Source organism: Gracilinanus agilis, chromosome 5 (genome assembly GCF_016433145.1).
Source record: "Gracilinanus agilis isolate LMUSP501 chromosome 5, AgileGrace, whole genome shotgun sequence".
Classification (NCBI taxonomy): domain Eukaryota; kingdom Metazoa; phylum Chordata; class Mammalia; order Didelphimorphia; family Didelphidae; genus Gracilinanus; species Gracilinanus agilis.
The window spans coordinates 84730952-84868049 of NC_058134.1; the positions used below are offsets into that span (position 1 = coordinate 84730952).

The following is a 137098-nucleotide window of genomic DNA, read 5'->3' on the forward strand; positions in this document are numbered from 1 at the left end:
TGGAAATATATAGTCAATTTTGATGGGTAGTTGATCCGTGGTTGCAGGCCCAGCTTTCTTGCCTTTTCTGAATATTGTATTCCAAGCCTTGCGATCTTTTAGCGTGGAGGCTGCCAGATCCTGTGTGATCCTGATTGGTGCTCCTTGATATTTGAATTGTTTCTTTCTGGCTTCTTGTTAAGAATTTAAGATGCTCCAAATAAAATCAATATATGATTAAATGCTTGAAGCCAGTTTGTGAATGGTAAAGAAGATGGTGGAATATTGATTGTAAAAAAAGCGGAGGCCAAAAGCTTTCATGGAACCTCAAATTTATCTGTAACGAATACTTATGGGGGTGGGGGTGTGGGGGGAAATGGTGGCAAGTACCAAATAATAATAGACGAAATTTATTATAATTTAACAAGAAAGAACTATATACTGATATGGGTACTGTTGCTTAATCATTTATGTCTAGTTAACTTATTAACTTCTTAAAACAATGATCACAATCAGTATTAAATTAGAAAGCTAAAAATGTAAAAGTTATACGCACAATTGTCAGTTGTCAATACATAGTAGAAGAAGTTTAATGCTGTCAGCCAGAAGAAAAAGTTAAGCGGTTTGATTGTAGGTGTTCTTATTCAGTCATTTTTCATATAAAGAAACTGAGGCTCAGAGAAGTTGAGTTGTTGTTCAGTTGTCTGGCTCTTCGTTATCCCATTTTTCTTGGCAAAGTTTTCTTGGCAAAGATACTGGTGTGGTTTACCATTTCTTTTCCCCAGGCAAACTGGGTTAAGTGACTTTCCCAGGATCATTTAACAATATGTATCTGAGGCTGGATTTGAAATCTGATCTTCCTGACTCCAGACCTCCCCAACTACTACCTAGTTATCATTTATTGTATGTACCAGTTAAGTTAGTTTCACATTTCATGCTTTATTCTTTCTTTTTTTACTTTATTTCCCTTCTGTTAATATGTTCTGTTTTTTAATAGCTACATTTTATCTTTTTATTTACAGATGTAAACTAGCCAAAAATGTCTTTCTTTATTCTAAACATATTCTGTCACTCTAAAGTAATTTAATTAGGAATATTAAAAATATATGGGGGGCAGATAGGTTGTTCAGTGGACAGTGTGATAATGAGATTAAATCTTCTTTGCCCATTATTGAATCTAATCACCAAAAGTGTAAACAACTCCACTTAATTCTCTAGTGAGAAGGTCTGTGACCCACATGTGCAAAAATGGGTGATGAATCAGAATTGACTGACTGCCTAAGTCCTAAGAAAAGCCTCTGTTGTGATTGGACACATAAACTAAGAGGAAGTGAGGAAAGAAATGGCCTGTTCTTGTTCTTTGCTTGGACTTGGAGGAGCTCTGGCTGGGATCCTAAGACCTTGGTAAGACTGTTTTTAAATCTCTCCCTTAGAACTACATGTGGTGAGTGAAGAAGGCTGACTACCTTAGCTTCCAGAGGGGCCCTTGATTGGGAGAAGCCCTCACGCCTAAACCCCTCTGGAGCCCTGCGGAATAAAGCCCAGACTTGAATACAAATCTAGTTCATTAAGTTAGATCTCTTACTCTACCATCTTCTCATCTCTCTACTTCCACTCTCTCCTATATTTTGTAAATAAATTACTAAAATCATTTTACGAATTGGTATTTATTCAATTCTTTGGTGACCACACCTTTAAATATTAATATCAAACCAAAAACCCCTTTTTTCCCTCTTACATTTTATGACCACCCCAGTCCAACCATAACCTCTTTCTTACAATAGAGTGCCATGCCTGGAGTTGGGAGGACTTGGGTTCAAAAGTGACTTCACACTTTTTTTAACTGTGACCCTGAGAAAGTCATTTAACCCCATTTACCTAGCCTTTGCCCTTCTTAGAATTCTTAAGACAGAAAGTAAGGATTTTTTAAAAAAGTGACATGACAAGATTTGCTTGTGAAATGAACAGCTTTGTTATGTTACATTACTAAGACAGAAAAGTAAGAATTTTTTTTTAAAAGTGACACAGCAAGATTTGCTTATGAAAGGAGCAACTTTGTTGTGGGCAGCTAGGTAGCTCATTGGATAGAATGCCAGATAGTAGCAGTTCTTGTATTCAAATCTGGCCTCAGACACTTTCTAGCTGTGTAACCCTCAAAAAGTCACTTAACCTGAGTTACCTAGCCCTAACTTATCTCCTGTCTTGGGACCAATACACAGTAGTTTTTTGTTTTTTTTTTTAAACCCATAACTTCTGTGTATTGGCTCCTTGGTGGAAGAGTGGTAAGGGTGGGCAATGGGGGTCAAGTGGCTTGCCCAGGGTCACACAGCTGGGAAGTGTCTTGAGGTCAGTTTTGAACCTAGGACCTCCTGTCTCTAGCCCTGACTCTCAATCCACTGAGCTACCCAGCTGCCCCCCACAGTAGTTTTAATATTCTTAAAAATCTTTTTCTTTTCTTAAAATTAGTTAATTAATTTAGAATATTTTCCCATAGTTGCATGATTCATGTTCTTTTCCTCTCCTCCTCTCTCCCCCCTTCCATAGCCAGTGAGCAATTCTCCTGGGTTTTACTTGTATCATTGTTCAAAATCAATTTCTATATTATTATTTGCAATAGAGTGATCATTTAAAGTGAAAATCACCAATCATATACCCATCAAACCGTGTTTTCAATCATATGTTTTTCTACTCCTGCAGTTCTTTCTGTGGATGTGGATAGCGTTCTCTCAAGTCCCTCTGTATTGTCCTGAATCATTGCATTGCTACTAGTAGAGAAGTCTATTATATTTGATTGTGCCACAGTGTATCCATCTCTACACAGTAGTTTATTCAAATATAATTTTACTAATTGATCACCAATTTTTTTTCTTTAAGCATATAAAATCAAACATTTTGTAGCTATCTGGCATTTTAGCTTTGACAGTAGGTCAGAAATTGGTCAAAACAATTAGCTTCATGGCCACACAAAGGAAATTCTTGTTCTCTGAATTCAGTGTGACCAGTACTATGAGAGCACTGATTTTTTTTAAAGAGAATTTACATTTTTTATTTTTATGTTTTCAGAGAAATTGTGTGGAAGAACCCACATCTTGAATTTAACTTGCCATATGGAATATTGTTTAATCAGTTTTGTTTTCTGAGCTGTTGCTGCAGCAATTTCCTTAGTCCTTAGTTGTCACTATCGCGCTTATCTAAAAACCCAAGATTTTTCCGGGTTGAGATAAACTTTTTTGACATTATTTCTTGATTTTGTCTCCTCCTAGTTTCAGCATGTAATGAGATATTTGGCCAAACAAAAGAGAATAATTTTATTTTTCTACCCCAGCTTTAAAATTTAAATGATAATCTGGTAATTCTCTCCCCTCTTCCAAATATTCATCTGCAAATAATGTACAATTCATATTTGTGAAATTCTTTAAAATACCAGATTATTTTTTATTAACTTCTAATTCTAGAAATACTTGCTTTCTGCTTCTTTTGAGCTTTGAACTTATTTTAAGAAATTTGGAGAGAAAATAAATAAACCCTTATGTAGCAGCACTTGCTATGTGTCAGGCACTGTTCTAAGATCTTTTACAAATATTATCCCATTTTAACCTTACTACAACCCTATGAGGTAGGTGCTTTTATTATTCTTTTATAGTTGAGGAAACTGAAGCAAACTGACTTTGATCTCAGGTCTTCAGCACTCTATCCACTAACACCATCAGCTGTCTCCAGACAGGCAACCAAAAATATAGATTCCTAGGTAGATCACTAAATAGTTTTTCTTGTCAAAATAATTTTTACCTTTTTTTAAAAAATTTTTTTTAAAACCCTAATATCTTTTTATATATATATATATCCATCTATATTAATTTTTTATTTGTTACAGGGCTAGGCAACGGGGGTTAAGTGACTTGCCCAGGGTCACACAGCTAGGAAGTGTCTGAGGCCAGATTTGAACCCAGGACCTCCTGTCTCCAGGGCCTGGCTCTCAATCCACTGAGCCATCCAGCTGCCACCCAAAATAATTTTTAAAAATTCTTTGAGGTAGCTGGGTGACTCAGTGGATTGAGAGCCAGACCTAGAAATGGGAGGTCTTAGCTTCAAGTCTGACATCAGACACTTCCCTAGCTGTGTGACCCTGGGCAAGGCACTTGATCCCTTTGCCTGCTTCTTATCATTCTTCTGCCTTGAAACCAATACACACTATTAATGCTAAGATGGAGGTATGGGTTTAAAAAATATATTCTTAGCACATGTCACTTAAGGATTGCCTTTGATGTAATTATCCATTTGCTGTTTTTTTTTCCCCACCCCCATTGTGGCTGTTCCACTTTTGTTCTGCTATTGAGAATGCTACATAAACATAAAAAAAATTTTGTTGTATTACTTTTTATCAGAAGCATGTAGTAACATAGCTATAAAAATGTCCTCTAAAATGAAATTGATCAGTGAGATTCCTCTTACACTTACTGATAATCTCACAAAGTTATACTGTGTAGAAGTATGATTTAATTGCTTTGGGGAAATTGAGTATGAAAAAATCTTTCTCCATCAGATTCCATTGACACTTCTCTACAACTCAGACCTCATAAACATTTTATGCCAGGGAGGGGACTTGAACCCAAATCTTTCTGGCCTAGAGCTCACCTCTCTATTAAGCCACAGTGCATCTCTTTAAAAAGTACATTTTAAATTTAAAATCTTAAAAAAATTTTTTTTGTACTTCATCAGCATTTTTAAGTGTATCCATAATCACATTAGAATGTATACTTGGTGGGCATGGTTTGGAGGCTGTTCAAGACAAGATAAGGCAAAGATCACTTATGGTATGGTCTAAGGTACCCAGAGAGTGTCCAGGTTATCACATGCTTAGAAGGTAGAAGAAATGGTAGCCAAAGCATGGCATTTGAGTATTAGAAGTGGAGAGAAGCCTCAGATCTTTGAAAGATAATAGTAGAGCTTCGGTTTTATATAGGTAGTAAATGGGAGAACCAAGGATTTGAATCCAGGTCCTTTGTGACCAAATCCAGTATTCTCTTCTGATGTGCAATGGATTGCTTTCACAGAACCCCTTTCACAAATCAGCATTTTTTTTGGTTGGTTTGGGGTATGTTTTCTATCAAAAACTGCTACCTTATATTCTTCATAATAGTCTTCAGAAGTCTTTCAGCTGCTGAAAATAGAATCATAGAACTTAGATCTAAAAGGGATCCCAAAGATTTCTAACCCTTATTTTACATATGAGGAAACTTAGGAGTTCCTCAGAACTTGGTTAAGTGATATATAGCCAAAGATCATGCAGGCTAGTAAGCAGAAAACTAGGATTTGAAACCAGACTGTCTTTCCTCAAGGGAAAGGCCGGATCTGCCATTTTTTTCTATTCTAGGATACAATATTAATTTTTATTTTTCCACGTTTCTATTTTCTGCTTATAATTTTATTTCTTACACTGTGGAACTGTCTGTCTTGTTCAATATAAAGTGGATAGTATCACATTTTCTACCTTTCTAACATAACAATTCACACAGAAACTAAATCTTGTAAAAGGGCTTTATTTACAAAAATCCCATATGGCATGTAGTACAATTAGTATCATTTTGTAGATTAGTAAATTGAGGGTGAGGTTAAAAACCATGTCCTAAATCACTCCCCTACTCAAAAAGTTTCTGTAGGTTCCTATTTATTGTCCCAGGAACAAATTCCTCAATCTAGAATTCAAAATTTTGAGCTACTTATATCTTACCAAATTGAATTCACATTCCTTCCCCTTAAAACACGTTTCAGTTTGATTGGCTTACTTGCTATTTCTTCAATATGATATGTCTTCTTCCTCCCCCTCCCCCTCTCCTTTCCTTTTCTTTTTTCTCTACAACTCAGACCTCATAAACATTTTATGCCAGGCAGGGAACAGAGCAGGGCAGAAGAGTGGTAAGGGCTAGGCAATGGGGGTCAAGTAACTTGCCCAGGGTCACAAAGCTAGGAAGTGTCTGAAATCATATTTGAACCTAGGACCTCCTGTCTCTAGGTCTGGCTCTCAATCCACTGAGCCACCTAGCTGCTGCCCCCTTTATGTCTTTTCACAAGTTGTCTCCAATACCTCTAGCTCCCTTCAAGGCTTTGCTCAAATTCCTCCTATACCTGATAGCATCCCACCAAGTGTTTACTTTATATGAATTTTCTATTAATTTTATATAAAATATTTAAGTAGCATTTTTTGGTAGTAATGATAAGATTTGTCACAGCTCTTAAATACTTTTGATTCTGAATATGGAAAGAAGGGGAGAATATATTTATTTTCTTAGATGCTTGACATAGGTAGTCTGTATTATGTACTGTGTTTTAACAAGGATGTATTGAATGCCATTGCTTTAAAAATCTTGCTGTCAAAAACAGTGTCTTTAGTTTTCTCTCTCTAAGGGTTTGATCACCACTTATGTAGGAACCACAACAGCCCCTTTCAATATGAAGTGAATGCAGAATTGAAAGCCAGGCATTCTAATCCTAAGTCTATATATCTGACATCCAAGTATTATAGGAAAATAATTTAACCATCCTTTTCTTTTTTCCTGTGATTTCTTAAGTGTACCACAAAGTGTTTTATATAAGGAGTACCATTTGAAAGAACCCTAGAAATGATTTAATTCTGATTTTTATAGTGAAAATCAAAACCCATGAAATTAATGGCAGAGCTAGATCTAGTAGTGTTATGACTTCTAGTCTTATTCTTTTTCATAGATCAACTTGACTCACCAAAGTAGATGCTATTAATCTCCTCAAAGGCTAATACAGTCAAAGAGAATTCACCTTCTAAATACTGAAGATGTTTAAAGAACGTGATATTTTAGTTATGTTGCTGATAAAATTGTCATATACTAATCCCTCAGAATTTTTTAAAAACATTTATTAATATTCATTTTTAACATTGTTACATGATTCATGCTCCTACGTTCCCCTTCATCCCCTGCTCACCCCCCCCACCCATGGCCTATGCACATTTCCACTGGTTTTAACATGTGTCATTGATCAAGACCTATTTCCAAATTGTTGATAGTTGCATTGGTGTGGTAGTTTCGAGTCCACATCCCCAATCATGTCCACCTCAACCCATGCGTTCAAGCAGTTGTTTTTCTTATATGTTTCCTCTCCTGCGGATCTTCCTCTGAATGTTTGTAGTGTTTTTTACCATAAATCCCTCAGAACTGTCCTGTGTCATTGCTTTCTGCTGGTACAGAAGTCCATTACATTCGATTTTACCATAGTATATCAGTCTCTATGTACAATGTTCTTCTGGCTCAGCTCCTTTCACTCTGCATCAGTTCCTGGAGGTCTTTCTAGTTCACATGGAATTCTTCCAGTTTATTATTCCTTTCACCAGCATATACCACAATTTGTTCAGCCATTACCCAATTAAAGGACATACCCTCCTTTTCCAGTTCTTTGCCACCATAAAAAGCGCAGCTATAAATATTTTCCTACAAGTCTGTTTATTTATGATCTCTTTTGGGTACAAACCCAACAATGGTATGGCTGGATCAAAGGGTAGGCAATCTTTTATAGCCCTTTGAGCATAGTTCCAAATTGCCAGCCAGAATGGTTGGATCAGTTCACAACTCCACCAGCAATGCATTAATGTCCTAATTTTGCCACATCAGAGTTGTTTTGATTTGCATTTCTCTAATTATTAGAGATTTAGAACACTTTTTCATGTGCTTATTGATACTTTTGTTTTCTTTACCTGAAAATTGCCTATTAATGTCTCTTGCCCATTTATCAATTGGGGAATGGCTTGATTTTTTTTTTTTATATATATACAATTGATTTAACTCCTTGTATATTTGAGTAATTGGACCCGTCAGAGTTTTTTGTTATAAAGTCTATTTTTAATATGACACGAGAAAAAGTTAATATGTCTATTATCTCTGTGTTGAGTTCAGTTTCCTTCTCTCTGAGTGGTAACAAAGAATCTTCTTTCAAATCTCAAAGTTTACATTTTGATAGTTTGTTTCCAGGATCATTTAAAATTCCTAGTTTCTTTTTCTACATTACCTTTCCTATCTGAATTTCTTATGTAGTATTTCCTCCTTGTTTGTCTAAATCAATCTTCATCTATATAATGAAATCATTTAGATCAAACTATGCTGTCCTGTCTTTCATATGTTTTTTCCTATTAATACTTGTTGCCTTTGTGTTTATTAGAAGAATTTGTTTTGTTATAGTTGACAAATTTCCCATTTAAATGCAAACCTAAGAAATTTACATCTAGAAGTACCTATCAGTTCTTAGTTTAACATAATTGATAAACTTCTATATTATTTCTAACGGATGGAAATAATATTCCTAATACTGATCATATGAGATTTATCATTTACTTAAATTTTTTAAAACTACATTAGTGTGCCCAGTTGTGACTAGAGAGTGACCTTAAAAGGCTATATGAGACTGGAGTATAAGCAATAGAAGTTGGTTAAAAGTGCCTATGGTTTTGAGTACACAACCTGCCTGCAAGAGACTATCTTTATATTTCAAGGACCAGCCTAGTTAAGTTTAGTGCCATATATCAACAGAAGGTTAACTACAAAAAACACTACTTTGTTCCAGTTTTGAATCATTTGAAGCAAGACATCCTTGTGTTGTTTTCTTAGTTGAATATAAAAAGCAGGAGCTTGAAGAATACTTTTTGTTCTAATCTAATTCATCCTTTTCTTGCCTTTACTGATCTTGGGCAAGTTACACTTAAACTTTGATTTACTTTTCTTATTTGTAGAACCTAGAAAAATAAAAGAAATAACTGTTATTTTCATGCCTAGAGAAATTAGGCCCGGGAACAAATTACCTCTGTCAAACAATCCTGAAAGGAAAAAGGGTTCAGGAGCTCTTGAGAGAATTTGTCACCTTTCAAGGAAATTTTTAAAAGTTTTCAGGACTGTACTATATTTTGCTTGCGTTGGTGGATCCATTCATTTAAATGTATTTTTTCCCCTCTTTAAAATTTATTATTTTGTTTTGTTATGATGTGGCAGAAGAATTTGTGGACTTCGGCCATAAAACTAACTTGCTGTATGGGTAATGTTATTTTCTATGCAAAAAAAGGTAACATTAGTCATTCCCCCAAAATACCTACAAAAATTCTTTCTCCATTTATTTTCATTTACTTTTCCTTATGATACTAGCAAATACATTCTTTCCTTTTTTCATTTTGCCTTATATAAATGTTTTTACATTTCTCTTTGCAGTCTTCATACCTGTTAGTATTAATAGTATATTTCTTTAATTTGCCCCATTAACCATTTCCTTGTGGGCATTTGATTGTTTTCAGTGTTTTGCAATTATACTTTCAATGTCCCAAACGAGATTACTGGGTCAGAAACTATGACTACTTTTGGCAACTTTTATCATTACGATTTTACAATTTACTTCCATCAGCAATACAAGTACATATTTCTGTACAATACTTTTGTTCACTAAATGACTGCTCCTTTCTGATGATTTAAGTCAAACATTTTTTCAAATGACTGCATAATTTGAACTTTCATTTTGGGGAAAAAACCCTGTTCATACCCTTTGGATATTTATTTGGATTTATCACCTCAATTTAGCATATACTTATTTACGTGTTTGCTTTAGATACTTCTCCCCAAACTGTTGTTTTTCTTAAATTATATTTGTTGTTTTAAAAAATGTTTTAATTTGGTCAAGAACATCCATTTTGTCCACAATTGTTTCCTTTTATTAAATTGGGGGGTCCTTTATGGCCTCTCTACAATTGAGATACTTTATTTTCAACCCCCAGAGTTCACTTATGTTTATTATGTTCATCTCATTCTTAAATGTGATAGAAATTAGTCAGGGAGTACTGAAGCAAGGTGATATAAAAGATAATTAATACACTAGAATCTGATTCAGGAGGACCTCAAGTTTTAATCTGCATTTAGTTTCTAATGTAACTCAAAAGGTGGAATTCATTAGGCTAATTAATACAAAATGATATGAAGAGTGTAATTCAACATTTTCCCCATCAAAATGACACAAAATTTCCCAAGTACATCTGTTTAATAATTGGCCAATTTTTAAAAGTTTGGCAAAGTCTTTCTACTTATTTGTGTTTTCTTTGTCGTATTTATCTTATTCCACTCACCTTTTTCTCTACTTTTTTACTCAATACTAGATAATTATGAAGATAATTACCTTTGTTAAGGGAGAAACCAGGGAAAGGTGTCTTAAACAGTAAATATGGGTCCAGGTGGGTGTGAGAGACAGGAATGACAGGAAGGGGCCCACAAGTAGGGAGACTAAAGTTTAACAGCAAAGGGGTGTCTGTTACTGAATTGGCTGTTAGGTTCAACTGCCACTCTGAAGCACCAAGACTAGATATAGAGATCCAGCTCTATATTTTGGGGGGTCCTGAGTGGCGTTTAATGGTGTGGGGTGGAAAAGACAAGAAACAGAAACTGAGAACAGCCAGACTAATTGCTTAGCTCATAGCTGCTCCAACTTCATGGAGTTCTTGAGTTTATTTTATACTGGTTTCAAACAAAGAACACAAAGAAAGAGTCACAGCTGTGAAGGGGTTACAAATCATACACAGCCCATTAAAGTCTAAAAAGTAGAGAGATAGGTACAGGGACAAGGGCCAAATTCCAACCACCAATTAGTAGGGGGTTAATTCTGGGAGCTGAAATATATTTCATGGAGATTTTTACTAATTGAGTCCTGTCTTCCTGATTTACAGGATTGCACCTGGTCAGATAAAGTCTTGTCTAGCTTTGTCTTTCTAGGGCCTTATCTAAGTAATATATTTTTTAGAGTTCAGGTTTCTTAATTATCAAGGAGAAAAATGGTCAACTCAGTAGCTGCTGGTCTGATTAAGGATTCAAAGCTTTCCAATAAGAATATTGAGAGAAGGTGGGGATCTAAAAATGAGTCAAAAGAGGAGTCTCGGATTTTTACCTTAGATGGCCCATTCTGTCTGCTAACTGACATGCAGTGCAGAAAAAATCATATACACAGTTTTACTTGCCGATGATTTTGTAATGGGATCCAGATAAAATATCTATTACAGACTCTGTTTCTCTAAATGACTCTCAGTAGCCTCTTGGAGGGGTCAAGTTGTTTTTGGATTAACCTACCTGCTGATACCAGAGCTTTTCAGGGCTCAGGTGACCAGGACCAAACACAAAGACTGCCTCAACCTGGATTGGTTACGTAGGGAATCCAGATAACAGGCCCTATCCTGACCCTATTTCTCCAATTGGCTCTCTACAACTAGGCATATGGTAATCAGCAAAGTAAAGTCAGGAGTTTATAAATTAAGGCAACACATTTAATCAAGGACAAACTAAGATTAAGGATGGGAATAGGGTTTACTACACTTAAAAGCTAAGGGCAAACCACAGGGTCAGGGGAAGGACTTGACTACACTAAACTAAGACCTAAGCATAATAGGGCCCAAGGAAAAGCAGGACAGGAGTGAGTATCCTCACAACGGTAGTGTTCAGCCCCACTCCAGTGATGTTTCTGCTCCTCCTGGTTCACCAGCTGCACTCTTCCAGGTGGGTAGATTCTGGGAGCTGTCCCAACCCAAAGTTGATCTGCAACTCAGGTTGGGATTTAGCAGTCTCTACCAAAATCTCCCACAAGTAGGCGATGATCTTTCCACAGGATCACTGGTAAATCTGATGTTTCCTAGTTGTCAGTTGCTGTTTGCCCCAACCACCATGGAGTCTGTCTCAGTGAGCAAGAAACACACTTCCTGCTTCTTCATTCCATCTTGGAATCCTCCAGCCCTTTCTGCTAGGTCCAACACTAATACTAAATTAATAGCTAAATAATCCTCATAATACATTGCAATATTTGTTTTAAAATCTTAGAGTATTAGAACTGTTTATACCGCTCTGACTCCCATCAGGTTTTCTCTTCCATGTAAAACTTAATATTTGTGTCTCCTAATTAGCTTCTCTGCAAAAGTAATTACCTCCTTGAATCTATCCTAGACAACATATTGACTCCAAAGGTAATTTTCCGTGAATATAGTTCTGATTTCATGGCTCCCCAACTTAAACAACTCCAGTGGTTTCTTATTCTAGGATGAAATAAAAAAAACTTTAAAGGTCTACACAACTAAGTTCTAAACTTTCTGTTCACCCTCAATGAACAATATTCTTCTATCCAAACTCATCTAGACAAATTTATATTCTCTCTCTATTCCTCACAAAGGACACATGATATCCAGTCACTGTGCCTTTGATCTGACCTCTCCCATGCTGGGAATATACGTTCCTACTTTTTAGTGTTTCTGTATCTTCAAGTTAATACAGAGTAGATGCTTAATATAATTAGCTTTTTTCCCATATACATTTTACCATAATTGACTACTTCTGTAAAGAAGCTCCTTGCAGCAGAACCAGGAGAACATTGTACACAAAGGCTGCTACACTGCGGTAAAACTGAATGTAATAGACTTCTGTACTAGCAGCAGGACAATGACCCAGGACAATTCTGAGGGATTTATGGAAAAGAATGTTACCCACATTCAGAGGAAGAACTGCAGGAATAGAAACACAGAGGAAAAACAACCACTTGAACACATGGGTTGATGCGGACATGTTTGGGGATGTGACACTAAATGATCACACAAATGCATCTATCAATAATATGTAAATAAGTCTTGATTGATCACACATGTTAAAACCAGTGGAAATATGTGTTGGATATGGGGGGAAAGGAGGGTGAATGGGAAAGTATAAACAAGAATCGTGTAACCATGGAAAATTTTTCTAAAAAAATAAAATATTTAAAAAAAAAGCTCCTTGCATATGATTAGTGCTGCATTAAATATATAGATAAATTTGGAGAGTATTTTATGGATATTAATTTGATCCATATACTAATACTTAATTCCTTTTCGGTTATATAGGTCCTCTTTTGTTTTTACTATACTTTTGTAACCTTCCTCATAATTTTTAACATTTACATTGTGCTTTTATATATTTATGCAGCATTAATATGTGATATTTGCAAAGAGTTTAAATATATTTTATCACTGATCATCATGAAATAGGTACTGTTATTCCCATTTTACAGATAATATGAAACTAAGAATGTGAGTATAGATGTATGATATGTAACAGTTAAATAAATTACAAAGGCAGGATTCAAATTTGGGTCTTATTGATCCAAGTCCAGTGGCATTTCCATCATTCACTTAATATTTGATAGGCTTTGTAACTGCAAATGAATTTCTTTTTTTAATCTTACTAGTAAATAAAAATGCAAATTTTTAAAAGAATTATTTGTATTCTGGAACACTGCCAAACTCATTTGTGTCCGTTAAAGTAACCAAATTTTCTAAATACTTGACCATGCCATATGCCATATCTCTATCTGAGAGACTGTATTAAAAACCGCAAAAAGAGTTGCATTTTGATCTCTTCATTTCTAATGTTAATTTCTCTAATATCTTCATTTTTTTCTTTTAGTTTTGGTACTATATTAATTTTTGGCAAAAAGAATCTTTTTATAATCTCACTAATCATTTTTTTAAACCCTTACCTTTCATCTTAAAATCAGCACTATGCATTGGTTCTATGCACATAACTATATTGGTTCTGTATATACGTATATATTTCTGTGTACACATATTCAATTAACATTATATATGGTGTTCCATACTATGAGTCTCTGAGCTCTGCAAAGATGATGTTTCCATTTTTTAGTTAATACTCTGAAAGTGAACATTTATAAGCTGTCCTTCAAATATTAAGTTTATAGCTGTATATAATGTTCTCTTGGTTCTATTTGTTTCTCTGTTCATTATTCCATGTAGTTTTTCCAAGTTAAAAAAAATCAGCTTGCTCATTGTTTCTTATGGTGCAATAGTATTCCATCACAATCATGTATCATAATTTTGTTTAGCCATTCTGCAATTGATGGACATCTCAACTTCCAGTTCTTTGCCATCACAAAGGGAGCTGCTTTAAATATTTTGGAACATATAAAAGCTCTTTTCTTTTCTCATTGATTTCTTCTTGGGAAACAGACCCAGCAATATCATTGCTTGGGTCAAAGGAAATACACAATTTTATGATTTTCTGGATGTAATTCTAAATTACTCTTGTAACAATAAAGAAGGCCAGTCAGAAATGTTTGATTGTGGGGGGGGAAAGAGTGTGAGTGAGTGTGTCTATGTTGGGTCTCTCATCTGGCTCTCCCCTGGGGCTGAATATACACTCAGAGACTTTAAGGTGGTGTCACCCCGAAACTGGATGACCTAGATGGTCGTGCTGCCCCACAAGAGTCGGGGGTGAGGCTTCCCTATAAGATGAGGTTTGTGGTGCCCCAATCCGATTATGAATAAGGATGGAGTTCACACAAACCTCCTCCTGCTCAGTTAATTTCACAGCAGGTGGTCTGGCTTCAAGATGGAGGCAGCCAGACCAAGCTGTGGTTCCCTTCTCCCTTGTTGTCTCTTAGGCACTCTAGAATGCTATCTGACTGATGAGTTGCTTTTTATTATTCGTAATTCAGGGATTGGGGAAAGGGGTGAAGGACAGAGGGATTTTGGGGTGCCCTCTTTGTTAATCCTATGGGGTTTCCCTTCCTAACCTTCTCCCCTCATCCCGTCTCCTATTTCTGTTTCTATCCTTTTCTATAATTCTAAGTTTTGACTGAAAGGGGTCTCTAAGGAAGGTTTGGTAATGGGTAAAGGAGACTAAGAGATCACTCCCAAAATGGAGTCCCAAAACTTAGCTGACTTGATGGTTGAAGTCTTAATGGGTGAGATGCGATGGAATGGCTTTGATCAGGAAATCAGGGTTTCAATTTCCAAAAGAAAGATCTTCAGGATTGGATCTGACCTCCTCCCTCTCTCACTCCTCTGCCCAAAGACCTCTCCTCTCTTCTTCCTCCCGAGAAATTCCCACAATCCTCTCTCTTGTCTCAACTGTCAGCAAACTGCCTTCTCTGGCTTCTTTGGTCCCATCTACCTTGCACAAATCCCATCCTTACACTCTACAAAATGATTGGATTGGTTCACCATTCTACCAGCAGGATATTAGTATCCTCATGTTTCTATATCCCCTCTAACAGTTGTCATTTTATCCAATCTGATAGGTGTAAAATGATGCCTCAGAATTGTTTTGGTTTGCATTTTTCTAATCAGTAGCAATTTATTATTTTTTGTTTGTTTATTTTTTAAACCATTAACTTCTGTGTATTGGCTCCTAGGTGGAAGGGTGGTAAGGGTGGGCAATGGGAGTCAAGTGACTTGCCTAGGGTCACAGAGCTGGGAAGTGCCTGAGGCTGGATTTGAACCTAGGACCTCCTGTCTCTAGGCCTGACTCTCAATCCTCTGAGCTACCCAGCTGCCCCTCAGTAGCAATTTAGAGCACTTTTTCATGACTTTGATTTCTCTTGCCCGTTTATCAATGGAGAAGATGGCTCTCTTTTATAAATTTTACAAAATTCTCTATATATTTTAGATATGAGACCTCTATCTGAGAGTCTGTATTAAAATTTTCCCCCTATTTTCTGCTTTCCTTCTAATCTTGGCAACCTTCATTTTATTTGTACAAAACTTTTTTAATTAAAATTACTCAAAATTATCTATTTTACATCTCACAAGGGCTAGGTAATGGTCAGGGAATTCTAAGATATTAAGTATAAAATGTTATAATAAAGTTAGTTGTATCTGGTTTTTGTTTTTAATTTGCCATTAAATTAGGAATGAATAAAGCAATAATACTTAAGTAATGTAACTACAGGGTATGGCTGGGTGGCTCAGTGGATTGAGAACCAGGCCTAGAGATGGGAGATCCTAGGTTCCAATTTTGTCTCATATACTTCCTAGCTGTGTGATCCTGGGCAACTCACTTAACCCCCATTGCTTAGCCCTTCTGCCTTGGAACCAATACTTAGTATTGATTATAAGATGGAGGGGTAAGAGTTTTAAAAAAAAGTAAGTACAGATAGTGGTGGTTGGTGTGATTTGTAGTATTAATATTATTTGAATTATGTTTAAACATAATTGCATGGTTACTGAGGTTGAGGATTTTTTTTTCTATTTTTTTTATTTAATAATTTTTATTTTTTAGAAAAGTTAACATGGTTACATAATTCATGCTCTTACTTTCCCCTTCACCCCCCAACTCCCCCCCTTCCCCCATAGCCAATGCGCATTTCCGCTGGTTTTAACTTGTGTCATTGATCAAGACCTATTTCCACATTGTTGATAGTTGCATTGGTGTGGTAGTTTCGAGTCTACATCCCCAATCATGTCTACCTCAACCCATGAGTTCAAGCAGTTGCTTTTCTTCTGTGTTTCCACTCCTGTAGTTCTTCCTCTCAATGTGGGTAACGTTCTTTTCAATAAGTTCCTCACAACTGTCCTGGTTCAGATAGAAGTCCAGAAGTCCATTACATTCGATTTTACCACAGTGTATTGGTCTCTGTGTACAATGTTCTGGCTCTGCTCCTTTCGCTCTGCATCAATTCCTGGAGGTCTTTCCAGTTCACATGGAATTCTTGAGGATATTTTTTAATCATATTGAGTCACAAAAAACTAATTAGTGAATCATTTTTCAAGACTGACTAAGCTTAAGTTGCACAAATTTTTAATTTAGAGCATTTATTAAAAAATATGGAGGAATAAGTGGCAGTTAGGTGACACTGGATAGACTGCTATACCTAAAATCAGAAAGTCTTGTTTTCCTGAGTTCATATTTAGCCTTAGACACTTACTAGCTGTATCACCTTGGTCAAGTCACTTACCCCTTTTTGGCTCAGTTTCCCCCTCTGATAGATGAGTTAGAGATGGAAATGAAAAACCACTCCAGGATCTTTTGCCAAGAAAACCCCAAATGCAGTCACAAAGAGCCATACATGACTAAAACATCTGAAAAAAATAAATCACTTAAAATCAAAAGCTGACAGCTTCAAAGTTTCTGTTAAACTAGTATATATTACATATAGTATATTAATCTCTAGGGTATTACCAAAGTACATTTAAAAAAATGTATAATTCTGAATTCTTTGGACAAGTTTTTACACTGTTTTCATTTTTTGTTACTTCATAGCACAAGAAGATTACCAGCAAAATTCTCTCTGAAGAGTCATAAAGTAGACAGCTCATGACTTCTGATCAGGACACTAAAGTTGTGGCTGAACCGCAGGTGCAGCAAGTACAAGAAGTAAAAGACAGTTCTCATCTAGTAAGTATATTAATATTAAGCCTATGTATTTAGATTAAAAGTTTAATTTTTTGAATTTTGCTTTTCTAAGAGGTAAGAGCTTTAAATGTATGTTAAAGCTACACACTGGTTTGGCAATAAAGATAAACATCAAACAAAAAATCTTTTGTTATGGGCAGATTTTTAATATCTCATAATATTGTGAAGTTTGTGTTTTGGGTTATTGTTTTAGAAGTGTAGAAGTATTACTATTAAGCATAAGTATGTGGTATTCTCTACACAATTATTACTTTGCCTAGTAGGTTTGTAGTAATTGCCAATGTGTATTGCGAAGTATTTTAGAAATAATTGAATAAAACTGTGTTTTGAAAGTTTGTTCCTGGGTGTCTTTAATGGTTAGGGTATGGAGTAGAGAAAATAAATAGATCATATTTGCAAGGAAGTAGACCATAACTGCTGCTTGTTTTATTAATTGTATATATATTTTATAATTGTATGGGATTTTAGAGCTACAGGGATGTCTTAAATTCTTATAATTAAGGATTCAAGCATAATAGATCTTATGATTCCAAATTTCTTTCTTGTAATTGGGATTCCACCTAAGTTTGCAGTGATCTCTTTTAGGGAAATGGAAAAATAATATCCTCTCAGGGAAATGAAAAAAATAGCTTGTTCCAAATTCTTGGAAACTTTCATCTAGTAAGATAATATCATAATTGAAAAGGAATCTCAGAAACTAGGCAACTCATGAATCCAGCAGCCTTTTCTGGAAGACCTTTAATAAGAGGAACCCATCAACTCCTAAAGTAATCCATTCCATCTCTGATGAGGTCCAGTGTTTAGGGAGTTTTTATAAGGAGCTTATATCAAGCCTAAATGAAACCTCATTTTCTGGTTAATTAGAATAGCCCTAATTCTACATAATATAGCCCTTCTCATACTTGAAGAAGACAGATCTCATTTCTCTTCTTTTCCCCAGTCTTTTCTTTTGTCTAGCCATACTTGATATTTTTTAACTGATACTTATATGGTATGAATTGGATCATCATTCTGGTTGTCCATCCAGTGGACATTCTCCAACTTAATAATTTCCTATATAAGATAAGGAATCTAAAACAGAAAATAATACTCTAAACGGGATCTGACCAGAGCAAAGTACAGAACTATCATCTTATTTGTTTTTCATTTAAATATTGTGATTGAAGATATTTGATTAAAAACTATAGTATGATCAACTAAACTTACTTGGGTAACTTTGACATTTAAATTAACTTTATTTCATAAAGCAGTCTAAAGATTTTTCATTTTTACCATCCAGGTCCTCATTAGGATTCTGGTTTTAATTATTCATTCTTATCCATTTTTTCTTTTAAATGAGAATGATTAGTTTATACTCCATTCTTCTGGTTCTGCTGTATTGGTTTTGCATTATTTTCCAGTGGCATTTTTGTTTATATTTATTTGTTGACCATAATTGCCATATGATATTCCATTTTATTAATGTACTATAATTTTTTTATTGTGAATGTTTACCTCAGACATTGTTGCAGTTTTTCAGTTATATTGCTCCCATAAAAATCTTCATAAAGATGTTGTACTTGCCCCCCAGCACTTTTAGGATATATTCCAATAGTGGGGTTTTGAGTCAAGGAATATGATTATTTTTGTGGCGCATCAAATGTAGGTTTTTTTTTGAGTATAAATATTTGTTAGAGGGGTTTTGTAACATACAGTGGGAAAAATGCTGACTTTGGAGTCAAGGACCCTGAAATCAGATCCTATCTTTTAAACTACCATATAATTTTGCTCATTTATTAAAAGAGAGAGTTGGTTTATATGGCTTCTGAGTTCCCTTTTATTGATGTCTTTCTTCCTATATTGATCCTAATATTGTTAATATTCCATTTTCAGTGTCTTTAGTGTGATTTCCCTTTCTCTAATAGCACATTTAGGATTATGTTGTAAAGCCCTATGGTGGTAGATGGTGAAACATGCTTTTCTACTTCTCTTTAGTGTGCTTCCATTTTCATTTAGAAATGTCCTTAGGATGACTTTACTTGGGCATATCAGTGAGCTGTTGGTTTTGTTTTTTTTTAAATTACTTTTAGCCTTCAACTTTTCCATGTTTATGAGCTAGCACTGCTTATCATATACCATCATCTTTGTCTGATTTTCTAACAACTTCATATTCTCTAAGTCATTGCTGCTTTTGGCTGCCTACTTTCTTGGAGTAAAAAATAAGTAACTTCTTTGGTAAGATGATCTTGACTGTTCTCTTTTCCTGATGATGTTAACTGATTTACTTTAGTTAAACTATTTAAAAATATTTTAAAAACTTTTGGCCTTTTTTTCTATTTAGTACTTAAAACTTTTCTGAATTTCATTAATTCTTTATATATATATACACACACACATGTTTTGTGTGTGTGTGTGTGTGTGTGTGTGTGTGTGTGTGTGTGTGTGCGCGCGCGCCTGTGTACACAATTAAATGCTACAAACAGGAAGACATAATCCCTTGTAAAACTGCTCTGACCCTTGGTTTAACATCCCAATCCTTCCCCTACTCCCAAATATCATAGGGACATTATATTATAACTAAACCCTACTGTGAAGCTTCAGGGTAACACTGAACATAAGAGCCTGCCATTTTAATAATAATGCTTGTAGAAAATTAACTGTCAGTATTAAAATTTCATTAATATGATCTCTATTCAAAACATTCTTCATTAGAAAATTTGGTGAGCTTGAAATAAAACTTTTGAAATTTTGCCAATTGAAATTAGGGGACTTTTTGTTAGAAGACATATCCTATCCCATGAAATATATGTTTCATTTTTTTGAGGTTTTCAAAAACCAACAGGCCTTCAAGTTAAATTAACCACTCCCTACCCCCAAGGTTGAAGTATCTTTTAAAGGAAAAAAAAGTGAATTTCACAGGGAGACATGCAAGCAAGGATGACCTTGAAATTAACATGTTGAATTTATTATATACAGTATGGCCTCTCCATCCTGCTGGCATCTGTTCCTACTTTTCTCTCCATTCCCATACTATTTTAGGGCTTGGAATGTATCCCCCCTTAATGTAAGGGGAGGAAGGGGTTTTGGGGTAAATATATTTAAGATTGGTTGCCAGAGGATTGAACAATTATCAATCTTTAATTAAGAATAATCTCAAAATTGACTTTTGTGGAAGTTTGTTTACAATTGAGAGAGGAAATAAGGAAATAAGAATCTAACACAGTAGGTAAATTACTACGATCCTCTAATTAACCCAGTTTAATTATCGGGTTAATCTGACTCAGCCGAGAGTCAGAGAGCCAGAGGCCCTCTATTAAAGGGAAGTTCCTTAAGAGAAGTTCAGGAAGATTCAGTCTTTAAACTCACCATGTGGACTTCTAAAGAAGATATTGAAAGCAGTCTCACCAAGGTCTCAGCATTCCTGCCAGCACTCCTCTACAAACCAGGAAAGCTCCTTCAGCAGTAGCCCTCTTCACCAGAAGACCCTCTCCAACAGAAGACCTCCTTTTAAAGGGGTCACTTATGCGTCACTTTCTGTGACTCCTCCCTAGTTAGAGTGTCCAGTCACAACAGACACTACTCTTAGGACTGCCTAGGGGGCAGTCAGTTGATTCTGATTGGTTACCCACTCTAGCACACATGGTTTATGGGCCTCCTAGATGTGCTATCACATTAATATGTGGCCCTACTATATTTTTAATGTAATTTTATTTTTTAAAAAGTATTTTTCAATGGTTACATGATTCGTATTCTTTCCGTCACCATCCCAGAGCTGACAGGCAAGTCCACTGGGTTATATGTGTATTATCATTCAAAACCTATTTCCATATTATTTATTTTTATAATAGAGTATTTTTTAAAACTCCACATCCTACACTTATATAAACAAGTGATGAAGCATATATTTTTCTTCTGCATTTCTATTCCCATAGTTGGATAGCATTCTTTCTCATAAGTCCTTCTGGATTGTCTTGGATCATTGCTTTGCTCTTAGTTAATCACTTTTGATTGTCCTACAATGTTTCATTTACTGTGTTTAATGTTCTTCTCTAGGTAGGCTCATTTCACTTCATATCAGTTCATGTAGGTCTTCCCAGTTCTTATAGAAATCAAACAGTTCATCATTCCTTATAGCACAATAGTATTCTATCACCATCATACACCACAATTTGTTCAGCCATTGCCCAATCAAGGGACACCACCTTATTTTCCAGTTTTTTGCCACCATAAAGACTGTGACTATAAATATTTTTGTACAAACAGGTCCATCTCCCACCCCCCTCCTTCATTTTTTTTTTTTTTTGCCTCTTTGGGGTACAGACATAGTAGTGGGCATAATTCCAAATTGCCCCCAGAATGGATGGATCAATTCACAACTCCACCAGCAATGCATCAATGTCCCAATTTTGCCACATCCCCTCCAACATTTATTATCTTCCTTTATTGTCATATTGGCCGATCTGGTAGGTATGAGATATACTATCTCAGAGTTGTTTTGATTTACATTTCTCTAATCAGGAGGGATTTAGAACACTTTTTCATATGATTGATAGTTTTGATTTCTTTACCTGCGAACTTCCTATTCATATCCCTTGACCATTTGTCAATTGGGGAATGGCTTGATTTAACTTAGTTCCATATATATTAGAGAAATGAAATCTTTGTCAGACAATGTTATAACAATTTTTCCCCCATTTGTTGGCTTCCCTTGATTGCATTGGTTTTGTTTGTACAAAAAAAAATTTAAATTTAATGTAATCAAAATTCTTCATTTTACGCCTTGTGATGTTCTGTACCTCTTACTTGGTCTTAAATTCTTCCCTTCCCCATAGATCTGAGAAGTATAATATTCTACGTTGATCCAATTCACTTATATCACTCTTTATAGTTGTCGTATACCCATTTTGAATATTTCATTGAGGCTCCCTTATATACTCTGAGTAAGGCAGTACCATATTGTTTTTGTTTTTGTTTTTGTTTTGTTTTTATTTTTTTAAACTCTTAACTTCTGTGTATTAGTTCCTTGGTGGAAGAGTGGTAAGGGTAGGCAATGGGGGTCAAGTGACTTGCCCAAGGTCACACAGCTGGGAAGTGTCTGAGGCCAGATTTGAACCTAGGACCTCCCGTCTCTAGGCCTTTCAATCCACTGAGCTACCCAGCTGCCCCAGTACCATATTGTTTTGATGATCACTGCTTTATTAGTACAGTTTAAGATCTGGTACTGCTAGGCTACCAACCTTCACATTGTCTTCATTAGTTCTCTTGATATACTTGATCTTTTGTTATAATTTTTTCTAATTCTATGAAAAAGTTTTTTGGTAGTTTGATAGGTATGGCACTGAATAAGTAAATTAATTTAAGTAGGATTGTCGTTTTTATTATATTAACTCGTCCTACCCACAAGCAATTAATGTTTTCCCAATTGGTTAGGTCTAGTTTTGATTGTGTGAAAAGTGTTTTATAGTTTTGTTCGTATAATTTTTGTGTTTGTCTTGGCAGATAGATTCTGAAATATTTTATATTATCTATATGGATTTTAAGTGGAATTTATCTTTCTCAATCTTGCTCCTGAGTTTTGTTGGGAATATGTAGAAATGCTGATGATGTATGTGGCTTTGTTTTGAATACTGTTAACTTTGCTGAAGTTATTAACCATTTCCACTTGCTTTTTAGTTGATTTTCTCAGGTTCTCTAAGTGTACCATCATATTATCTGCAAAGTGATAATTTAGTTTCTTCATTGCTTATTTTAATCTTTTTAATTCTTTTTCTTTAATTGCTACCTAGCACTATTAGTACAATATTAAATAATAGTGGTGATAATTGGGCATCCTTGCTTCACTCCTGATCTTATTGGGAAGGCTTCTAACTTAACCCCATTGCTGATGGTTTTGAATAAATACTGCTTGTTATTTTGAGGGAAAGTCCCTTTTATTCCTATACTTTCTGGTGTTTTCTTTCTTTTTTTTTAAACCCTTACCTTCTATCTTAGAATCAATACACAATATTGTGTATTGATCCTAAGGCAAAAAGAGTGGTATGGGCTAGGCAATGGAGGTTAAGAAGCTTGCCCAGGGTGACACAACTAGGAAGTGTCTGAGGTCAGATTTGAACCTAGAACCTCCCATATCTAGGCCTGACTTTCAATCCACTGAGCCACCCAAGCTGCTCCTCCCTTTCTAGTGTTTTCAATAGGAATGGGTTTTGTATTTTGTCAGACTTTTTCTGCATCTATTGAGATAATCATGTGATTTCTATTAGTTTGGTTATTGATAATGGTCAGTGGTATGGATGGTTTTCTCAATATTAAACCAGCCTTGCATTCCTGGTATAAATCTCAAAGATTTTTGCATCTATGTTCATTAAGGAGATCATTCTGAAGTTTTTCCCCTCTGTTTTTGGCCTTCCTGGCTTGGATATCTGTACCATAAAAAGAATTTGATGAAATTCCTTTGCTTTTTTTTTTTTTTTTTTTTTTTTTTTTTTCTTTTTCCAAGTAGTTTGTATAGTATTGGGATGAGTTAACATGTGAATCCATTTGTTTCTGGGGATTTTTTCTTAGGGAGTTTTCTGAAGGCTTGCTCAATTTCTTTTTCTGATATGGGATTACTTAAGTATTCTGTTTCCTCTTTTGTTAATCTAGGCAATTCATATTTTTGTAAATATTAATCCATTTCACCTAGATTATCATATTGTCATATGATTGGGCAAAATAGCTCCTAATAATTGCCTTAGTTTCCTCTTCATTAGATGGTCCTTTTCATTTTTAATACTGTTATTTTTATTCTTCATTTCTTTCTTTAATTAGATTAACCAAAACTTAATTTTATTTATTTTTTTTTAAAGAACCAGCTCCTAGTCTTGTTTTTTAACTCAGAAGTTCTTTTACTCTGAATTTTATTAATTCCTCCTTTGATTTTTTTTTTTTGTTGTTGTTTTTTTAGGATTTCCAATTTAGTTTTTATCTTGGGATTTTTAATTTTTTTTAATGGTTTTTTAATTGTATGCCCAATTCATTGATCTCCTTTTTCTCTCATTTGTATCAATTTTTTTTGATGTAAATTTCCCCCTGCGTACTGCTTTGGCTATATCTCATAGATTTGATGTGTTCTCCCCATTGTCATTCTCTTCAGTGAAAGCAGTAATTGGTTTTATGATTTGTTCTTTGACCCATCAGTTTTAAAGAATAAGATTATTTAGTTTCAAATTCATTTTTGATTTGCCTCTCCACGAACCCTTATTAATCATAATTTTTATCACATTATGATCTGAAAAAATTGCATCTATTGTTTCTGCATTTGTTTGCAATGCATATCAGTTCATGTAGGTCTTCCCAGTTCTTACAGAAATCAAACAGTTCATCATTCCTTATAGCACAATAGTATTCCATCACCATCATACACCACAATTTGTTCGGCCGTTGCCCAACCAAGGGACACCACCTTATTTTCCATATTATGCCATAGTGCGTTAATCTTTGTATATGTACCATATGCTCCTGAAAAAAAGGTTTATTCTTTTTTATCCCTATTCAGTTTTCTCCAGATATCTATTGACTCTAATTTTTCTAACATTTCATTCACTTCTGTTACTGCTTTCTTTTTTTTTTTTTTTTTTTTTTTTTTTTTTTTTAATTTTTTTTAAACCCTTGTACTTCGGTGTATTGTCTTATAGATGGAAGATTGGTAAGGGTGGGCAATGGGGGTCAAGTGACTTGCCCAGGGTCACACAGCTGGGAAGTGGCTGAGGCCGGGTTTGAACCCAGGACCTCCTGTCTCTAGGCCTGACTCTCACTCCACTGAGCTACCCAGCTGCCCCCTGTTACTGCTTTCTTAACTATTTTTTTGGTTTGATTTATCTAGTTCTGATACGGGAAGGCCAAGGTCCCCTACTAGTATAATTTTACTATCTATTTCTTCATAAGCTCCTTTAAAAATATGGATACTATATCATTTGGTGCCTATATGTTGAGTACCATTATTTCTTCATTATCTATACTGCCCTCTATCAAGATGTAATTATCTTCCTTATCTCTTTTAATCAAATCTAGTTTTACTTTAGCTTTGCCAGTGATCATGAGTGCTACTCTTACCTTCTTTGTCTCAAATGAAGCCCAATAGATTCTGCTCCAGTCTTTTACCTTTACCCTGTGTGTGTCTACCTGCCTCAAGTGTGTTTGTTTCTTATAAACAACATATGGTAGGATCCCTCTTTTAAAACAATCCCTCACCTTCAATACGTCATCCAAAACAGGAAACCCATGAAACCCGTTGGACCACGGGAAATGTAGTTTTAAGGACCCCCGCAGGTCCACAGAAGTTTGTCAAACACTATATTGAGGTTCAATCCTTCCAAATAGAACCCCAGGTGATTTTAACTAACACAGGTTTTTAATTCATTCTGCTATCCGCTTCCATTTTAATGGGTGAGTTCGTCCCATTTATGTTTGCAGTTATGATTACCGTCTGTATTTCCCACCATTTTGACTTCCTCCTTTAATCCTGACTTTTCTTCTTTCACTCTTTCCCTCCCCTCCAGTGTTTTGCTTTTAGTCAGTCCCTGTCCTTTCCCCTCCCTTACCACCACCTTCCTTCTTACTATAGGGTCTTTTGATCACACACACACACACACACACACACACACACACACTCCCTCCCTTGCATTTCTCCCCTCCCCACTACTCCATTTCTTATTCCCCTTCTACTTCTCTATAGAGTAAGATATAATTCTATAAGCTAAATGAATCTAGCTGTTTTTCCTTCTCTGAACCAAATCCAGTAAGAGTAATGTTTAAGCATTATTGTGTAAATGGAATTAAACTCCTTTGTTGTTTTTAACTTAATAAAGAATGTGGATCAGTCAGTCACTTGAAAACCATTTTACAAGAAAGCTCACACCCTCAAGAGACAGGAAGTAGATCTTTCAGGCACTGCCATCTGGGCAGTGCAAGGCAAATTAAGAAACTGATTGGTTCCAGAGATGTGATGGGGAGAGCTGATGGGTAGAGAAAAATGCATATAGGCAGGAGCCTCTGGGACCCTTGAGGGTCTCTTGAAGCTTAGCCTTCTGTGAGTGTTGAAAGTCTTTTTTAATTTTAAACCCTTAACTTCTGTGTATTGACTTATAGGTGGAAGATTGGTAAGGGTAGGCAATGGGGGTCAAGTGACTTGCCCAGGGTCACACAGCTGGGAAGTGTCTGAGGCCGGATTTGAACCTAGGACCTCCTGTCTCTAGGCCTGGCTCTCAATCCACTGAGCTACCCAGCTGCCCCCTGTTGAAAGTCTTTTGAGTGGCTCAGCCTGGTGTGCATTGGAGACTCTTTTGTGGCATAGCCTCTTCAGTGTCAGCCTTTCGATTTGGTTATAAGTTTGGCTGGAGACACTTTTGTAGACTGGTGAGATTTGCATTCAGATCCAGAGTTAGTATTTTCTGCTTCCTACATTTCCCTCTCTTTACTCTCTCTACTTTGCTGTAATAAAGCTTCAAAAGCTACTAACATACTCATAGTGTAACTTTTAATTATTATAAACGGCGACCACAACTTTTTTAACTATTTCTCTTTGACAACACCCTTTTTAATTCTAACATTACCCATCACCCTCTTCCTCCTTTCCATTGTATTAGTCTTCTCCCTCTCCCCTGCCCATGTTTTTTTTTTTAAGGATTAAAAATTAAGTTTGGACTAAATATAAGAGAAAGTGGTTGCCAAAATTAATATACCTAAAGTCAAAATGACTATTGCAGTTTTATTTTTAAAAAGGTGTAAAAAGTTAAAGTAGAGAAATGAGAAAGAGGATAGAGAAGGTATCTATCCTGTCACACTAGATAATAACTAGCCCAGTTAGAACCATGCAGGGCTTGTTAACCCTCTACCCGAGGACCCTTAGTCCAAGGGTTGTTTAGCCAGAGGACCAGGTGGTGAATAACCACATGGCCTCCTCCAGCAATTAATCTCTCTGAAGCCAGGAAAGGAGTCAACCTTTTCACTCACCCACGTGGTAGTCCAAAGGGGAAAATCCAAGAGCTGTCTTACCAAAAGCAGTTCAGGTGCTAGAGTCCCAGCTCCTTCACAATCCAGATTCAGGATGAAAAAGGGTCGTCAGAGGAAGTTTTTGCCACTTTTAAAGACCCTTCTTTATGTCACTTCCTGTGCCTTCCCCCACTTTTAGGGGTACCATTGGTAGTCTATAACTTTGTTTAAAGTTTAAAGACTGCCCAGGGGACAGTCAGTTGTTTCTGAGTTGCTCATTTTAGCATTTTTTTGCGGACCTCCCCCACTTGAACATAAAGTAGGGTGTATATGCTTCTGGTGATTAAATTTAAAAGTAGTCAAGGGGAGAATTAATCCCATCTTCACAGCTATTTGATATAGTTTACCCCATTTTACTTTTTTCCCCATTTCTCTTAGTATTATCCTCTTTCACCCCAATTTTATTATTATTTTTTGACGTATCCTAAACAGCTTACTGTCACACCCTCGATGTATACTTCTTCTAACTACTATGATAATGATAACAATTCTTTTTTTTTTTTTTTTAACCCTTACCATATGTCTTCGAGTCATTACTGTGTATTGGCTCCAAGGCAGAAGAGTGGTAAGGGCTAGGCAATGGGGGTCGAGTGACTTGTCCAGGGTCACACAGCTGGGAAGTGTCTCAGGCCAGATTTGGACATAGGACCTCCCATCTCTAGGCCTGGCTCTCAATCCACTGAGCTACCCAGCTGCCCCCAATGATAACAGTTCTTAAGAGTTACAGATACCATTTTCCCATATAGACATATAAAGCATTTCACCTTATTAAAGCCCTTAAATTCTTTATCTTTCTTATTTACCTTTTTATGGTTGTCTTGAATTTTGTATTTGGGCATCACATTTTCTGTTTATCTGGTCTTCAGGAATGCTTGTACATACTTTCCCCTGAAAGAATATAGTCATTTTTGCTGGTTAGTTGATTCTTGGTTGTAAACCTAGTTCTCTTGATTTCTAGTCCTTCAGTGTAGAGACTGCCAGATCCTGACTGGGCCTTTATATCTGAATTGTTTCTTTGTAGGTGCTTGTAGTATTTTCTCCTTGGCCAGCTTTTATCTATTCACAGGTCTGTGTGGTAGGTTTGGGGTGGGATAGTCAGCCCAGTCATGTTTCCAGTCTCACCCAGTAAAAAAAATTTTTGGTAGGTTTGATAGATACTAAATAAATAAAGTAAGTTAATTTGGTTAGGATGGTCATTTTTACTGTTAGCTCTTCCTACCCATGAGCACTCAATGTTTTTCCAGTTGTTTAGATCTAGTTTTAATTGTGTGGAAATTTGTAGTTGTGTTCATATAATTCCTGTGTTTGTCTTGGCAGATAGATTCCTAAGTATTTTATATTGTCTAGGGTGATTTAAAATGGAATTTCTCTTTCTGACTTGCTGCTGAGATGTGTTGGAAATATATAGGAATGTTGATAATTTATGTGCATTTATTTTGTATCCTGTAACTTTGCTAAAGATGTTGATTGTTTTTACTAACTTTTTAGTTGATTCTCTAGGATTTTGACAGTAATATTTTAGAATCGCTGGGCAAATCTGTTATTGGTTCATTCACTAGTCATTAGGAAAGACTTTCTAATGGAGTGCTGATTTTTCTGCTTTATTAAATGTTTTAATTCTAAAATAAAGATTGTAAAAAATAAAAAGTTGGCATTCTTTACTTTGGAGTAGGCTTAATACTATTAGTAGTTAATAGAGAAATTCCATACCTATATATATCTTGGTCTAATAACCTTAGCTTTTAATGTTGCTCTAATGTAATAAAATGTTCTTGTTTGCCAATAGAACTTTAGAGATTATTGTTTCTAAGGACATTTGGATTGTTACATGATATTGAACTTTTGTTAGGATAGTTTCTCTACATATATGTGTGTGTGTGTGTGTGTGTGGGTGTGGGTGTGTGTGTATTTATATAGTTGTATGTAGTATTTTAATGCCACATACTTTATGAGAACCAGGAAATTTCCTACTATTACTTTTGAAGAATAGTTTTTAGGTTTCAGAACAGATTGTATTCATGGCATAACTTGAAAAAAACTGAATACTATGATCTGTTGTAATTGGGATTTGGGATTTGAGTGGCAGTGACATGTGAATGCCTTACACAGTACTATTTTTGGCTTCTGGGTGTTGGCTTCTCTTCAGTAGCTATAGAAAGCTAGTTGAGGTACATTTGGAGGTTCTGAAATGAACAGGAATTTTTGATATGATTTTTTTGAACTTTTAAACATGGGTTGCTGCTTCAGCAAAGAATTAAGCAACAGTAACAACGATGAAAAAACGGGACTTTTAGAAAAATCTGAGGAGGAAGAAGTACCAGAAAACAGGATAAGTAAAACTTTATCTTCATTATTCGATACTGTGGAAGGTAAGGAGCTGCACAAAGTAGAAAATACAGCCAGTGAGACAACTACTAGAATTGCTAGATGGGAGAAGGAACCAAATCATAAACAATTGTTTTGGTCTAAAGTAAAGTTTCCTTCTTTTCATATTTCGGATACTGAACATGAAGTGCCTTGTAGAACTAACAGTTCCTTTAATTTTATCCCTTCATTAAGTTTGGTGCAAAAGGTCTTAAATAGACATGAAAATTTAGAGAAAAACGAATGTAAAAAAGATTTAGTTGCTTATGAACATCCTTCTGAAAAACCTAATACTAATGCATTCTTTGTTGATAATGGAAATAAATTTAACATGTCTGAAGGTAGAAGTTCTCAAGGCTGTATTTCTTTTTCTTATGCACCAATGCTTTCAGACCAAAACTTACAGGAAGAGATTTTTTTAAGTAAAAGCCATTTGGAATATTACCCAGTAACTTGTAAAAACTCATTAGCAGAGAAGGAAATAGTGGCAAATGTCCAAATCAGCAGCAGTAATAATGAGAGCACTGAAATATTAAATGTTTCTGAAAATGAAAAACCAATTTATGTTGATCACAAACAAAATAGTCATTCAAGAGAGAATGAATTTTATAGTATTTGTGTTGTTGATTCTGACTGTCTACAAATGGACGAAGAGGTATCTACTAATATTGGTGGAGAAACTGCAACAGATGAAAACTATTCAGCTGTTACCAGTGAGGGAATGTGTACCATGGCACAGCCTCTAGATACTGGAAAAGAGATTTTAGTCTGGCATGCTGTACAAGGGGGAGCTAAGTTAAGCACACAACAGGAAGAATTGTCCCAGCACAAAATATTACCTCCTAGTCAAGCAAAAAACCTTTCTAATATGGAAATTAAATGTATTACTGGCTTACTAACTGAAAATAACCCAACTTATACAATGAAAGATACTTATAGCATGTCAAATGATAATTTAAAGGTAAAAGCTTATGTTGAATTTCCAAAAGATCATATACAAAGCAGTCTATTACATAATGATGATACCATTCTATCTGAATTAAACTTTAACATAGACAGTGATTCATTAAAAGATAGGTGTATTGACCAAGAAGAAAGAGATTTTCCTATTGCAGACAAATTAAATCATTTGGACAATTCATCTATTAATTTACTCAAAGACATTGGAGATAATAAAATGAATGGTGAATGTGATGCTACAGCTGTTATTGTAGGTCACAACTTAAGTTTCAGAAGTGAAGTGGAAAATATTTATCTGGAAGAAACTTTAAATGATGATAAAAGTAAAGTTGAATTAGAATTCATCAAAACAGAGGACTTTTTTCCTGACAATCTAGTTGAACTCCATCTAAGTACAAATCAGTTGACTAATTTTAAGCATTCTCATAATAAATTCATTCACATGCTCTGTGATACAAAAGATGCAGAGTCTAATTCTAATGACTATCACAGTGAATTTTCTTACATCTTAGATACCAAAGAGAACATCTTAGATGAATGTAGCTTGAAAAAGGACAATTTACAGCCTGTAAACACTGACTTACTTCTGAGATCTGTGAATTATTCCCAGTTTCAAAATAAGATAAATATTTTAGATGATGAAAATCATGCTAACAGTACCATTAAATCTAAAATCTTAAGTCAGAAAGGTTGTTCTACTGATTTAAATGTAAGCAAACTGTTAACACAGACCAGAGAGAACTTAATATATGGATTACATGATAAAAACACATATAAAGTAATCCAAGGACCAAAGAACTCAACACCTGTTCTCTCAAAAGTACTTGAAAATAAAGATAGAAATTACCTCCAATCTTCCAGTTCTATAAACAAAAACTATGTTTTCCCCACATCTCTGTTAGTTTGCTCTGATAATCAAATGGACCTGAAGTCATTTCATAGGTTAAACAAGAATGAAGGTGATGCTAGCAGAGTAACTGAAGGTGAAACAGATCCATTAAGCAATATATCTAAAACAATCTTTGGTGAGGATAATAACTGTGAGACAGATAGTTTCAGGTCGGATTCTGAAACTACCATTGATCAAAAAGCAAATATACTAACTTGTAAGGAAAATTTATTGCACAATCAGAAGATTCTTTTGTTTTCTTGTGATAGTCCTGAAATTTTGAAAGACTCTGAATTGAAAAATAAACAAATGAAAAACAAATCTGGAACCCAGAAAATGGTCAACAAATGTAAAACTGATTTTCCTAGCTTATTGCCATATTCATTTCAGTGTTCTAATTCAAGTGTATCTCAGCCAGAAACTGAAGAGAATAACTTCAAGAATAGTAAAAATTCACAGCCAAAGCAAATTTATTGTAGATCAGTGAAAGAAGTTAGTGATATTTCTGGAAACTATAACTCAAATTTAAGTAAACCAGGATTTCATAACGAAGAAGACCGAAATAGACAACAATGCACAGAGAAAGAGAATGTTGATCTTATTCATAATGATTCATTAGGTGCATATCAAAAAAATGACCCAGTACGCCATTTAAAAGATCCTGAACCAGAAATTAGGAAATATGTTTTAAATTCCCAAGAGATTGAGGTGGAAAATTACAAGTTGACACATGAAAAACTAAAATGTGTTGATACAAAAACTCTGGGTGAAGTTGACCCAACTCAGGTGGATAAGTATGCAGCTACTCCCTCTTATGACATTCTTCAAGTAATTCCTATTATCTCAGTTGATGGCAAAGAAGTGGTACCACTTGATGAAAATTGTACCCCTCATCTTATGGAAGATAAAATGAATATGTCAGAAAATCCCCTCAAAGTGGATTTCCAGGATGGATTGAGTTTCCATTGCTTAAATGAACTTTCTTACTACCAATCTGGAGGGATAAGAAATCAGATATTTTCTGATAGACTTATTAATGGTTGTGGTGCTTACCAAATGGGCTATCTGTGGACTAATTCAATGCCTGAAGATGTATTGGAAGATATAAGTGAGAAGTTGAGAAATAGGCAAGAAGACTTGAAGAACACCTCTCTTTTAGTGGAAAGCTACCCATGTCAACAGCCAATACCCCAGGATAGTGGTATTTGGGGATGGCAAGAGAGAAATGAAGAATTAGTAAGTATTTTTAAATGATTTGTTGTAATTTTTAAGAACCATTAACCCAATAAGTTCCAGAACCTTTTTTTAAAAAGTATTATCTAGCTAATTGACATTGCTTTTCTCTCTCTCTCTCTCTCTCTCTCTCTCTCTCTCTCTCTCTCTCTCTCTCTCTAGCAAATCACATATTTCATATTAACTGTTACAAAGTTATTTTTATGGCCTGTATGATTCTAGTGCTACTGGCTTCTCCCAACTAATCTCTACATTTTGATTTTTAAAATAATGTAAAATTTGAGTCAAAAAGAAGATAAAGTTAAGCTCTCAGTTGTGATTGTCATTGTTATACCAGACTATTTTTTATAGTTCTAAATTGGAAATATATTCTTCAATTTAACACTTAATCTTAAAAATGTCTATGTTTAAATGTTTAGTACTGTGACACATCATTAATTTACATAAGAATTTTTTAGAACCCAGAATTCTGTCATTAGTGAATTGCATATTTTTGTGTATCGATAGTTCGATAACTGAGAAATATATCTGTTGGAAAATTTAAATTTTTTAAGACTTAGCCAGTTTTTAGATTCACTTTTTTTTCAAAGCTAACCTCACTTCTTGTTCTCATTCTCCATTCACTATTCCATGTAATTTAATATGAAAATTCTACTATAAGTTTGCTATAAATACTATACATTTTACTACAAGCTTGAAGTTCATTCATGCTGTTGTAAGCAATGTGTTTTTTTAAATTATTTTTTTAGAAAATTTTTCCATGGTTACATGATTCGTGTTCTTTCTCTCACCCTCCTCCCTCTCTCCACCATAGCCGATGCGCATTTCCACTGGCTTTTACATGTGTCATTGATTAAGACTTAATTTCCATATCATTGATAGTTGCACTGGAGTGGTTGTTTAGAGTCTACATCCCAAATCATGTCCATATCTACTCATGTGTTCAAACAGTTGTTTTTCTTCTCTGTTTCTACTCCCATAGTTCTTCCTCTGAATGTGGACAGCATTCTTTCTCATAAGTCCCTCAGAAATGTCCTGGATCATTGCATTGCTTCTAGTAGAGAAGTCCATTACATTCTATTTTTACCAGTGTTATCAGTCTCTGTGTATAAGGTTCTCCTGGTTCTGCCCCTTTCACTCTGCATCAATTCCTGGAGGTCATTTCATTTCACATGGAATTCATTTTCCAGTTTTTTCATTTTCATTTCCAGTTTTTTGCCACTTGTTACAAAGGGTGCATGTCTTTTTCCTGCAATGTGTTTTAATTAAAAAATTTCCATAAGTATAAAATGTAGCATCTTTTGTAGAATAAGATTCTTTACTTGAAATAGTACTATTTTATAACTTATAATACAATATTGATATGTGCCTGACTGCTGGCCCTACTATTACAATTAAATATGCAGGTTTATAGACTTGAAAATGGAAAGGACCTTAAAGTCTTCCTTTACAGATGAGCAAAATGAAATCTGAAAGACAGAAAGTGACTTGCTCTCTGTAGCCCAGCCCCTGACTACAAATCCTGTGACCTTTCCACTACTGCCTTTTCCACTTTTCATTACCAAGTAACTATTGGAGCATGAAAGTGTTGTGTGTGATTGATCATTTGTTACATTTATAGACTTTTCCAAAGCAACAGCATCAACCAATCAATTAGTGCCAAATATTAGCCAGGGATGTCTACATTATATTAAACTTCGAACCACCTGGTTAGCACTGTGTAGAATCAGACTTGGATTCAGACCCGAGTTTTATTTCTAACTCACTATGTTTGTGACTTTGAGAAAGTCACTTAATCTTCTTCCTCAGTTTTCTCCAGTGCAAAATGGAGTGATAATAACACCTTTCTCTCAGGATTGTTTATGAGATATTTGTTAGGTTCTTGGCACTGCATTTAATAAATGTTCCTTTATTCCATCCCACTTAACCTAGAGATTTTTATTACACTTCAACAGACATACTAGTGGACATTCACATACCTATTGCTTCTCCTTCAAATTCCCTTAACCACTTAGTTCTTAAATTTACACAACCTCCTATCATCTCATCATACTACTCTAGCTATACTGAGAGATAGCCAAATACTTATCTTGCTATCACTGACAAGTATACCACCTCCATTTTCAAGAAGTCTAGAAAACCATAACCTACTGACTTTTTACCTTTCCCTTTGCTTTTTCTTTATAAAACTCTAGTATCATCACCTCTGATCCCCTGGCCCAGGGGTCGGCAATGTATGGCTCTCGAGCCATATCTGGCTCTTTCTGCAGGAGCCATAAAGTCCATTTTTTTTTTTCAGTGTTACAGGAGTGCGCACTGTGAGCACCGTATGGCTCTCACAAAATTACATTTTAAAAAATGTGGCATTTAGGGCTCTCATGGCCAAAAAGGTTGCCAACCCCTGCCCTGGCCCCTCAGTTCTCACCTAGACCTTCTCCCCTGCTTTAGCCACTCTCCATTTTGTTGCCCCATCTGAACTCTTTTGGTGAACCAATTTAACCTCTACACCTTTCAGGTTTTTACCCTCTCTATCATATCAGTGATTTAGTCCAGCCAAGCCACAGTTTTGGATCACTACCATCATTATTGCCTTTGTTCCTACACACTGCCACTGAATGAAAATGGAGAAAATCACACAAATAATCTGCCTGGGTCTGCTACAGATTTGTTACACAATCTCATCTGGCCCTTCTCTACTACTGGGCAATGCTCTCACTCTTTAGAGTGACTCTTCAAAACCTTTTCATCCTACCTCAAACCCCCCATAATTCTCCTTTTCACTGTTTCACTTGATAACCTTGCTTATATTGTGGGAAAAATTGAGGCCATTAACTATGAATGAACTCTTCTTCGTCTCCTGATGCCTGCTGTCACTATCTTTCCTTCACTACTGCCTCACATGATGAAGCAGCCTTACTCCCTACCAAGGCTAACCCTTGTACTCATTCAGGTGTTCCTAGTTCATCCCATTTCCTTCAACAGATTGCCCACTTTCTCATCCCTACTTTCACATGTTTTTAGTCTCTCACAACCTACTGGCTCTTTTTCTACTGCCTACACACCTCCCTATATGTCTCCTCTCCTAAAGAACTTCAGGCCCTGCTATAATATATCTTTTATGTGTCCTTTATAGCTTAACTTTCTAAAATAAATGCCTCTACCTTGCTCTTCTTAACTCCCATAGATCTAATTATTATCTCAATGCTGATGGCTCTCACACCTACCTTTCCCCAATCTCTCTGGACTTCCATTCTTGGATCTCCAGCTACATTTCACATATCTCGAACTTAATAGACTGAATGTACCCCAAACATAATTCACTGTGTGCTATCATCCTATTCCACTTCTCTCTCCCCCATCCTCTGCCTCCTCCTCGCCCCCATTCCAACCTCAAAATTTTCTATTAGTGTTGAGGGCAAATGTTGTCTCCCCAGGCCCTCAGGCTCACACCCTTATATCCAAGTTGCTTCCAAGTCATATCCATTTACCTCCTGTTTCAAAGACAAAATACTTCATCTCTTGAGCTTTTTCCCTGGCTGTCCCCCCATGCCTAGAACTCTCTCCCTCCACTGCTCTAACTACTGACCTCCTTGACTTAAACCCTTACTTTCTGGCTTAGAATCAATACTGTGTATTGGTTCTAAAGCAGAAGAGTGATAAGGTCTAGGCATTGGGGGTTAAGTGACTTGACTAGGGTCACACAGCTAGGATGTTTCTGTGACCAGATTTGAACCTAGGACCTAGGCCTGGCTCTCAATCTACTGAGCCACCCAGCTACCCCCTACAATAGATATTCTTAACCATTTTGTTTTCATGGACCCCTTTGTCAGGCTAGTGAAACATCTAGCCCTTCTCAGAATGATTTTAAATGTATAAGAAAATTCCTATAATTACAAAGTAATTATATTGAAAAATACAATTATCAAAAAATACAAATTCATGGAACTCTGCTTAAGAATTGTGGCAGGGAAAAAGTACAGATTGGAGATAGATTGTGTGAAGGTCTTTAAATGCCAGGCAGAGGAGTTTGTATTTTGTTTAAGAGACCTTTTTGAGTGAAATAGTCACACTTGTGCTTTGGAAATACCATTTTGACAGCTTACATGGAGGATTGATAAGAGAGGGATAAAGGTGCAGGAGTCCAAAAAGATGAGCAGTGAAAAGGGAGAGAGTCTGGTGGGCTCACTGGTATGCCACAGAATCCAGCCACATAATCCCTTCTTTTCCCTACTTATTTCCCTTTTGAGCAATTTAGGGAAGATGCCCAAAGTAGAAGGAAAGGCATTGTTGCTCTGTAGTCAGGAAAGTCAGGTTCACTTGTGACATTTGACAAATCACTTGGCGTTTACACCTTAGTTTCCTTAGCTGTAAAATGTAAAACCAAGCAGTTTTTAAAGTCCTTTCCAGTTCTAAGTACATTGCTTCTTTAGCAAAGGAATTTCTCAGACATAAGCACTGAATTGAATCAGTTTGAGGAAATTATTTTTTGATATCTACAAGCATTATTCACTGATCTCTAACTTCCATAGTTGGTAGAGGCCAAATTATAGTAAGTTCTTCCTTGCCATTTCCTCTCCCCTCAAACTCCTGAGAATAATGAAAAGTAGATAAAAAGCAATTGGGTGAAAAAGAGTAACCACAGAATTTTAAGACTACCATTTTTTTTTAAACCCTTGTACTTCGTTGTATTGTCTCATAGGTGGAAGATTGGTAAGGGTGGGCAATGGGGGTCAAGTGACTTGCCCAGGGTCACACAGCTGGGAAGTGGCTGAGGCCGGGTTTGAACCTGGGACCTCCTGTCTCTAGGCCTGACTCTCACTCCACTGAGCTACCCAGCTGCCCTGAGACTACCATTTTTTAAATATTCAAGTTATTAACTTTTAAAAGAATGTCAAAGGTAAATTCTCTAGAATTGGACCATCAGAAAAAATGGCAAAATTTAATGAATCACTTTCTCATCCATAGAAAATTTTGCTATACAGTTTTTTTGTAGGCAGTGAGAGTGTATTCTGATTAGAGAGCTAATTCTGTTTTCCTTTGAAGTGCTATGATTGCTGATTGAAATTAGGGAGGGTGCTTAGTGCACCACATGCCAGTGTTACAGGATAAAATTCTTTCAGTGTTTGTCCTTGACCTTGAGATGGTACTGTTGACTATATTCTCATTCCCAGGGAGACTTGCTAGAGATATATGATAGTGACAACTTCCAAGCTCCATGCAAATCAGGGTTCTTAATTTGAGTTTTATTCACCCTCAGCGGAATGTGGATAGATTTTTTTTTTTAATCTCTTACCTTCTAAGTATACTAAGTGATACTAAATATCATTTCCAAGGCAGAAAAGCCTAGGCAGTTGGGGTTAAGTGACTTGCCCAGTGACAAACAGGTAGGAAGTGTCTGAGGCCTTATTTGAACTTAGGCTTTCCCAACTCCAGAATAGGCACTCTATCCACTGGGCCACCTTAGCTGTTGTGGATAGATTTCAAGGAGTCCTTGAACTTCAGTGGGAAAGTTTTTTATTTTTATTTCAATATGATTGGTTTTATGATCTTTTATGTAATCTATTGTGCAGTTTACTATTTTTTAAACCTTACTTTCTTTTGTCTTACTAACAACTTAAAATTTTTTTTTTATTAAGAGAATGTATCCCCAAGTATCCCAACCCCCAGTCCCACCTCCACTCCCCAAAAAACGGTAGGTGTCATCCAGTTATGTTCCTACAAATTGTCTTTTCTTTTTCACCTTTTAGTTCACTTTCTGGAGGTAAAAATTCATAATTTATTCCTCAAGAATTAACTGTGTAGCTGCGTATGATATTTTCTTGATTCTACTTATTTTGCTGTTCATTATTCTATGTAGTTGTTTTCCAGTTTTATTAAAATTAGCCTGTTCATCACTTCATTCCTTCTTATGGTGTAGTAGTATTCTATCATACTCATAAACATACCACAATTTGTTTAGCCATTTAGACATCTATCTCCTCAATTTCCAGGTGTTTGCCACCACAAAGATAACTTCTATAGTTGGGAATATATAGATTCTTTTCTTTTTTCTCTGATTTCTTTGGGCAACAGACCCAGCCATGGTATTGCTAAGTATATGCAGTTTTATTACTTTTTCACTGTTTGATTCCAAGTTATTCTCCAAAAAAGTTGAACCAGTTTACAGTCCCACTATGTATTAATGTCCCCATTTCCCCACATTACCTCCAAAATTTGTTAATTTGCCTTTTATCATTTTAGCTAATCTCCTGGCTATGAGATGGTACTTCAGAATTGTTTTGATTAACATTTCTCTAATCAGTAGTGATTTAGAGAATTGATTTCTCATCCTAAAATTATATGTTCATATCTTTGGCCCATTTATTAATTTCAGGGTGGCTCTTCTATAGATATAAGACCTCTATCCAAGAGGTTTTCTACAAATTTTCTCCACTTTTCTGTTTTTCTTCTAATTTTGGCAACATGTATTTTATTTGAACAAAACCTTTACAATTTAAGATACTCAATTATCTATTTTACTCTCTTGATTTAAAAGCTCTACATCTCTTGATTTAAAAATTCCTTTCCTCTCCATTAATTGGATAAGTAATATGTTCCTTGTTCTTCTGATTTATTTATGATATCTCCTTTTATGTCTAGATGCCTATAGATTATTAATAAAGGAGTTGGAAATATATCCTTTGCCTTTCTTATATATGACTTTATAATATACAAGTAATTAGATTTTCAAGACTTTAGTCATTTTTAAGTTTTCCTGAATATTTTTTTTTGTTTTTTGAAAACTAAATTTAATTCCCTGTGATGGCAGGGTGGTTAGTCAGCTATCATTTATTAAACACTTAATTTGTGCCAGGCTTTGTGTTAAGCACTGGGGTACATAGGCAAAAAGTAGCAGTAACTGCTCTCAAGGAGCTGTAAATCTAATAGGAGAGATAGGCAAACAACTAGGTATAAACAAGGTATATATAGAGTTGGTTCTGCTATAATGCTTGTTTTGAAAATATGAACTGGTTGCATTACAATTTGATATAGTACTGTGTGGGCATAACTAAAATTGTCAAATTTCAGATTTGCTCATATATCATTTCACAATTTCCTGTGTTAGAAACAAGGAGAAGGATGGGCCACACCCATTGATGTCTGATGTTCTTTGGTTTCTCTCTACCATTTCACAATAACTCAAGCTATAATCCTTTGGACACTATTTCCGCAAGAATAAGGACTTGTACAAGGAAAAATTTATTCCATATCTTCTGGTGCAGTAGGAGTTTGGAATTTAAGAAGGATAATCTGTACCTTCTCCACCATGGCCCCGACCGTGTGCCTTTTTCTGCCCCATAAAGGAGCATAGGCTAATAAACAAGGCCACCATCACTATTTATTGTTTTATATATATACATACACATATATCTTTTTATGTGTCCTGATGGAATTTCTAAATGTTGGGTCTCCCCCCTCCCATTTTTCTCATTAGCTCTCTGATTTTATTACACATATTTTTATAGCAATATGATTTATTTTTTTTTTTAGGAATATACATCTCTATAGCAGAACTGTGACTATAGGAGAAATTGGAGATAATTTCAGAAGAAAGACAATACACATTAAGGAAAACTGAGAATGATTCCTTGGGAAAGGTGGGACTTTAGTTGATGCTTGAGGGTAAGCAAGGAGTTTTTAAGAGCTAGTAAAAATGCCCATATAAGGAGATTTGAGTGTTGTAGGTAAGGAATATAGCAAACTGACCACTTTTATGGTTAGATAGGGCTTTAAAGGCCAAATTGAAGATTTTTTTATTTCATCCTGAAGACAAGGAACCATTTGTGTTTTTTGCATAGAGGATGATATGGTCAGATTGTGTTAGAGTGAATCTTGTAGCAGGTGTATCAACCAGAGATGGGTACAAAGTCCATTGATGAAGTGATTAGGGCCTGCATTAGAGTGGTTGTCAATTCAGAGGTGAGAAGGAACTTATGCAAAAGATGTTAAGGAGGCTATGGCAAATGAGAAGAGGAAGAAGAGAATCACAGGTTTGTGAAGGTGAGTAATTGGAAAGTAAGGAAGAGGAGAGAATTTGGAGGGCAAATATAAGGACTTCAGTATTGGGCACTAAGTTTAAAATGTCTCTAGGACATCAAATTTGAGTTAGATAGTTGGAGATACAAGACTAAAAATGGGAGTACACCTTGATAAGCAAATCTGAGAGCTATTAGCATAGAGGTCATGATTGAAACCATGGAAGTTAATAAGGTCACTGACCTATTGAGCATTTATAGAGGGAGAAGAAGATCCAGGCTGAACCTTTAAAGACCCTGTACTTAGTGGGCTTGACTTGAATGAAGATGAGGCTGGTTAGGCAAATAGAAAAACCAAGAGAGAGTAGTATCATGGGAACCTTGAGAGAAGAGGGTGATTAATAATATCAAAAGCCTTAGAAGGACAAGAAGAATTAGTAGCAATACATAATATAATCCAGTATATGATTAACTTTTTTTCTTTATGTACATACAAAGAGAAATTTATCTAAGTAAGTGATATATATCATTCATTGTACTCATTCTGTTACTGGTTTCTTTGGTGTTGTTCTAACATGGACCCCAGGGAAAGCATTTCCTTGAGTGTGAGTTAGACTAGACAAATCTCTTAAATCTTGTGATCTTTAGAATCGCCAGCTTTTTTATTTACATTCAAGTGTTAGGTCAGAATAGGATTAGATTAGGTAGTCTCTTGTTCAAACTCCTGAGATGTTAGGGGATGAAAAGAGAGGAAAAACAGTGGGAAACTCAGATTTTGAAATTTTGAATAATTTTGAAAATTAAAAAATCAATATTGTTGGAAGTGATGACATAATGGTATAGGATAATGGAATAAAAGATATTCCCTCATTCCAGAGAAAGATGATTTGTAAATTGGATTTAAACTTCCATTTCTTTCTAAGTTGTGACCAAATTTAGGCAGTAGTAATATAAGGAAAGAAGTATAAAAACAGATTAGAGAATTGGATATTTTGTGAATTTATTGCAAAAGACCTTTGATCTCAGTGATTTGGATTGCATAAATGGGACCCATTAATGTCTGTCTACTTTATGTGCCTCTTTTCCATGCACTCCAGAAATTTTCACTAGTGCATCAATCTTCCTAACAGACAATCTTCCTTTATTCATTTTATACATTTTGTTGATATTTTCCTATATTATGCTTTTCTTTGTGGTATGTTTTAGCCATGTACTTCTTTATTATCTTTCAAGTGAAATCAGCTTCAGTTCTATATTGAGCATTTCATGACTCAGTCTTACCAATTTTACTTGAATATTTGTCTTTTAGATGGTGTAGTGTTGTTTGTGATAGTTAAAAGACCGTTTCAGTTTCTCAAAGGGGTAGTTTAATCCATCCCATTTTATTCCAGTTCTTATAAACTCATTGTATATATTCAGTGTCTACCTAGAAGAAATATTGGAGGGAGGTGTGTTTGTGAGAGACAATCACAGAAACACTTTAGTAAGTACGTAATAAATCAAATATTTCATTGCAATTAGATGGGTAACTTTAGACCTCGAGCATTTATGTATATGGAATAGAAAGGGCTTTACTATTCTATCTCTAAACTAGTAGTTCCTCAATTTTTTAAATCATACCTCTTTAAATTATAAATTTTTAGTGAGTGAGGTATCACTGGGTATACTTGATTATTCAAATTTTTGAAAATATTTTTAATTCTCCTACTTAATGAACTCTAGCTTTTTTTTTTTTTTTAAACCCTTACCTTCCATCTTAGAGTCAATACTGTGTATTGACTCCAAGGCAGAAGAGTGGTAAGGGTAGGCAATGGGGGTCAAGTGACTTGCCCAGGGTCACACGGCTGGGAAGTGTCTGAGGCCAGATTTGAACCTAGGACCTCCCGTCTCTAGGGAGCTACCCAGCTGCCCCCTGAACTCAATCTTTTAGAATAACATATTAGCTTTTTTGTTTGGCTATTAGAATCCTTTACAGCCTGTACCTAACATATCCTCCTATTTATTAGATAATACTACTCTTTTCCCAATCTGTGGTTTAGCCCAGTGATGGGCAAACTTTTTGAAGAGGGGGCCAAAGGAAAGGAAATGCTCTGCTCATCTGTCAGTCTGTTTCTGAGGCAACTCTTTTGAAGTTTCCTTGTATTTGTCAGATTAGGAATAATGTGGCCTGGGCTGGATAGAACATTTCAGGGGGCTACATCTGGCCCATGGGCTGTAGTTTGCCCATCACTGCTTTAGCCAACTAAGATAAAACTCAAGCTCTCTCTTCTGTAGAAAGCTTTTCCTAATCTCCCCAATTGCTTATGCCTTACTTCTCAAAGAACCTTGTGCATATTTGTATGCTTTATACTCATATATTTGTAGGTATACTTATTACCTCTCCTAGTAGAATGTGTGCTCTTTGAGAGTAGATTGTTTCATTCTTTGTACCTGAATTCCTACTGCCTTGAATATCGTGGTTTTCATTAAAAAATTGTCGTTGGATTATTCCCCATTTAAGTCTGGTCTTAGTTCATTTTATTTATATGCTTGGTCGCATTAGCTATCTGAAAAAAGAACTAAATGGAAATGTATCCATCAAGTAGCCAAGATGTTTGTTTGTTTAGCTATATGCCCTGATTTAAACAGTTCTTATAAACTAATAGAAGTATGTTGCATTTTAATATATATGTACACACATTTATATTCCCAGTTACATGTTATATCAATTTCCAACATACATTTTCAAAAATTATAAGATCTAAATTGTCTGCATTCCTCCCTACTCTCCCCCCTCCTAGAGATGGTAAGTAATTTGATCTGGGTTATACATTATTATTGTGCAAAACATACTGTCATGTTGGTCACTGCTGCAAATGAATACTCTTATAAAACCAAAACTCCAAAATAAAACCATAAATAATGTGAAAAGTTGTATGCATTGATCAATATCCAGTTCCAACAGTTCTTTCTTAGGAGATTGATAGCATTCTTTGTTCTAAGTCCTTCAAAATTGTCCTGGATCCTTGTATTGCTGAGAGTAGCTAAGTCTTTCACAGTTGACCATTCCACAAAATTGTTGTTGCTATGTACAATGTTTTCCTGGTTCTGCTTATTTCATTCTGCATCCATTCATATAGGTCTTTCCAGCCTTTTCTAAAATCATCCTGTTCATTTTTTTTCTTATTAGCACAATGGTGTTCCATCACCATCACATACCATAATTTGTTCAGTCATTTCCTAGTTGAAGGGCGTCCTCTCAATTCCCAATTCTTTGCCACCACAAAAAAAGCAGCCATAAATATTTTTGTACAAGTAGGTCCTTTCTCCTGTGTTATGATCTTTTTGGTATAGACATCCACTAATGGTATTATAGAATCAGAGGGTATGCACCATGGAGGTCAACCAGAATGGTGAACTGCCTTGAATCCATGTCTTAAGGGAATTATTTGAAAAAAGTTGGGCATGTTTAGGCTAGAGAAGACAAAACTCAGGGGAGACAGAAACATAGTTGTTGTTCACTTGTGTGTCAAATGAACATAAAATATAACTCATAGCTGGCACTTGCACATTGAGGTAGGTCACAGAGTGACAGTTCAGTTTCTGACTTTCGGAATGGACTGGTGGAAGCCCCCCTGCTTGGCCTCTAACCCGATGGTGTGGCATAATTATGTGCTTAGACTTCACAGCACATAAGCCAAGACTCCAGTTTCCTTTTTGCTCTAGGCCCTTTTTGAACACAAGCCTGTTCCTTAGCTAGTCTTAATTTATCTGGCCCGGCCCTGTACTTAACTGGGCCCTCTTGCCATTTGGGAATCTAGGATTTTGAAAGGTGGTTAGGCTGGTAATCTTCTCTTTTCTCTCTTTTTTTCTTTAATAATAGTTATAAATCTAATATAAAGTCTCCAAGATTAATTTTTAATTATAACACTTGTGACTCCATTTGGGGTTTTCTTAGTGATGAAAAAGAGAGTGATTTGTTCTTTCAGCTCATTTTACAGATTTGGAAACTGAGGCAAACAGGGTTAAGTGACTTGCCTAGGTGACAGCTAGCAAATATCTGAGGCTAGATTTGAACTTGGTTCTTATTGTCTCCAGTACCAGTGTTGTCTACATACAGTGTCACCTAGCAGACCTAGAAGACATGATAGTGAACTTCAAGAATATTGAACATTGTCATGTGGAAGAAAAGTGAGACTTGGTGTTTTTTTTCCTCAGCAGAAGAAAGAACCAGAAGCAATAGGAAGTGGCACAAATTTAGGCATATTGTTAAGAAAACTTTTTTTTTAAAGCATAATCCCTATTCGTATCCCCAAATGATAGAAATGTTAAGCTGAGGGTCAATTTTTAAAAAAATCCTCAGAGTTCTTTGCTAGGGTCCTTCGAGTCCAGAAGGTCTGTGAATTTAGATGGGAAAAAAATTTTTTTTAGTATTTTAACACCTCATGCCTCCAACTGAAAATTAGCATTTTCTTCTGTTATTAAGGAAACAACCCTTATAGCAATACTTAAAACTTTGTCATTATAAAAAAAATCATTTCCTATAATGTTGCAGTTGTTGCAGATACCTTGAAATATTGCTTACATTCAGTACTACCTTTGAAATTATTATAGTTGTTAAACCTGTATATGATTACAGAGACTCTATAGATTCCTGGAAAACCTTTGGTTCTTTAGCAAATCTCATTCAGCATAATTTTTAGTACTGAAATAAAAAACAAATAGGTCTATAAGAATTACTTGGTACTTTGGTTGTATAGTTCTTAGGGCCAATTATCAGAAGTCTGACTCAGGCTTGGGAAGGCTTTCAGAGAGAAACTGACAAGCTACCACACTGATGTAACTCAGGGTTTTATTAAAACAATGACCTGTAGGGGAGAGTGGATTGGGACAATCTAACTAGATATAGAAACTAATTCCTCCCACACAAATCCAGTAGTCTTAAACAGAGGGCATCTACACGAAATCTCTACCTAAAGATCCCAGCTGCCTGAAATATTTCCCTAACCAAATTCCACCCACCACCCACCCCTCCACCCCTTGCTAGTTATTAGAGTAAGGGAAGGCTGGAAGATAAACAGGTCCACAGGGTCAAAAGGGAGATATCTCACAGGCAGTTGTCCTCTGGAGTTTGGCAAGAGTCCCAGTAAAAATCACCAAAGTAACAGGAACACACACAGCAAGAACAGATGTAAATCCAACAAGAAGGGGAGTAATGGTTTAACTCATACAGTCCACCTGAGAAGTTTAGAAACCACTCTCAACCACTTTCCAAAAGGTAAAACTGCTTGCAGGAAAAGTCCACACACACTGTCTCCCTCCAGAGAGCAAGTCCAATCAACTGTCCCTCCAGAGTCACTGTTTCTCCAGCATTCTGGAATCTCCCTGCCTCTGCTTTGGTACTGCTTTCCCTATAATTTTCTATGACAGTACTTAGCACATTTTATTTTAATCCTCTGAAAATTTCTTATCTATAAAGAACATATTTGGAAAACTCTTTCAAACTTTGAACATGTTTAATAATATAAATGCCAGGAAATAATAGTAGCAGCAGCAGCAGCAACAGAAATATAAAGTAAACAAGAATAATAATGAATCTGAATGTTTAACTAGAGTATTCTGTTCCTTGTTTATGTTGGATGCAGAGTGGTGGGTTTGAATATCACCAGACTGGATATGGAGAGACCTAAATTCTAAGTTATTGAGCAGTCTTGGGAAACTCACATTGTCCTGTGTCTCAGTTTCCTAATCTATCTATCAAATGAATAAATTACACTGCCTAGGTTTGTCATAGAGTTGACAACAAATTGATAAATAAAAGCATTGTGAAGAACAATAAAGCTTGCATAGAAATGAGGTCATACTATCACTATTCTACACTGTGATAAGTACTGGATTTTGGAAGGGTGGCAGTGTATTTTGGGGGGACTTTTTCTCCCCAGTATAAAAATTATAAAAGCATGTGATTAAGATTCTGTTTTTGTCTGTGTTTTAACTGTTTCTTCCCAAGTTAATGCTTATATGAGTAATTTTCAAAGCAGACCTTTTCCTTTAAATGTATCTCCTTCAAGAAGTTGACCTTATATTCAGAAGTTTGACTCAGAGTTTTGTAAAACATTTTGTGGAAATTAATTTGTAGATGGTAAAGGCTCTTAGATGCTGGACACACCATTTTACTTTATGAATGTATCTGTTTTTGTTTTGCTACCTTATCTCTTTAAAGGAAAAGGCCATTTTTGTCATTTTAAAATTATAAACATTTTAAAGATCTATATGATTTTTATAAACCAGTATTTTAAAATTTAGCTTCTATAAGATAATACAATACCAAATTAATATTTCATGCCGGGAGGCCTTTGTTAACAATATATATCTGGCCTATGAAGTGAGGTAATGAGGAAACATGACCTCTCTACAGAGGTCTTTTTGTCTCCAAAGCTCAGTTATTGATAAATTTATAATATATATATGCTTGTTAATGAGATGAGTGAACACTGAGTTGATTTATATGTTATGTTGTGACTAAAAATACTGTCAGATATGTATTTAGAAGATCCTACAAGGAAGGCTTAATATACTTTATCACAGAAATGACCCTCTGCTCAGGTTGTAAGGAACAAATTAGGTATTTGATTCTTTAATGCTATCTTCCCCTTTGCCCCTTTTAATTTCTTACTGCAAGCACATACTGTTTCACTTGAAATATTTCATTAAATCCCTTTTTAGGAACCAGCCAAGGTTTCAGAGTTAAACCCTAATGCAAAAGTATGGGGGAATCATCTGTTACACTTGGAAGCAAGTGGTACTACTGATGGAAATGTGAGCAAAACCTGGGAAGAAATAGCAGATCACCCTCCAGATGCCTGCAAAGAAGGTATGCTTTAAAAAATCTGTTTTATTATTTTTTGTTTTGTTTTTTTGTTTTTTTTTTTTAATTTTAAACCCTTAACTTCTGTGTATTGACTTATAGGTGGAAGATTGGTAAGGGTAGGCAATGGGGGTCAAGTGACTTGCCCAGGGTCACACAGCTGGGAAGTGTCTGAGGCCAGATTTGAACCTAGGACCTCCCGTCTCTAGACCTGGCTCTCAATCCACTGAGCCACCCAGCTGCCCCCTGTTTTATTATTTTTTCCAATTTCATTTAGCCCCCAAAAGAGGCTATTAATTTATCAGACTTGAAGTCTGTATTATCATCAATTCATCAGTAGTATTATTTAACCAAAAAATAAGTCTACAGAAACATTTTTTGAGAATTTTTTTTTCCCTTTCCTATTTCTTGGGGTATAATTTCCATTTTCAGGATTGGATGCCAACAGTAATGTCGACACATCATATCCAAATGCAGTGTTAGGAGACCTGCAAGAACCAGTTTCATTGTCAGACCAAACAGATATGAGCACTTTGGTCCTGGACCATTCAGAATATGAGCCTATGCCTGAAAACTCCCAGACAGGTAAGGGGGAGATGGAGGGAGAGAGACAGACAGACAGAGACACAGAGAGGGGGAGGGAGGGAGGGACACACTATATGTGTATAAAAGATGTTTTCATAAGAGAATTGAAACATTAATTTGCAGATTCTTGAGCAGAAGACAGAGAGGTGTTCACCTTGCAATGAGACAGATAGACTGATAAGTGTTAGGCTTTGTGTCTAGCATTAGGCTTGACCATTAATTTTCTTTGAGAAATTGGTCATTTCCCCCAGTTATTAAGTATATATGTGGAGTAATTGATATAATGCCCTTTTGACTCTTAATATTATATAATTTACTTCAAAATATTTTATTATACTTTGGATTGATTCCTCCATCCTCCATGAATGTATTTTCCAGCTTTAGCAGTTACAGTGAAAAACCACTTCTTTTGTTAAAATTCATTATTTGAGTATATCCTCCACGATAAAAGCACTATACTAGAAGGTTTTGGTCAATATAAAAAAATAAGTTTCCCACCCAAACATACAAAAAGTGAAATAGCAATTCTAAACATTCAATTTAAGATATTCATGTTTTCCTCAGTAAGGTTTTAACCTCCAAAGGAGCAAACTAAAACTCATCTTTGCTTTTTCATTCTGTCCACTTCTTGTTTATCCCCTCAAAGGTTCTACCCAATTCTTTGGAGGTTATATATTAGATCTCTTAAAACTCCATGAATAACACCGTAGACCAGTAGTTCCCATACTTTTTTGGCCTACTGCCCCCTTTCCGGAAAAAAATATTACTTGGCCCCCTGCAAATTAATTTCTTTTTAAATTTTAATAGCAATTAATAGGAAAGATGAATGTACCTGTGGCCGTCACCGCTCCCCTGGATCACTGCAGCACCCACCAGTGGGTGGTGGCACCCACTTTGGGAATCACTGCTGTAGACCTTATCCGTTGTTATTCCTTGCTCTCATTAACATCTTCCAGTTATTTTCTGTAAAATATCTTTTATGTAACTTCTTAAACACAAATGACCATTGATAGTATGTTACATCATAGCTACCCACTATACATTTTCATTGATTTTTGTGTTGTTTTAAATGTTAATTTGAAGTTATTGTTTTTCTTTGATTCTCAACATACTTTCACAAGAAAAATAATCTTAAACATGTCTCTGGTTTTATGATCATAAAGAACTCTCAATATGGGAATCTTTCACAAATGCAGATCATAAACTGGCACCTGTGACTTAGAGAATTTCCTAAGTCACTTAGAGATTAAGTGACATATTTACAATTATAGAGCTGGAATGTGTAAGAAACAAAACTCTGTCTTCCCTGATGTAAGCCACTCAAATTTGGATTTTAGGTGGCATCAAACCATAACATTTTTATTAACATACTCTCCAAACAGCACAAACTTTTGTTAAGTTTTTTCAAAGATCAACATTCTTTTGATAAATCATGTACAACCAATTATGTGATTTAGGTAGAAAAATGACAGCATCTTTCGACAGATTTGACAGACTTGAATCAGCAAATGGGAATAGAATGACAGGGGTAAAACAGACTTTTATTTGACTGTGTTAACTCAGTATGCAACAATTTAAGTAAAATGGTACCAACCCTTGGTTAACCTGTTTTTTATAGATGCTCCTTCTAGGCCATGGTAGGGCAGACATTTTTTCAAGCCACAGTTTGAAATCCAAAATGCTGCTTCCTTGGTTTTCATAGTAAAGCACCAGTGAGCATTTCTCCTTTTGTGAATGGAGTCATTACCAAAGCTTGGCAGAGGGTCAGTAATGACCAGTCTCACTTGGAGCTATCAGGTAGACTACTGGGTCCCTGTTGGCTGTAATGGCTCTTTTGGACTTCGTTTTTTTATAGAGAGGTAAGAGACTAGAAAAAAGTGGGGGAGAAGAAAGAAATATTCAATGTGCGATTTTGTTAGGCATGAAGAAATCAAAGACAAATGAGACTGAGAAGTAGATTTTAGCCAGATTATGAAAGACCAAGGTACCAGGCAGTGGCATTTGTGTTTATCCTTTAGCTAAGAAGCATGATGAGAATTGTTTAAAGGGAAAAAAAGAGTAAGACAATAAAATTTGTGTTTCATCCTTGTTTAGCAATAGAACACTAGCCTGGGAATCAGAACATTTTAAGTTTCAGTCTTGATTTTGCCAACTGCTCTATAACTTTTGACAAATTGTTTAATTTCTTGGTTAAATTTGGAAAATGGAAATGATGATGCTCATTTCTCTATTTCATAAGGTTGATATGAAGGGAAAAATTTTTTTGTAAAGCTTTAAGTGCTACATAAAGAGGAGTATTAATTTTAATAAGTTAACTATTAGTATATAAAATTATTTGGAGTAGCATCGAGAGGCAACTCCTGGGCAAGGAGTTGAACAGATTATGAGGCTTTTAACACTACTACAAATAAATAAGATAATGGCAATAGGAAGGGAAATGAAGTAGTTCATGAATCAAAATACTTAGTATTTTATAAATCAAAAGATCTAAGCTTTTTGGACAAGAATTCACTTGTTTGACAATATGTTTAAAAAAATTGTACAAACAAACCAATACCTTCAAGATTAGAAGGAAAGCAGAAAGCTGGCAAAAAGATTTTCACCTGAAGTATCTTTGATAAACTAAAAGTCCCATTTCTCAAATATATAGAGAACTGAATAAAATCATTTGATTAAAGAATTGCAAAATAAAACAATTCTGAGGTACCACCTCACACCTCTCAGATTGGCCAATATGACAGAAAAAGAAAATGATGGATTTGGAGGAGGTGTGGGAAAATTTGGACAAATAGTCCAGTGTTTGAGATATAATCTAATCCAACTTTTCTGGAGGGCAAATTGAAACTGTCTAAATCTGTGTATACCCCTAGATCTAGTAATGCCACTACTAGGTCTCTATCCCCAAGAAAGGGGGGGCGGGTTGGGGACCTATATAATTGGAAATTGAGAGGACATCCAACAATTGAGGAATGAATGAACAAGATGACATATGATATTTGATTGTAATGGAATGCTATTGTATTAGAAGAAATAATAAGCAGTTTGATTTTAGAAAAACCCAGAAAGACTTAACATGAACTGGTACAAAGAATGAAGTGAGCAAAACCAGAAGAACATTGTATACAGTTAATAGCAGTGTTGTTTGATGAATCATTGTGAATTGCCAGCTATTATTAGGAATACATTGGTCAAAGACATCACAAAGGCTCATGAGGAAAAATTCCATCTTTTTTTAGAGATAAAGTATGAATGTAGGCCAAAACATAATATATTTCTGTCCTTTCCCTCTTCCTATGGCCTCCTGCATGCAATTGACTAATATGGAAATTTTTTTACACGTTTGAAAATGTAAAATCTGTATCAGATTGCTTACCAACTGGGGGGGTGGAGGATTTTTAAATGTTAAAAATTATTTTTACATGCAACAGGGGAAAAAAATATTACCCAAAAATCATTTTAAAAGTTAGTGAAAATGATCAGAATGTGGTGACTCATTTGAAATATTTATGTTTGAACTTTAGATCAGTAGTTATAATTCTGTATTTAAGTTCAACATTATTGGGAGAAATTACTTAGGCATTTAAAAAATTTTTTTAAACCCTTACCTTCTGTCTTGGGGTCAATATTGTGTATTGACTCCAAGGCAGAAAAGTGGTAAGGGTAGGCAATGGGGGTCAAGTAACTTGTGGCTTCAGAGACACAAATAGTAATGAAAGAAACCCTTACCTGTCTCAGTCTTGCTGCTTGTTGGCATTTAAAAACATTGTTAATTTGACTCTCACATTATTGACCTTACTCTCTGCTGCAGTCAATTAAACCTTTTCTGCTCCTCATACAGAATACTCTGTCCTTTTCTCTCTTAATTACCATGGGTGTGGGTGTTGAATATTCCTTATTATATTATGTGATCTCCACCCTAAAGGACTTGGGGCTCTTCCTCTTTCATACCTGGGACAAAATAGACATTTCACAAATATTATTTTTTAAGTCATATTTTAAACTTTCCTTTTGTTCTTTTGTGATAGAAATTGTATTCCCTCCTCTTGACTTCTCTGTGGTGTTTGACACTATTTAACATTACTTTTTCCTTGATATTTTGTGTAGGGTTTTTGGGTGTTTTGGTTCTTCTGACTTGTCTTAACCATCCATTCTCAGTTTCCTTGTGAGGATATTCAACTATATACCTATTGTAGAAATGCACCCCAAGGTTCTCTTTTGGGTGTTCTGTCTTTTTTTTTTTTTTTTTTTAATCCCATCAGTTACCATATGTTCAGTTAGCTCTCTGGGCCTGATTACCATATTTAATGTCTAGTTCTCTTATATATTGAACTGTCTATACTCCCTTGTCAGCAACTGCTGGCCGGATATATATGCTTCTTTTAGTCAGTTGGTCCAAAATAGAACAAATGATTCAAAACTACCTCTCTACCTAACTGCTATTTCTGTTGAATTACTCTCCTTCTAAATACTCTTCATAACTTGGTTTATTCTCACATCTCTCTTTGAACTTTCATTCATTTGCACAGTTCTATTTGATTATTCCTCCATAACAGCTTTCCAATCTATTCCTTTTCTTTTACTTACATCCTGTAGCCTAATTCAGGCTCATTTGGACTTTTATAACAGGTTCCTCACTGATATTTTTTCCTTCAGTCTTCTCTCTTTTTATGGAACCATATTAGTTGTGTGTGTTTTTTTTTTAAATAAACCCTTACCTTCCATCTTAGACTCAATACTATGTATTGGTTTGAAGGCAAAAGAGAAATAAGGACTAGGCAGAGGTGATTAAGTGACTTGCCCAGGGTGACATAGTTAGGAAGTGTCTGAGGTCAGATTTGAACCCAGGACCTCCCATCTTTAGGTCCTGGCTGTCCACTGTGCCACCCAGCTTCCCTCCCATCCCCACCCCCCATTAATATTTCTAAAGCACAGCATGCTCAGGAAGCTTCAGCTGTATTCTGTTGTCTTAGACACAAAATACAAAAACTTTTTTGGTATTTAAGGACCATCATATTTATAGTGCTATTTCTATAGAAAAATGAGTTCTAAGTTCTAGATTGTATAGAAGGTAATCTAATTAAGCAACTTCAGTTTTTATTCAGTTTTATGCATCTGTATAGTTGCATGTTCTCTATGTGTAATCCTATTAGATAATCAATTTTTTAGTGATAAGTTAAGGAATAATCACAATTATTAATTGATTTAATAATTATATGTGAGAATCAATAATCAAAAGAGAAAAATCTTTGAAATGCCTTTGAAAATAACTTTTGTCAAAGAGAGTCTTCTTAAGATAGTAGTATCTCTTTTGTCTCTGAACCTATGGAATAACCTTGGCTATTAACTATATTGGGATAGGGGACTAAATGATTCCTTCCTTCATGAGAAGATAATGAAACAACCTACTTTCTGGAAGAAAGAAACCTTCTAAAAGGGGAAACTTTTTGGTTTTCCCTTTCTGAAAAAACATTTAGCTGACACCCCCCCACCCCCACACCTCCTTTGGGGGGGTAGTTTGTATAATCTGACTCACATAAGGTATATAAGTAAATCACAAATAGGGGTGGAGTTTTACCCCTAATCACAGTAATTAATTATACAGTTAAGGTCTGTTTTTTGGCTGAAAAGTTTGTTTTCCCAGTAGCTGATTCTTTAAAAAAAAAGTTAATTAAAAAAAAATTCTAATAAAACTCTTCTAAAATAGTCTTAATTACTATAAGGAGTTTGTTACAATACATTTTGGCTTTTGATAGTTTCCAATGAATTCCCAAGTGTGCATATTACTTAAGGAATTCACACTTAATCTATTTTTATCTCCTCTGTAGTCATAGTTGTCCCTAAAATGGCTAGAGGGAACCTCTAAGGTTCTTTTGGAGGGCAAGATTTTCTTTCTTTTTAGTTGGAAATTTTTGGGTTTGTGACTTCTCAATTTTACAATAGGAAGGCACTTTTAAAACATAAGATTCTAAATTTGTTAATAAGATTCCCATTGATAACTAGATAGATTTATAGTTTATATGGGGGAAGAATGAGTAAGAAGATTCAAAAGAGCAGGGTAGAGGGCAAGAGACCAAAAACCAGCATAAAAATTATTTATGGCCAAGTAGAATACAAATACTGAATATTCTTTTCACCTACTTAAGCTTTGCCTATGTCTGTCCCAGTCTTAGAAATAAATCATAGCACTCTTTTAAGTAGTTTAATTGTATGTGTGCAAAAAATTCAATATAAGTAAATTCTGACAAAATAGAGGAATGTTGAGGTATCTAGGTTACTTCAAAATAGCAACAAATAAAAAGAGATTAAAAATAAAATCAACAAAAAGAGAAGAATGAAAAGATACCTTACAAAGCAATCAATTCTTTAACAGAGGATCATGCTCCCACATCCCTAGTTTTATTTGTACTCCCTGCTCCTGGTTCCAGTAGATGTCATCTAAATTGTAGTTATCTGACAGCAAACCCTCCCACCCCCACCCTTGTATCATATCAATCACTTAATCTTTGCTTCTGAGTGTCCTTCCTCCCTCCCCAGCACATTGTATATCCATCCCCCATTAGATTGATTATTAAACAACTATCTGCAACTATAAGTCTAAGGCTGATACATTGAGATGCTCAAGATCGTGTAATTATGAAATGTAAGATCTTCATTCATTCATTCATTCATTATACTATGAATTAACTCTCTTGAGGTAAGCTACCATAGAAGAAACCTGCCCAGATGCTAAGGAAAATAATGTGAAGGAAAAACTCCTATGACAAAATACTCTGAAGTAAAATAAACAACCCAGTGTGAAATTCCAAAATTAGAGAATAAGTCTTTAATAAGTTCAACTCTGATACACCAGAAAAGAGAATAGAAATGGATACAGTAATAAAGAGTAAAATTAGATTTCTTAATTTAAAAAGCTCCAAGAAGACCCAGCAACTTAGAATTGAACAAAAAATATTTAACAAAGCATTTGACATAATGGGATTAAAAGAATAAAGGAAATAACTAAAATCTACTGACACAATAAGCAACATTAGAGGCAAATTAGGATTGCAAAATTGAAAGAACATGAGACATCTTTTTTAAAAAAAAAAAAACAGGTTTCTTGGAGGCAGCTGAGTAGCTCAGTGGATTGAGAGCCTGAACTAGAGACAGAGGTCCTAGGTTCAAATCTGGTCTCATATACTTCCCAGCTATGTGACCCTGTGCAAGTCACTTAGCTCCCATTGCCTAGCCCTTATCCATATAAAACTATCCACAGATAATGCTCTTTTGTTAACTCCTATAGTTATTCCTTATGTTAAATAGTAGTAGAGCTTGATGGTTTTGTGGTGTTTTGTTTGTTTGTTTGTTTGTTTTTTGTTTGTTTTAGATTAAAATGTAAATACAATTTCTAAAACCACTTTCCTTGTAGTCAGATATATTTCTCTTCCTGCATACCCAGTTTTGGAGAATCAGTAAAGAAAATTGAGAACCACTACAGCAAAATAGCAGAATAAAAAATAAATGCAGATGAATCTCACCTTTTTTCATTGTACTTAATGAAACATATGAAGTAGAAATTCCTTTTATAACTAACAAAATATTTTATACAACTAGGTATACAAATATTTATATACATATACCTATAGAATAATTATGAGAAATCCAAAAATATCTAAGCGATATATAAGGTTGTTTGAAGTTTGAGCTTTGCTAATACTATAAAAATAGGGGGCAGCTGGATGTCTCAGTGGCTTGAGAGCCAGGCCCAGAAATGGGAGGTCTTTGGTTCAGATCTGACCGCAGACACTTCTTCTTGTCTTTGTGACCCTGGGCAAGTCACTTAACTGTCACTGCCTAGCCCTTACCACTTCTTACCTTGGAACCAATACATAGTATTGATTCTAAGATGGAAGGTAAGGGTTTTTGTTTTTGTTGTTGTTGTTTTTAAAGGCTACCACAACCCAAATTATTCTGTAAATTTTCTGTTAGTGTGATAAAATTAGCAGAGTTGGTTCATAGAATTAACAAAATAAGTTTATTTGGAGCAGTAAAAGGATAAGAACATCAAGAAATATAATTTTTGAAATTAAGAATGAGGGAGAGCTTATTGCCCTTGGCTCCTGAAATATACTATAAAACAGTAATTCAAAGCTCTGATAATTGGTATAAAAATAGATAAGTGACTAAGATAAGCAAAACTTAAATGCATGTAGAAGTTTATTATTTGTGTTACCTAAGAATATAAATAGCTGAGAAGTGAAAAAATTAGGAAACGCTTTAACCAAAAAAAAAAAATCTCATCTCATACTTCATACCATAATTAAGTCCATATAGGTAAATATAGAGAGGAGGCATACAAGAAAGTAAAGTAGAATAGAAAATTATTTGTCATACCCTGTGTATTAAAGGAAATTTTGTACTCAGAGAAAGAAGAGACCACAAATGACAAAATAAACAATCTTTATTACATAAAATAAGAAATTTCTGTACAAATAAAAATTATTTCTGTACAAATGAAAATAGTGGGGGCATTGGGGGATTTTGCACAAAATGTCTAATAAAGCAAGTATTCAAAATCTATAGAGAACTGACACAAATATATAATATAAAAATCTATTTCCCAATAGATAAATGATCAGAGGCCATAAGCAAATAATTTACAGAAATAAAAGTTCAAATTATATCAAAATAATATTAAAAGGGGCAGCTGGGTAGCTCAGTGGATTGAGAGCCATGCCTAGAGACGGGAGGTCCTAGGTTCAAATCCGGCCTCAGACACTTCCCAGCTGTGTGACCCTGGGCAAGTCACTTGACCCCCATTGCCTACCCTTACCACTCTTCCACCTATAAGTCAATACACAGAAGTTAAGGGTTTAAAATTAAAAGAGAGAGAGAGAAATAATATTAAAAACCATCACCAGGAAAAGGCAAATTCAAATAACTGTACTTCAGACTCATTGAAACAGAAAAGGTGAAAAAATTTTGTTCAAAATGCTATTGGGAAGATGGACAATCCAAATCATTTTTTATATACCTGTGATATGGTTCACTAGTTTAATTTAATCTAAGTTAATTCTGGGATATACTTGTCAAGATGTTTGGGGTGATATTTTGGGGAAATCTCTGATACAACAAAGCAAAAATGCATCAGTAGCTAAATGATAATGTAGATGCAACTCTTTCATTAGAAAATTCATTATAATATTCTGCCATGGAATTTGATCAAGTATACCATTTTGGAACTTGTGTAGACTTCAAACGTTATCTAGTCCAATTCTACTCGAAGCATGAATTCTTTCTCTTACAATTTCAACAAATGGCCTCACAAAAATCTCAGGAAACATTTAATAACTGCCTCCTTTCCCCCTCATGTTTACATATTATATAGGTAGTCAATTTACTTTTATTCTTGTTATGTTTTATTTTGCCATATAGGAATAGTTGTAATGATTTTAAATTGAGAGATTAGTTCAAGCATTTTCAAAGTAGCAGTAGTAATAAGTTTTTTTTCTTAATTTCTGAGTTATTTGTTATTTTTGTGTAGAAGAAATTGAAGAAATCCCGGAGGACCCCCGAGAAGTGCTTAAAAAAACACTGGAATTCTGTTTATCTCGGTAAGGCTACCAGCAATGATGTATGGAGATTTATGGTGTAAATTTAAAAATATTGGTAGGCTTTAAGTCAGAAATCTTAAATAGCTATTCACCTTTCACAAAATATGGGAGAATTAACAACCTATTTTGCATTGTATCTCAAAAAACAAAACTAATTACCTCATATTACTTGGAATGCCCAATTCAATTTTTATAGCTGCAGATTTTGTGGCATTTTTTGTTTTCAAAAGCAAAGGATTCTTTCAGAAACAGAAGAGAAAGGTAAGTAGACAGTCAACTCTGAATTCCTTTCATTACCTGACCTCCCACTGTTAAATAGACTGTGCCTTGAAGTTTTATAATAAATGATATCTTTATACTACACCAACCTCATTTATCTATGAGTCTTGTTTCTAAAGTATATTAAAGGTTTCTAGCCAGAAATGGTAGAATAGTCATTTCCCACAGTGTAGAGTGTATGCAAAAATTAATTGGTGGTATTGTGGTGCTGGTACAGTTTTCCTGATTATTAATACTTCAACTCTAAAATGAGATGAGTTAGAAAATGTCTATAGTCCCTACCAACATCAAGATTCTCTTATTGGATAACAATTTGCTGAAGTGAAAAACTGTTTCTATTCATGAGGTGCGTATATTCCTGGGAGGATATTATTAAATAAGTTTATCTCACTTTAAAATTTTCTTGAAAATTGATACTTAAATAAGATTAGACTGTTATTTTTATTAGAACAAAATTCATGTAAGTTGATATAATAAGATTGCAACTCTACATCTTAATAGATAATTTTTTGAGTTGCTGTGGGCAAAAGTATTACTATTTGATGACTAACTTTTGGTAAAGAGCTTTATTGAGTTTACCCAGGCTAATCCTTTTATACCATACTATATCTATCCACCCTTTGTCTAGTATAGGCATATAGGTTTTCAGAATTCAGAGTCTACTTGAGAAAGATGAATCATATTTTAGGACTTGAATTATAGAATCATGTTCTAGTTTATTCAAAATACTTTTCAATATATAACATTTATTTTATATGAAATTGATAAGAAATATGTCAAATAAAGGGAGAAATAGGTATGGATGTGTCCCTGCCTGTATCTGAAATAATACTCATTAATTTAATTGTTTAGTACTAATTCATAAAATAACCCCACTCCCCACCTTTTTTTTAAACAGAGAGAATCTTGCAAGTGACATGTATCTTATATCACAGATGGATAGTGATCAGTATGTGCCAATAACAACAGTAGCTAACCTCGACCATATCAAGAAACTATGTACTGATTTGGATTTAATTGTTGAAGTTCTGCGATGTAAGTGAATGACCTTTTTGAATAAATAAAATAGCAATTCATGTCTTTTATGCATCAGTGAATCATTTGAATATTTTTAAAATCTTGATTATTTCAAGATACTACTTAGTATGTTTTGAATCTTTCATCTGTGTGATATTATTTTTTTTTTAAACCCTTGTACTTCGGTGTATTGTCTCATAGGTGGAAGATTGGTAAGGGTGGGCAATGGGGGTCAAGTGACTTGCCCAGGGTCACACAGCTGGGAAGTGGCTGAGGCTGGGTTTGAACCTAGGACCTCCTGTCTCTAGGCCTGACTCTCACTCCACTGAGCTACTCAGCTGCCCCCGTGTGATATTATTTTAATTTTTAATTAAATTTTAAAATATCAAAATTATATTAAAAATAAAGTTAAAGGCAGATATCTAAGTCTTTTATTCTGTCATATCTCAGTGCCGTATATTTTATATATGCTAATACTGCTAATTTAATTCATAATCAAAAGCTAAAAGTGCAGCTTAATTTAAGACACATAATGTAGATTGTCAGAAAAGAATTTTTATTTTCTTAAAGTAAATGATATGTATTTGCAAGTTTTATATAGAAACAGAACTTCTTGAGAAATTATTACATTCCAATTAAAAGCATCCTTAACTTGAGATTTATTTCTTTCATGCCTGAATTATTAACTTTTACATAATTTTATTGAGTTGTTTTATTTATTGGAAGGAATTATCAAATACTATGGCTGCTGATAAATTTTCCAAGAAGTCAAACAAATGAGCACATCCAAGTAAATTTAGATTGGTATAGGTTTCTATATCTATAGTGCATGCTGTAGGTGTCAAGTAAATATAGAAATTCCTTAAAGCTTAATCTCTAGTCCCTTTCAGATATTCAAAGAAAGCTAAAGAATGAAATATTTGTGTTCTGTGAACAAAATCTTGAGCTTCTTTGTGTTAGTGAACAAATATTAAATGCTTATTATATGTCAGGAGTTGTGTCAAGCACTGGGACAGAAAGATAAGTGAACCTGATATATTAATATCCAAGTCTTCTGATCTAGAATCGATTCTCAGCTCAATCTCTTTCCTAATAATACAATTTTATAGAAGTAATGTGACCCTTCAGTCCCAGTTTCCTAAAATGAGATTATAATCAATGGCCTCTAATGTCCTTTTTTTTTTTATTTTTAAACCCTCACCTTCCGTCTTGGAGTCAATACTGTGTATTGGCTCCAAGGCAGAAGAGTGGTAAGGGCTAGGCAATGGGGGTCAAGTGACTTGCCCAGGGTCACACAGCTGGGAAGTGACTGAGGCCAGATTTTGAACCCAGGACTCCCGTCTCTAGGCCTGGCTCTCAATCCACTGAGCTACCCAGCTGCCCCCTCTAATGTCCTTTTGAGCTTTAGATGCATAGGCATATGAGCATAGCAAGATCCCTGCCATTTGGGAGTTACATTCTATTGAGGGTGACAGCACATTCATTGATAAGAATATGTAAAACAAATACAAAGTAATTTGGGCAAGGGAGAAAGTAGCTAGTGTGGTCTCATGTAGGAGTTAATATTAAAGGTGAATTAAAAAAAACCCTATAGATAGATACTAAGAACAGAGACAAAGAGGAAGGAATATGTTCTTGGCATAAATAGTCTTGCGATGGCATAAAAAAGAGGGAAGGAATATTAAAGCAAGTTTGATTAGACCAAAGTTTGGGAGTAATGGTTTATCATTAGCTTAGAAAGGCAGGCAAGAGTCAGTTTTGAGTAAGCATGATGATAGAAGATGGGTTGAGGTGATTTCGAAGTTTAAAATTTAAGTCACTGAAAAGATGGCAGTACGTACCCTCTATTGAAATTATAGAGTTAATAAGAAGAGAGCATTTTAAGTGACAAGATTAATGAGTTTCCTTTTGGAGATACTATTTCATATGTCTATAGGATATCTGTGTTGAAATATCTAGTAGGCAATTGATACTGGTTTAAAACCTTGGAAAGAGACTAGGGCTATCCATATATGTATCTTGGAGTTAATATGCATTAAGATGAAAATTTAGTCTTTGAAAACTGATGAGGGCTATAAGAGAATAGTCTAATGTGACTTGTGGTACATCTGCATTAATAAGTTGGGTATGAATTAAGATACGAAAAGGAGGCTGAGATAAAGTGGTCAGACAGAAAAGAACCAAGAGAAAATAAATAGTATTATAAAAACCTAGAGATCAAAGATATCTTAAGACAGAAATATATTCATTGGAGCTAAAGATGGATGAGGAATGCCATTCAGCTTAGAAATTGGTAGATCATTAGTAATGTAGTAATTTTGTTTGAGTAATGGGGTTGAAAGCCATATTTCAAGAAGTCGAAATATAAGAAGACTGGGGCCAATGAATGTTGATACCTTTTTTCTAGGAGTTTGGCTGTGAAAGGGAAGGAAAATATAAAATATAAGATAATTTGAGAAGATGGCAGGCCGAATGAGGCTTGTTTGAAGATAGCAGGGAATGAGGCAGTAGATTCTGAGAGATAGAAATTTCGATGAAAGGCACTATAAGTGTAGTCTGCCAAATGAATCAGGGAAGAGAAGGAATTAAGGGAGTAGATTAGATTAGGTAAGAAGAGACTGATCCCCTATAGTCCCTAACAAAATTTTTATTTGGTCATAGCCTTTAGTAATATGTGAATAATGGAGGCTAATATGTTTCAGTTGTCAAAATATATTTTTTCTGGCCCATGATGATGTTCTTTGTCATCACAAGTACATGAAAGTACATCTTGCAGTTAGTGATTACATACATGATACTTAACAGTAAAAATGTTTTGTTTTGTTTAAAAAAAAAAAAAGGAAACCGAAAGACTATGAATTACTTGAAATGATTTCATAAATTATTTATTTGTATCTGGTTTTAAACTACAACTTTATGAGAGTTTTTGTCTTTTTTCCAATATTACTTCTAGAATATAAGAAATCAGATTTAAGACTATGAAAGATTATTATTTGAATTTCTCTAGCTAGATTAAATATCACATAATAGAGTTCATTTTATTTCATAATTGAAGATAACAACTGAGTTTCAGAATCAAAAGTTCAATAATTCCTGCCTTCATATGAAAATCTTACAAAATGAGACGTCTGTTTGTACTATACTTTTTTTTTTAAAACCCTTAACTTCTGTGTATTGGCTCCTTGGTGGAAGAATGGTAAGAGTGGGCAATGGAGGGTCAAGTGACTTGCCCAGGGTCACATAGCTGGGAAGTGTCCGAGGCCAGATTTGAACCTAGGACCTCTGGTCTCTAGGCCTGACTCTCAATCCACTTAGCTACCGAGCTGCCCCCTTGTACTATACTTTTAATAACTTTTTGACTTGGCGCCTTTTAATAGAAAATGTGGTGTTTCATATTACTATTTATTAGAATGCTTTGCAAATTTAATTTTTCAAAACTATTAAACTTTTGTTATTTAAAAATAACTGAATATTAGATGTGGTGGTACTATTTTTTTTTCCCTCAACTTTCGGACAAGTCAATTTGGTTGGTGCACTTTCTGATGGGGGTATTTATTCAGTTGTAAATTATATAGTTTGCTTGAATATTATGTAGTAATGATCAAGATGTAATGATCAAGATAATTTATTTTTCAATTCAAAATTAGCAGTTTTTTTAAACCCTTACCTTCCATCTTGGAATCAATTCTGGTTCTAAGTCACCAGAGTAAGAGTTAGGCAGTGAGGTTTAAGTTACTTACCCAAGTTTACATAGCTAGGAAGTCTGAGGCCAGATTTGAACCCAGGATGTTCTATCTCTACCCCTTACTGTATCCACTGAGTCACTTAGTTGTTCTCCAAATTAGCACTTTCTAAATAATTTAAATATCATCTTGCTTAGGCCCTGGATAAGAGGATACTGCTATACTATTTATTGCCTATTTAGTAACAAAAATGCTGTGCAAGCACTGTAATTTTTTTTGTGAATTATGAAGGTTTTAATATATTGGTCCAAATGGCCTGCTTCTTTTAGTATATGAAAGTTGCATCACTGCATTTTTTTTTTCTTATCTGTAGCTTTGCCTTTAGTTCAAGTGGATGAAAATGGAGAAAAAGTCAGGCCAAATCAGAATCGCTGCATTGTTATATTGCGTGAAGTACCTGAATCGACTCCTATTGAAGTAAGGAACTTATATTCTAGGTGGGACTGTGAAGTGTAAAAATTATACTTAAAAGTTAGATTGAGGGGGAGTGGAGTGGCTTGATGAAAAAATCAGAGATCGATAAAATCTAAGACTTGGTTTCCCTTAATCCTCACAAGTTGATGGCCAAATTAGTTATCTCTTCCCCAGGTCTCAATTTTCTCATCTATAAAAAGAGGGTTTGGACTTAAAAAAAACCAAAACACACCACTTCCTGCTTTTTTTAAAAAATAGTATCAGAATGGGGGGGGGGGGGGAAGTGTTTAGCCCTATAGTCCATTGCTTTTGCACTACTACAGTGTTTTTCTTATTGACCAAGGAAGTTACTTTATATTTTTTTTAACATTGTAGAAACAGAATTAGTAGTCATTTAAGTGCTCTTTGTTGACTAATATCAAGTTTCAGAGTTTTTGTTAAATGCCTTAATGAAATAACTTATCTTCCCTTAAAAATGACTACACACCCTTTTTATTGGCATTTTTCTTAGGAAATCAGTTTCTTAATCAGTGCCCTTAGATAGATTAAGCCTTAGAGGTTACCTCCTTTCTGGCTTTGTTTCCAAGGTTTCTGGAAGACTGGAGACTGCATATTTTCCACAAGGACTCAGTTTGGAATTTGCTGTCTAAATTAGTCCAACAAAATTTCATTTTAATGACCTTTAGGCCATATTTCAGAATTCATCTTCTTTAGTTGTTAACACATAGATATATATAAATAGGTTATTTTAAAATATTTTTTTTTACATTCTTTCAACACTACAAAATCCTTGTAAATATAGAGTGGAAAAAAGGATTGGGATAGGGGAAGCATCTGGTATGCTTTTCAGAAGATTATGGTCCTTACCTGAAGAAAACATTTTATTAATCGAGCATTGGTGTAAAATTGGTGTTATTTTGTAAAATAACAGCTCTCCTAATCAAAGTTTCAATGTTTTAGTTGTGTATAGAAATGATCCCTATTGGGGGTCAGGATGGATTTCCATTTCATTCAAGAGTAAGAATAGAAATTTCTATGTTATAATTAATTTTTCATATCTTTCATGTGCTATGCTTAATAGGTAAAAAGTGCCTTATTATAACCAGATTATTTTGACACTTTATCAGCCATACACATCTTCTGCATTTTTAAAAAAAATCTTAAGCTTTAAAGCTCTTAAGAGCTTAAAACTATGCTAAAACTTTTAGAACACCTTGTATTATATAATTCCAAACAATAATCTATAGAAAGTTACTATTATTTCAGACAGCTCACTGACCAGTACAGATATAACCTATTGTCTTGGCTTCATCAGCACCATATTTTTTCAAACTAAATTTTTAATTGTTCTAAATGACTGCTAAATGAAATTTAAAAAGGCACGGGCCATCAGTTATTTTCTACCTGTGTAATGTTAGAATCAGAAATAACTATTTTTAGTATATGGGCTTATTCCATTAGCAATTTAAAACATGTATTGGGGACACGCTTTTGTTGCTTTTCAATTCTGTTACCTTTTTGAAGATCAGAGACTTTGTCACCAGAGTAGTAGAATACCTTAAAACTGGATACTTAATCTCTGCAGTGTTGATAGTAAATTCTCATTAAAAGATAGAATGACTTCATTATTTAAGCCCAGGTTTTTTGAGGGTTTGGACGATTTAACGTTTCTTAAAATATCTTCATTAAATGTAAAGTTTTGTGGGGAAGTTTTTAAAACATTATTCATCCTTTTAATTCAAAATTTGGATAAGTTAAATTTTCTTTTTATACCATTCTATAGGAAGTAGAAGCACTCTTCACAGGAGATAACTTGCCTAAGTTTGTCAATTGTGAATTTGCCTATAATGACAATTGGTTTATAACATTTGAGTCGGAAGCCGATGCACAACAGGTGAGCACTTTTTTTTTTTTTTTTTTGTCTCTTACAAATGAAACATACTATAAATTTACTAGCGTTTTATGGGTCAATAGAAGAGTTAAAAGTTAAACACTGCTATAGCCAGAAATTAAAAGAAAGTGTCTTTTTGTACATAAATATAGAACAGAGGAATTTGAGGGATTTCTTTTTTCGTAACTTGATTATTTTTTACAGCAATATTATAAACAAAAAATCCAAAGTTTTATCATTTCATATATAAATTACACTAAATCTATACTTAGATTGTACCACAGATATCTGTCCTATTAGTAATTTTGTTATCTAAACTATATTATAAGTATAAAATTCTTAATTTTCAAACATGAATAAGCAGTGTCTTAATTGCTTATTCTCTGCTTTGTAATGTGATAGGTAATGTGCTATATAAAAAAGATCTTCATAGAAAAACAAGAAAAGCTTATCAATTATAACAAATGTGTAAGGCACTGTAATTATGTGAACTGTGGTGAAGGTTATAAATGCTGTACGGATTTACAACAAACATGCAAAAGTTATGGAAGAATTAAAATTGAATAAGATTTTTAAAAAGGAGTATTTTTAGATAGGCGGAGGGCAGAGCAGTATGTTAGTTAGCAGTATGTAAGTTAGCAGTATGAATAAATAGAAATACACAGGTAGGAATGAATATGGCCTATCAATCAAGTAGGTAGACCAATGGGGAGATTAGCCCTAGTGTCATTTAGGATAATGAAAAATAAGTCTGCTTAATATAGACATGACCAAATTAAGGAAGACCTTTAAAATTTGTCAGAGGACTTTGGATCACTGTATTATGGAATTGGGAGCCCTACATTGATGAAAAGGATGAGATTTTTTTGGTATTCTAACTTCCTCTTCTTTTTGATTCCTTTTCTAGATAATTTAATCTCAGCCTTAAAGTAGATAATCCAATCATTAATGTTTTTCATTACTTATCTTTAGGTACTTTCCAAGTACACCCTATCTTAAACTAAGCAACTTCTTATTTATACTAAGTAATTTATGGTAGTTTATAAAAATGAAAAAATGATATTTTGAATATTTTCCTTTTAGGCTTATAAATACCTGAGAGAAGAACTGAAAATTTTTCAAGGAAAACCAATAAAGGTAATCAAGAATATTCATATCCTTTTGATAAGTATCAAATTATTATTAACTATCCTAATAAGAATATTTTTTTGAAGGCACGGATAAAAGCAAAGGCTATTGCTATAAACACATTTTTGCCAAAGAATGGATATAGACCTCTGGACATGAACCTTTATACACAACAGCGTTATACAACATCATTTTACTTACCTCCAGTATACAATCCGCATCAACAGTTCCCATTGTACAGCTTAATTACACCACAGACCTGGTCAGCTACACAGAGTTATCTTGATCCATCCTTGGTAAGTTCTTTTATTTTTACCTTTTAGTAAAAATAAAGTGTTTCTACAGTTTTTTTTTTTTTCCTTTTAAGATTTCTTAGGCTTGGAGAAGCAATTTTGGAAATTATCTTATTTTTGTGCTTTTCATATGTACATTGTGAAAGCAGTCATTGGCTTTCCATTTAGTGATATCAAGTTGTAGGCATTGCAGAAACAGGTAGGGTTTTTTCCCTTTAAAATAAAATTGCCTTTCAGAATTAATTAAGTATCCACTGTGAGTGGTGATTAAAGGAAAATAAAATTCCTCTTGTAAGTATCTTACAGTTTTATTCCTATGAGTAGTAATGCATTACTTTTATTGAGAGTCAAACAAGGATTATATAATTGAGGAGGTAGAAAGTAATAAATAAGAGAAAGATCATTAGAAGTAATTTAAACTCCTGAAACTAGGTGGATTTTTTTCTAAAAGGATTTCATGAAGGAAAAAAAAATTGGATGGAGTTGTTTAAGGAAATCAGAATGTTGAATGTTATTATTTATAAGCACTATGCTAGGGAGTACAAAAGAATAACAAATCTTGCCATATAGGATCTTTAGATGTATTCAAGGAGTTGATATATAGACTTAATATATTACATAAGTTTTTAAATTATATTATTGCAAATGTTACTAAAATGCAAAAAAAGGGGAATATCTATGGCCTATTATAGTCTAGGGATTTCCAGAAATATTAGTAAATTCTAGTACCCATGTTCGAAATACATTTTGAAATTCATTTTCCTATAGAAACAAAAATGCCAGGAATAATAGTTTTTAAGATGATTAATAAAAGCTAAGTTGTCTCATTATTTAATTGAACTGTAATGCACATATAAGTAGTCTGTGTTCTTGGAGTAGTGTCATATGAAACGGCTCAGAGGAGATAGTATCCTCTCTTTCTTTGTGCATTATTGGAAAAAATTTAGCATCCTTCTGTATCCTTTACTGTAATTTTGTACTTCTCTAGGTACCTACTAGGTTCATTCCAATATCTGCTCTAACCTATAGCATTTCACCTAGACCTGTTTTACATCCCATATACTTAATAATTCCTATAACCATTATGCATTTATATTCTACTACCTCTTAGGAAGTAAGGATGTTGGACAAATTTACATTATACTGACACCAATTACCAGCTCTTTCAGCAGTCTTTAAAACCAGGATATTTTTCAACCAAATGAATTTGGTTTTGTTAAAATTTCAGAGAATGCAATAAATCTTAAAAGAATCAATCAATCAATTAATATTTATTAAGTACTTACAAAAGAAGCAAAAGACTTTCTCTACACTCAAAATAGGAGGGAGACAACATCTAAATAAATATGAGATAGGCTATATACAGTATCAGTAGGAAAATAATTAATAGAAGGAAAACACTATAATTAAGAAAAGCTTGGAAAGGTTTCCTGTAGAAGATAAGGTTTTATTTGAAAATTAAAAGAAACCAGAGAATAGAGTGAGAGAGTTTTCGGCATGGGGGATATCTAGAGCCAAGAGATTTCCATTGTTCATTGAATAGTCAGGAGGGCAGTGTCACTGAATTGAAAAATACATTTTGAAGAATAGGTATAAGAGGACTAGAAAGGTAGTGGTAGGTTATAAAGTGCTTTGAATGCCAGACAGAGCATTTTGTATTTACTCCTAGAGGCAATAAGAAACCACATGAGTTCATTGAATAGGTGAGTGACAGTTAAGGAAAATTATTTTTTTCTCAAATGGCTGAATGGAAGATAGATTGGAGTGCAAAGAGGCTTGATGCAGGCTGATTCATCAGTAGGTGGTAAAGGGGTGTGACCTAGAGTGGTTCTAGGGTCAGAGGAGAAAATGGGGTTTAAAACAAGAGAAATTACAAAGTAGAAATCAATAGACCCATAACAACACATTGGACATAAGGAATAAGAGACAGCAATGGATGAGAAATGACTCCTAGGCTGAAGGTGGGATTAGATAAGATACTTTGGCACTTTGGCATGTACCCTTTGATAGGTAAACCCTCCCCAAGGCTCACCTCTCTAAAACCATTTTTTCATAGCTTTTCTTTCAATTCTTAACTCTGATTCCCTGATTGCATCAAACTATTTATTATACAAAGTAAGAGATCACCTACTTTTAACCCTATTAATCTATAAATAAAGAAGCAAGTGTCCTAAAAAGGGAAAAAAGGTAAGATATGCATTTATATAGCACTTACTATGTACTAGGCACTACTCAAGCTGCAGTCTGCTGACTATTTCCACTATATCACACTTTTCCCCATGGCGTTAGCAATGCTAATATTGCTATTATAGAAAGATAATAAAAGGATGGTCATGCAAGGTGTTTTTTTTTGTTGTTTTTAACATGAACTTTTTGTAAACTCTGGGCATATTTAGACTTCACTTGTAAGCCTTGGAGACTGAGTAATATTTGAAAGTTTTAATACGAGTGTTCTGACAGTACGGGAAGAATAAAGAAACTGAAGGTATGAATGTGGTAAAGAGATGAGGCTGACCATAACAATAGGTAGATATTGGATTGAATAACTTAATAATAAATTGGATTGAATTCATTAGGTGAAGTCAACTGGAGAGCCTGGAAAGCTTGGCATAAGATGTTAATATTTGAAGAGGTTAGAATAAAAAAGATCTACTTGGACTCTTAATTATCCCAGGTTAAGGTGATATATACCCTAACCTTATATAGTAGCAATGGGAATAATAGAGACTGGTTAATGAAATATGCTGAAGGAAAACACACACACACACACACACACACACACACACACACACACACACACACGCGTGCGTGTGTGTGTGTGTGTTTATATTAAAGTTTCATAGACTATCAAAACTACCTAGTCTAACCCTTTCTTTTAGAATTTTGGAAACTTAGGCCAAGGAAGGTGAAGCACTTTGTTAAAGTTCCTCTATGATTAGTGGTAGAAGGGAATCTAGGACCTGTCTTCTCTCATTCCTTCAGGAATGTTTCCCCTTTGTCATACTTCTTGTAATGTTATGGTGTAGGAAAATTCAGGTGCTGCTAGTAGTAGGTATTTTCCCTCCAGAAGACTTTTGGGGCCGGTTTTAAAAATTGAAGCCAGATTTTGAGGATACTTGAGTTTAGAAATATGAACAAAGTGCATAAGGTATTTGCATATTATTGCCCAACCTTCGGTGACAATTTTAAAAATTGTAGTATAGATGTTTAATTAAAAATTAGTAAATAGTATCATTTTCAAGTACATTGAGAATAATATCCAATATAAGCAAAAATTGCATTTTGACCTACAAGAGCATAACCATTTTCACAAAAGACAGAAAGGGAGATTGAGTCAGTGCCTTGGCTTGCTTGTGTGCTTCCTCTTGTTGACTTTTGATATAGAGGTTGGTGGCCATGTTCCTGTTCTTCCTGGATGGGCCTCTTAAGAATTGGGAGTGGAGTGGACCCAGGCAGTCACCTCCTTTCATTCCTTATAGAAGTTAGAAATAGAGAACTTCATTGTCCTGCTTACTCAAAAGACTCATGAAAAAAAGACAACGGTGTGCAAATCTAAAGGTTTTGGCATCAGAAGAAAATTGGAACCTAGTTTTCTTGCCTTTTTAACCTGGAGATCTACAAAGGAACTGAGAGAAAATGCTATGTTAGAAGGTAAGAATTTAATCTAAGTTTAGAATAATCAGTTTTATTTTAGCTACATTACCCTATTTTCATTAAATCACAACTTTTAAATCACAATTGGGTTTTTGTTAGTCAGATGTTTTGGAGCAAGATCACCAGTTCACTTTTAACACTGAGGTGATGCTTCTATGGCTGGGAAGTTAACAGCTAACAAGGAAAATAAAAATCAAATTTGTGTGTGCTAAAGGCTAATATTTGTATGAAAGCTAGCCACTAAAATACATTTTTCTATTTTTATCCCTTCAGCAAATTGGTGAGACCCTCTCTGAAGACATTTCCACATTGAAGAACTGGTGAACCAACATGATTTGAATACACTGTCAATTTTCATATGAATTTCAAATGTACTTAGGATGATCAGACACATCTTTATATCTGAGAATTGTCCTCCAGATGTTTTAAAAATTCTTTATGGACAGTGATCACCATGATAAAGAAAGTACCAAAAACTCTTTCTAGTATTTTAGATCCCAGATGTCTTCATGCATTTTCTGCCTCTGTAGGAGCAGCAGCAGCAGCATAGAGAGAGAGGTGCAATCTCATTAAATAACTGAAATACTGTAAGCACCTATTAACCAAAGTGACTGTATTTTTAGATGAGGTGACAGTGGAAGCTAAGAAAAAACTTGGAACAAGCTTCATAGTCTTCAGAACCACTACTTCTGTTTAATGAAAATATGTACCAGAGAGGAAAGTTTTTGCTTTTCTAAACTTATACATTAACCCTTCAGAGATTCTTTTTGAATAACTGTGCTTCTTTGACTGAGAATATGAAGGGTTAGTAGCATGTATAGAAAGAATAATTACTGAAATATTTGTTAATTCAGTTTATTTTGGACCCCCTTCCACAAAAAGGGAATTGTGCTAGGTTATGTGGGAAATAAAGATGTACCATTCCTTGGTATATTCCTTGAATACTTGCAGTACATGACAGTATACATTATTTACTAAAACCTGGTACCTATCACTTCCAACCAAGGTGTTTAGGGAAAGTCTTCAGTTTTTATCTGGATCTGGTAGGAGAAGGGTTTCTGTAGGAAGAGATGATGTAGAAAGGCAATACCAAATGCTTGTAGGTAGAAAAACATAGAGCATATCTGAGGAACCATGGCAGGTAAAACAATTTGGCTATGGTATGCATGTATAGAAGGAAAATAAAGATGGTTGTAGAAGTCCTTGAATTGCAGGTTAGAAATTTGAATTTTTCCAACCATGGCACAATTAGCCATGGTAGGTTTTGAGGAAGGAATTAATGAAAGCAATATGCAAAGCTTAGGATAAAGAGCATTAGATTTGGAGTCAAATACCCGTTTTTGAATTTTAGCTCTTGTAATTACTATATATATGACCTTGAACAAGTCTCTTAGCCCCTCCAATCCTTGACTTCTTCATTTACAAAATGATGGAATTGGAGTAATTAATCTCCATTATCCTTATTTACTTTAAATCTGGTCTTTTAGGAGTACACCAACAGCATTTGAATTAGATCAGATAGGAAGGGAAAATGCCAATTAAGCTATTGGAATAATTCAAGGATAAAATGATAAGAGGATATAAAGTAGGATTGTATTTGGAAGGATAATTCCAAAATCCAAAACTTAGAATCAAAATATACAACACACAAGGTTGAGAGAAGGGAGACCTAGATAGAGATCAGAGAAGTAGGTTGAAAACAGGTGTAGGTAATATTCACATTGCTAATAGAATAGAAGCTCAAGAATGATACAGTGTCACAAACCAAGGAAGTGCCCATTTTCAAGAAGAAAGGGTGGCATATGTTTAAAGCTGTTCATAGAAATGTCATATGTGATACAAAAGAAGCTGGAAACAAAATGTCCCCAACTTTAATGGAGTATTACTGCACTATAACAAATACGAAGAATTCAGAGAAAGAAACATGAAAAGACTATATGCTCCATATAAATGGAGTAATGCAAAATGAAGAAAACTAGAGCCAAAAATATCAGAATACACATCTACAGCAATATAAAGTCAACGTGGAAAAGTACAATGTGTTTAGTACAATGGTTTTGTTAATAACTTATTGTAGAGGTTAAAGGACAAATCCTTTCAATAAAATATCTGATGGCATCAGGGTGGAGGGTGAATTACATTTGGAGTGTGTGTGTGTGTGTGTGTGTGTGTGTGTGTGTGTGTGTGTGTGTGTGTGTGTTCAGATGTTTCAAATATCTTAGGGCCTAACATAAGGAATGAGGATAACATCCAATGGATTTAGTGATTGAAAAAGCATTGGTGATCTTTCGAAGAATAGATTCAGTAGGTAGGAGTAATGGGTAGATCACATTTCAGTTTGAACAGAATTTATGAAAAAATGTAAGTTGTTGGATGCAGACTTTCAAAAGTTCTTTTGTTCAAGTATGTAGAGGAAAAGTAAGGTAGATTAAAGGAACCTAGGAAATAACAATTCCCCCCCCCCCCTCAAAAATAAGAGGTATTTATTTCTGTTAGGAAGGTCCTAAGAGAGACTAGAAAAATCATTCATGTCAAAGTATATATTATTTCAAGGGCTTTGTCGCATGGTGTAAAGAATCTTGAATTTGGATCCCCCAAGTACCTTGATATAAATCCCAGCTTACTGAGTGATATGCTATTTTCTATGAACCTCCTCAGTGTCTTCATCTATAAAATGAAGAACTTGGACTAGAAAGTTCTCTGAAACCAGTGATTGCCTGAAAAGTATTTTTGCTTTGGTAATGATGCAAATAATGTGAAAGTAGACATTGAACTTTGTTATCTGACATTCCAGGATCATCAATTTAAAATTAGAAAGGAATGCTCAAAGCCATATACTCCAATCCTGCTTCATCCTACTCCCTACTCTCCTCATTTTATAAACAAGATAATAGGACCAAAGAAGTGAGCTTCTCAATAAGTTGGCTTAAGGTAGTATCACAGGCACCAAGTAGCAGAAATAATATTTCAAAATTAGCACTTTTTCTTGGTATCACAAGAAACATTATGGATAAATGTCTACATATGACTATAATAGGATGTAAATGCCATGTTTTTAACTTCTCCAGAAGACCTGTAAAAGATGAAAAGTAATTTAAAAATACATAAATTATTTTGTCGTCAAGAATAAAAGCAAGAAAAAAGAATGAAATTAATAAAACAGTGGTGTTGAGACTACAGCAAACTCAATGAAGCACATAAATGATGCCCATTTGGAAGATTTCTTCAAACAATAGTAATAGTTGGGAATTGTAGAACCCTCCTATGAATTTAGTGGTTTTTGATTTTTTTTTTCTCCAAGAGTTACTGCATTCAATTTTGGTTCCTCTAAATGTCATCATCCATTGGTCCAGATAAAGTCCTTTGGGAAAATATATATATCTTTGCTTTTAGAAGAAAATGAAAGTTTGTAAGAAAAAAGGACTTCATTGTCAGGTTGTACATTCTCTACTAATCTCTTAGATTCAAGTCATGGAAATAATGCTCAAATCAGTAAGCACACATAGGCTTTGATATTTGGGAATGAAGGTCATTAATCTTATGGCAATACCTCAACCACTTTTTTTGTAGTCAGTAACTAGCAAGCACTTATTAAATACTTACTGAGTACTGGGTAGTATTCTAAACAATGAGGTTAGGGAAACAAGTCCTTCAAGGAGCTCATGTTCTAATGGATTGAACAGACTCTAGAATAGATCCACTATAGAATATATCAGTGTTCTCTAACTCCATTTCCTCTCACTTATAGCTCTAGTTGCCCCTCCTGTTATTTCTGCCCCTCACAACCTCCCTTATTCTCCTACCTCTCTCCACTCATTTCAATTTCACTCAATTCGGGCCTCACTCTCACCTGGAAGTGGCAGTAGCTGACATTTTCATTTGTCCCCTGAACCTCAGTTCTTTCCCAACCCCTTTTCTCCTCGGGCTGCTAGTTATTTTCTTAAAGGATAGATCTAAATTCCCACACAACATTCTTATCTCCCCTCTCTGCCTCTTCACTATCTGGTGAAGTTCCTTATATTCTCAGCCTTTTGGGTTTTACTGACTTCTCTTAAGACACAGCTACAGTAGCACCCAATACAAAAGGTCTTTCCAACCCACTGACAGCTGCTAGTCTTCTAGCTAGTCTATGTATCTTGTATGTACCTATTTATTATCTCATTCATTAGAATGTGTCCTGAGAGCAGAGACTTTTTCCTCTTTCCAACAGTGAGCACAGTGTCTGAAACACAATGAGCCTTAATAAATATGCCTGTTGATATATTTGATTGATCAATTAAAGTGAATCCTGCCCAAGCACAGTCCTTCTACAACATGAACTACAACTTTTCTACAGCTTTTCATCTGTCTTATGTAAATTAAGTTAGTCTCTGTTTAGAAATATACAAATCAAGAAGTAAATTCATGTGAAAGGATAAGGCTGAGAAATTTGTCATTTTTTGAATGTTACTAAATGATGCCACTGACAGTACTAATTAAACTTCAAAAAATACTAATAATCTGAGTTCTTTGCACAAAGGATGTCAGTTCATAGTTTAGCTTATTTGTCTAATAAACTCTCCAGATTATAATTCTAGATTCTTAAGTTTTGAGTGCATGGTTTCATTTGTAACATGACAGTTGGAAGTCATTTTAATGAGTAAATTTACAATTGTTCTAAATAAAATGTTCTTTTAAATTTAATGTACCAGGCATGATAATTTTACAATTAAACTTCTACAAAATACATAGATTTTATGTCCCTAGGTTAATATATTTTTGGTGTTAGGTATCCTTTTATAAGAATATTACATGTTTCTTTTCCCCCTTGGAAAAACACCCTACTCCCAAGATTTCATAACATAATTTTATTGATTATGATTTTTTAAAGTAGTGAAATAGAATATTGGGAAATGACTTAGGGTTCAGGATTGTGTCAGAAGAAAAATGGTGGCATGAACAATGAGAGGAATTGGAAAGGGAATTACTTTTGGTACTGCAGACTTGGTTAGAAAATTAAAGTTTATTTAATTTTAATTTGTAAAAAGAATTAAAAGAAGTTTTTGTTGGAATTAGAATTATTTACTGTGAAATTTATCAAGTAGCATTTTTTGTCTTTCATAAGTTACAGGGTATTTGTTATTAAAATCAAATGCCACTGAAATGAAACAAAGCCAGTTTATTTAATAATTTCCCAGTAATTATTAGTTGGTAAATTTATCTTCCATTTAAAGTAGTTGTAACAAAGATTCAGCACATTTCTAATCATACATTTTCTACTTGGAATCAAAGGGTTTCAACACATTTAATTTTCTACATTATTCTTTGTATAATTAGTTCATGTAGCTTGGCTCTTTTTCAATACTTTTTTTTTTTTTTTTAAACCCTTACCTTCCGTCTTAGAGTCAATACTGTGTATTGGTTCCAAGGCAGAAGAGTGGTAAGGGTAGGCAATGGGGGCCAAGTGACTTGCCCAGGGTCACACAGCTGGGAAGTGTCTGAGGCTGGATTGAACCTAGGACCTCCTGTCTCTAGGCCTGGCTCTCAATCCACTGAGCTACCCAGCTGCCCCCTTTTGTTTTGTTTTTAATAGAATTAGTATAGCTGATGACTTTTAGACTACCAGAATACTATATTAGAGTTGTTGCATTTAACTTTTCCAAGTAGAAAAGTAAGAAATAGAGGTAATTTTCTGTAATTAAAGTTTATAGCTGTCTTATAAAAATAAGGAAATCTGTTTGTAAAGTAGTCAAAGATAACTTTTCAGTTACTTGAAATATAATTTGTTTAAACTTGGATTTATTTGGTACCAGTCAAAATCCTTTGGAATTAGTAACTTAATGAACCTGTTTTCAAACAAGAGAATGATTACCTTCTAGATAATGTATTCATTATTAAGCTGTTATTCAGCAAATATTTACTAAGAGCTTACCATTTGCCAGCAGTGTGCTAAGTGCTGGTAGAGAAAAAAAGAAAGACAAAAACACTATTCTGCTCTCAAGGAACTAGGTAGGTTGAATATATAAATACAGGCTTGCACATGTACACACGCATACACAGGGGAGGTAGAATGTTAATCAGGGAGAACAAGAGATGGAAGAGAGGAGTAAATTAGGAAAGACCTCCCCCTAAATTTAGTATTTAATGTTAAGTCTTGAAAGAAGCCAAGATAACTAAGAAGTTTAGTTAAAAAGAGTATTTTAGGCATGGTGAACAGCCATTGCTAAGCCTCAAAGATGGGAAAAGAAGTGGCATGGAAAGAAAAGCAAGCAGGCCAGTGTAGTTGGCATGAATCGATTGGAAAAGTAGCAGGGCTTTGGCTTGTGAAGAGTTTTAGATGCATAAGGATTTTATATTTTATCAGGGAGATAATAGCAAGGTAATGTATTTCATTTAGGGAGGTAGTAGAGCAAGACCTACATTTTAGGAAAATCACTTTGGTACCTGAGAAGTAGATTGGTTTATGAAGACCAATTATGAGGTGAAGGCAGTAGTCAAAAAATAATTGTTGATTCGGGAATGAGAGCTAGATAATGTGGATCCAACACTGACTAGATTTGTAGGTCTGGATATCATCTCCTTAGATAGTAATGATGGAGACCAAGGGAACAAAACAAGATCATGTAGAGCAGGGATTCCCAGACTTTTTTGGCCTACTGCCCCCTTTCCAGAAAAAATATTACTTAGCCTCCTGGAAATTGATTTTTTAAAAATTTTAATAGCAATTAATAGGAAAGGTAAATGCACCTGTGGCTATCACTGCCTCCCAGGATCGCTACAGCACCCACCAGGGGATGGTAGCGCCCACTTTGGGAATCACTGATGTAGAGGGAAGTGAAAAGAGGTTCCAAGACAGAGCCAGAAAAGGGAGAGACGCCTACAATTAGTGGTCATGATATGGATAAAAATCTGGTTTAAAAAAAAAAAAAAGATTGAAGGGTGATCAGAGAGATCAGAGAACCAGAAGAGACCAGTATCAGGAGAATCTATCCAGGAAGAGAAGGTGATAGTGTGCAAAGTTGCAAAGAAATTTTAAAAGATGAGTATTGAGAACAGGCCATTAGATGGTATTTTAATATGTATTTCTTAGAATACACTTCTCTTAGAAAATACTTAAGATATCCTCAATATATAAAGGATCTTCAAGAATGATAAGAGAAACTTATGTAAAATAGATTTCATAGAATTTCAGGGCTGTAGTGGACTTAGAGAAAATGTAAATTGATTACATTTTAATTAGTGGTAAAAGCAAGTTTAGAAACTAAGGTCTTCAATCCCATTGCAATGTGTTCTCCACGGTGCTTTAATATTTATTGTAGTTCTCCAGTTAGGACCACATTTATTCTTCTTTGAAAAATTGTTCATGCCTACTTATTTAGAATATGACAAGTTTACTAACGCATTTTTCTTATATGCAGTCAAAACTTACCTTATCAGGTGAAGTAATTTTGAAAGTATAACTAGTTCATCTTACTTTTTAGATATCCTTAAGCACTACATTGTTTTAATGATAATCAAGGTTTATTTCTTATTGGTTTAATACTAAAGGATTTAAATGTTCTGAGTTGACTGAACTTTTATGTCTATCTAGATGCCTTGGTTCTATGGGTCCTAACTTGTGAAAAAATTTAAACCACTAATGGATTAAGGCAATGTTATTATCAAATAATCAGCTGTCATTTATTATTACCAAAATATCCATCATTCCCTTCTAGTCATTCACATATTCGTGACCTTTCCAACTTTCATTAACAAGGTCTTAATTTTAAGATTTTTTGAATGTCTCATTTTTATATATTGTAATATATGACTCACTTTTTCTCATTTCTTTGTGGGGGATTTTGGTGGAAAATAGAGACTTCAGGGAATAGGATTTATAATCATTTTTATACGCCTGGCAGGTAATACCATAAAGTATGCTTTTATATAGCTGTAACTCTTAACTGTCATCAACATTAATTTTTACATGATACATTGACAAGTAATTAAGGAAATGATCAAAATAATTGTAAATAACACTTAAATGTTTTTCACAAATCATTTCATGATAAGAGTACTACTAATCATTTTGAAACTATAATATTTATCTTAGAGGGGGGCAATTTCCTGTCTAGTATATTTTCAAGACAATACCTTATTTTTATGTGGATCCCAAAAGTAGTACTGGTCTACTCACTTATATATCTATCATTTGAATAGGGGATATTATTTTTAAAAGCTTAATTTTGTCTGATTAGAGAAAGAGTTCACAGACAAGATAGACTCAAAAAATATAAAGTGAACATTTATGATTGCATAAAAATAAAAAGCTTTTGTATAAAGATGTATATAAACTATATAAACATATAGAACTTTTATAAAAATGTGCCTATTCCTTTGTGAAGTTTCATACCCAGATTACCTCCCACATATTCACAGTGACCATAAAATTTTTGCCATAAGAATATTGTTACTTGGGTGATTATATGCCCACTAGCTTAGATCTTGTCTAGATGTATTATTAGTTTGTTCTTTTGCCCATTTGCTCATGTTGCATCTTACAACAAACCTGTATAGATTATCCAATAAGTGCTTGTTCCCTTTTTTTTTCCTAATCTACTTATAGAAAATTCAAAAATAAGTGGTTCCTAGGTTTGAAGTTCTATGAATTTTTCCAGAAAACCAGCAAAACCAAATTTCTTTTCCTTAAAAATTTTTAAATTTTTATTTTTTTAATTACTTTTTTCATAAGATTCCCGTCTTCCTACCAGCCTCCCCTCCCAACCCCCATCCTCCATTGAGAACACAAGAAAACAAAATCTCTATCTCCTCAAGCAAAATCAGTGAATTGACTATATCTGAAAAAAAATATTCTTCATATGCATCCTTAAATCAATCACTTCTCTGTGATGAGGTGGGTAAGCATATTGCATTAACTAGTCCTATGGTCATATTATTGTTTGAAGTTTATTGTCATTAAAGTAGGAATGTTATTGTGTAAATTGTTCTCCTAATTCTGCTTATTAAAATCAGCTCATATAATAATTGTAAAGACCCTTCTAGGTCTCTCTGAAGTCATCATACTCTTGTACCATAACTTATTCCCAATTAATGGGTACACTCTCTGTTTCTAGTTCTTTGCCTCCTCTAAAAATACTTAAAAAAATTTTTTTTGTGCATATGAGCCCTTTTCCTCTTTATTTTGCTGTGTTCTAAAGCTCTTAATGAAATTCCTAGGTCAGAGGGTATAGTAGCTTTTGAAGCATAGTTCCTAAATGCTTTCTGAATGGCTCGATCAGTTTATAGCTCCATTAGTAATTTATTAATGTTCCTGTCTTTCTACTATATTCCCTACGTCATTTGTTGTTTGCTTTTTTTTGGTTAATTCTGACAATGTGATGGGTGTGAGGTGGAAACTGAAGTGAATTTTAATTTGCATTTCTCTGATATTTAAGACTTTAGTGCATTTTTTCATAAGGAAATTCCATTTATGTTCTTTGACAATTTTTCTATTGGGGAATGGTTCTTATTCTAAAAACTTTGAATTGGTTCTTTATATATCTTAAAAATGATACCTTTTATCAAAGAAACTAGCTTGCATTTCCTCCACCCCACCCCATCCCCTGCCCTTACCTGCTTCTCCTACCTTTTTTTCCCCTTTGCATGGTTTTCGTTATACAAAAGCTTTTTATTTTTATGCAGTCATAAGTGTTCATTTTACTGTCTTTCTATCTTATTTGTGAACTCTTCTCTTAACCAGAGATCTTACAGGTAATATCTTCCTTGATCTTCTCATTTGTATATCGTGTCACCCTTTATGTCTGAGTCTTATACCCATTTGGAAATTGTCTTGGTAAATGGTTATAATACTGTTTATATATAATATCATTTCCACTAGACAAGTTTCTAGTTTCCGAAACATTTTTTATGAAATAGTAAGTTTTTGCCCTAGTAGCTTCGAACACCAGATTTACCAAACACTAGGTTACTGTGCTTTTTTTCCTGCATTTAGAATACCTAATGTGTTTCCTTTTTTTTTTTTTTTAATCAACCATTTCTTAGGTACCAAATTATTTTGAGGATTATTGTTTTATAGTTAAGAATGAGATCTGCTTACTGGTAGATCCCCTTCCTTCCAACCTTCTTTTTTTCTTCCAACTTTTCTACTCCATTTTTATTATTTTTTTCTATCTCTGAAGAATTATTCTTGGTAGCTTAATTGATATGGCATTGAATAAGTAACTTAATTTCGGTAGTATTGTTATTTTCATGACATTGGCAATAATGAGGAATTTATTGAGCAATTAATGTTTCTCCAATATTTAGATCTGTCTTTTTTGCATGGAGCATTTTGTAATTGCATTTACATAATTTTTATTTGCCTTGGCAAGTAGACTCCCAGGTGTTTTATTCTGTCTGATTATTTTGAATATAATTTTTCTTTCTATCTCTTCCTAATGGATTTTTTGGTGTAACATAGAAATGCTGATGATTTTGTGGATTTATTTTGTATCCTGCACCTTAGCTGAGATTGTTTCAACTAGTCTTTTTAGTTGGATTTTTAGGATCTCTTTCTAAATTATCCTATCATCTCCAAAAAAGCAACAATTATATTTCTCCTTTGCCTATGTTTATTGTCTCATTCTTTCTCTTTATTATAGTTGATATTTCTACTGCTAAATTGAAAATGAATATCTTTTCTCATCTTTTAGGAAAGAACTATTTTATCCTCATTAGAGATAATATTGACTCTTACTTTTAAAGAGACTACTTAAATTATTTCTTGCCTCTTAGTGTTTTTAAATGAATGGATGTTATCTGCATCTGTATATAATCATAAGATTTTTGGTTTTCTTATTAATACTCAATTATGTTTAGAAATTTTCTAGTATTAAACTAGGCCTGCATTCTTGCTGTAAGTCTTGGCTAGTATGATCTTTATGATATGTTGCTATAATCTCCTTGCTAATATTTTATTATAGAATTTTGCATTAATATTCATTAGGGATATTGTTTTGTGTTTTTTCTGTTTTGACTCCCTCATTTATGTACTAAGATTGTATTTGTTTTGTACAAGGAAATTGGTAGGCCCTCATCTTTTCCTGTTTTTACTTTTTTTTCCCCCCTTCCTAATAGTCTATGTAATATTAGAATTAATTTTGGATTTTAGGAATTAATTTATGACTCTAATTTATTTTTAATTTTTCTTTCTTTTTTTAAACCCATAACCTTTTATCTTAGAATCAATACTATGTTTTGGTTCCAAGGCAGAAGAGTGGTAAGGACTAGGCAATAGGGATTAGATGACTTGCCTGAGGTCACATAGCTAGGAAGAATTTGAGGTCAAGTTAGAACCTCTAGGACAGAAGTTGGCAACGTATGGCTCTGGAGCCATATCTGGCTTTTTTGAGGGCCAGATATGGCTCTTTCTGCAGCAGCCATAAAGTCAATTTTTTTTCAGGCACTGTTACAGGAGTGCGCACTGTGAGCACCGTATGGCTCTCATGAAATTACATTTTAAAAAATGTGGCGTTTATGGCTCTCACTGCCAAAAAGGTTGCCAACCCCTGCTCTAGGACCTCTTTCTCTAGGCCTAGTTCTTAATCCACTGAGTGACCTACCTGCCACCCAATTGCTTTTTCTTTTTCCTTTTATAAAAAATATTTTATTTTCCCAATAATACTTAATAACAATTTTCAGTATATATTTTTCCAAATTAAAAGGATTCCTTCCTTTTCTCTCTGCTTCCCAGTTGGTAAGCAATTTCATCTGGATTATAGTTGTCTCCTTTTCTTTTGATCTGTTTTATTTAAATATTTGTCCATTTTAGGTAGATTCAATTTTATTATCTAATTTTAGGACAGAATGGTTCCTCATAATTTATTTCATTGGTTATGAATTGACCTTTATTCTGGTAATTTGACTAATTCTTTAGTAATTAATGTTATGTTTCATTCAGATTTTTTCTTTAACATATCCTAGTTTTTGTTTATTAATTCAATGATCTTTCAATTTCAGTTTTATTAATTTCTTCATTTTCAAAATTTCTATTTTAGTATTTTGGGGGGATTATTGATTTGTTGTTTTTTATAAGTTCTCTTCGTTTCAAGCCCAATTCTTTGGGTTGTATGTGGTTGGTTTTTTTGTTTGTTTGGTTTTTGCTCCTATTCTTCTGAGTTTTTAGAGGTATATATTTCCCCTGGATACTGTGGCAGTGTCCCCAAAATTTTGGTCTCCCACCAAATTTGTCTCATTGTCTTTCTTTAAAATTATTGATAATTTCTGTTTGATTTTTTTTATTTCCTCTTTAGGATTAATTTGAGTGTCTAATTCATTTTTAATAATTCAGTGGCATATTATTAAATACAATTTTACTGCATTGATGTTAATATGTGTTTAATTTTTCTACTTTTCTGTATTTGTTTGCAAGGTTTTAATGACCTAATGTGTTCAATTTCTGTAAAAGTGTGATACATCACTGAGAAATATATATCCCATCTTTTTTCTCTTTTCATTCAATAGTGTCCAGTGATCTGTCATATCTAACTTTTCTTAAATTTTGTTCTTGTCAATTAGGGGCAGAAGAAGAGATACTTTTTTATGTTCAGTTTTTGTTTTTTAAAAATTAGCTCAGAAGGATAAATTAACATCCTTCATTATTATAGCTTAACTGTCTATTTAACTCAATCTAACTCAAATCTCTAACTCTAATCATTTAAAAAAAATATTTTGGTAGAGTATGCCATTTTGGTGCATATATATTTCTTTTTGGGTAATAAATATGGCTAGCCTATAACCTATAGATTGATGGGTCAGTGGCCTCTTCAATTACCAGAGTCCCTGATGTTCTCTCAGCCAGAAAGTTTTAAGAGCTCATTATTTAACTATTCCCTTGAATATCCTAGGACATCTAACTTGAAAATAGCTATTAGGAGGCTGTCCATCAAACTCTTAACTCCTTCCCCAACATATAGGTAATAGGAGTAACAATTATCTCCTTTTATCTATTAACTGGGTTTTGTTCAAAGGAAAACATTCCTTGGAGTTGCAAAAATGCAAAAGCCCACAAATTAGTTGTAGCCTATGACCTTGACACAGGATTTCTCTCATATATTCAGGAATTCTCTCTGATGCAAAGATTCTGTTGTAGTATATTCAAAATAAATTATTGTAATATTATTGATATTAATTCAGAGTTTATAATACCTTTCAGCAAAATGTAGTTCCCTTATTTATCTCTTTTAATTGTCTGTGTGCTTTTGCTTTGCCTAAGAACCTGATTGCTTCCCCTACCTCTTTTCTTTCAGCTGAAGCATAATAGATGTTTTTCCCCTTATTTTAACTCAGGTGCGTTTTTCTGGTTCAAATGTGTTTCTTGTAAAGAACATATTTTTTTAATGCATTTTGTTTTCCATATACATTTTATGGGTCAGTTCATCCCATTCACATTCATAGTTATGATTACTAATGGTATATTTCCCAAACTTTCTTCTCAATTTCCCTTTCTTTTTTAAAGAGGAATAGTTAAGAAAAAAGGAATATTTTCACCACCAGTCTTTTAGGGTTCTTTTTCCCTGAACCCAGAGTGGAATAAAAGATGATAATTCTTCTTTCTTCCTTTGAGCCTGTTTTTTGAAATTCATCCTCTATTGCTTTAAACTAATCTGTCTCTTTATCCCCACTTATTGTATTTCTGAATTCTATGCATATTCTCTCCTTTGATTCATTCAGATGAAAATGAATTTTAAGTGTCACTTATTTTCCATTCCCTCCCCTTGTTCCTTATTTGTGTAGATTTCTCCTTGCATTGCTCATTAATCTGAGATAATTTCTCTAATCCTTCCTCTCCTCTCCCTCCTGTCCCTTCTTCCACTTCCTTTACATTTTTCTTTTAAGATGATCTGAACATAACAGAAGAACTTCTGGGCTCTCTATTAAACTTATTCTATTACTCCTGATGTTAGTGTTTTAAGAGACACATGTATTATCTTCTCATATTAGAATGTAAACAGTTGAACTTTCTTTAGTCACTCTTTTATGATTATTCACTTATAATAAGTTCTTGACTCCAGTGTTTGTATTTCAAAGTTTCTCCTCAGCCCCAGTCTTTATCAAGAATGCTTGGAAATGCTTTTATTTTTATTAAATATTCACTTATTCTAAGATTATACTCAGTTTTAATTAAAGAGTCATGGTTGTAAATTGATAACATTTGTATTCTAGAATATCATATTCCAAGCTCTCTTCCTCCACAGTGGTAGTACACAAATTTTGTGTGATTCTGACTCATGTTTTTCAGTACTTCACTTCTATCTGGATCTTTGGAATAGTTTTTTCATTAACCTAGAATCTCTTTGTTTCGGCTATAATGTTCTTCGGAGTTTTTACTTTAGGATTTCTGTAGAATTCTGCTTTCCCTTGTTATTAAAAGAGATCTGAGTATTTTTATCATGTCTTATGTTTTGTTTTAAAATTAAGGTAAACTTAGATGAAAATGGTCTGAGTATGATCAGTTTATTAATTAGACTAGCAGTTACTAATAAATTCCGTCTGTGACCTCTCTCAATGACCAATAATCTTAAGGTAGTAATCCCCAGTTTTAAAATAGTTTTTGAGTACAGAGTTGGGTAGATGGAGAAGATCGTGCAGGTAATTACAGGATAGACAGCCTTATGCTTGGTTATTTTAAAGAAAACAGGCTAAAGGGTAGTAATAAAACTCTGGCAATGAAGGAAATTTAGTTATTTTATGGGGTCCATTTGCATCATTCATAGAACCTTTTAAGTAAGTTTTAGTTAACAGACTACTTGGTGCCTAGAAGGGTTTGTTAGGGAGGAAAATCTTTTGGGGATGATAACAAGTTAACTTAAAGTAACTTTAAACTAACTCAGAGGAAAAGATGACTCATTTATACAATTAATGCAGCATATATTTAGTTAAACTCTTACATTAAAAATTTCAGGTAATAATTTTTATATTTTCAATTGAAATATGATGTGTAGGCTTTTTTGAGAGGTAATGGCAATCAGGTATTCAAGGATTGTTATGTTATCTCTCCTCAATTTGTTTTCCATATTTTTCCTCTGAGATACCTTAAATTTTCTTTTTACAGTTTTAGTCTTTTGTCTTGTGAAGTCCTTGGCTTCTCCTTGGACCATTCTAGTTTTTATGGAGCTTCTTGCTTGAATAAGAATTTTTCAAATTTTTATTAAACAATTCTTATCTTTTCTCTTTTTTTCCTTCCATGGCTCTCATTTCATTTTTAAAATCATTTTTATTTTTTTCCTTTAATGAATTCTTATTTCATCTGTACTGTGAATTCTTGTCTCTTGTGCCTAAGTTATCGTTTTCTCTGAAGCTTTAATTGTAAATGTTTGGAGTTATTTTCTTCTTCTGATCTTGCTTCTTGAGTATCCCTGTCAGCAGGCTTTTGTGGTAGAGTTCTTTTGTTTATTTTTTGTGACTATCTTACTTTGGGCTTTATAAGATTCTTCTCCTTCCCTTCTCCCACCTCTCCTTTCTCCTTTCTTCTTGGAAATCTTTTTATTGGCAGATTTTACATGAGGAGGAGGAGGGATGGTAGAGGCTCTAGAAATGTCCATCTGCCCTAGACATGCCCAGGTCTCTGAGACCTGGGTTGAGTTTTTGTCTCAAGCCTTTCTACAACTTTCTTGGTATATTAGCTGGGAACCTACAGGTTTTTAGATCTCACCTAAAGTAAGATGATCCAGTGCAAAGTCTTAATTATTCCTCTTTTGGTCTGAACCTTACATGTTCTAGACCTGGAATTGGGTTTGAGCAATATTCTCATAGGCTTCCTTCTGTTTGGAAGTAGACTGCTGGTGGACTCAGCAATTATCTGCCAATGTGATATAACTGTAGCCTTTTCTTTGGCCCAGGATTTCTGCCATCGTCTTTTCTGCTCTATGTTTAAGAATGGTCCAAACCCCTACTAAACTCCTGGAGTTAGAATAATAGAATTACTATTAGCTTCTGAAGTTTCTTCCTAGCTCAGTATAGGATCTCATATCTGACACTGCTATCAACCTTGAAATTCCATGCCTTTCTATAGGGTCTCTCCTCTGTCAGCCCAGGTTCTATGACCCAGAACTGGGGGTTTAAGAGACGGAGTTGCCAGTTGGCACCTGTTCCTATGTGGTTCACAAAGTCAGAATCGTCTTTGCACCCCTCCCTCCAATGGGTGTTTGGGATTTCTTTTTGACCTTCACTGGAATATTCTACAGAATTCTCTGAATGCTCCTCCCCACCCCCCAGCCTCCATGACTGATTTGGGCTAGAACTGTGATTCACTGGGATTTTCTTCCTTGGATTTCCAGATAAGGCCTGGTGCCCGGTGCATTAAGCTCTTTGTGGAGGAGTAGTGTTAGGGACACAGCTGTACTTCTTCATGATAATCTGCCACCTTGGCTTTGCCTGAGAAATTTGTTCTTTTCTTCTCCCTCTCCCACTTCTTTGCCTCAAACCATTATCTCATGATTTAAGAGGGCTTTTAATTAAAATCAAGTTATTTTAGACTAATATTGAATGTTAATTTATTTCATCCTTAAATTATCTTCAAGTTATTCTTTGAAATCTGAATCCTCCCCCTACCCCTTTATTCCCCCAATAATGACTATAAAATGTCCTGTTAGGATCTCATTATGAAGAAAACACTTATTCTATTAGAATTATGTCTTTTAACAAAAAGCCTTACTGAGTTATTTAAGGAAAACTAATGCTAATTCTCATTGCAGACTTGTTTATAGCAACTCTCATTGATAAAGAAATCCATGTGCTAGGTATCAAAGTAGAGAATGGGAAGAATGGGAATATACCTCAGCTATGTCTGGCATTTTTTTTTTTTTTTTTTACAAAAACTAAACATGTTGGGACATTAAAACCTTGCAAACAAATACTAAAAAGCAGAAATATTAAATATTTTTATAAGCCTTTTTGCATAATCTTCATTTTGATCAAAATAATTCATTTTCATTGCTTTGTTAGTTCTTTTGATTATATCATTGGGAAAAGTAAATTTGTTATAGATTTTATTTTCATTCTTTTCTTTAGTATATAATATGATATATGCTTCATTTAACATTCTGATTTTCCTCAATCGAGTATAGTTTTTTGTCTCTTCAGTAAAGATATTTGTACAACTTAAAACAAACCACAAGGTAGCAGTCCATCTGGTGGACATAGGAAACAAGAATAAATTTAATCCACAGCTATCTTCCAATACTTTTCATGGTTGTAATTTTTCCAAATATTGGAACGTTACATTTATTTTTTTTTTTGCTACATAATTACCCAAATTTTAAAGAGTACCTTAGAAATCTTAGACAGAAGTTAGCTTCAGAAGTATATTATTGTATAAGAAATGTAGGATACAGATAGCTGTGATCTATTGGTAAGAAGCCTAGACTGAATAAAACCATGTTATAATCCTATTTTTACCAGTTATAAGCCCTGATCCTCGAGCAAATCATTTTTCTTCTCTAGGCCGTTCTTCATCTGTAAACTGAGGATATTGGGCTCTTGGCATTTTTCAAATGAGGAAGCTGAGGTCCAGGGAAGTTAAGTGACTTGGCAAGGTCCCACAGATAATAAACTTCAGAGGCAGGATTTCAACCTTGTTTCTTTGAATACAGAGCCAATGTTCCTTTTACCTATATCCCTTTTTAACTCTGAAGTTAATCCTGTGGTTCTTTGTTGTTTCTACCTGTAAGAGCTGTATATGGGAACATATTATGGGCCAATATATATACATGGGTAAAGTTACTTGTTTTTAGAAGTTGGTATGATCTGGTAAAGGTATTAGAGATACAGAAGTATTGTTCAAAGTGTTCCAATACATATAGTATTGAAGTTATTTTGAGTTTTTTTAACATGTATGAATATTATGTATTCATAGTATGAATAGTATGAACATTATCTTTTGACTAGGTTAAGGCATGATACTGGAATATGGAATATTATATTGTCTCTAATTCCTTTGTCACAAAACAAAATCAACAAATTGCTTAGATTACTACTTTCTACCTCTTCCTCTCCATCATTCACCTCCCTCTTCCTCCAATATCTAGGTAACACCATTTCCAAATACTGGATTTATCAATGGGTTTACATCTCCCACCTTCAAACCTGCAGCATCTCCTCTAACTTCACTTAGACAATATCCTCCTAGAAACAGGTAAGTCAAAAGACTAAAGTATTTTCTATCCCCTCTCTTACAGCCTCCTCTCCCTCCAATAGACTATAAGCTCCTTAAGCATAAGAAATATTGTATTTTTTTTCTCCCAGGCATCTGGCATATGGCAGGTATTTAATAAAATTTTGAATTAAAATGAATATATAATTTTGTTTATATACCTAAAGGAGAAATAGATCTGCCATATAGTTTTCTTAAAGGTTTCAAAAGTCCTGTAAATGCATTCTATATTCATTCTTAAAGATAGAATCCTCCAAACTTTAAAGTTAGACAAATGAATGTGTAAGTTTAACAGTTAGCTATTTTTTGTTTTGAAAGTCATCTTAAGTACAGTTTCTGCATTAGAAGTCATAATTACAAATAGTGAAAAAATGATGATTATTCTCTAGCAGTGGCTTCTTAGATAGGTTTCACTTATAAATGAATGGCTTGAGAATAAAACTGAAAAATTATAAACATTTTTCATTGATTAGAGGGGAAAAATTAGGTATTTTGTGGTTGGTTGACATTTCCAAATAAAAGTACATTTGCCTTGAGAAATACAATTATTAGCTACAACTGGTGGGTTCTAGTTGAGATATATTTGAAATAAATCTGAACAAACTTTCTTAGATAGGTTTTTGATGATAATCAAAGAATTAAAGATACATACCAATTAATTTGCAGGAATCCTAGTAAATCACATCTGCGACATACGCTACCCACTGCAGATAGAGGACCTGGACTATTAGAAAGCCCAACAATATTTAATTTCTCTACCGACCGCTTAATTAATGGTGTCCGGAGTCCACAAACAAGGCAACCAGGACAGAACAGAACACGGATGCAAACCACTTCAACTTACGCCAAGAGGGATATTGGAATTGGACGAATGGAACAGAATAATCTTGAAACTTCTTCATTGTTAGGTAGAGGAAGGTAAGTTATATAGAATTAAGTGCCCTTTACATCATAAATTTTTTAATCCAAAAATATCTTTTAGTTCTAACTTTCTACCATATTTCAAAACAAAGGATATGGTGTGTACTACAGTAATACAACATTATTAACATAAATTTAATGTTGTTTTGGCCATTCATTATATCTTGGGAGCTATTGTTCAGTGATTTCAGCTTTTTTTCCCTATTGAGCTACCCAATTGCCATGATGGAAGGACTTAAATCAATTTTGAAGTACAGTTGTTTAAACAAATCACCATTTCTCGAGAATTTGGTGACTTCCAAGAACACTCCTATTCTTTACTACCTTTCTTGTTTCTTACCTTGTACCCTCTTGGCAAAATCTCATTTGTGATAAACTTCCTTAACTTTCTACATATATTATACTTGACTCTCACATATCTCTCAATCAACCCTCCCTCCTTCCAGCTCCTATCTTTGTTATATAAAATTCATAATTCCTACTCTGAAAGGTTCAATAGAGAAGTGGATTTTTTTGACAGGTGGTCTAATACAAGTTTTTCAAAAACAGTTTAGAATCTAAAGTAATCTTTGGGGGAAATTTGAACAAACAAATAAGGATGAAATATGGCTTATATGTATGAGAGAGACAAGTATTTTTCCAAGGCTGTAGTTTAACACTTAATTATTTTTCTTCTCTCCAAGGAAAAATTCTTATGGCTTGAGGAAAAAGAGAGAGGACAAGTTTACAGTGAGTAAATATTTGTAATTCTTTTTAGTCTTATTTTAATGTGTTTGAACTTGAAAGCATAAAAACTCAAAATCCTAAGCTGTTTTCAGACCAAACTTTCTAAGGAAGTATATTTACCTTAGATTTCCAGTTGGTAATAATTGAGTGAGCATCAATTAAAAAATTTTAAAAATTTGTAAATATGGGGTAAATAAAAACAGCTTTTTTGTTTTATTCAAGAAAAGTAGGAGATAGTTTGGAGAAGACAGAAACTGCAGTTGCTTAAGTTTTGTTTTGTTTTTAAACACGATACAAATATTTTAGCCCATATGTAGAATCTTCTCCACCTGTAGGTAGGTATGTCAGTATAAAACATAAGAGCATTTTTTAAAACATGGCAGTAGAAAAAAACGAAAGGAAATTAATTACAAGAAATAGTTCTAATAGTTCAATTTGAATTCTAGAATTATAGACACAACTCTGGAAGAGACACGGGGAAATCATCTGATTCTCCCCACTATTTTCATGTGTGTGAATGATAACAGCATCCCTTATATCTAGTGTGATATTATTTTCTTAGATATCTACAAAATATCAAATAACAACTTTCTTTAGTTAAATAATATCATTGTTTAATAAATAAAATGTTCCTTATAATTTATAACTCTCCTTCAAGATTATCATTGTTAAAACCATTTTTGCTTAGTTTAGTGCTTGCCTTTTGCAACACTGTATTTGTTATTTAAAAAAAACATAAAAAGATAATTTGCTGCTCTAGATCTGAAATTGATTCTAGTTACAAAAGTTGGCCAAAGTGAAATATATCTTTTCTACAGAGCAACATATCAAGTGTAAATATGATCAGTTGATACTTTTTTGAGCATCTCCTATGGTAGACTGAGACACATAAAAAGGTGACCAATATATTGCTCCCAACATTGAAGTATTTATTGTCAAGTAGAAAGAAATAAAAATTACACAAATATAATCCTGGATCCATGGGAAGTGACCCTCCCCCCCCCTTTGAGGGGAGGTTATTGAGTTAAAGCTATGAGATTTTTTAAATAAAATTATAAGAATAGAAATTTTTATTTACAATTAATTTCAGAATCAGAGAAGTGGTTTACAATATTTTCACAGGTAAAAGAACACTTAATGCAATTTGAGTAAGAATTATAAATTAATGTTGTTTAATGTTTTGTGCAAAGAACTAACTTGTTAGTTAGAACTTAAGTAAAGTTAATCTGTTCCCAAAAAATATCATTTCAAAAAATATTAAGCATTTCTTATATGCTGTAAACCAGAGTCCATGGAAATAATAGTAGTGGTGATTTAGAAAGTAAATTTTATCTTCATGCTTGATTTCATGTTTAGAGTGCTAATATTTTCCCATTCAATTTGTCAGCATATATATTGCAGGATTAATTCAACCATTAATAATCTTGGGTTGGGGAGAAAGGTGACGTGGTCAGTCAGACCTATGCTTTAATAAGTTAAATTTGATAGCTAGATGAAAATTGAATAGAATTAAGAAAGCACAGTCAGAAAGATTATCCATCCGAATGTTGCAATATTCAAAGTAAGTAGATGATATGGACCTTCCACCTGGATGGTGGCTATGTCAAATGGAACTTCAAGATTTGCTGTATGTAAAAATGTCATCACCTAATAGATAGCCTGCTAAGTCTTTTGTAGCCATCCCTGGGCTTACGTTTTTCCAGTGAGATAGAACTCGCTAGAGTTTATATTCCATTGGCAGAGCCTATCAGAGTCCAGGATTGTTGCCATGCCTCCATAAAGCTTTCGAGTAGGACTAGTGAAAGCCCTGAAAATGAAATGGTTTAGACAAAATGACCTCTGATGTCACTTTTAGTTGTGAATCTATGATCCTTTAAAAGTCTCACATGGTTTTGTATGTACTAGAATAGAGTATTATAAATCAGATTCTAAAACAGTAAAAAATTTCAAATCACTGGGTTATTAATGAATGAATAATGTGGTACAAAACTGATACTTAAGCTTGCCCTATTGAAAAACTTTTAAGACCTTCTTCACTAGTCACATAAATGATACTTTTTAGTTCCAGTTGTCTGAAAATTCTTTGCTAATTCTGATGTACCACGTTGCCCCTCTTTTGGCTAATAGTGTTTGGAAATATAATCTCTATCATGTGACTAAATAAAATAATTATGTAAGTACAGATAAATATCCACTGGTATTATTAATAAGTCTAAGCTCTGGTTTTCTCCACACCACACACCCCAATTTGGTTTTTCTGTTCTTTAGCTTGATTTTATTCATTAATCTTAAATTTCCTTGATATCTTGTTAGAAAAATCTTCTTTATTATGAATTTCTTAATTTTTTGCTAGCCTTTTCACATTTCTTCTCAGTAAAGTCTTGTGTTAGTTTAGCTGATCAATCACCTGTTATATTTCTAATGTACTTGAATTTTTCCTTTTCTGCTCCTTGTTTGTCTAACTGAAGATTAGATCACTTCAAATTAGTCTTTGACCTATTAGTTATCCAGTAAATATCCAGAACTTGGGATATAAAGTAATATTGATATTTTTTCCAGAAAATAAATGTCCTGGTTTATTTTTTTTTATTTTAAACCCTTAACTTCTGTGTATTGACTTATAGGTGGAAGAGTGGTAAGGGTAGGCAATGGGGGTCAAGTGACTTGCCCAGGGTCACACAGCTGGGAAGTGTCTGAGGCCAGATTTGAACCTAGGACCTCCCGTCTCTAGGCCTGGCTCTCAATCCACTGAGCTACCCAGCTGCCCCCTTACCTGATATTTTTGACTTAAATAAAAATCATAAATTTTATAGTGGTTAAATATATATACTTCTAACCTTTTTGCATTTAAAAACATACACATACATGTATTCTGATTTTTTTGTCATTTAAATATACTAAATATAAATACACAAATATATGTTTATATATTTAAATACACTAATACAGTGATGGGCAAATAGGGCCCCCCTGAAGTGTTCTATCCCACTGGGGGACATTATTCCTAATCTGACTAATACAATGAATAGGATACAATACAATGAAATTTCAAAAGAGTTGCCTTAGAAACAGACTGACGGATAAGCATTTCCTTTTCTTTGGCCCCCTCTTTAAAAAGTTTGCCCATCACTGCACTAATAGGCTGTTTATCTGTATTCACCATTACATAAGTGAATTTTCTAGATTATTGAAGCCCCTCTTTTTTTAAACAAAAACCTAACCCTTACCTTCCATCTTGGAATCAATACTGAGAATTGGTTCCAAAGGTAGAATAGTGGTAAGAGCTAGGCAATGGGAGTTCAGTGACTTGCCCAGGGTAACACAGCTAGGAAGTGTCCAAGCTAAATTTGAACCCAGAACCTCCTGTCTCTGACTCAATCGAGACACCCAACTATCCCAAGACCCTCCTTTTTAATTAAGATATAATGAACACAGTTTAACCATTTAAGGATTCAAAGCCCTTAAAATGTACGTCAGTTATTATACAATAATTCTTTCAGATGCTATTGAGGTATGTACTTATTCACTAATAGCCCCAGATTACTTTGTTTTTTCAGTTCTTATGAATTTTAAAAAGACTTTTCAGTTTTCTTCTCTCCCTCTCCCTCCTCATCCCCACCCCCTCTCTCTCTATCTCTCTCTTCCCCCCCCCCCCCCAGTTATTAACCAGCTCTGTCTCATATCCTTCTACCCCATGCCATCCCTGTGACAGAGAAAACTGCTAAGCAAAATCCTGACCTCATTTGAATTTCCATACAACATTCTGTACCTATAGCACCCTACCCTTGCCCCTACTTCTCCAGTGAAAAGAACAAATACCTTTCTTCCTCCCCAAGGCAAAGATCAGTCACTATAATTACATGGTCATTATAAACTGTCCCTTCTTATTGATATCAAGGGGCTGCTGCATCTAAACAGTCTTATCTACCACACTTAGTATTTCTTTCTGAGCTGCTACCAAGGAGGATGATGCTAGATAACTCATTTTTTCCAAAATGATCCTGTAAAATAAAGTCTAATTTGATCCAAGAGGATATTTTGGATAAAAATGTTTAATCCTGTTGTACATAAACACTGATGTATATTTTAGCCCCTTACAGGTTCTTTTTTTGAATATTTATTTCCTGGTTTTCAGCTCTGTTCAAGGTTTCACAATAAGCATTTATTAAGCACTTATTGCCTGGCCCTGTGCTATGAATATATATGAATATATATATATATATATTTTTTTTAAATCAGCCACCCCCAGCCTCCACCCTCAGTCCGTTCATAATAGAAGTTATTTTAGCATGATGTTTAAGGATTAGATTGTAGATATAGTTGGGATGTAAAGCTTGATGTTAAACTGTGAGACTTTTTTAGACTCTTCAGTTCATATCTTTTGCCATAGAACCCACTATTCATTTGTCTGTATTGCATTCCCCCTACTCCCCATTATGTATTAACTTTCTTTGTTTGTTACAGAGAAGTCAAACTCAGTCTCCCACGCCACCAAAGCCTCCATCTCCTAGCTTTGAATTAGGCTTGTCTAGTTTTCCACCTTTACCTGGAGCTGCAGGCAATTTGAAGACAGAGGATTTGTTTGAGAACAGGTTCTCTAACATGGTAATAGGAACATCAAAAGAAAGAGTAAGTAATATGTGTTAAAAATGGCAAAAAATATTATATATACTTTAGATATACTCTTATATCCTTGAAAATGTGTTTGTATAATAATGAGAATATCTTTTTAGAATTATATGTCACAAAATGAAGTCAGGGGAAAGCATTTGAACTATTTCAAATTCAATTCTGTGACTTAGGAGTGATTCCGGTAGATCTAGCCAGGTAGGTGGAGAGTTGGCCTTAGGTAAGGAACATCTGGGTTCAGGTGTCAATTGATCTCTCTCAGCCTCAGCTGCTTCATCTATGAATTTAATAGGCTACCTTCTAGCTCTAAATTTTACATCTCAAAATAAGTTTCACTTAAAACATCAGGTAGGCTGTTTTTATTTATACTTCCACTAGAAATTGCACCTTTCAGCGGTGCCTGAATGCTGCATTGTCCCCTGGTGGACATTAATGTGCCCAGAGTAACAACTGTGAATTAGATTGAGATTTAGCCCTGGATCCATACACAGACTTTTGGCTTATGAATCACTCCAAATTCCCAGTTCCTGTCTCCTGTCTAGATTTCCCTAGGTTTTATTTCTCCTTGCTCCCACCTCATGTGAGTTGACTTTGGGACTTTAAGGGACTCAGTATCCCCACCCACCTTTGCTAGTCATACACAAAAACTTTATTGAGACATGGCAATGATATTGGATTCTCAAAGGCTACAGCAGTGGAGTGCAAACTATGACACCTCATTTCTTTCCTAAGGCAGCATACTATTGGCCTGATCTCTTGCTTTCCCTATCAAAACTTTACTGATCTGGTTCAGCTATTATCCTCTAAACTGGACTCTGCCTTCTTATCCTATTGCTAATCATGCCTTGCCAAGCCCTATTCATCGTGTATTATTCACACCAACTGCCTCTACTCCTGTTCTTATTGAATAAAACTGCAGAATTTTGTGAAACCATGCTTGTTTGAGTCCACTACAGATTGGCCTTACATAATCTTAATTGGGTTCTCATTGAACATGTTACTTCACTTACCATAATGGTTATTTGAAACCTTTTCTTCCCACGGGACCTTCCCCTAAGCCTTTTTGGGACTTAACCTCCTACTCCTAAACAAAATTTTGAGAAAATTTACTCAACTAGATAACTCCTTCATCTCACTTACATGAAGAAGTGGCCCTTCTCCTTGACAGTCCAAACTCATCTGTTCTGTTGCCTTCTGTAGTAGATTGTTCCTTTGATCATCCCAACTCTTTATCACTAATGTTCATTCTCTCTCTATTGTTTCACTTAATTCTTATAAACATGCTCATGTCTCCCTTATCCTTAAACAAATCTTCACTTATTTATTCAACTATCCCCACTAGCTTTTGTCTTTTCTCCCTTTATTAGCTAAGCTCTTTGATAAAGCCATCTCCAATCAGTACCTCTACTTCCTCATTTCTGTCTTCTAAACCTTTTGCAATTTGAATTCCAACCTCATAATTCTACTGAAACCACTCTCTTCAAAGTTGCCAATGATACTTGATTGCCAAATTTAATGGCAAGCCTCATCCTTCTTGATCCCTCTGCAGCCTTTGATGTTAATGACCTGCTGACTGCCCTCTAGCTTTTCATGACACTACCCTTGCCTGGTTCTCCTTACTTGTCTAATTATTCCCCATTCTCTTTTGCAGAATCGTTATCCAAAATACTACACCCATTAACTGGAGATCTCCCTGAAGGGTCCATCCTAGCCCTTCTTCTATTCTAACTTACTTCATGGCCTCATCAGCTTCCAAAGATCGTAATGCTTGTATAGATATTTCTTAGATCTCTTTATCTAGTCCTAACTTCTCCATTGATCTTCAGCTTTACTTTACCAACTGCCTGTTGAACACCACAAACTGGATGGTCCATAGACATCTCAGCCTCAACATATTCAAGTAGGATGCATTATCTTTTCTCATAAACCCCCCTCCTGTTTTCCCAACTCCCTTATTTCTTTTTGGTTCATGGTTTTCTTGTGGTTCTTGACTCCTCACTCTCACTCACTTCTACTTTCAAACATCTCATAAATGTCCACTTCTATAGATGTCATGTTGGTGGTATCCCTCATTATTTTAACCAGGACTATTGTAATATCTCTCTGCTTGATTCCTTTTCCCTCAAATCTCTTCCTGTCCTTAACCATTCCATGCTCAGCTACCAGAGGGATCTTTTTAAAAGTATGTCAGAGCATGCCACTCCTTTACTCAAAAAACTCCAGTGGCTCCTTGTTTCTTCTAGAATTAAATATAAAAGTCTGTCTTTGAAGCTCTTTACATAATGACTCCATTCTACTTTCTTACTCTTTTTTTTTTTCACAATCTACCCTCTTCTCCATATTCTATCATCCAAATGGCCTCCATTTTCATTAACTTTCTCCTATTCCTAAAATGTTCTTCCTGTCCTCCTTTACCTTCTGACTTCTCTGGCTTCCTTCAAAATTCAATTCAAATCTCACCTCAATAAACCTTGCTCATAAACTATCCTGTTACCTCTCATTTACATTGTGTGTAGATTGTGTGCTTTATACTTTGCTTGTGGTCTGCACTATTAGATGTGAGGTCTTTGAGAGGCAGCGTCTGTGTTTTCTCTTTGTTTCTCTGCTACTTAGCACAGTGCCTCACATAACAGTAAGTGCTTAATAAATGAATGTTGATAATGCTGATAGCTAAAATTATGAGGCTGGTGGTAGCTTAATAATTTTTATTAAATCAAAGTAGTAGTGGTGGTGGTGGTGGTGGGTGGTAGGTAGTTAGTAGGTAGTAAGTAAGTAGTAAGTAAGTAGTAGTAAGTAGTAAGAGGGAAAAGTAGAAGAGAGGTGGATCTAATCTGCAGATGACATTTCTGCTTTTAGCTAAACTGACGAGAATCCTCTCAGCTACTCCACATGTATGCTCCAAAAGCTCCCTAATTCCTGTTGGGTCTCCCCTTATAAGCAGTTTCCTTCACCCACTAGCTCTCACACATTACATCTCAGAAACCAACTGTAGTTTCTTAATTTACCTTGGCCACCCAGGGGGGCAGTGCCTATGGAATCAGTTTCCTATCTCATTGGTTCCTTAACTTCCTTTCTCTGAGGGCTTGTCTATACCTGAATTTACTCAATGGTATTTGACCTCCAGGTCACTAAGAGATGATGTTAAAAAGACAGCACTGGAGAGAGAAATTTGCTTGCAACATATATAAATAGGTGATTTTCTGCTGCTTGCCTCTTAACCTTTCATTTTAGTAATCAAAAGTTGCAATCAGGCCTTGACTATGACTACAGTGATCTCTAGGTTCTTTTCACTTCACTTTGCATCAATTTATATAGGTCTCACTAATTTTTTCTGAAATCACCCTTATTGTCTTTTCCCACAACACAGAACTTTATCAAAATCATATGCCAACAACTTGTTCAACCATTCTTCAACTGATGGGCAACCTCATAATTTCTGATTCTTTGTTGTCACAAAAAGAGCTGCTATAAATATTTTTGAACATAAAGATCTGTTTCCTTTTTCTTTTGATCTCTTTAGGATACAGACTTAATAAAAGTGTTGCTGGGTCAAAGAGTTTGCATAATTTTAAAGCCCTTTGGCATAGTTCCCAATTGCTCTGTTTTTGCTTTTGTTTTTTTCTGAGATCATGATTGCTACCCTTGCCTCTTTTACTTCAGCTGAAGCATAATAGATTCATTTAGCCCTTTATTTTAACTCTGAGTGTGTGTTTCAAGTGTCTCTTGTGAACACGATACTGTTGGGTTCTGGTTCTAATCCATTCCTTTACCTGCTTTTAGTTTATTGGGTGAGTTCATACCATTCATTTTCAGTTATAATTACTAACTGCATTTCCCTCCATCCTAGTATCTTCTGTTTCTCCCTCCCTCTCTTTTTATCTTGTCCTTCTTCAAAACTATTTTTCTTCTGACCACTACCTCTCTTAATTTTCCTTATCCTTTATCATCCCTTCTCTGTTTTCTCTTAATCCCTTTCCTTTCTATTTCTCTTCTGGGTAAGTTACATTTCTATATGCAACATATTCTTCCCTCTTTAAACCAATTCTGATGAGAGTGAAGTTCAAATATTGTCTGCCACTCCTCTCCCATTTCCTTCTCCTTATGTCCCTCTGATGTGAGAAAGTTTTCCACATTCTAGTTCTCCCTCCTCTCAGTGCATCCTTCTTTCTCTCACTGCTGCTTTTTGGGGATTGGGGTGGGCAGGATCATTCCAACATAATCAACTGACATGCATGTTCTCTATCTAAGTAAACTTAACTGCCCTAATGATAAAGTTCTTTGGAGATACATGTATTATCTTCCCATATAGGAATGTAAATAGCTTAACTTGATTGAGCCTCTTATACTCTTTCATATTTTATGCATCTCGTGTTTTGTTTGAATATCAGATTTTACATTTTCCTCGTATTTTTTTTATCAGCAATTTCAATGAGTACCCTATTCCATTAAATGTGATTCCACCCCCATCGAAACCCTCAACCCTGGGAGCTATCGAATTTGACTATAACATTTCTTGGAGTTTTCATTTTGGGATCTCTTTCCAGAGGTGAATGATAGATTCCTTACGTTGCTATTTTATTCTCTTGGTCTAAGATACTGGGACAGATTTCTTGATAATATCTTGAAATATTCAGGATAATATACTGAAACAATCTAGGCCGGTGATGGGCAAACTTTTTAAAGAGGGGGCCAAAGGAAAGGAAATGTTCATCTGTCAGTCTGTTTCTAAGGCAACTCTTTTGAAGTTTCATTGTATTGAATCCTACTCATTGTATTCATCAGATTAGGAATAATGCCCCCCAGCCTGATAGAATATTTTAGGGGGGATGCATCTGGCCCACAGGCTGTAGTGTGCCCATCACTGGTCTAGGCTGTTTCTTTGACTGTGCCTTTTAGGCAGTCCAGTAATTATTAAATTAACCTTTCCTTGATCTATTTCCTTGGTCACTTGCTTTTTTTTGAGTAAGATATTTTACATTTTCTCATTCTGTTGACTTTGTTATTTCTTTATCTCATGGAATCAATAGCTTCCACTTACCCGGTTTTAATTTTTAAAGAATTATTATTTTTTTAATCGAAGAATGATGTGCTTTAATCGCATTCAGACTTCATCAGTTCTTTCTGTGGTGGTTTATAGCCTTTTTTGTCATGAATCCCTTGGGGTTGTCCTGGATCCTTACATTGCTAATAATAAAGTCCTTCACAGATGATCATTGCATTTCATTGCTCTTACTGTGTGCAAGAATTATTTTCTTTAGTGAACTTTTGTACTTCTTTTTTCATTTAGTCAATTTTGCTTTCTAAGGAGTTCTTTTCTTCAGTGAATTGTGCCTCATTGGTTGGCCAATTTTTTTTAAAGGTGTTATTTTCTTTAGTATGTTTTGTTGTTCTTTTGCCCAATTGTTAATTCTCTTTTCATCATTTTCTTGTATCACTGTCAATCTCCCACCACACCCACACCCCCAATTTTTTTCTCTACCACTGTAGAGGAAATGCCTCCAGGAATTCTTGTTGTACTTGAGTCCAAATAGTATTTTTCTTTGAGGCTTTTTGAAGGGTGGGTAGCTATTTTCTTTCTTTTTTTTTTTTTTAACATTTATTTATATTCATTTTTAACATGGTTACATGATTCATGCTCCACCTTTCCCCTTCAAACCCCACCCCCCACCCCCCCATGGCCGATGCGCATTTCGACTAGTTTTGTCATGTGTCCTTAATCAAGACCAATTTCCAAAGTGTTGGTAGTTGCATTGGTGTGGTAGTTTCGAGTCCACACCCTTGGTAGCTATTTTCTTATTGTCTTCTTCAGAGTTTTTATCTTGGTTTCCTCTTCTAGTATAAGTTCCTTTTAATGGTCAAGTTCCTTTTTTGTTGTTTGCTCATTTTCCAAGCCTATTTCTTGACTTTGAGCTTTATGCTAAAAGTGAGCTCTGTTAACCTAGGTGTGTTAGGGAACTGTTTACAAACTTCAGACTTTTTCGTGCTGCTATTTTCCTGAGCTAGTTTTTGGGGTCTCCCAAGTTTGGATGCCCCCAACACCAAGATGTGATCCTGAGAGGGGTATGGGCACTGCTCTCCTTGTCTGTGCTCTGGTCTTTATCAGGAAGGACCCTCTTTCCTTGCAGCTGCAAGCACAAACATTCTCCACCCTGGACCTATGACCTAGAACTACCTATGGGAAATAGAGTTGCCAATCTGCTGGCTGTACACAGTGCCAGCAAAGGTGTCCCCTGTGATTTCTTTTTGATTAGTTGTCTAACTTCCTTACCATCTCTGGGCTGAGCTCCCAAAACTGCTATGTGTGTGTGTTGCAGGTGCCCTCTTGCTTGTGCTGCCTGCCTTTGAGTTTGCTCTGAGCTAACCCTCACCTTGGTGTCATAAACTTCTTCCTGCTAGCCTCCTAAGTTGTCTTAACCTAGGAAAATATCACACCTTGTCTTGGGGCTGCCATTCCAAAATTTGGTTTGAGGTGTTATTTTAAAGATTTTTTGCAGGTGAATATGTGACTGATCAGCTGGGTTGCCACCTGTATGCCACCATTTTGTCTCTGCCCAATCCATGGTCATTTTTGATATGGCTATAACTGTTGCAAATTACAACTCATCCTTGTCTTATCCAGGGCCATTCTTGTCTATGTTCTTCCATTTAACTCTTTACTCAGTAACTGTTCCTCTAATAGCCCTTCCTCTGTGTCTGTTTAATACTTTGTGTATATTGACCAATCCCCCTTTTTTAGTCATAGTTGTAATAGACAGTATCTTGCTGCTGTTTCTAATGCACAAGTTATCTATTGGTAATGACTTTCAGAGTCATTGTTTTAATAAAGAGATAGATTGCAGATTTCTCCCTTTCTTCCCATTTAATGACACTTCCTATTATATGGATGTTCTATTATATTTAGTTAATCCCTAACCATCACACCTTTTTCTAATTTTTTGGAATTATAAGCAACATTGTTACAAATGCTTTCATTTGAATAGTTTTTATATATCACTTGTTCATTGCCAAATTAAAATATTGCACCAGTTTTCGGTATCACCAACAATGTATGCCTATTTCCCAAAATTCTTAATATTTTAGTTTTTATGAATTTTTTGGACTTCATTATTATTGGGTAATTTATTATTATATTATATATTATAATTATTATTGGTTACTTACAATCTTTTCTCTGAGAGAAAATACTTTTCAGACATGACAAATTAACAGCAAAGTTGGGATGTTTTAGAGAACTAATGGCAAATAACCCAGTTAGTCTGAAATAGAGAATTCCTAAAGGAGAGTGACATATGTAATAAGTCTCAGAAGTTTAGTCTTTAGCATCTCCTTAATACTTTAAAAAGAAATGATACCTGACCTATTTGGGGTTTTGCATACTTCGTTTATCTTATAGAGTTATAAAACATAACCTATTGGAATTTTTATTAGTACTATTAATGTGATTTATTGTTTGGAATGTCTGCTTTTTTATGGGATATTAGACTGTCACTCAGAGTATGCTATTATATAAAATGTGGTTTTAAAAACATAATTATTTGAGAAATTATAACAATAAATGCATTTCAAACAAGAAATATTATTGCCTATAGTTTGGGAACAACTGAACACTTTTAGGTAAATGTAGTTTGAAAGACATTTCTTATAGTAATAAGATTCTAAACTTTAGTTAATACACAGTTATTATAATCTACTTTTCAGAAATAGAATGGTTTATTTGATTTTTAATCTTATATTTGTGATCCATTTGTATCATCCCATTCTGTGCCCTTTTTATCTGTATCTTTACATAACACTTCCATAGGAGCTCTTACCAGTGTTCTAGAGTCCTTCATCTGGTTATTGAAAAAATCTGCACTGCTCCAACTGCCCTACTTCATTTCTCATTACCCTTGTCCATAATGGTGTCTGTTTATAGGAAGGTAATTATAATGTGGACTTTATCTACCACATTTCTTTATTTCTGATTACTCGTAAATTTAGGGAATCCATGAAGATGAGATCTCCTTTTTGGTCATTTCTTTTGTTCAGTTTTATTAGAGCAGAAATTGGCAAACTTTGAAAGGTGAGGTGCCAAGATTTAGTATTTAGTCCTTGCTCTTTCATTGTGTTCTTTGTCTCCTTGTCCTAATATGTGATAGCAGTTGCTTGTCATTACCCCAACCCCCCAAGTCATTCAGCATTACCATTACTGTCCCAGTTTCAGACAGTGGATGACCCTTTTTTGTAGCTATAAACTACTTTTTATATAAAATCACCCACTTCTTGTATTTCTTTAAAATGAACTGAATTCAGTTTTGTTTTTCCTTTTCCTTTTGTTTTTGTTTGTTTTTTGTTTTTTTAGCCCCTGAATGTGGATGCAAGTACAAACATTATTCCTGCAATAATGCCTAGAGAGCCTTCAATGTCAGGTTCTTCTGTTCTGTCAGCAGGATATGAACAGTCTCCTTCCCCAGTCCAGTTATCTGAGTAAGAATTCAAATTTTCACAATTGTGTCTTTGTTTTTGTTCATTTTCAATTCAAAATCATAAAATACATTAAAGATCTGTATATTCACTTTTAAAAAAGAATATTTTTCTTGATTTCTTGTTAAGCTGTTCGTAAATAAAATCTATTCTTTTTCAAATTATCTGAGAATACATTTTTTAAAATTATTAGAACTAAACCTACCCTTTATTTTTGGGTATATATGCCCTAATGAAAAGCCTATATTACCAATTCAGAAGATCATATATACAGCTATATTTGTTACATAGTTTTACTAAATATTGTTATTAGCTCATTACTAATATTTATCAAAACAAAATCCTCTACAAATTTCTAGCTTAGGTTTTTGTTTTATATATTTGACATTGTAAAGTCCTTAAAAGCAAATAATTTATTATTCATGTTTTTCCTGATTATCTCTTATTAGTGAAGTTTAATATATGTATAAATTCTTTAATTTTTTTCATTATTCAATTGATTATGAGAGAGATACATTTATTTTATATCCAGAGCCTGTCTCCTGGTAGAATTTTTTGCATGCATAAATTAACTTATTAATTTTTTTTTCATACTTGGTACTAATAATTGGGCATCAAATGTAAAAGTACAGGAATCTGTCCTCATTTTCCAGATTCACATGTTACATTGTTTTACAGAGAATCCAAGGTTGTGGAAAACAAGCAGAGGGAAACTCACAGCGTGGAAAGGCTTCCTTGTACCCTCGTTCCCACTGCGTGTAGATCGGTGCAAGTCAATGGAGTTCCCGCAGTATGTCTATAATATTAGTCTCTTCCTTCTAAATAACCTAAGCTGTTTATAGAATAACTGTTCTAGGTATTACTCAGGAGCCTTATTTTCCCTGATCTCTGGGTTTGGTTTTTGCTTTTTTTATGTTTCCCTTTCCTTGAGACTTCTTCCCTCTTTCTTTTGAGAGTATCATTACCCTTGCACAAACTCATACTCATCTTTTATAATCATTCACTTCCGAATTCTTATCACTTCTACCTTTGCCACATCTTGCTTCCATCTCTTCTCAACTCACTTGGTTAGCATCCTCAGTTCAGGCCTTTATCATTTATCACCTAAGTGGACTATTGTAATAGTATCCTCATTAGATTCCTAGCATCTGGTCTTTCTCTCCTCTCTATCTCCTCCATAGTTTCCAAAGTCTTTCTAAGCCACAAATTTATCTTTTCTCCATTAAATCCCCATACCTACCCTTTTGTGATTTTGAGGTAACATAATTTTTAACTAGTGATCCATAATGTCATCATTAATCAATCACTATTTAGTAAAGACATAATTTGACTACATGGCATAAAGAACTCAGAAGCTTTCCCAAGAGGGTAAAGGAAAGGGGAATTTTGACTTGGAGATTATTTTTTTCAGCCTCTCTGTAGAAAAGTTAATAATAGTAGGAAGAGTTACATTTATATTATCTTTTCTCAGTGCTTTCTCTTTTTCTGTATCTTCATCCTTAGGATCTTTTATTTGAATCTCAAAATTCTTGAGATCGTGTGTAAGGTTTAGAGTAAAAAACAGCCAATTGATAACCAAATTTCACTAAAGTTTTCTAAGTATTGACTAAAAAACATTGGCTTAACCTAAATTTAGGCTTTTTAAAAATAAAGAATCAAATTGAAATTGTGTTCTTTGTTATTTATTGTGTTATTTATGTTTTGCTTTTGCATTCTGAGCTCCCTTTAAGCTTAATCAAGTTATCACTAAAGATTAATTATTTTTTGCTTGTAATTTAAGTATTTTTTTTTGTTCCCAATTTCCCAGGAATCGAGAAAACCCAGTTATGCAGAAATTTGCCAGAGAACAACTAAAGAGCTGCCCCCCCCTCCTCCTCCTCTTCCTCCTCCTCCTCCCTTACAAGCCCAGAAAGAACAGAAGTCAAACTCAGCTGGCTGTGGGAAAGAAGAGAAAAAACCCACTGAACCACCAGTGGAGAGATGCCGAGAACCCCCTCTTTCAAAATCAAATCCAGGACACCCCAAAGACCAGAGGAGACAGTCAGGCCGCAGATCCCCACCACCAGCCCCTGGGAAGCGTTTGAATAAAGAACAGAGCACACCTCCCAGATCTCCGCAGTGAACCCTGTGTGTGTTGGAGGGGGCTGTGGAAGAGTTCTGTTTACCAAGGTTCCCACTCGGAGTACGGAGCATGAGTTGCTGGTTAGGAGCTTGCAGTGGTACATGAGGCGTGTGAAATGCCTTCAAGTTAATTTTCTTCTATGAAAAATTATTTTCCCCTCTTGAAAAACAGTCTATTTTTTCAGAATTTAATTGATCTAAACCTTATGTTTAGGTTGGTGCTTAACTGGAGGTGATGCATAAAGTCTGATTTTTTTTCAGGATAGAAAATGCATTTATCTTAACAAATTGATATTTTTTATTAAGCCTCCATGTGGCTATGAATGCAAGCTATATATATAGTGAGTTTTTCTAAATTAAGCAGAAGTCTACTGCTTTCTTTTTTTTAATAACCGGTCTGGAAGTACATACCTTAAAATGTCTAAATAGAGACTAATGATCGCTGGTGACGGCTAGTATTGAGAGTGCAGGAAGAGCAGATAAATTTTATAAAATGCTGGCACATGTAACTGGGAGGAAATTTTTTTTAATTATTATTATTATTATTATTATATTACTGTGACTCACTTGGGCATAGGAACTTGCACTTTTAGGTTAACTAAATGGTTGGTTCTGGCATTTTAACATTTTAATTACTATTTGATCTTCAATGCAAATGAACAATAAAAATCCTGTGGAGAGCACCATAGAGAATATGTTTGAGTTTTGATTTACTGCAAGCGAGTAACCAGCTTCTCACTCCATATTAAAATAGATTTGACTACATTTAACAAATTCAAAGCACATTGTTAACAAACTTTCATTGTGGAGAGGTGCCCATAGATATATGTTACTACAAGGTAGCACTGTAATATTTTTTTGTTTGTTTTGGTTTGGTTTTGATGACCCAAAAGTTAGCATTCTTGGTTTGGCAAGGAAGCTGATACAAGTCACCACAGTACCTTCTGATTCCCCCTCATCCTATGCTCATGCTTTGTGTAGATTTCTTTCAACTCTGCCCCAAGTGCTCTTTGAAAGAGTCCGTGTATCTTGTCAACTGAGGATTGACGTCTTCCTGTACCTCCTAACATTGGCATATAGATGTAAAAATTTTTTTAAGTGTGAGAGAATGGTGTTTGTTGGGGATTTTTTTATGTGCTGGAGAAAAATCCCTGCTTTTCCTCTGAAATGAGGTCTCTTATTGATTCACTTCTAGAAGTGCTACACTTCTGAAGAACAAGGATGCACTAAATTAGCAAGTTTCTAATAAAGTTAAATATAAATTATTTTTGTTTTAAAATGCCTAAGGTTTTTTCTTTAAGTATTCTAAGCAGCAGGCAGTTAAAATGATACTATTTCCTGCTAAATGTAACCATACAACTTATTCCATAAATGTTTATTTAAAAGAACTGATTTTTTTTTAAGAAATTATTTCCATCCAATATTTAAAGACTTGAATTTTATTTAAACTTGAAAATGACTTTGCCTTAACTTTTGTATAAGACAGCTTAGCGTTAATGAAGACTGGCCCACTGGGTTGGCATGAGTGGAATACAGAATTACTCAGTTACCATATATATCTAGTGTCACTGGTTTTACTGAGTAAACTTACTGTAGAACAGATAATAGCAGTTTTTGTAATATACCTTAAAGATCTTAAACAGTTGAACTTTTTCAGATTGTTGAAAAATCCTGTAAATGCAAATAGTCGATACTGTATTAAATATGTGCACTTGGAAGTATGTGCTTTGCTTGTACAGTTGTAAATAATCAGAACATATAAAAAGGTACCCTAAAGAAAAATCTGATAAAAATTATTGATATATTATAAATGTTGCTGTTGAGCTGGATGTAGATAAACTAAATGTTGTGGTTTGAATATTACTTTAATTTGTCGCTTTTTTTTTTCTTTTTCCTTTTCTTTTATTCTGGTGTGCTGAACTGACTTTGCCTGTTCACTGCAAAAGGGAAATGGGGGAAAAATCTTAATTTAAAAACCTTCAGATGTTTTCATACTCATCTTTAAAAGTGTGCATTTTAATCAGTATGAGTGTCTTGTCATATAATATAAATAAGCAATTGGCAATCTAGTGAAGTATAAAATAAATATAAATTTTAAAAGGTGGTCCATCAAAATAAAATTTGTGAATATGGAAATAATTAAGACTGCCTTCTCTCTCCCTGTCAAAAAAATCATACCCTGATATTTATTTGATCACTTTTCACAGGGATGTAGCATCAATACTCATAAAGATTCAAAATAATTTTTTGATGCTGAAATAAGAGATTTATAGAATCTGTTTCATTTGTCATGTAGTTGAGTAGAGAATCAAAATTAATTGATTTCTTAAATCGAAATTAAATTGAACTACAAAAAAAACTGATTGTAATGGCAATCTAAGACCTGATTACTTTTTAATATTGCACACTTTGTTGTGGGATGAGATGGAACATGAACAACCACAGTCGTCACCAAGATTACACACTCATTTAGTCACTGGATTTTAATATTTATGTTTTCCCCCTTCTGGACAGTGAACATGGCAGTTAGATTTGTATATGGTTAAAGCCAGCTGTAATGATTTGCTTTGTTTGCCTGCTGAACATGAAAGACTCAACAGCTGCAAACAATTTATTAAAAAGGTCACTTAACAGCAACAGTATACAGCTAATCATTATAGTGAACTGGTACATTATAAGGTAATATATTGAGACCAGCAGGATATGTTGTGCTGTTTTAATGTATTCTGCTGCCATTTGTACTAGGTCAATACACTGTAATTACTGCTTACCCAGCAATAGTCTGTTGCATCCAGAGTTTAAACCTTGCTGTGATGTGGTTTTTATAGCTTTCTTTTTAATTAAGCAAAGGTGACATGCCAAATGGCTGTATGATGATACAAGAAAAAAGTCATACTGCAATTACTTTAAGATTTTCCACTCACTGACAGATTTGAGACTATCAGAATAGAAAGCTGTGATGCTACATGCAGACTGTTGTGATGGGACATATAGCTAATAACTGTGGCTTTCATAAATTCATTTTTTAAACCCTTCTAGCAAGCAGTATCTCTAGAATCAGAGGTACAGTGATTCAAATTGGAATTTTTAACTTGTAAAATTGTGTGATAATACTTTTCAAAATATAAAAGTAGTACAGAATCTGGCCCAGTTTTCCTATAAATTAATTTATGGTAGTGTAGTTGTTTTTTGAAGTTAGTGCCATGACACTTTAGATCACCCTTCCCTTCCCCCCAATTCCATCAGTTGGTCACTAGAAGTCACCTGATTAAAGTGACAACAAACTTATTTTGTTGTTTTCTTTTAATATTTCAGCAGTTGTCATGAAAAATGTCCTGTTTGAATGTGATTCATTGTTTCCCTAGAGCACCAGATGACTAATGGTGCATACCTCTTTGTATCTCCTTTTGCTTGCTATCGTTAAGGGTTTTATGTGCTTTGTAACCTATTACACAAATAGCAGCAGACAATCGAAAATTTAAGGAGAGAGTTGACAGCTGCCAATTTGGAAACTAGAAGTGGAAATATGGAAACTTCACTGAGGGTTTTTGTTTTTGTTCTACTTTTTCCATTAAGACTGGAATCAAGCTTACATGTAAACTATTGGTAATTTAAGTTTTTTTTGTGTCAACAATGTAAAACTGTCTAATTTGAAAAATGTAGGTTTATGAAAAATAAAGATTTAGGCACTGTTCAGTTTTTCTTTTGATTTTGTTAAATTAAAATTTTCTTCCAAGAATTTTTTTAAAAACTTTTTTGTCTATTCATGTTGATGTCTACATTAATGGAAAATAAGTTGCCTCCAAATTGTTTGAATTATGGAAGTTTCTCTGACTTGTACATAATTCTAATTATTTATATGAACTGCCACGTAACATTTTTTTTCAGTTTAGTTAAAGTTGTTTAATGAAAAATAAAAATAAGCACTAAAATCAGAAACATTCATTATGAAATAGTGAATTAAACCCAAGCCATAAAGTAAATGCAAAAATATCTCAGTACTGTTTTTTGGTTTTTTTGGGGGTTTGGTTTTTTTTTTTGTTGTTGTTTTGTTTTTTAAGAAATGAATTACATTCTCTTCCAAAGCATTATCATCTTAGCCAGTTTGGATTTCTCTCCAGTGTACACATTGGTTTTCCGTTCCATAAAGGCATTGTATGAAAATAAAATCTGAAAACAAACATTCATCATTAGTTCACTATAAAGAGATGGATAGAAAATTATTTCACTTGTTTATCTCCCCTCATTTGTGAAAGAAAAAGTGAGGTTTTTTTTTTTAAGCTCAGCAGATAAATGGTAGATTTTGATGCTTAACAATTTGAAATAAATACTATGAAAAATAGCTGATGTGTGTTTTTTAAATAGCAAACATTATACTTTTTAGTATGCTGGAAGTTTAGCTGGCAAAAATAACCTCTGTCTTCAATGTTTTCATTAATCATCACTGGAAATAAATGAGTAAATTCTGCTTGACATTTGGGTGAAAGCATCAGATATTAAACATGGGAATTTTCGTGTATTTAGGTTAGTGCTGGGATTGTTAAAACCAATATTAGAAAAAGGTAGCATCCTTCTGCTGATCCTTTTGTCTTAAAATTGAGTTTCAAGATTTATGTGTATGGGGTAAGAGTTTTTACAAGTTTTTTTTACAAGGTGGCTAATCCTATTCCACAGGTTCAGTTGATTGGGGAAATTATATTGATTTTCTAGATTTATGTGCTATTGAATTGTTGCCAAGTTCATGAAGATGGCTGCATTTTAAAGTTAACAGCATACTTTTATTAAATCTGTTTTTTAAACTGCCATTCCCAAGTCATTTCTTCGGTGGATATAAAACTCTTCAAAGTTGCAAAGCTGTAATCTCCACTACCATTTTATTCCACAGTACCTTGGAAATGAAGCAGTATTTTAAAATCATAACCAGCCCATGGTGTTTTACTTTGTTTGTAATTCTTTTGGAAGTTGAATTTAGCTCTTGTTAAAGTTATTAACTTATTGGTATAGTAAGTCTGCTTTTTCCCGGTTGTGACTGTGCTTCCAGCAATTGTGAAAGGATGTATGAGGAATAGATATAAATCTTATCCTCTCTTCCCAAGGGCCAGCTAATTGCTGAACTGGCTTCACACTTAACCACTTCTTTTTTCCATTCCAGCTCTTCCTATCATCTATTACCAATGGTGGTAAAGTTTTGATTTTGTAGAAGGAGCAGGTTGTAAGTTTATTTGCTGGGATGGAGAAGAGATGAATGGCCCATCTAGACTGCCCTGAAAAGGTCAGATGACCATGATTGCTTTAGGTGCATAGATTTTCCATTCTTGAAAACAGCTTAAGCCTAACACCTCCCCCTGACCCAAAAGAGACAACACCCCCTCCTTTTCTCTCCCCTCCTGCCAACTGCTGCTTGGGTGGAGATGGGTGTCTTTTGCTGATTGACCCTGTTGTCAACATTCTCCTGATGCAGAGAAGTAACAGTAAGTATTTTTCCTATTTTCCTTTATTCCCCACTTCTAGAGAGTTTGGGGGTGGGGAGACCTCCCAGGGATGGACCAGCAAGGTCCTCTTGCCTCATACATTTATTTCATATCCTTTCTAAAAAGATATTGAACCTCTTAGTTGGTTCAGTGGATAGTTAGACCACTGAGCCTGGACTGAGGGAGGGAGAGAGAGTCTAGTTTCAGATGCCTATCTAGCTTTTCTTACCATGGGCAAGTCACAACCTCTGCCTCAGTTTCCTCAACTATACTTCCCAGGGTTGTTGTCATATAAATGAGATCTTTATAAAGCATTTAATTCAGAATCTGAAACATTGTAGGTATTACATAAATGCTTCTTATCTTTGTCTCCTCTTCCAACCCCCAGAATTTAAGAATGTAAGGAACAGTTTTTGTTATTCCTAGTGGCAAGACAGTACCTTGTCTTCAAATTGTAGATTCTTAAATATTTCTTGGATTGGGCTAAAGAAACATTCTGAGAAGGGAACTTTAAACTGACTGCTAAAGGGTTCCATGTCACAAAATAGGTTAAGAACCCCAGGTCTACATTAATTTGCCACTGGGTATGCCATTGGTTTTTACCCAAGGACTCCATCTTTATTTTGATTTATCCTAAATATACCCTGATCAAGTGAAATGAGATTTTTATAGGGAAAGTTTTTGTTATTTTAGAAATCAACAACTATTTAAATTTTTTTAAGTCTTTCTCAAATGGGCCAAATAGGTTATATTTGTTGTATTATATGAAAACTGGTCTCAAAGCAGTACCTTATGCATTTGGAATGCTAGATAAATGTTTTACTAAAGTGAAACAATCACACTAATATTCCAATTTGTAAATGAAGTTGGGTGATTTCAATAGAACTGCCCAGTCATTTGGTGTTCTCTAACAATCTGTAAATGCAAGTCTTTGACCCATTAATCTGTGTCATTAACTTATTAGAGGCAATTGGGTTGGATTGTTTTTTAGAAACATGGTTGCTGGGAAAACGAAGCAAGGGATTCTCCATAATCAGACATTTCTGTGCCTAGATCTGAGGTTTGTTGTGAGGAAGATTAGTTAAGTATTAAGGTTGACCTAGAAGGAAGGCTGGAGCATTCTATGATGGAATGAAGGAGAGGGAAGTAGGTGCCTTGTCCCCTGAGAGAGAGACTCCATTAGTGGTGGGCAAAAACTGTTGCCAGCCTTGGGAGATCTCAGACCCAGCTTCCTGATTTCCTCACAACAGGTTTCAAAAGCAGGGGTGATATGGCTAAGAAAATAATTCTCATTACTACTTAATCTGACTGTCAAGCAAATCAAACATGAATCAGTTTTATCCTTTGACATTCGTTGCCAAAAAATTAACTGCTATTAATGGGCTAGGAATTATGAAAATCTAAAAAAGCTCCAAATATTTTATCTAATATGATGCAGAATCAAATGTAACAAGACTTTCCATAAAGTAATAGAAAGTTAAAGTGCTTGTTGCATATCTGAGGTACCTCTTCAGACAATACTCTGGGATTCAAGTTCAGTGTAAACTGTTGTCTAAATTGGAAAAGCCAATTAATTATTTACATACCTAAGTCCAGGAGTCAGCTACCTTTTTGGCTGTGAGAGCCATACAATGCTCACAGTACGCACTCCTGTAACAGCGCCTGAAAAAAAAATTGACTTTATGGCGCCTGCAGAAAGAGCCATATCTGGCCCTCAAAAGAGCCAGATATGGCTCGAGAGCCATACGTTGCCAACCCCTGCCTAAGTCCTTGGACCAAACTTATGCCTTTTCTAACCATGTCTACCCCTTCCCCACATCCACTGTGTTTGGAGTAATTACCCCTGGAAAGTTATTTATCCTACTGGCCTCTACTGGTTTTTCCACCCTATGATATGCAAACTACTTGTTCTTGCTCCTTTTATCCCTAAGACTATAACTTAGGCAAAAATCACTTCTAACTTTTGTTCTACTCCATATCCACTTTAACCTCACCTTTCCATAGTCATCTCCTGCCCTCCTAATCCATTTTACCCTATGGAAACCCAACACTTCATGGAAATCATTACCACATATCATTCTCATAATCAAAAACTTGGCACCCTTAGAAAATATTGCATCCCTGAACATTGTCTCCTATACTAGCCCTCATTCCTTTGGGCACAAAGGAGGAGCCACATATTGTTCCTCATTGAGCCTTGGAGATCATCCCATGACACTATCTCATCCCTCTTTGAGGAATACAATCTACCAAGCTTCCATCAATATCCTTGTTCTGCAGTATTGATCTCCACGTCAGCCTTCACCCTTTATCAATTTAATATCTTGCTCAAAATCTGAAGGCAACATTTTACAGTGGAAAGAGCACTTGTCTTTGGAATCAGAAAATAAGTTCAAATACCACTTCAGGTAGTAAGTAACCTGTGATATTAGGCAAGTAGCTTACATTCTGTATGGGCATCAATTTCCTCTTCTATAAAATGAAGGGGTTTAATTGATGGTCTAATAAGCTATAATCTTCTACTTTGTACCTATATAATTGGTGGCATTCTCTCCATTAAGTACTCTTTGTCTTCCAGGAAATCACCAGTTTTCATGTCCTACATCTTCCCTTCCCCTGAGTCCACCATAATTTAAATTTCACCTTCACCATCATACATATAAAGGAATGGTCCTGCAAAAGACTTCATTTTCCCCAAGACATGGGCATTGCTTACTTGAGGGGAAAGTTTTGGGATAGACTACCAGAAAGAATATATGTGACTCTATTAAGTAATATCTTCCAGTAGGGGAGGTTTAAAGAAAGCTGGAGACATTTTGAAAGTGGTAAGGTAAGTAAAAGTTAAACTGTTAGGCAGTAGTATATTAAGTAATGCCAGCACTTAAAAACTGTATACCCCTAAAGCTAAATTTAGATAAACTATGATATAATTCAGCAAAAAGACTACTGCCAATGCTGATCCATAAGAAACTGCATGGGGAGTCTTTCTTGTTAGATTGGGGGAGGGGAAGGAATACAGAGGGCATTCTTTAGTGAGTGGGCTAATGTTCCCAGGGAGACAGTGCAGGAGCCAAGAAAGTTGCATTGTATTCAGTGCCATTTATTCACTTTCTACCTCAATTTTACATTTTTACATAAATATTTGCACACACCCCTAAACTTTCCTCAATTCCAGTTCAGCATATCATCTATTGCTAGACATTTCCACTTGAATATTTTATGGGCTTTTCCTACTCCTAATATCTAAAGCAAGTCATCTCCACCATTCTTCCCCTGCCCCCATTTCTGTTGAGAATACCACCACTTTTCTTAGTTATAACCAGATTCCCAGGCTGTTAAGATAGAACCCTCTTGTCATTGACTTCCCACAATATCTCTTGGCATATGTCCTTTTCTATCTATTCCCAGGGCCACCACCTTATCTTCAACCTGGAATATTAACATAGCCTTTTAACCTTATTTTTAAACCCTTACCTTCCATATTAGCTCCAAGGCAGAAGAGTGGTAAGGGCTAGGCAATGGGAGTTAAGTGACTTGCCCAAGGTCACACAGCTGGGAAGTGTCTGAGGTCAGATTTGAACCTAGGTCCTCCCATCTCTAGGCCTGGCTCTCAATCCACTGAGCTACCCAGCTGCCCCCACCTTTTAACCTTCTTATTGGCCTGTTTGTTTTTGTTCTCCATCTCCAATCCATTTTTCAAACTTGCTAAGTTAAAATTCCTGAGACACAAGTAACCATGCACTCCTTTGCTCCAAAATGGTCAGTGGTTCCTTATTGTCTATGAAGTTAAATATAAACTTCTCAGCCAGACATTTAAAGCCACAATCTAGTTCCACCTAACCTTGCCCCAAAATGCCAACTCCCAAACATGTTTCAGGCAAACTGGCTTACTAGTTGTTTTCCAGAATCCAGAATTTCATAGCCCTTCCATCTATCCCTTTCCACAGGCTATACCTCATACTTAGTGTATAGTCATTCACTTCTCTCAAGCTTCCTCCAGAGCTAGCTCAGTGCCATCTGATATGAGTTTTCCAGATTATAGAGCATGCACTTAAGAGTAGTGGGATTGGGGAAGAATTAATGGCCAAAATTATTTAGCATTTTCTAGCACAACCCTGGCTAAAACACATTTACTTTTTCAATGAAAAGAAAGTTAATGTCCACAAAAGCCACATAACACAGGTAATATTTGCTTTGACAAAAGTGAATGGTGTGACTATTACTTAATATTATATGCAAAACCAAAGTCAATCTGAAATGATATGTCTTGAATTTTCACGTGAATTATCATTTGCCATTGTGTAAATTCATGATACAGATGAATTGTCAGCTGTTATGTATTATTATTAAATTGTAGTATTTGTACACAAACTTTGAAAATCCATTTAAAAAATCTTTAGAAGTTATAAATAAAGAAAAGGTTTTCTAAATATTAGTTCAGTTTTATGGTTTCACAACTTAAGAATAAATGCTACAAACTTATTAAAAACCATTTGAGAGTTTAATCATTTAAATTTCTTTTGCCTATATAGTTTTGTAAAACTTGAATATTTTTTACTTTTAATTTTAAGATGTGGCAACTGTCATGCATTGTGTATGCATGAGATAAATTTCTGGATGACAATTTCTCTATCACCTGACCTATCTCCTTTACATTTTTATGATGGTCACATTTGTAGGCATCAAAACTTCATTTCTTTGGTGATCTTAAGGCTAGGATTACACAGGCAGTCCTTACAGTCACTGAGCAGCAACTGATAAAAATTTTTACAAAGTTAAAAAAAATCAAGTAGCATAATGTATAGCATAAGACAGTGATTATGTTGAATTTTAACAAGAATATTTAAAACTCAGCTTTTCAAATACTTTTCTAAGGTTGCTGTTATACTTTTATAATTATTAGGTTAAAACTGTAGTAAGACTTCTGGAATAACTTCTGTTTCTCAGTGTCATTCATTTTGATACGCACAAAACAAAAAACTACTTTCCAAAAACATAACTTAAGTTGAAGTAACTCAGAAATGGTTATAGGTAATCATTTGAAGTCTTCAAAAATTAAATTTTATTGTCAAATTCTTTGTTTTTTTAATTCTTTGGAATGAAATAGTATCTTTATGTGATGAACAAATACATAATAGCTTAAAGAGAAGCTCCACTGGAGCACTAACACAAGTATTAGCTAAAACAATAGAGATAGTTTAAAATAGCAGAATGACAACTTGCACACAAACAAAAAGTAAATGGCCTAAATTGAAAATAATTAACAAATTAGTAAGTGTGATTTACTTTATCATTGGGATTAATAAGTTTTTGTTAACAGTGGAAAAAGAAGACATTTGTTTTGAACAAGTGCTTTCTTTGCAGATGGCATGAAACTTTATAACTTGAAGTGACAACATAGGAGTATGGATATAGGATATGTTGATAAGAGCAAATAATTTCCCCAGAGTTAATTAGATGATTTTAATAAACAAAACCAAGCTTTTTTCAAAAAATTAACTCTGACATCAAAAGCAGTACTACCTGAAACATTTAAGATTGTACACAGAATTTCTACATAAAGCCTCATTGGATAAGAGAATTATTGGTAATGTTTTCAGATACTGATGAAATCAAGACAATGTTTGACAACTGAAGACAAAGGCAAGACCTTTGCCTTCAATTAATTGAGAAACTGAAATCTTCCTATTTTGCTTTCTAAGTAATTAGAGATATTTGTTAATTTATGTATATATAATGTTTTCTTGAAACATGTTATGGAAGATTTGTTAGTTTGCAAACCTACTGATGCTTTAGCAAGAGAAAATTTTAATATAACAGAAAAATAATGAAAATGTTAAAAATAAGAGACATATCAGATTCATTGATGGAACATAGTCATTCTTCAGGATGAAACGCAGGTCCACAAAAACTAGTTCGAAATGAACCTTTATGAGCAATCTGAACCTAGGGCATGCATCATAAATAGTTGTATGTACCAAGAAACATGAGAAACCACCTAGGAATTCTCATGTTCAATTTAATAACAAATAGTCCATTCAAAGGAAGACTCTTTGCAAAAATTGTGGATGATTTTAATGCACTATATAGAGCACTTCCATATTACTATAAAACGTGGGCTTTAATAAACCAGAATACTTGAAAGTGTGTTTGAACTAAAATAAGAAATGTCCTTTTGTTATAATGATAATAAAGATGAAACAAATTAATTTATTACTATTAATTTATCATTTAATGTTATAAAATGAGAATTGTAAATGATGTAATCAAATATCTGTTATGTGTTTAATTTTTGTATATTATAAAATTTGTAATTGAAGTCGTCCAGCAGCTTCACAAAAGTTTCTGGTGGTTATAACACTCAGAAAGGGCCTGAGAGAAAAATGGGTGACAGGTTAAAGTCTAAGGGAAAGAGAACATAAGGCAAGAATAAAGACACAAAGACAAAGAAAGTTTGGGCATTAAGCAGACAGTGAGTTAGCTCTGGTGGAATAGAGCTTCGGTGGTCAAGAGCTCTGATGGTGAAGAGCTTGCTCTTAGACCAACATATTGATGTTTTTATTGGGGTAATAACAATATAGGGGGAAGGGAGAATGATAATTAGATAAGTGGTCTGATACATTATCATGAGGTAATCTTCACAAGATACATACTGCTGGATCCTAAGACAGTAGATATAGCTAAGATTGTTTGATACAGATGTTAATTGATTGTTATAGGCAAAACAAGTGGACTGAAATGACTGGCCAGTCTTCCACAGTGTAGCCTCTGGGAAGGGCTAGGAATTTGACAAGGTTAAGATTCAATTTAACTTAAGGTTACCGAAACCAATCATAAGAAATATCATAAGAGTCAGCTTTTTGAGCACCTCTAAAATATCAAGATTAGTATATGCCTGAACTACAGTAATAAAATAAAAATTATAAATACATAGTATAATATATAAGTAATAAATTGACTATATTAAAATGAAGTATGAGCTAAAATTATTAACCCAGGTTGTTTTATGAAAGCTGGGGTGGGTGGGGAAGCATCACTACATAAATTTTGGAAATTTCTTGCCTATGTACTACTCTTACCTGTACTTAACCTGTTACTTGTCTTACCTGTACTTACTCACCTGTTTATATTACCATATCCTCCCTTAGAAATTAAGATCCTTGAGGGCAAAAGAAGATGAGAGATCACTGACATTGAAATAGCACAAGAGTGCTGAAAGAAGCCACCAAGGAAGATGGGCCCAGGCAGTATGCCTTCTATTTCACACATACAAAAAGATCCAAAGACCAGGTGGCTTAACTCATTTTTTATTCCATTATTTATTTTAAACATTCTTTTCTTTTTAAATTTTGAATTCCAAATTCTCTCCCTTACTCACTGAGAAAACAATCATGTATCAGTTTTACAGGTGAAATCATGTAAATTTCCATATTAGCCATTTTTTTTAAAAAGCAAGGGGAAAAAAGTAAGAAAATTGTACCTATTTGCACTCAGAGTTCATTAGTTCTCTCTCTGGATGTAGATAACTTTTTTTCATCATAAACCCTTTGGAATTGTCTTAGATCACTGTATTGATCAGAATAGTCACATCTTTCACAATTAGTCATCATTACAACATTGCTATTACAGTACACAATGATTTGGTGGTTCTCACTTCACTCTTGTCATGTTTTTCTGAAACCACTCCTCTTATTTCACACAACACAATTACGTGCCACAACTTGATCAGCCATTCTCTAATAGATGAGCAACCCCTCAATTTCTAATTCTTTGCCACCACAAAAACTGCTATAAATATTTTTGTACATAAAGGTCCTTTTTCTTTTTCTTTGATCTCTTCAAAAATAGACCTATTATAGCCCTTTGTAGCAGTTCCAAATTGTTTCCCAGAATGTTTGGACCAGTTCACTACTCCACCAGCAATTTATTAGTGTACCTGTTTTTCTCTTATTTCTTCCAGCATTTGTTGTTTCTGATAGATGTGAAGTGACACCTCAGAATTGTTTTAAAATGCATTTCTCTAATCAATATTAATTTAGACTATTTTTTCATATAACTACAGTTAGCGTTTGTTTCTTCTGAAAAACTGTCCTTTTTGTAGTTTTTGACCATTTTAAATTTGAGGAATGGCTCTTATTTTCTTAAATTTGACTTGGTTCTATACTCAGTAGATAATTAAGAAATGAGGTCTCAGAGAAACTTGCCATGAAAATTGTTTTATATATTTCTTCATTGTCTATGAAACCTCTTAACAAAATGTAGTTTTTATGATTATCTCTCTTAATTAGCTCTATTTTTGCTTTTACTTTGTCTGAGATCATGATTGCTACCCTTGCCTTTTTTATTCTTCAGTTGAAGCATAATAGATTCTATTCTAGCCCTTTACTTTAACTCTTGTAAACAATATATTGTTGGATTCTGATTCTAATCCATTCTGCTATCTGCTTCTGTTTTATGGATGAGCTCATCCCATTCATATTCATAGTTATAATTACTAATGCATTTTTCTCCATCCCAGGATCTTCTGTTTCTTCCTCCCTCTTGCCTTTTATCCTGTCCCTTCTCAAAATTTTATTTTTCTTCTGACATTACTACCCTTTATGATCCCATACCCATTTTCTCTTATTCCCTTTCCTTTCCCTTTTGGGTAAGTTACATCTCTTTATACAACTGAATGTGTGGATATATTCTTCCTCCTTTGAACTAATTCTGATGAGAGGGAGCATTGCCTGCCGCCCCCTCCCATTTCCTCCTCCATTATAAAAGCTTTTCCTTGTGTACCTCTTTTATATGAGAAAAATTTCCCCATTCCGCCTCTAATAATTATAAAGTTCTTAGAAGCTAACATGTATCCATATAGGCCTATAAACAATTTAGCTATTGAGTTCCTTATAACTTCTCTTTCATGTTTTATGTTTTTAGTGCTTGTTATTTTTTGTTTGAAAGTCATATTTTTGTATTCTGCTCTGGTGTTTTCATCAGTAATACCTGGTAGTTCCTTATTTCATAAATGTATAAATGTTGGGAGGGGGTTCTTATGAAGGATTATACTTAGTGTTGCTGGGTAAGTTGTTCTTGGTTGTAATCCTAGCTCCTTTGACCTCCAGAAATCATATCCTAAGCCCTCTACTCCTTTAATGTAAAAATTCCTAAATCTTCTGTGATCTGACAATGGTGTCACAAGACTTATTTATTTAATTATTTCTTGCTGACTGCTTAAAAGTATTTTCTCCTTGACTTGGGAGCTCTGGAATTTGGTTATAATGTTTCTTGGAGTTTTCAAGGATCTTTTTCCAGAGGTAAATGGTAAGTTCTTTCCATTTCTATTTTAGCCTCTAGATCTAAGATATTGGGGCAATTTTCTTGATAATTTCTTGGAATACATTGCCTTGTTTTGATCGAAGCTTGAAAGTAGTACAATAATTCTTTTATTTTCTTTTATTATTTTTTCAATTTCACATAAAAACAATTTTTTACAATTGATTTTTTACATTTTGTGATTCAGATTCCCTTCCTCCCTACACCCCACCCTTTCTGAGATAAATGATGTTATAGGTTATACCTCAGCTTTTATGTAATATATATTTTCATATTCCTCTAAAAATTCTTAAATGATCCCTCCTTGAATTGTTTTCCAGGTCAGTTGTTTTCTGAATGAGATATTTCACATTTCACATTTGTTTTATTGCTTCTTGATGTCTCGTGGGGTCAGTAGCTCAATAGCTTCCACTTGCCCAATTGTTATTTTTAAAGAATTATTTGCTTCAGTGAGCTTTTGTACCTCTTTTTCATTTGGACAATTGCTTTTTAAAAATATATAACCTTTACCTTCTGTCATATTAATCTATACTGAGTATTAGTTCCAAGACAAAAGAACAGTAAGGTCTAGGTCCAGATTTGAACTCGGGACCTCTTGTCTCTAGACGTGGCACTATCTACTTAGTCAACTAGTTTCCCCCAAATTATTTTTTTTCAATTATGTGCTGAAACAATTTTTTATAATTGTTTTTTGACATTTTAGAATTCAAATTTTCTTCCTTCCTCTCCTCCTCCCTCCCCCCAAGAATTGTCTGATACAGGTTATATCCAAACTTTAATATAATGTATATTTCCTTATTGTTCATGTCATGATAGAAGACACATACTATATATAAAATATATATCTCTCATGAAAGAAATAAAGTGGAAAATGACATGCTTTTATCTGCATTCAGACTCTAACAGTTCCTTCTTTGGCTCTGGATAGCATTTTCATCAAGAGTCCTTTGTAGTTATCTTGGAAATTTGCTTTACTGATAATAGCCTAATCTTTTATAATTGATCATTGTATGATATTTCTGTTACTGTATATATTGTTCTCCTGATTCTGCTCACTTCACTTTGCATCAGTCCATATAAGTCTTTCCAGGTTTTTCTGAACTCATCCTGTTCATCATTTCTTATGGTGTGATAATATTCCATTACAACCATATGCCACAATCTGTTCATTCCCCAAGGGATGGACAATTCCTCAGTTTCTAATTCTTTGCCACTATTTATATTTACATTATGTACACATACAGAAAATATTTTTTACATAAAATATTTACATAAAAATTTAAAAGATAGAAGTAGGTCCTTTTCACTTATTGCTGATCTCTTTGGGATACAGAACCAGCCATGGTATTGCTGTGTCAGAGGGTATGCATAGTTTTGTGACCCTTTAAGCCTGGTTCTGTAAGGGATAAAAAGGGGGTTTTGGGGTTCAATATATTAAAAGGTGGTCACCAGGGGGAAAATCCCCAATTAAGGAATAACCTCAAGTCAAAATTAACTTTATGGAAGTTTATTTACAATTAAGAAAAGGTAGAAGAAATAAGGAATAAGAATCTAACACAGTATGTAAATTACAAAATCCTCTAATTAATCCAGGTAGAAATAATTAACCCTCAGCTGAGAGTCAGAGGGCCAGAGGCTTTGCTTCATTCACAGAGTCTATTAAAGGAAAGTTCTTTAAGAGAAGTTCAGGAAGATTCAGTCTTTAAACTCACCATGTGAACTTCTAAAGAAGATATTGAAAGCAGTCTCACCAAGGTCTGAGAGGTCCAGCCAGCATTCCTCCATGAACCAGGAAAGCTCCTTCACCAACAGACCTCTTCACCAGAAGACCCTCTCCAGCAGAAGACCTTTTCCTTTTAAAGGGGTCTCTTATGCCTGTGCCTTCCCCCTAGTTTGCACGTCCAATCACAATAGATGCTTCTCATAGGACTGTCTAGGGGCAGTCGACCTCCCAAAATTGGAGGTGCTCTCACCTTTGGTGATTAAATCTAAAGATGGGAAGTGTAGACTTAATCTAATTATCACAGTTCCATATTGCTGTCTAAAATGGTTATGTCAGTTCAGTATTCCCCCAAGAGTGAATTAGTGTCCTAATTTTTCTACATTCTCTCTCAAAATTTATCATTTTCTTTTTTTGGTTGTGTTAGCCAATATGGTAGGTCTGAGTTGGCATCTTAAATTTGTTTTAATTTGCATTTCTCTAATCAGTAGTGATTTGGAGCATTTTTTTATAACTATGGATAGTTTTCATTTCTTCCTCTGAGAAATGCCTGTTCATATCCTTTGACCATTTTTTCAGTTGGGGAATGCTTTATATTCTTATAAATTTGACTCAGGTCTCTATATATTTGAGAAATGAGGCTTTTGTCAAAGACACTTGCCATAAAATTTTCCCCCCAATTTGTTGTTTCTGTCCTAGGTTTTGTCTGTCTGTTGTTCTGTCCTAGGCATTGGTTTTATTTGTACAAACTCTTTTTAATTTAATGTAATCAACATTATCTATTTAATTTTTCATAATGTTCTCTAATGTCTCGTTTGGTCATAAATTCTTCCCTAACTTAAGTCTGACAGGTAAACTTTTCTACGTTCCCAAAATTTGTTTAAGCTGTCACTCTTTATTTCTAGATTAAATATCCATTTTGACTTTATTCTGGAATATTGGAGAAGATGTCAGTCTACACCTAATCTTTGCCATACTGCTTTCCAGTTTTCCCAGCAGTTCTTGTCAAGTAGTGAGTTCTTTCCCCAAAAAGCTTAGATCCTTGGGCTTATCAAACGCTAAGTTGCTATGGATATTAACTGCCATGTGTTGATTAACTAATCTATTCCACTGATCCACCACTCCATTTCTTAGCAATTACTAGAATGTTTTGAGGATTACCATTGTATGTATAATTTGCATATCTGGTATGGCCAGGCCCCCTTCATATTTTTTTCCCCATTATTTCCATTGATATTCTTAGGCTAATTGTTTTCAAAGTTCTTTTCTTCAGTAAATTTTTGTGCCTTTTACCATTAAGCCAATTCTGTTTTTCAATGTTCTTTTCTTCAGTATTTCTTTGTGCCTCTTTTACCAAGCTATTAATTCTCTTCTCATAACTTTCTTATATCACTCTCATTCATTTTTCCAATTTTTCCTCTACTACTTTTATCTCTTTCATTAATTAATTAGTTAATTGATTCTTCCCCAAATTATTATTGAAATTGGGTCCAATTAACCTTTTTATTTGAGAATGTTTTGGTAGCTGTTTTCACATTATCTTCTTCTGAGTTTATGCTTTAATTTTTCTTACTACAATAAGTAGCTTTTTATGGTCAAGTTCTTTTGTTGTTTGCTCATTTTTTTAAACTTATTTCTTTACATTGAACTGTGCTTTAAAGTTGGTCTCTGCTCATGTTGGGGTGGGGAGGCACTGTCCCAAGCATCAGACTTTTATGCTTCTCTTCAGAAGTAGTTCTGGGGTCTGCAAGTTTTTGGTGCTTCCAAGGTGGTCCTTTGATTCCTTTCTGGGAGAGGGTTGGTCACTGCTCTTCTCATCTGCTCTCTTGTCTTTACCAAGGAAAGACCCTTAGTTTCCTGTAGCTGTATGCAAAACAGCCCCCTCTGCCCTGGAACTGTGACCCAGAACTACATATGGGCAGTAGAGTTGCCAATCTCTGCCAGATATACCCAGTGCCAGCAAAGGATCCCTTATATTGCTGATCAGTTATCTAATTCCTTACTCTGTCTGGGCTGAGAGCTCCCAAAGCAGCTGCTACTATTGTTGCTGCACTCTGGACAGACTACTACCCTCATGCCCATAGATTTCTTCTTCCAAACTCCTAAGCTTTCTAAGACAGAAAAAAAGTCACCCTATTTTTTTGTTGTTTATGCTATTCCAAAATTTGATTTGAGGCATTATTTTAAAGTTCTCTGGAGGGGACTATTAGGAGAGTTCAGCTGGGTGGCTAATTCACCATCTTGGATCCCTGGTATTACACTTTCTGGATGCTTAGCTATAATAGTCAGGGGGTATTTTATTTTGGGGTCTTTTACAGGAGATGATTGAATTCTCTCAATGTCTATTTTTCCCTCTTATTTGAGGATATCAAGCCAGTTTTACCTGACAGTTTTGTTCATGGCTTTCAGATGTTAACTTGAAAATAACACAGAACTAGTTACTAATGTAGTCAGCAAAAACCAAGTCTTTAATCAGGAAAGAGATAGGTCCAATAATCAACCATTATGCAGAGCCAGGAGCCAAGATACTACACCAATTCAGAACCCTGGAGCTCTGGGGACAGTATCCCTGGGAGAATGTACTGTTCAAGATGATTCACCAAAGAGTTACAGAACTTGGGGGGTCTTTTATATCCTCTGAAGAACTAGGCACAGCAAGCATGCATAGATAGGCTACAAGCAAGCTGCAGAGAGGCTGCAGCCAGCAGCTAGGGTATCAGGGAGAGATAAACTACTATGTATACAAAAGGAAAAGGTCAAACCAAAAACTAGACTTCCTGAGAGAGGACTTTCATATAATGAGAGAAGCTACTAAAACAAATAAGGGTATTCAACCTTTGACTCTGCTTACCAGTCCCACCCAAACTGGGGTCACCAAACACTTCAAGGTCTATAGTTCAGTCCAAAACAGGTGTGCCCTTGAGCTCTCAAGGGGCAAGGGCAAACTTAAAACTTGCAGAAAACCCACTTGACATAAGTATTCTGATGATTTTTAGATGATCTCTCCTGGATCTATTTTCCAGGTTGGTCATTTTTCCATTGAGGTATTTTAGATTTTCTTCTTTTTTAAATTATTTTTTTCCTTATAGTTTCCTGATTCTTATAGATTCATTAGCTTCTCTTTGTCCAATTTTAATTTTTAGAAAGTTATTTTCATCCTTTAGATTTTGTGTTTCCTTTTCCATTTGGCCAATACTACTCTTTAAAGACTTATTTTATTCAGTGAGGGTTTTTTTTTTTTGCCTCCTTTTCCATTTGGTTCATTCTATTCCATAGGAAATTGTTTTCTTCAACATATTTTGGGCTTCCATTTCCTGTTGTCCCATTCTACTTCTTAGGGAATTTATTTCTTCAGTGACTTTTCCCCCAGCTATTGAATTTTTCTTTTAATTCTCCTATTATTTGGTTTTTAAACTTTTCAAGTTCTTCTGGGAATTCTTTAGGGGCTTGACATCCCTTTAGGCTTTCCTTTGAGACTTCATATTTTTCCTTTTTGTTATTATTGTCCTTCTCTGAGTTTGTATTTTAGACTTCCCTGTCACTAAAGTAATTTTCTATGGTCAGAGTTTTTTATTCTTTATCTTTTGCTTATTTATCTATCTGTTGAGGTTCTTCTCTATTCTGATAGAAGGAGCACTGCTCCAAGCTTGCAAAGAGCTCTTCTCTAATAGTTGGGGTAGACTCAGCTACATGGAAGTGAGGAGGTTCCTGCAGTTTGCATGTCCCCTGTTCTGTTCCCTTGATGCCCCAGGTGCTCTGCTGCCAAATGAGAGTTTGTAGGTCTCCTGCCTTCTATGCCTCTGTTGAGTGGCTTGAGTTGGGCTCATTCCCATTCTGCAGCTTCTATTGCATCTAGTAACATCACCGAATGTTGGGCTGGACTGAGTTTTTCTTGTTTTTTACAGATGCCATGCTACCTGGGCTATACTCCCCTTACCCCAATGAAACATGTTCTTCCCATTTTCCTTTGTTTTCTGTGTATAGAGATTAGAGGAGCAGAGAGTGATCACTCTGCTGTTTTAGCTCTTGGCATCTCCCTGGCTCTTAAACCAAAGGCAAGAGAGCTTTTCTCCAGGAAAACTATTTCTCAGAAACATAATTAATGCTTTAAGGTAGGTTCTTTAAGTTCTAAATTTCATATGGAGAATTTCCCAGGGCAGTTTGCTCCTGAACTCCACCCCTGTTTTTAGGGGAGATGAACCTAATCATCCTCATTACAATTATCAAATCTGGCAAAAGCTTCTCTGAATAATCCATAAAATAATTAAATCCTCCAAAATTGATTTTGAAGGGAAAGTTGGTTAAAAGGAGAGGAATATTCAGTTGAAGAGAAAATTACAGAAAGCTACAAGTTTCCTTTTAGTCATCCAGCTTCTATTTGCCAGGACTTGTGGAAGATGAGCCCTTACCTATTTATTAATGATTCTGATCACTTACTTGAGGATCTTTTTATAACTCCATTTTGGTACTTGGGATTTTTTTCTCTACAGAGCTTAAGTTTCTCTTTACTCTTGAAATTAAAACTAGAAGGCAAAAAGGAGTTACACAAAACAATGCTACAATAGACTAAAATTATAGTAATTATTTTCTTTAAAAAAATCTACTGGGGACATTATATTTTTCATTAATGCTTTCCTCTCTGGGAAAAAAATAACCATTGTCTGCACATTGCTAATAACCCGCTGTAAGCTGGGTCCTTCTCAACTGATGCCAGTCAGTGTCCCTGAGGCCCCTGAGTTATGTACTGGTGCTCTCTGAAAGGCTTTGTTTAGCAACTTAGTGGTAACTGTTTTTGCAAATAAAAAGCTCGGTGAACTACTTACCATGCAGCAGCAGGGGGCGATCTTCTACTGATTTTCTGACTTCAAGGCTCTTTCCTTTGTTCTAAGGATGGCAGTGGTTACTTAGTTAGGTTTTAGGGTGTGGTGTTTTTGTTTGTTTGGGGAGATGGGGAGAGTGTCACATAGCCTTATAAAGCATGGTGTTTTACAGGGAATCCTTCATTTATGCCAATAACAAGCAGGTTTCATACTTCTCAAATTTTTTTATAGCCATAGAGGGGAACACAAACAAACCTTAATCAGAGCCCTTAGAATAAAGATTTTTAGATGCCTGTAGCTAATTATTTATGTGATTAAAAAATTAATTCCCTTTGGCCCTTTATAGGGAAAATAACCCTAAAAATATTTTGAAAAACAAGAAAGAGCTTGAATAAGAGCTGATATTAATATAGGCTTTAAAGATTACAAACACCACCATAAGGTATATGAGGATAATTCTCATTTTACAGAAAAGGAAATGAGGCTTAGAGAGGTTACTTGTCCAAAATAATATGCCTAGCAAATGTCTGACTGGTCTTCTGACATTAGGATTAGTATTCTTTTCCATGACTCCATATGACCTCTGGCTACCTAGCCAGACTTGTAGCAATAGCATTGTAAATTTGAACATTTTAAATAATCTTAATATCCAGCTTTGAAAACCAAATATATCAGTGTAATTCAGAATGATAACTATGAAGAATTTTGTATAAGGAAATGGGTAAAGATGTATAAGAAATAATAGGATCATAGAACCAGCACTGGAAATATCCTCAGAAGTCATCTAATTCAACAGTCTTATTTTTTCAGACTGGGAAACTGAAGTCCCAGAATGGTTAAGTCAAGAAATAGAGGAAGCAGAATTTTTAAAAATTCAGTATATATATTTAAAAATCAAAAGTGAAATAGACATAAAAATACAGACATGAATAAAATCAGATCAAGAAATTATTTGGAAGTAGTATAGATAGCTTTTTTCATAATTATAGATATCTGTCAAATGACATTATTATAGCTACAACAAATGAGATAATATGTATCCAGCATTTTATAGGCCTTCATATATAAATATTAGCTATTTTAAGTATAATGTTTCTCGGAGTTATGGAATGTTATGGCTTTCCTTCGATGAAGCTTCAGAACATCCTTAACTTTTTTCTTTTACTTAATAACAGTTTGGGGGGGAGGGGTTAGATCATGACACTTTGATTTTTAAAATTCAAGAGTCTTGCTTTTAAATGTTTTGTTTTGCTGGCATATGCCTTAGTGACTTTGCCAGCACCATGTAACTATTAGAGATATAGTAACAACATGGATTATGTGTCTGAATCACTAAAAGTAAATCCCATTTGAAGGTAGTGATCAGGAATTTACCACAGATTACCCAGATTGGAGATATTTGTTTCAGTCTGGACTTATATTTAGGATTTCTTATTTTGGCAGATTTTTGTGTCTCTCCCTCAACAAAATAAAATAAAACCTTCATTAACCAAGCCTAATATTTAATAGTTATTTCACTTATGACCTGTTGACACAGAACAATCAAAGATTGTATCATAGATTATGAGTGAAAATGAATAAAAAAGTATTACCATGTACTGGTCACTACTAGGTAGGTACAGTAGATTCGAACAATAAGATATGTGCAGCCCATGAGCAGCCTATATTCTAACAAGGGAATACACATATACGTTCAATTTTCAATTTTCTGGCATGGAACTGGGAAGACTGCCCAGGGTTCAGAGGCAGAGAACAGCAAAGTCAGCACAATGGCTCTGTAGACCTTCAGCTGGATCAATAAGCATCCTAATACCTCTTCTATTGTTTTAGGAAAATTCTGGAGATTACCCGGCCAGATAAGGCACCAGACTCTGAAGTCCTGACTGTAGCTGAATTGCCAAGCTGTAAAAAGGAAAATTTAAGTATTTATAGATATATATTAGAATGTATGGCCGCCAGGAATCAACAATTCAGGTTGATTCCGTAATTAAATCAGACCCAAGTCATCATCGGGTTGAGGAGTTTATTTCCAATCTGGCAGGCTCGTAGCTAGGAAGCGGTAGGAATGGAGATCAGCGGCAGAGGCACACTGGCTGGGCTCTGGCATTTTAGTTTCAAAGCCAAAAGCTGAAAGTAACAGCACGTTTTTGCTTCAGGTAGGACTTGGCCAGCCAGTCCAGCCCAAACCACCTTGGGAGGTCAGGCCAGCCAATTTCTGGCTTTTGGCTTTGAAACTAAAATGCCAGAGCCCAGCCAGTGTGCCTCTGCCGCTGATCTCCATTCCTACCGCTTCCTAACTACGAGCCTGCCAGTGTTCCAGTCCTTGTGATCTCCGCGCTGCTTTTCTTGCCTCTGGTGCTGCTAATGCTGACCTTCCACTACAACCCCGAGCCCCAACATCGATGACCCCCGGCTGCTGCCTTTGCCGAGATCTCGATCTCCAGAGATTGCTTCAGCTCTGCTGCTAAAGATTTTGGTAGTATATTCCCCTTTCTCCCTATTTCTAGCCCTCCACGTGTTTCTCTAAAGACCTAATTTAGCCACCCACACAAGCTCTACACGAGGGATTTTCTACAAAACTGACTTTAAGTTTTTCTCTAACCCTGAGCCCATGACCCGACACCACGTGGACCTAGCGTTTACCCTTAATCGGCTGCATGGCCTATTCACCCCATACCTGCTCAGAACTTTGAACTTTAAAAAACCCCTTAAACTCAGCAGAACTCAATCAGAAGAACCTTAAATTGAACCAGGGGTGAACTTTTAAAACCTCGGAACTGAATGAGCTTTATTTCTGTTTTTTAAGAGACTGTATCTTACTGTATTTTGCTAATTAGTTTTGTGAATTAATTTTGCTTATTTCGTTGATTTTCCTGTTACACTGAATCATTTTAAGTTAATGTAGTTTGTGGCTGCTAGATTAATTCTGTTATGATTTTATTGTAACTCCCAAATAATGAGAAAAATCTATTAGAACTGGTAAGAGGTTTTGACCAGCTCGTTACTCTTAATACTGACATTATATTCCCTACACATTTTTAAAGTTGTAACTTGCCTTATGTATACTGGATTCATAGAGCACATGTCTTTTAAAATTTATTCTGTCTTGGTAATTTAAAGAACCTTGAAGTTTCTTTGCTTTGAGAATTACCTTGTAATTTTACAAGAGGTCTTTTTAACTTTTACTTTAAATCCTTAAGAATTGTTGTCTTAAAGGATAAGCTTTTATATATTTTATTATAAAAGATATTATTGCCTTCAATGGGTAGAAGCATTTCCTACCCAGGATTTTTTAAAACAGGAAGCCAAGGAGCTCCTGTATATTCTTATCGGAGGATAATTTAGACCAGAAGGTTTCTTTTTTTAAATATCATGTTTTGCTATGGAAGCAATAATAGAATTTATTGAGAAACTCTTAGCCAAGATTCAAAAGTTGTAACAAGTAAATGATTTTAAACATCATTGTTTTAAAATATGCTATTGGAAATAATGGTACTCTATTTGAATGTGCACTGTGAATCTGCTATTTGTAAGATCCATTTACACTCACAAAATGAAAACCTCATTTTTGGGTAACATAACCCTTCTAGTTCTAAGCTATATATATATATATATTTTTGATTTTTAAAACATTTTTTTTAATGAGAGCAGTTGATTTTTCCTTTTTCTCATCTTGCACTGGAAGTACATATATAATCATTATTTATCCTTTTTCTGATTCTACAGCAAATACCTGAGCCTATAGGACTGTGATTAAATGCCTTTCTGTCTGATTCTAGGAAAAGGGAACATGAGAGCTGTTAATAGTGCTAAAGAAAGCACATGGTCAGAGACTTGACTGACTAAAATCTGCATGAATTGCAGCAGTTCTATGCCAATTTAGGGCTTGGAAATTGGAGTTTGAGACCTGGAGTCCCAGTCTTTTCTAAAACTTTAGAGGACATGGGTCCCCTCGACTTAGATTCCTAGAAAGCACCTAAGATTGGTTATTTATTTGGCTCAGTTCCCTGAAAAGCTGATGATAAGCCAGATCAGAGAGAGACATTTTCCTTAAGTCCTGGTCCTGAATGGGTAATTGCACACTGCTGAATTCACTTTAATTAGGCCTTCATTCAAAGGTCTAAGTTTCATTTTCCCCAGATTTTTACACATTTTACATTTCATTCACAAGTTAATTTTTTCTTCTTTTTTCTTGAATTTTATTCTTTGTATTTTGCCAATTGATTTCATACAACCCCCAGGACTCAGCCACTCATCCTTAGCAGACCTGAGGTATCCTTTTTTAAGAAAAAAGGTGTGTTTAAGATTTACCTTAGGGGGATATCTGTTAAGTTTTTTTAAAAAATTCGATAATGTAAAAATATATGTATATTTAACTCTTTTAGGAGTAATTTCACGGAGAATTGTATAAATCTTAGAAGAAAATGTATGTTTTATAATCTATAATGTAAAGTTTAAATTCTTTTGAGAATAATTTCAGGATAAGGATCTTGCCATCTCCCCAGAATCCAGACAATGAACCTGTTTGGTGAAGACACCATGAAGATGTCTGAAAAGCCTTCACTGTACCATGAAGACCAAATTTGAACTTTGGGGTGCAGTTGATCGAACTATGGGGAGTGGAAATTGAGTTGTATATATTGTTTTAATTGTACACTGCTATACCAATAGGAGACTGCCCCCAAATTGTTTTTTTGTCAATGCGGCTAATTTTAACCATTCGTTCATCTATTTCTTTTATCCCCGAATTCCTGAAAATTTTAGAAGTTGTCTATTTTTACAGGTCCAGCGAAGAAAAAGGGCCAACCTTTTTTTTGCCGGACCTCACGGGGAATTGTAAAAGTGAAATTTGGGAGATGCCATCTAAAAGTATATATATTTTCTATGGACACGTGGAAATTATCAAACTACATTTCCCGTGGTCCAATGGGTTTCTGTTTCCGGTTCTTTGGGCGTGGGGACGCCTACGTCTCCACACAGAAAAGTTTAAATCTCCTGGGTTAGGAGGGAGTGGCTCTTGGCCAGCAGACTCGGGAGGAGACAGGAGACAATAATGGCGAGGGTGGCAGTTTTGAATTCTTACAAGCCTGTGGTCTAATAACTTTATCAGCATGGCTTTAATTAAAATATTAATTTATATTATTATAGCAGCCTTTATCATTTTTTATCCTTATAAAGCTTAAAAACTCTGCTGCAGAAAAACTCTGTCTCTGCTGCCTGAATGCCAAATGCACATTTACCTAAAAGCCTGTTTTACAGAAGACTAGAACAAAGTAAGTGCTTGTACTGAGGTCCAAAGCAATGGTACAGAGACACTCTCAAGGTCTCTCTGCAGAACTTTAGGATGTAGTTGAGTTATGGGAAATGGGGGCACAGGACCACCCAGCCCGGCTTCCCTGCATCAAAGAACGTGCTGTGCTCTGAGCAAAGCAGAATCACAGTACCACAAAGGAAAGGTGAGATGCACAGAACTGGAGACGTTCTCATCCCAAATGTTTGAAGGGATTATTTGTGCCCAACCTGGGGTAGAGCCTTCCAAGGCTGTACTGGGCTGATGAGCCATGTGCCCTGACCCCCACACCATGGCCACTGGCCCTCTCCGAGTACAAAGGACAAAAAATAATAACTGCAAATATGGAAGAGCCGTGACTAGGGAGGAGAATGTAAGTCTGAGTCACAGGAAGGGTGTGTAGAATCATAGTATAATTAATTACTATTCCCAGAGCAACATAGAAAAGCTAGGAGAGAGGAGGGAACACAGTATGGCCAGAAGGCAATGTAGTAAGCCAGCAGATAGAGTGAACCCTCACCAACCAGTATGGAATATCCCAAAGCAGGAGGGATCTAGCCTGAACATGAGAGTGGTGGGTCAACGAATCAATTAAAATTTATTAATCACCTACAATGGGCCAGACACTGTGGTAAGGGCTTTACAAATCATATCATTCGATCTTCAAGGCAACCCTGGAAAGTAAGTGCTATTAATTATTCTCATTTTACAGTTGAGGAAACTGAGGATAAAAGGAGATGAAATGGCTTGTCCAAGATCACACAACTAAGAAGCACCTGATTTACATCCAGACTCAGATCTTCCTGCCGGGCTCAGCCTTCTAGCCACTGCACTACTTGGTCGCCCCAGCGTGGTTTATGTTAAAACGAGCCGGATGGCAAAGCAGTCAGGTTTGAGGGGATGGGAACTTAGCAAAAGTCTGGAAATGAAAGAACGTGGGAAGTCTTTCCCAACATTGGAATTTCTATCTGGTGGGCAATGGAGAATAATTGGAAGTCTTTTAGCTTGTGGTGATATAATAAATTTCACATTTAAGGAAGTTAATTTTGTATTATTATGGATGCTTTGTAAAAAGAGGGATGTGGAAACACATTAGGGGGCTGTTACAGCACATTATAGGATAGGACTCATATCAACTGGGTTCCCATGATTCCTCCTTCCCCTTTAGTCATTTCTAAAAGATGTCAAAAGCTGTTGCTAGGACTTGGACTTGTTCCTGTTTTCCATCATATAGCTTTGTGGATATAAAACTACAAAAGGGCATAAAAACTCCCAACCACTTTGGGTGGGCTCCCCTCACTTGAACAATGTCTGAAGTCCCATGTGATGATTAGAAAGTTCTCGAACTGGGTTCCAGCAAGAAAATCAGTTTATTGATCAGACTAGCAAAAACCAATAAATTGATTTCTCTCAGTGATCAAATACAGCATCTTGAGTCACTAAATGCAGTTTTGAAAGTTCATTATTCAGTCTTCCCCTTAGAGAGCCCAAAACATTTCTAATTGGTGAATGCCTAATGAGGAGGTTGGCTTAATGATTTACAGTCCCTCTCTAATTCCCTGATGATGATGGAAAATCTCATGCCTGATCCTAGGATTCCAGTGGCTAGTTGAAGAAATCAGGTTATGCCCGGTTAAAAGGGACACTGTCCAATTCTTTTCAATAAGGGACTTAAGGACTCTATCCTGCTGCCCGAAGACTTACTTGGTTTAAGCTGTTCTTGATTACCAAACAAGATAGAGCTCACAATCTCAATTTCAATCAGCCCAATTTAGAAGATGCTCTGAGTCAAGGAATGAAAGAATGTCAGGACAAAGTAATGACAAGAGAGGCTTGAAACACAGACCACGTCTCAATTTTAAATAGTGATTATTTAGAAATAAAATATTAGAATTATCTTAGAATATTTTATAATCATATTTAGAATATTCAGCAATAATTAGAATATTAGAAATAAATCTTCTCACCAAGGAGTCACCACACCCCTACCCTATGACCACACTCATTTCCAGATGGAAGTAGGGAAATAACTAATGTTTAAATGCCAAATATTATACTGGGGCCTCAAGCTCTTGCCCTGGGAACATTCTGACCAGACTGCTATCACCATATCTAGTTTACTTAAGACAAAGTAAACTTCTATTAACTGTTCAATGGCTTTTGATGCCTCATTTTATCTCCCAACATTGTAGTGACGTTAAACGATAGAAAAAAATTTAATAATACAGATTAAATTTAAAAGTGTGTTGTATCTGCATTATTTTTTCAGAGTTAGTTTTGTCAACATTTACCAGCACACCATTGCCTCTAATCCTCCAGTTCTGGGTCATGTCTAAATGAGTAAACTGTGTTTGATGACCCGCAAGGCTACAGGAATAATTAACAGATATTATAAGGATATACATACCTCATTCCTGTCTCTCTTTCACCAATCCCTCCTTTTTTTTCTTTTTTTATTGGCTAGCTCTGCTATTATCTGTTTAACTTTGAGCAAATCACTTAACCTCTCTTCATTTCAATTTCCTTATCTATAAAATGGGACAGTTGTAAGTCCTATAATCTACTTCTTCTATGGGCCCTTCCCCCATCTTATCAAGATCAGGCAAATCCCTTCTTTGCCTACAATGCTGAAATATGATCTGTGTACAAAAACACATGCTCTACATAACTATACACACAATTTTTTATATGCAATTAGAAATGGATATAAAATAAAAATCACCTTAACACACAGTATTCCCTATTATGCTAACTTTTAAATGGGAGCTGCATCAAATGACTAAATTCTTGGTGATATTCATGTAAATTATCCTGTTACAATGTACTAGTGTTACAGGAAGATGTCAGTCTCTCTCTTGCCCTCATTTATTTTTAGCACATTTAAATACTTCAGAGAAGTATGTATACAAACTGAGATCAAGCTAGAAACCAAGAAAAATGTCCTATCCCACTTTTCCCATTAAAATCTTATTTCAGCTGTGTCTATGATGGCATTACTATTTACAACTCATTTTACTTTCTCCAAATTGGTGGCATTATTTGAGAGCAGCTAAATTTTTAGGGGATAGAAGTAGATAACAGTTCATCATAATCAAAAAGGATAAACCTTTCCAAACTTAACTAAGTTGGTCTTCAAAGAACAGACCCAGAACTGTCTGTTACCAGGTTCCTCACTTCAAGATTAACTTGGTTGGACCTGGCAGCACTATAGAATTTGTGCTACACTAGCATTGCCTTCAAGAACCTAGGTTCATTTCCATATTATGATGAAGCTTTGTTTTGTGATTATGATATACTTTTGGTGAATCTAAAAACACCATATCGGTATATGCTGTTATCATTAATATCCAACTAACATTTGTTGGTGGAAATGAATGGCTCTAAATGAGGTGATTTTAGGCATCTTGGAAGAAGAGATTTTTTAAGCCATTGATCTTTTGGTATTGATTAGATTAGATTACACAAACCTACTTGGATCAAGACCATCAGCTTTTAAGCCATTCTTCTATTAGATTGGTCCTTGGCTAAAGGATCTGAGATCAGATTAGTGTATCCCATCTTGGACCCAAACAAAAAGGGAGAACTATATGGAAGTTGAATGATATTATGTATCTGTCAAACTCATGAAAGAGTCTTCTGAAAAATTACTGTAACGGGGGCAGCTGGGTAGCTCAGTGGATTGAGAGTCAGGCCTGGAGATGAGAGGTCCTAGGTTCAAATCTGGCCTCAGACACTTACCAGCTGTGTGACCCTGGGCAAGTCACTTAACCCCCATTGCCTAGCCCTTACCACTCTTCTGCCTTGGAGCCAAAACACAGTATTGACTCTAAGACAGAAGGTAAGGGTTTAAAAAAAATCACTGTAACAGGTACAAGCAAAGCCATCTTTACTCAAAGGCTTTTCCGCTACTCCATTTCTGCTGCTTGGAATTCAATTCATTCATTCATACTTCATTGTTTTGGCTGAAGGCATTGTCCTTAGTGAAAATGCCATCTTTTGGGGAAATTGGGTTACATTAGATTGGCAAGACAGGAGAATACTAAAGACAAGCTATAGTAGGCTCTGCAAAACAATGGCAGATTTAGAACTCAGAAATAAGAAGAATTTTAAAAATTTTGCAAAAGGATGTTTAACGTACACATGAGTTCCAAACAAACCAAAGTAAATAGCCTTGGAGACAAGTTGTATAGATGTAACTTAAGGATCACTGGTCTCCCAGAAAAACCTGATAAATTAAAGAACCTGGATCCCATAGGAAATAAGATAAGAAACTTTTCAGAAGTTTTGAATACCTATGACAGAGTACTAATCATGTTCCCAGATCACCACCAAAGAAAAACCTCACACTTGAACTCCAGAGTATGTTAAATTTCAGAGTTTCGGCTTCCAGGTTAAGATGGCGGCAGAGTAAGAAGCAGCTCTTAACCTCTCCTGACCGAAACACACAAAACTCCTCAAGGGGACATAAAAACAAATCCAGACGAACGGAGGAACCCCACAACAGGGCACAGCGTGGAAGGTACGTGGAATCGAGACATTTCCAGGCTAAAAAGGGCTCTCACTCAATCGCAGGCTGAGCAACCGCCCCACCCCCAACCCCTCCACACTCACCTATAGCTCCGAACCCAGCTAAAAAGAAACAGAGCAAGTTTGGGGCACCCATCGAGTCATCGGCAGCTCCGGGACCTGTTCCTGAGAGCAGCAAGACTTAGGACCCCATTAAGTCAAGAACGCACGTGAAATCTGAGCGCGCGGGAGCAGAGAGTGGACGCTGGGCGCAGAGTGCCGGCTGAGCAGAGGCGTGGGTGCCAGCTGAGCAGAGGCGTGGGTGGAGGCAGACACAGCCAGGAACTAAAGCCTAAGTGGGGAACCAGTGCAGACGGGTATACGACTGTGGAAGTAGCTCCCTGAGACTTGTAAAGGAACCTCCTGCAGAGGATCAAGCAAGGGAATCCACCAGGGGGCTTGACCTTGAAAAAAACTAGAACTCAGACCTCAGGAGCCAATAGATCTCTGACAGACACTGAGCGCGAGGATAAACCTGAGAAGCTGCTGGGCTAATGATGGCTAATCAGTTACAGGAAATTCAGAAGAAAAAGAATAATAACAAAAAAAATAAGTCTTTAACACTCGACAGCTTTTACACAGAGAAAATCCAGACAACCGAGCAAACAGAGGAGGAGAACAAACAACCATCCAGACCCTCCCCAAATAAGGAAAACTCCTCACAAGCTATGGAAGAGTTCAAATCTGAGATTTTGAGGAAAATGGAAGAGATCTGGCAAGAAAATAACAGTTTAAAAGGTAGAATCTTGCAATTGGAAAGTGAGGCTCAGAAATCAAATGAA

General features: G+C 34.8%; 1 protein-coding gene across 1 annotated transcript; it reads left to right on the forward strand.

The window, feature by feature from the left end:
- Nucleotides 1–17090: 17090 nt before the first annotated feature.
- Nucleotides 17091–105819, forward strand: LARP4B (La ribonucleoprotein 4B). The gene is made up of 18 exons (XM_044679955.1): nucleotides 17091–17175; nucleotides 26386–26447; nucleotides 47364–47511; nucleotides 47938–48090; nucleotides 51001–51009; nucleotides 57614–57683; nucleotides 58861–58997; nucleotides 63036–63139; nucleotides 64920–65030; nucleotides 66111–66164; nucleotides 66242–66451; nucleotides 88147–88253; nucleotides 88938–89189; nucleotides 89876–89921; nucleotides 94383–94547; nucleotides 102889–103013; nucleotides 103689–103800; nucleotides 104818–105819. The coding sequence occupies exons 1-18, from the start codon at nucleotides 17091–17093 to the stop codon at nucleotides 105130–105132; spliced, it is 2265 nt and encodes a 754-aa protein (XP_044535890.1). The 3' UTR covers nucleotides 105133–105819.
- Nucleotides 105820–137098: the final 31279 nt, after the last annotated feature.

What these genes read in the sequence shown, in the direction of transcription:
- LARP4B (XM_044679955.1), top strand. Translation starts at nt 17,091, where the DNA reads ATGACTTCTGATCAGGACACTAAAGTTGTGGCTGAACCGCAGGTGCAG. An exon ending in TAGGAACATCAAAAGAAAGA is followed by an intron (nt 94,548 to 102,888) that starts GTAAGTAATATG and finishes TTGTTTTTTTAG; the next exon opens with CCCCTGAATGTGGATGCAAG. An exon ending in TCCCCAGTCCAGTTATCTGA is followed by an intron (nt 103,014 to 103,688) that starts GTAAGAATTCAA and finishes ATTGTTTTACAG; the next exon opens with AGAATCCAAGGTTGTGGAAA.